Genomic DNA, 144,179 nt, shown 5'->3' on the forward strand with positions numbered 1-144,179 from the left:
TCCTGATTCATAAGCTGACTTTTTGGAGCCCATTTCCTATGTTGGGATGCCTTGCTCAGCCTTGATGTGGGGTTGGGGAGGAGCAGGCTTGGTCCTGCTTCAACTTGATGTGCCAGGCTTTGTTGATTCCCCAATGAGAGGCCTTACACTTTTTGGGAAGTGGATGGTGATGAGTTGGGGGAACGTGAGGATGAACAGGAGCAGGGAAGAAAGGGGGGGGGACTGTGGTAGGTGTGGAAAACGAATAAAAAATTTAAAATAAAAATATTTGTACTCATTTAATTCAAAGTTGTTAGATGCTTAATTTTTTCAACTGAAGCATTTATTCTTTTAAATGTTAGAATTAAATTATTCTTTAGCTGTGTAAGAGCAGCAATAACCTTTGTTATCTCTTGAAAAGCCTTCCTTTTACTAAACTATAGGTTATATAAAATTGTCTCCATACATCTTCACACCAATGTTCCCACAGGTAGAGCTGGTTTCTGCATTTATGTTTCTGGAGATGCTGTGAGATAATGGAAATTACTTAGTTATTTTTTTTTTAATTTTTACTCTTTCTTTCCCTCTAAACTTTACATAAGGATATGAAGTCCAGTGTAGCAGCCCCAGGAGGTGCCTTAACAGGTGCATGAGCTGTGAGTGCTGCACTCTCTTGGAGTTGAGTTGAGGTCTCACTCCATTTCTGTGCCAGGTTAGAATGCTTCTGTGAGCATGTGACATTAATAGGGCAGGACTATGCCACACATCATCTACACCACCGCCTTGAACATGAGTTTCTAGCCTCAGAACCGCACAAGACCTCTTCTGCAGTATTATCGAGTCTGTTTCATAAAACAAAAGCAATAGACTAGGTCATTTGACAGCAGACTGATTCAGGAATGTTAGTTAAGTAAATTCAAGTGATAATTATTTTCTGCCACTGAAATACCATGGAGGTACTAACAAACAACTGGCTCCTTCTAGATTCTAATAAGACACTCACCTGACTTACAACGTTCATACTCATAGGTCAGTTTGCCACTTGTTTTTTTGATGCTCTTGTAGTGTATGGAATAGATCTCATACAGTTTCCGAATTTATGATCTAACCAGAAAGTTAGCCACAATTTGAAGTTGTTCTCTTTTCAACACTATAGTTCATGAATACTGTCATTCACAGTGTGCTAAGCCTTGTCTCTGCACCTTGTACAGTGCTTTCCTCAGATGTGTGAGCATTAAATGGAGTGAGGAAGCTCAGCAAATGCTTGCACCCTGCAGTGAGGCAGGCTGTCAGAGCTTTCCCCATTGCAAGTGAGAGAAGAGCTGTTGACAGAGGCTGGAGCAGGAGTGCTGGCTCTGAGTACATAAAATGGTAACTTCTGTTCATGGAAGAGGAACATGCCTATTTTCTCATCATTTTATAGTCTATTTTGCCAAAGCCAGATGGGCTGTCATAGCCTTTCTTTCTTTCTTTCTTTCTTTCTTTCTTTCTTTCTTTCTTTCTTTCTTTCTTTCTTTCTTTCTCTCTCTTTCTTTCTCTCTTTCTCTCTTTCTCTCTTTCTCTCTTTCTCACTTTCTCTTTCTCTCTTTCTCTCTTTCTCTCTCTCTTTCTTTCTTTCTTTCTTTCTTTCTTTCTTTCTTTCTTTCTTCCTTTCTTTCTTTCTTTCTTTCTTTGAAACTATCCTGGTCTGTAAAGATTATAGTTGAAGATATTATGTTAATGTACTTTGTATTACTGTATTTTTGAGTTATTGTTTGTTTCCTAAGAGTGAAGCTGTATGCAGTTTGAGTATTTATATTTCACTTGATCACCTTCAAAAATGCAATATAGGTAATATCTGCTTGAAATGGTATGGTATTTAATTGTCATTACTAAATGACATTGGCAATCATTATCATTTTGTGGTAGTGTGTATAAAGAAACATTAGAGTCATCACAATCTTATATCACCTGTCAGTCCTGTAACACAAATATTTTCCTCCTCCATCAGCATTCAATCCTATAGCAACTTTTGTTAATAAATATTTGTCCTAGGACCACAGTATTTCCTAGGGAAATTTCTATCAGCACAGTCACAGAAAACAGCACCTCCCTACCTATCTTCATTCTCATCATTTTCTTTTTTGCAATATGATGCTTTATAATATTATATTCTGAATAATATTTATTGTGAATGTCAATATCTACCAGATTATAAGGAAATGTGATGAGGTCAGGTCACATGTAGTATGAGCAAAGTAACCTCAGTATGATGTGTTGAAGACAGTCTAAATTCCATGCTATGATACCATAACCCAAAAGTAAGTGCTTCCTGCTTTAACAAAAGTGACATCTAACACCTTAGGCAGAAGAAGAAGACAAACATGATACCAAGTGGCCTCTTCACTCAGGAACTCTTTTAAGAAACAAAAATAAATTTAAGTATTATATAAGTTCAAGATTCTACTAAGGCTTTACAGTGTATTTTTATACAATGAGGAGCATACAGACAATGATTTTGCATGCAACTTTAAATACTTTCCTCACAAAAAGAGAAATATTTGAGGAAATTCATATCTCCAGTGACTCTACACAGTCTATCATTTATTGAAATATCCTTTGCTCTATTGTAAATATATATATATATATGCATGTATATACAATTTTGTGTTTATGAATGTTAAAATAAATTTAATACATAATAATAAAATCTCAGAGTTTGGGGGGTGCTTTATTGTTGTAGATTTCTCTATACCCTAATTTAGAGTGATTGCATCAATGAAGATACGTGTTCCTCCCACACGGGAGGACAAGGTGGCAGTAGAGAATCTGAGGGCTCTTGCATAGTGCCTTGATGAGGTCTGGCTCATGAGCAGTAACATTTCTTCACAGTATAGTGCTAATTATTTCCTGGCATTTCTGTTGCTTTCAAGCTTTCCTAAGTGGAACAGTAAAAATAGATGCGTCTCAGACTTTTTTTTTTTAATACAAGCCCATCTGTTCTTCTTTATTGGGAAAGGATCATTGGTAGGAAGAAACTAAAGAAAACCCATACCCTTGCTAAAAGATCTCATGACATTACCTTTCAGGAAATGCATAAAAGGATTTTGAAGAAAAAAGAATGACTACTATCTTTCTTCAATGACATATTCCATTTTCTCACAGTTACCTTATCCAGAGGGATATTTTAGAGGCTGAATTCTTACTCTCTGTAATAACATCATGAACATTTAAGACTGGCCTGACATCCTGCAGTTATTTTCCTTTTTCTCCAGTGGAGATGTGAAGTCAATGGCAGCATTGTGGCCTCTGATTGGCTGCCTTTGAGCAAGGGCTACATCATTTTCCTACAGAGTTCAACAAAGGAGAAAGGTTGGCACTGAGCTGAGCCTCTGGCATGTGTAAAAGAGAACGAAACATATATGCTTCAGAAATAGCAACCGCTCGCCTGCCAAACCTACCCTGTGGTGCCCATTCCTCTGTATTACACGTCTGTCTGCCTCTGAACTCAAGGCAGAGAGAAAAATCAGTGAAACCCTTTCTGATTTTCAGCAGTTTGAGACATTTTCCCTGAATATATACTAGTAGAAAAACCATGAGCTTCATATCCCTGCAAAGAACTGATGCTTCATAATTTTTTCTCAGTTAAGGCAGATGTCCATGTCCTTGAAAAAACAATTTTTAAAAACCTTAGGAAACAAGAAATTAGACTAATGTGTAAGTGCTGGTGGTTATTTATTGGAATAATGAGCATAAAAATTATTGAACAATACACCTGGCTCTTAAGAGGCATTCTTTAAGCTTTAAGTTTTATATGGAAACTTTAAGAATAGTAATAGAATACTATGAGTCATGTACTATTTTGACCTTAGTTAACAGCTTCACAGTTCATGCAATAGTATCTATAGTTTACAAATGAGAACACTATTGAATGAAACTATTGAAGCATACACTTACCTATTATTATAAATGGTTACTATAAGCTGCTCATGCAAGCCTACTTTATTACTCAATCTAGGCCACTGCTACTATATTTTAAAAAGAATTATTACTGTTAGGTGATGGTGATGCATGACTTTAATCACAACACTTGGTCTTAAAGGCATGTGAATTTCTGACTTAGAGGCTGCCCTGCGTATAGAGAGAGTTTCAAGATATCCAAGGATACACAGAGAAACCTTGTCTCAAAACAAAACAAAATAAAAAACAAATATAAATAAAAATAAAATCTCAGAGTTTGGGGGGGGCTTTATTGTTGCACATTTCTCTATACCCTAATATAGAGTGATTGCATCAATGAAGATGTGTGTTCCTCCTACACAGGAGGAGAAGGTGGCATTTATATGTTTATTTTGTATGCATTACTTCTCCCTCTCCATCCCACATCTCTCTCTTTTTATCTCTTTCCCCTTCTCTCTTTGTGTGTGTGCTGTTTCTCTCTCTATCTTTGTCTCTTTCTCTTTTTCTTTCTCTTTCTGTTTCTTTCTCTCTCTCATTTGTTTTCTCTCTTGATGTGGGAGGTCCTTCTGTCTATGTGTTGCTTTTATTGGTTAATGAATAAAGACACTGTCTTGAACTGTGATGGGCAAAAGAACAAGGCTTGGCCTGGAAAACTAAAGTAAATTCTGGGAGAAAGGAGGCGGGGTCAGAGAGAAACCATGTAGCCCCATTGGAGCTGGACAGAACTTTACCTGGTAAGCCACAGCCACATGGCGATACACAGATTACTAGAAATGGGTTAAATTCAGATGTAAGAGTTAGCCAATAAGAAGCTAGAACTAATGGACTAATTAGTGATTTAATTAATACAGTATCTGTGTGGTTATTTCGGGGCTAAGAAGCCAGAACTAACTAGTAGCCTCCTTACTATACTCTTTCTTTCTTTATGTGTGTGCATGTGTGCATTGTTTAGGCATGCATGTCCACAGCACAAATATAGTGGTTAGAGAACAATGTGCTAGAGTTGGTTCCCTTTTCCTACCATGTGCACTCTGTGTATAAAGTTTAGGTCATCAGACTTGTTGGCAAATTCCTCTACCTGTTGAGTCATCCTTCTGTTCCTCTACTATATTTTACTGTCCAATGCTTAATTGTTGCAGTAATCAGTATGAGCCATTGAGTGTCTAAATATTATAGGAATATTTGACTACAAAGATGTCAAACAGTTTACCTTGCATAAAATGAGCGTGATCTAGAGCCATAAAATTAGAGAACTTTTAAATAATATCTGAGTTTACATTTCAACAGAAATCTTCAGAAATTATAAATCTTACCAGCCTTAAAGGAACACGGTAATAGTGAGTCATTTTTGACTCAAAGCAACAGCCCTTGGCAACAGTGTTGCAACATTTACCTATCATATTTTGCTTTCTTTTATAATTCTCAGAATCCTCCAAATTAAAAAAAAGTGCAATAAGGAAAGCAAATAGAGCAGAATAGAGTATTATGACAAAAAACAGACAGATATTTAAAACCAGTATTCAGAAGTATATGTTTTGGGTTCCTAAGAAAAATATAATTCCCATATGCCTATAAATATAATGTTGACCAATTAGGTGTGGCAGCAGCAACAGCAGTAAGACAGGACAGCCTCTAAAGGAAACATAAGGGAGGAAACCGTGGACACAGCTTCCACACTTTTGTTTCTCTTGTTGTCCTAGCAACAGAGTGAATGCCTTCAACTGCCAAAACTTGCAACATTTGAGTGAAAGCCCAGCTCTAAGCAAATTGCTTTTAGGTTCCAATAACTGTTTGGCAGTGCAGACACACACAAGTAAATCAAGTCTTTTGTGCTCTAGAAATGCATCTAATTGTATACATATGATGGATCTGCTCCATTTCTTACTTCTAGATGTACTGGTTTTCCAGTCACAGTATAACATTATAGCTATTTTTAGTACTCCTTCCCACTTGTTTGTAAGTCTCTCGGTTTCTCCCTCCACCCACAATACCAAACATGTGGTTTTATAACATAGCCAGCTAGTCTCTTTTATTGACAGGTGGTTAGATATTGCTGGAATAGTCTGGCAATCCTCCTATGAAACTAATGACCCGTAGTGGTCATAGTATTGAGTGTATTCTTACTCTCTAGATTTCTAAAATGCCCCTTGTATGTGTTACTAGCAATTTTAATATGTAAAATTAACTATTTAAATTAAGGAACACTTATCCATGGGGAAAGAGGGTATCATATGTGACATAAAGTCTTCTACAAATAAGTCAAAGGCTGCCATTTGGTTTAAAGACTTTCAAATTAAGCAATATGACTTTGTTTGTATTTATTCCACTTCTATGTTTCTCTTTTTTATTCACCTATAAATTCATTCCTTAATTCTGGTCATCATAGTCCACTAAAATTCAAGTGATGCTTTTATTATGCTTATATACCATCTTAGTATGCATTTTTCAATATTATTTCTACAGAAAAGTAAACCAATGGTCATGCTCAAAATTCTTGTTGTATTATTTTTCTTGGGAGAGACAAGAACAGATGTCTGTTCTCCCCAGTTAGAGGCCTGAAAACAGACCAAGTAAATGATGCCATCCAAGTCCTGTCTGTAAGCATATGGGTTTATTTGGCTTACTTACAGTACAATGGATGACTCAAAACATCTTCATTATCTGAAAGTAGTAGTCATTGGTCAAAAATCACAAAAATAGAACCATTGTAACTTCACATTCAATAAATTTCCAATTACTTGGTAGCTCAACATGCCCCCAATATGCAGCTAAGGGACAGGTGGTTAGATATTGCTGGAATTGAAATGATGTGACCCCTATTCCATTAGGTAATATCAAGGCTTCCCTTACTATGCTCATAGCTCCACTATCAGTGTACTATTTTGTTTAATTCATTGTCATGACTGTAGGGTGAAGTTATTCTTTAGGTCATGATAGGATTAATTGCTTCATGATGGTCATGGTCATGCTATGCCTAGTCAATAGCAATGCCCCAATATTTTTATGTACACACATAGATGCATACATTACAATAGACATACTTATGTATATAAGTACTATAATTTAAATAGAAGCACAGACTTCATCCTTAAGAAGATGTCTCATCTGGAACACTTATTTATAATCATCAATTTATAATTTGGTGCCTAAAAGTATTTATGTATAATCTTTATAGAAATAAAAACTTTATTTTCCTTTCTTGAACATTAGGTCCTTTGCTTTTTTATATTAATACCTCAGTATTTTGATATATATATATATATATATATATATATATATATATATATAAAGCAAAATAGAAAATATTTTCTTTGCCTGTGAGTTTTTATAATGCATATACCCACATGTATCTAGTCATCTGTTTATAAATAATTACCTATTCAGTTCACTCATGTAATCATTAATGGTAGATTAAGATGCTGGGTACAATTTTAGGTGCTGGAACTATAGTATTAAAACTTTAAGAAGAGTGATCCTACTATCATAGCATATATATGGTGATGAATAAACTCAATAAAAGGAAAGAAAGGCCTTCTCAGCTTGGTCGATCACCTTCCTGGACCTGGGGGGAGTTGGGAGGACCTTGGACTTAGCATAGAGTGGGGAACCCTGATGGCTCCTTGGCCTTGAGAGGGAGGGAGGGGAGGTATGGGTGGAGGGAAGGGTAGGGAAAGGGGAGAAGGAGGGGCGGGAAGGGGGAGGAGGAGCGGAGGGAGGGGGAGGAGGAGGGAAGGAGATGGAAATTTTTAAATATAAAAAAAAAATAAACCATGAGAATGAAAAAAAAAAGGAAAGAAAGGGAAATAAATCATGTTGTATGTACTAATAACAGAATTACAAAGAAGAATACAGGTAGGTAATAACATGTTTACACTGTGTTCAAAGGCCACCAAGATTCAGTTCGTTTCTTAGTCCTGAAAATCTAACTCATATCATTGTGACGATAATTATCAGTCTATGTTGTATACGTGAATGTCAACATAATTAGATACTGAATGTTCTTTAGCACAAGTGGTAATTGTATGGTGAGATATCTGAGGAGAGGAGATGTATATAGGCAACCTGAGTTTGATTTATGCACCCTTCAAGGTTGGAGGAGAACTACCTCTAAGAGTATATTCATGTCTACATGTAGTTGTTAGCATGGACATTTCTGCACACACTCACACACACACACACACAAATGCACACACACATACACATATTTAAAACATAATTTCTAAATTATGTGAAGTGGTGGATCTGATTATTACCTTGATTATGTTTTCATAATATATAGTTATTTTGCAATATCCTCTTATAACTATACATGTACATACTAATTGTTTCTTAAGAAAAGTCTCAGAAAATCTAGGAAAAATTCAAGGATCAACCAATTCAAGGAGCAAATTCTATGTATTGTTTACTTTTTAGTGATCAAGGAAAATTTCTTCAATCAGGTTACATAAGTATATATGTATAGGAAGAATAGAAGCCAATCATGCTAGAAGGGCAAGCATATGGTCAGAAAGAATTGTCATAAGTTTCTTAAAGAAGTATATAATTAGAGTATCTAAGAAATGTGAAAATGATACCTCAAATTGGAATAGGAAGAGCCATGGGAGGAAAGAGGTAGGAGATGAAACATTGGAAGAATTGATCAATAATATAAAGTGGGTTTTGTAGGTCGTAGCAAGTATTTAAATATTGATATAAAAAGAGCACCTAAAGCAATTTATTATTAGTTGCAATAGTGTTGTAGACTGACTCAATAAGACAGAAGTCTTAGTCATTATGTAAATATTGTCAACTTTTATTTTGGCCTGTGCTCATCTTAAGTTTCAATTGTCTTGGAAAAAACATGCTATTTGGCGAGGTTGCTATAAGGTTTTGGTTGGATGTTTCTTTAGCACTGTCAAACAAAGAATCTTTGTGACTTACTTATTTACTGGTGGCTTCTTCTAGGGTGAGGCATGTGTCTCAGGAAAGATTGTTCCCAAATTAAAAGTTTCATCATTCAAGAAAGTAGGTAGGAGAAGCTCCATTTTGTTGTGGGTTGAATCTAAAACTAACACAGAATTAACCCTGTCATAATTTCTTTATGAAAACAGTCAAAATGCTACATAAGGTAAAGAATTTGTACCACCATACTCGGTATTTTAATGAGAGAGTGGGAAGATAGACCTGTGAAGAGTCTTGTAATGTGGTAAAGGTTGTACACAGGTTCTTACATATTTTTCATAGTAAGAACACTGTATTCTATTTGGATATATTTCAAAATAAAGGAAAGTTTGAGAAAAATAGATATTTTAGAAGATTTCTGTTTTGGTAGATTTTAATGTTGCAGATGGACACTCTCAGCGAAAAATAATAAATGAAATAAATTGTGCTTTAACCTAAGACAGAAGGTGAGATAAGAAAGCAGGACTGGATTCTACTTTAATGAAAATGGTGTTTGCTGGTAGTCTATCTGCAGAGTGTCTAAAAGTATATAATTAAGCATTATGTCTCTCAAGAGTACTATCTGAAAATTTTGAAAAATATGCATCATTTGGAGAGATTGAAGGAAATGCAAACTTGGGTAGCTGCAAATCATTAGTCTCTGTCCAATGTGAATGACTATTAGAAGTTAAAAGAGATATAAGTTTCTTGTATTGAGTTTAAGTTTGGCACATGAAAATTTCAGACAATTCAGTTCCTACAAATTTTCAAAGTAGGAAGTTGAAGAGTTATGCCTATGAACTGAATACACAGGTCAGAGAGGCCATTGGATGGAGGCCCTGCTCATCTGTGTTCAAAGTCTTAAGGAAGTAAAGAAACTAATATGGTGGAACTGTGTCAATGAACCCTAACAACCTTTGAAGCATCTATGTTGACTATTGATGTGGGAGGCCCACAGCTCAACACTACAGACTATGATATTGATGATTCTCCCTGAAGATTTCCTTATGCAGTCCCTTTACCTCTGAAGTCACAAGGATTTCAAGTGGGGTTATCTGCCCTCAGGTTGATCAGATACCTTTGTTCTAGCCCCCAGAGCCTGTGCACATTACCTCAAAACAATTCAATTTAAAATTTTCATAGTTCACATCTGATTAATAAATATCCAACCATGCTCCATAAGACTTCATGCAAATTGTTGGCATGTGTCTTTAAGCAGGTGTTAGTATGGCCTCTGATACATAGAAATTCTTGTTAAGATAAAAATTTCTGCACAATTTCTTTTTATCTACTTTTTAGTTTTTTAAACAGAAAATATTTTTTCATTTTACATACCAATTCCAGTTCCCACTCCCTCCTCTCCTCCCATTCCTTCTACCATTCCACCCCCTTCCACTCCTCAGAGAGGGCAAAGAAAGTTGCTTTGGGGAAGGTCCAAGGCCCTCTCTTCTATATCTAGGCTGAGCAAGGTATCCATCCAAAGAGAATAGGTTCTCATAAAAGCAGTACAAACAGTAGGGATAAATCCTGGTGCTACTGCCAGTGTCCCAGGCATACAACTGTCACCCACATTGAAGGGACTAGGTTAGACCTACACTGGTTCCTTTCCTGTCCAGCTGGTGACTGTGAGCTCCCATTAGCTCAAGTAAACTGTCTCAGTGTGTGTACCCATCATGGTCTTGACTTTTTTGTTCATTTTCTCACTCTTCCCACTCTTCAGGTGCACTTTGGGAGCTCATTCCAGTGCTCCAATGTGGATCTCCGCTCTGTTTCTATCAGTTCCTGGATGAAGGTTCCATGGTGATATTTAAGCTATCGATCAGTCTGGACTACAGGGCAAAGCCAGTTTGAGTTCCCTCTTCTTATTTGCTTGGGGTCTTAGCTGGGCTCATCCTTGTAGATTCCTGGGAATTTCTCTAGTGCCAGGTTTCTTGCTAGCTCCATAATGTCTCTCTTAATCAAAATATCTCTCTCCATGCTTTCATTACTGTCCTTCCTTCATCTCTACTATTCCATTCCCTCAAGTTCTCCTCCCCCTCCCCTACTCCCCTGCTCTTTCCCTTCTGCCTGCCCTACTTCTCCCAACCTCGTACTCACAATTTTGTCAGGTGACCTTGTTTATTTCCCCTTTCTAGGTCGACTTATGTATGTTTTCCTTAGGGTTCCCCTTGCCACTTAAGTTTCTTTAGCATCATGAACTATAGGCTCAATATCCTTTGTGTTATAGCTAGTATCCAAGTATGAGTGAATACATACTATGTTCATATTTCTGGGTCTGGATTACCTCATTTAGGATGTTTTTTTCTAGTTCCATCAATTTCTTGATCTTTCAAACAGTATTAATGAGTAAAAATATACTATACAGAATAACAAATTAAAAAAACAATATAAGTTATAAATTAATTCATTTATTAATTCCTTTTAAATTAATTTATTTAATAATTCACTTTAATATATGGAGTCTTCTGACATCTTTATATGGTATATACTCCTCTTCCCTGTTACATTTCTATTCTTACTAATTAATCCACTTATTTAGAAGGCTATGTTGGGTGAGCAGTATTAGAAAGACAGACCCTGGGCTCTGGGCTCTTGGACCTATTGGCATTGTTCCACGGGTTCCTTCCATGTAGAATTCATGTTTCATCAAAAGAATAGCCCTTAACATTTTCAATTGCAATATCATGAACTCTGTCCATCTTCTACTGTGTGTGCTCTTAACTCCTCTGCCTTTTCTTTTCATTATTTGCATAAGTTACAAGATCTTAATTCTTCCAGAAATGAAGTCTTTCCCCAATTATTTTACATTAGGCAGTATTTTCTTCTAAGGCTGTTAAACCTTTTATCCTTTTAGCTTTAGACAGAGGTAACTCAGAGCACGGTGTCTCGGGATGTTGGAAACAAGATGGATGTTTGCTTTGCTTGTTTTTTTCCTGGCTTCTCCTTCAGGCTCTGTAGAAGAATCTGCCTTATTGATGACAGTGTCTGGAGACTGTAACACTTTGCATCCACAGCTAAACTGCAGACCCTTTTCCAAACATCTTTCACTGTCCTTCCTGTAGCTCTTCATTCTTAAATGCCAACTTCTCAGAATTTCATTGGCTTTCTTATTTAATTTGAAATTGTTCTAAAGTTTCTTTATATTAATTTAAATAAATGCTACTCATCTACTTTCTTCTGATTCTATATTTTCTCATCTTCATTCATTTGTTAAAGCAATAACATCCTTTTTCATTTAAAAAAATATTGTTCCGAGAAATTAGCCTAGGTTTTACATTTACTAAGAAATTAATTTATCACCAAGTTTTATAATAAATACCTGACCATATCATAGATATGTTTACACAATTTCATAGTCTTATATTTTTTACTTTCTGACATATAGAATAAAGACTATTTTCATTATTTAGTGCTTCAAAACACAATATCTTCTAACAAAGCTTATATTTATTTTTCTTATACAATTAATCATACAAAATACTGAGTTTAATAATATATTAATTAAATATATACTTAAATGCATATGCTTTGGTGATTCCTAAAAGTTCTCAAGGGCATTGGAATGTGGAAAGGAAGACATGTATGATATGCACATAGCAAGATCAATAAACCTGGTGATATTCAATATTTGATGTTAAATGTTAATGTAAAATTAGAATTTTTGAGGCATCATGTGACGTTCAAAACCCATGACAAAATTTCATGCTCATCATGTACTGAAGTGAAGAGTAGCTGGTACAGCTATTATATTTGAAGAAAGTCTATACACTATTTTTTTAATATTAAAGTTTCCACAGGCAAATGTTATTATGAATAATTAGTAAATTGAATTAAAAATGTTCAGCTTAACAGTCTTACAATAAGGTAAACAGAATAAGAAGAAACGCACAAAAGGAAGGATAAATTAACATCATAAAAAATTCAAAACTAGAAAACTGCATAAAATTGCGAGTCAGAAACTATAGGTTAAACTTAATATAGTGTTTTAAAACACTGTTTACCCACAATGACAAGGCTCCAAATTTGATATGATTTTCTGGGTGGTTGTGTGTAGGATTTGAATGTGTTGAGTGTGGATAGTACAAGGATCAGGTACCTCTTCACAGCAGAAATCTCTGTTTTGAAAAGAGGAACAACTGCATAAAAATGAAATGTTCTTGTAGAGTTGTACCTAGCACAAAACTGATTTAGTAATTGTAAGTGCCATATTTCTTTATAGGTATATATAAAGAAGAATAATTTTTACAGGATATTCTATTACTTTCAATCAAGATTTTCTTTTTTGTACACAATATAATTAACAAGTGAAAATCTGCCCACATCGCAGCAGCAGAGAACAGAATAACAAGATTTAAAATTGTTTCAACACCTGACTTTTCAGTTAATAAAGCCATCCAAATGGTAAAACTCTGCACTATTTATGCTTCAGCTAATTATTTTACATATGTTAGATTAACAGATTTTAAAACCATCTCCTTCACCACTCACCAGGCTGGTAGGAGTCAGCAGCATAGCTGAGAAGAACGATGGTTTGGGGGTAATCAATTTCCAATGTTATCATTTAGTTAAAAAACAAACAAACAAAAAAAAAAAACAAAGAAAAACCGAGTTCCTAACAATTGGGTCTTAGTAATTTAAAGAAAAAATGGTTGCTTATTTTCTGTTCAAAGACTGGTTCAGCATACCCCAACTCTCAAATGATAACTCTGGAAAATGATGGCCATTGTTAAGTTGTCTAAGATCCAAAACCTATATAATGTATGTGCATCAATATATTGCTATTTTTGTTATAGAATGAGATGTGTTTTCAGATCCTGGAAGCAGTAGCAAATGAAACAATTCAATGGGAAAGATAATGGAGTTTCTTCTATTTTTGAAAGCTAGTTAAACAGACAAATGGTTCTCAAGTGACTGGTCATTTTTATTTGCGATACATGATAGTGAGAGAAAATTTTCACTACCACGGTGAAATGATGAATTTTTCAAATGCAGGAAACAGAGTCCTGCTAATATTTCCATCAAGAGAAGCTTCAATCCTGTTCCCAATTGACTCAATTAGACATGTGCAGATTTTGGCTTCATCTCTAAACACAATGCTTTATATGATTAACAACAACACTCATTTTATCATTAAAGACCATTCAATTTCTTTATTTTTTAAATCAAAATAGGTAATAACCCACACTCAAATTTTGCACATTTATACAGCTCACATTTCAATGATCTTAGCAATTAACTTGAAATTTATAAGAAATAGTAAAATTATAAGAAGTTGTCTTCCTTGATTATTGATTGATTTTGCTCACTGTTCATCTTTTGGTTGTTTTATAAGCTGGAAGCAGTAAGGTTAATGTCATTATTGACTGACATAAATATGTTGCCCCTTTGTTGACCCACAGTATTCACTGTAGCCAAAGGAAAACACACTTCTTAGCAACACTTTCCAGACAGTATTGGTCTTTTTATCTTCAACATTGATAAGTGATGACTCTTCTGCACACTTGGCACAGTATCTCCTTTCTAGTCTCTCTGATGTGCATGGTTTACTAGCTCGTGGTTATTTTTATTCTTTCTCCGGAGTTGCCCCATTCGAACCTCTGATCTCTTACCTTATAACCCTTCCTTTATCTGGAAGATGTCTGTTTATCTTTTCAGAAACATTTTCGTTAGCAGCCACTTTCTGTGAGATACATCATCTGCTCTTATAGCCATGCCCCTCGCCTGTCATGGACTTTGGGCACTCATTGCTCTCTCGCTCCCTCTAAAATGTCACCTCAGCAGCTGAGAATTCTGTAACTCTCTTGAGTCTGTTCCAGGAACGATCTATAATTTGGTGGTTGCGTAATGTAAGCAAGGATTGAGTGGCATATCTAAATTTGTGTTGAAGAAAATAACTCAAAACATGTCTGTTGAATTTAATGTTTGAATTACAAACATTTAAGTATGTATAGCTCATAATTACTGACTCATATAAACATAATATTTCAGAATCCTTTCAATTATCAACTCTCCTGCTTTTTTTTTCCCTCAGACCTTTTACTTTACCAGAGTGGGTGAGAAATTGGTCATTTACACAGTTTAGGATTGCGTTCCCTGAATTTTATAGTGCACAGCTCTTCCTGATGTTGTCTCTCCAAATTCACTCGTGCATCATCTGGTGAAATATTGTCTCATTAGGGACCTCATTCATCTTCTCATGCTCAACTCTCATTACTGGGACTTGAATACATATTATTTGAATTCTGGCTTCTTCCAGGAGATAATTCTGCCTGCATTTCTTGGATTTTCAGTGATTCTCAGGATATTCCAATTTTCATGTACTGTAATTTCAAATTCATCGGGGTTTACTTCAACTCCACTTTCTGACATGCGTACTTGGAACATTCATCTCTTTTATCCTTTTAAACATCCTGGTTATCAATTTTGCCTGTACTCAAATGCTTCCATTCTCTGATGTGTCATTCCACCTTGTCACATTTACTTCTGAGTCCCTATGTTGCAATGAGTTTATTTCTCGTGATTCTTTTCTGCTTTTTGGCTACTACCGTTGTATTTACTGCATTATTCTTATATCAAAAACCAACGAAGAACAAAGTCAATTTGACATTATCATCTCCATTTCCATATTTTTATGCTAATAAAATTTTGACCCTTCTGAGAATTTCTGAGTTCTCCTTTTGAGAGCAGCTTCATTAGTCCACCTCAGAAGTGCCATTCCCAAGTCTAAACTACATTTTTAAAGAAAGCTGTTGCCATATGCTTCAACACTGGCCTCCTCACTGGCTTCTTTACAGTAATCTAACTGGTCTGGCTCATTGATTCAGCATCCCAGAAATTTCATTATTTGTCTGCCTTCAAGATATTTGTATCACTGGCAAGTAAAAATGTGCCCACCAAAATTTGGGCCCATCTATCCCCTCAAAACTGTATTTAGGAGCTCTAATCCATGGGGCTTTCAGAGCATCCTTTCAGGTGTCATCACATCTGTCAGTCCTGCCATCCTGAGACAAAATCTCATGAGTTATTTCTTCCATTTTATTTGCCTGAAACTATAGCCAACATTATATTATTTTTTATGGTTTATTTTTTTATATTTAAAAATTTCCATCTCCTCCCCTCCTCCTCCTCCTCCCCTCCCCTCCCCTCCACCCACACCCCCCTCCCTCCATCTCCAGGCCAAGGAGCCATCAGCGTTCCCTACTCTATGTTAAGACCAAGGTCCTCCCAACTCCCCCCAGGTCCAGGAAGGTGATCAACCAAGCTGACAAGGATCCCACAGAGCCCATCCATGCAGAAGAATCAAAGCCCAGCACCATTGTCCTTGGCTTCTCTGTCAGCCTTCACCATCGGGAACATTCAGAGAGTCTGGTTTGATCTCATGTTCCATCAGTCCCATTCCAACTGGAGTTGGTGATCTCCCGTTAGTTCTGTCCCACCGTCTCCATGGGTGAACGCACCCCTCATGGTCCTGACTTTATTTCTCATGTTCTCCCTCCTTCTGCTCCTCATCAGGACCTTGGGAGCTCAGTCTGGTGCTCCAATGTGGGGCTCAGTCATTTTCTTCATCTATCACCAGGTGGAGGTTCTATGGTGATATGTAAGAAATTCATCAGTATGGCTATAGGAACTGGCCTTTTCAGGCTCCCTCTCCTCAGCTGCCCAAGGAACTAGCTGGGGGTGTCTCCCTGGAAACCTGGGAACCCCTCTAGAGTCAAGTCTCTTGACAACCCTCAGATGTCTCCCTTAATTAAGATATATGCTTCCCTGCTCCCATATCCACCCTTTCTGTATCCCAAGCATCCCATTCCTCCGTGTTCCCCCCATTCTTCCCTTCACGCTTTTCTCTCCCCATCTTCCCTTGGCCCGGTCTCACCCCACCCTCAAGCTCCCAATTTTTGCCTGGCGATCATGTCTACTTCCAATATCCAGGAGGATTACTATGTTTTTTCTTTGGGTTCACCTGCTTATTATCTTCTCAAGGATCCCCAATTATAGGCTCGATGTCCTTTAATTATGGCTAGAAACCAATTATGAGTGAGTACATCCCATGTTCATCTCTTTGGGTCTGGGTTACCTCACTCAGAATAGTGTTTTCTATTTCCATCCATTTGCATGCAAAATTCAAGATGTCATTGTTTTTTACCACTGAGTAGTATTCTAACATGTATATATATGTAGTGAGGAGCAGACGGGCTGCATTCCCGCTGCCCTGCTCCGTCCTCCTGGCCACCGGCTAGCTTATGCCCTGAAATAACAATACACAAATTGTATTCATTTAAACACTGCTTGGCTCATTAGTTTCAGCCTCTTACTCACATCTTGACTAACCCATATCTAATTATCTGTGTAACACCACGAGCGGTGTCTTACTGAGAAAAATTCAGCCTGTATGACCTGGAGGCTGGCTTCATCGCATCTCTCTCCCTGAAGAGAGGCACAGCAGTCTAACTTAGGAGAGGTGTGTCATCTGACTGAGCCATCTACCTCACTTCCTTCTTCCTGTTCTGTCTACTCCACCCACCTAAGGGCTGGCCGATTAAATGAGCCAGGCAATTTGTTTATTAGCCAATGAGAATACTCCATCATATATATAAGGAACTCAAGAGACTAGACTTTAAAGTGCTAATTAACCCAATTAAAAAATGGGGCGCTGAACTGAACAGAGAATTCTCAACAAAAGAAGTTCAAATGGCCAAAAGACACTTAAGGTCATGCTTAACCTCCTTAGCTATCAGGGAAATGCAAATCAAAACAACTTTGAGATACCATCTTACACCTGTCAGATTGGCTAAAATCAAAAACACCAATGATACCCTTTGCTGGAGAGGTTGTGGGGTAAGGGGTACACTCATCCATTGCTGGTGGGAATGCACACTTGTGCAACCACTTTGGAAAGCAGTGTGGCAGTTTCTCAGGAAATTCGGGATCAACCTACCCCAGGACCCAGTAATTCCACTCTTGGGAATTTATCCACGAGATGCCCAATCATACTACAAAAGCGTTTGCTCATCTATGTTCATAGCAGCATTTTTTGTAATAGCCAGATCCTGGAAACAACCTAGATGCCCTTCAGTGGAAGAATGGATGAAGAAACTATGGAATATATACATGTTAGAATACTACTCAGTGGTAAAAACCAACATTATATTTTAATGGTCAATAATATCTTTTGATTTTGATTGATGATTTAAGGGGTAATCGATATGCTTAACAATGTTAACTGGTTGAGAACTTAAAATCTTTACTAAAGGAATAAAGGTTTAAAAAGAACAGAGCATTATTATTACTATACAGAACTTAAAAAGGGAAATATAGGCTAAATTAAATGATATTATGAACAATAGCTGAGTATGTGTGTGAAAAATAGTTATCCCCAAAGAATTTTCAATTTGCTACATGATATTTATGAAAATATAGAAAAATAATACCGTTTACTTGTGTTATTTCATTTTGTTTTAGTATTTTGATTTATTTTTTAAGTTTTGTTATATTGCCTTTAGATGAGGTAAATAGTTGTTGAATCTGAAGACTGGAAGTCTGTAAAATGTTAAATATTTTCTTATTTATTCATTTGCTTGTTCAATTATCTAGACAGAGACTTACTGTGTACCTCAGGCTAACATAGAGCTCATCATACTTCTAACTAGGACCTCAGACATGTACCACCCTAGATGGTTTGTTTTTCATACTTGTTGAGTAAACTATAACATTTAAAGTCATGTATAATGCTATATAATGAAGAAGCCAAGGTACTGAATATTTACACATCCTTACATTCTCTGTATTTCTGACATTCCAACTCCTATATACTAGGTGTTCACTGAATATTTGATTGAATGTTGTTAACTCTAGCCATACCACTGCACTAGGATTTGTCTATATGCTGTATACCTTTAATCCCCTTATTCAATCTCTGTGTCTCTGTCTCTCTCTGTCTCTCTCTGTCTCTCTCTCTTTCTCCTTCTCCGTACCCCCTCAGTCTCCTCTAATGTTTATTTTATTCCATTTTGAAATTAATTCTTTTAGTTTCCACAAACAAGAAAGGTCATTTGTTATTTGTCTTTCAATACTGGATATATTTCGCCTAACACAATGCCCTTCAAGCACATCCATATTCCTGCAAATAACAAGTTTTAGCTCCTTTTTATGGCTGAATAACATTACTCTGTAAATAAATAACATATTTTCTCTATAACATACTTCACTGGTGTATACATTGTTGATTCCAAATCTTGGCTGCGATAAAAATAGGCTGTCGAGTATCTCTTTGATATACTGCTTTCATTTCTTTGGGATACAAGTAAAGAAGTAGTTCTGTTTTTGCTTCTTTGAAGAAATTTCATATTGTTTTCCTTAGTGAATAGACTAATTTACATTTTTGTCAGGATTTAAACAATTTTTAATTTTTGTCAACATTTTCAGTTTTATAGTATTTTTCTTTATTCTTCAGAATTTAATACATGGGTGGAATGCAACGTGGTCATAGTACTTCTGCACACCTGCCCACTTCACGTCCTCACCAGCAGTAGGTATCATTCTTGTAGTTGTCCTGGTCATTCTCCTCCTCCTCTTTTTCTTCTCTTCCTCTTACTTCTCCTCCTCCTCTTCCTTTTCTTCCTCTCTTCTTCCCCTTCTTCCTCCTCCTCCTTCCTTTGATAATTCACTGTCCAATTAGTGCTAAGTATATATACATTGGTGGGTGGACAATAAGTTATACACATACCCACAAGCCATTTTCTCTCACCTAACAACTTTCAATAGCTTATCAGTAATATATGGGATTAAGAAAACATCTCAGCCTTCTATGCTGGAATCTTTCTTGGCTTAATCTTGTGCATATATATTGTATGCAAGGAACATTGATGTGATAGACATGTAATTTTGGACAAACAGCATTTCATAGCTCCCTTTCTACCACCTTCTATATTACTTTTGCATCTGTTATGCCACAAAATTCTCTGGTATATAGCAAAGTGTGTGGGTGTGTGGGTGTGTAGGTGTGTGTGTGGGATGTGTTTAGATGTCCCATTTAGTGCTGTGAACTAAATACTTAATTTGTAGTTTGTAGCACCTTGGACAGTTTTGGACCACTGTGTTAACTACTACCAAGTATGAAAAAAATACCTGTTCTGAACAAGGTTGAGAAATATTTGCCTGAAAGATCATTTATATTTGACATAAATATTTGACAGCATGATCATTTAGCAAAATGACAACAGGTTCTACCCTAAGGTCTTTGGCATTAACTTGTCATGGGCTTTTGACCAATATTACAGAACCAGACACAAAATTCCCCTCCTTGGGGCAAGCCTCTCATCTACTTAAAAGTAGTTAATTACCACATAGTAGTCATGGCATAATTTCCACAGAAGGTAAGTCCTACTTGACTGATCGGTATATAACATTCACACTCCAGTGCTGGCTAAGACCACTGATGTTATTTCTCCCCAGCAGCCTGCATAGACCCTTCCAGCGTTATTAGAGCTAGCCAGCAGGTTGGTGTGGTGATATTTCATTTGTGTTATAACAAATGACGCTTGTCTGAAGATTAGAGAACCAATCTAAGCCACTAGTTCGCTATAAAGTATAGCCAGTGCTGGCATACACCTTTAATTTCAGCACTCTGGAGGCAGAGGCAGACAAATCTCTGCGAGTTCAAGGTCATCCGAGGCTACACGAGATTGATCCAATCTAAAAGAAAAAAAAAGAACCAAACAGTGATGGCTCAAACCTCAAACCTTTAATTCCAGTACTTGGGAGTCACAGATTTTTCATCCCAGTGCTAGAAAGGTGGAGACAGACAGGATATGGCTGGGTAGAGAGAGGAATATAAGGCAGTAGAAGACAGGAGTTTAAAGGATTAATTCTGAGGACTTGTAGAGACAGGACACTCTTTTTGTTCTAAGGATTTCATAGAGGTAAAACTCTAGTGGCTGACTACTCTGCCTGTCTGATCTTTCAGAGTTCACTCCCTAATATGACTCTGAGTTTTTATTATTAAGATCAATTATAAATCATGCTACAGTCCTGAAATTTCTTACTTTGAGTTTGATTTCTGTATGTATTATAGTCAATGTGTATGGTATCTTCAACAGTAGTGATAATGTACAAGGGCCAAAAGATGGTTCTGAATGTACTGTGGCCAATGCAAAATATTCAAGCTCTTCCACCAATTAATGCCTTTACATTTGATGACCAACTTTGAGATACCATCTTACACTTGTCAGATTGGCTAAAATCAAAAGCACCTACTTCTAGTGTTGGTAGGAATGGGATTGCAGGGTCAGCTGCCTTAAGCACTACTGTCCTGACCAGAGGAGAAATGCACCGTTAACAAATGAGTCCTCAAATAGAGCCAGACATTAGACATCTGTAGATCTCCAGCAAAACTCTTCATGCCTAGACAGAGTCCTTCACAGAAGTAGTCCTCTGAAACAGAAACATTAGTGACATACAGTTTTGTTAATACACTTTTAGTTTTCATCCTATGATTGCAGGCAAAGAATCAAGTGTTCCATTTCTCCTCTCTCTACCTGCCCTAGCAATATTCTATGGTGTGATAATCCTACTTATCAGCAACATTCAAGTAAACTATGTCATTAGACAGCTCTGAAACATGATCAAGGCAATTAGCCACTTATGTGGCATTTTCTGTTTCAGGATTCTACCCTTTTTCTTTACAGTTTTTTACTCAAAAAATCATTAAGGATTTTTTTTTCATCTTCCATTACATTCCACATTCCCTTCCCCAATGTTGTATTTATTTTTAATACTTATCATTATCACATATCTAGTGTACCACACAGAGACAATGATAAGCCAACATGGGGCAACAACATCCACATAAAATCTGAGAGAGCTTGGGAAGGAATTATAGACAGAGAAGAAGAGAATTAAGCACAGCTTCTTGGTAGTTGCATTATTTTCAGATAGGCTCTGTTTGCTGGTGGCAAGCAGAAGCGCAGCTCCTTTAAGATGTTTCCTGACTCAGCATTAGTGGCAAAAACTGTATGGCTTCTTTAAGCGAAGATGTCCTAGTTCATGCCAGCAGGACAAACTCTGGCTCTTTCAGAAGGTCCTTCACTTAACAGAGTTTGTGAGCAAAATGCTACAAGTTGCTTAATAGCAACATTTGGCACCTGTGTGCTTGAGTCACTGGGTAAACAATGTGGTAATTAATATAGTTTCTGTGTGATTATTCAGGTCTCTATGGCTGGGAAACAAAAGAGCAATCTTTGCCATCAATCATCTATCTGTCCATCTATTAATCTGTCTGTGTGTCTTTTTTCTTTTCTCATACAATACTTCCCAACCACAATTTCCCCTCCCTCCACTCATCCAATATCTTGAATTTACATGCAAATGGATGGAAATAGAAAACACCATTCTGAGTGAAATAACCCAGACTCAAAAAGAGGACTATGGTATATACTCACTCATAAGTGGATTCTAGCCATAAATAAAGGACATGGAGCCATAATTCATGATCCTAGAGAAGCTAAATAAGAAGGTGAACCCAAAGAAAAACATATTGTTATCTTCCTGGATATTGGAAATTGAAAAAAACTACTGGGCAGGGGTTGGGAGCACAGGGGTGGGGGTGAGGTGGGGATAAGGGGAGATGGGGGAGAGAAAGGAGAAAGAGAGGATGGGGAGAGCTTGAGGGAATGGGATGGTTGGCATGGAGGAGGGGGGGTATGGGAACAGGGAAGTATATATCTTAATTACTGGAGCCATTTTAGGGTTGTCAAGAGACTTGACTCTAGAGGGGTTCCCAGGTGTCCAATGAGATGTCCCCAACTTATTCCTTGGGCAGCAGAGGAAAGGGTGCCTGAACTGGCCTTGTCCTATAGCCACACTGATGATTATCTTTCATATCATCATAGAACCTTCATCTGGTGATGGATGGAGATAGAGACAGAGACCCACATTGGAGCACTGACTGAGCTCCTAAGGTCCTAATGAGGAGCAGAAGGAGGGAGAACATGAGCCAGGAAGTCAGGACTGCGAGGGGTACGTTCACCCACTGAGACGGTAGGACAGATCTAATGGGAGATCACCAAGGCCAGTTGGAATGGGACTGATGGAGCATGTGATCAAACCGGACTCTTTGAATGTGGCTGAAGATGGAGGCTCTGATTGAGAAGCCAAGGGCAATGGCGCTGGGCTTTGATTCTACTGCATGGACAGGCTCTGTGGGAGCCTTGTCAGTTTGGATGCTCACCTTCCTGGACCTGGGGGGAATTGGGAGGACCTTGGACTTCCCATAGTGTAGGGAACCATGACTGATCTTTGGCCTGGAGAGGGAGGGAGTGGGGATATGGGTGGAGGGGAGGGGAAGAAAGTGGGAGGAGGGGAGGAGATGTTAATTTATAATAATAATAATAATAATAATAATAATAATAATAATAATAGAATGGGAAAGACTTATTCTAAGTACCTCATGTAACTTTCTCCAAAACTGACCACATGAAGCGCAATCAATAAAATGTCAGAAACAGAAATTGGGATTCAACATGAAAGTCAGAAAAGCAAAGTAGTTGTCCGCTGGCTCTTAACTCGACCTCAGTCTGAAATGGTGATCCTGCCTCCAGAAAACTCAGAATAAGACTAAAACTGAGATCTGTCTTCTCTCATCTTATAATCATCTCTAATTCTGGAATTAAAGGCATATACCAATACTGCATGGTTCCTATGGCAAGTTATTATGACTACTGGGATTGAAGATGTGTGTTATTGTTGCCTGGTCAATAAGGCTGGACAGTGTAGATGATTTGCTTTTTTAATCCTAGGGCAATCTTTATTTATTAAAATAGAAATAAAATGCCACTACGGACCACATATTCAGTCAGAAAATAAATCGTCAAATACAAGAAAACTGAAATAATTCCCTGCATCCTATCAGGCCACCGTGGATTTCAGCAACAACAGAAGCTACAGAAAGCTCACACACTCATGGAAATTAAACAGTTCTTTACTGAGTAACTAATGGGTCAAGGCTGAAATGAATAAAGAAATTACATGGTTTCTAAAACACAATAAAAATGAATATACACCATACCCAAATTTAGGGGACAGAATAAAAGTGGAGCTAAGAGGAAAGTTCATATCATTAAATGTCAACATAAGGAAAATAGAGAGATCTCATACTAGCAACTTAAAATTGCAACTGAAAGATTTATTACAAAAAGAAAACACACTCAAGAGGAGTAGATTACAGGAAATAATCAATGAGGCTGAAATCAATAAAACAGAATAAAAAAGAACAGTAAAATGATTCAATGAAACTGAGTTTGTTCCTTGAGAAATACACGATAGACAAACCCTTATCCACACTGACTAAAAGACACAGAGAGAATATTAAAATTAACAAAATCATAAACAAAAGGGTGACATAACAATAGTCACCAAGAAAATCCAAAGAATCCTTAGGTGATAGTTGAAAACCTGTATTTCAAAAATTTCAAAAAAACCTTTAAATATGTAAGATGAAAATAAATAAACATAAAGGTATATAGAACCAGAGAAATTAAAATTGTCTCCTTCCCTCTACATATACCCCAATGGATCTGAACACTCCCATTCCATTATCCCCCACCTACCCAAATACAGAAAACTGAAAAGAAAAAGAAAGAAAACACATTAACTCAAGACTCTGTAATAGAGCAACAAGGTACAATTTGGAATCTGCACTGTCTGTGGCTTTAAATACTCAATCTTAAGTCAAATCTATATTTAACATTATGAAAGACAGTTAAACTGTTCTCTGACATGGATGTAAATGAATATTTAATTGCTTTAGACATTATTATTCAATAATGTTTATTTATTTATCCAAGAATACATTATAGTCATTGTACTTGAGACAGAAATGCTTGAACAACAGGTATGTAAGTGATAGACTCTCATTAAGTACATAATAAATTATTTAAGGTAATTTCATCAAATATTCCTTAAATGTTTTCTAGGGCAACTTGATCTTGATGCATTCTAAGGAAAAAAATCATCAGCTATTCAATGATACATAATAAAAGAATCCAAACCTCTGTGATAACCTTATTTTAACTCTGAAATCTCTCAGTGTGTGTCCTGGGAATCTGTTTTAATTTGGGTTCTTGTTTGTTTGTGTCCCACAGTTTTTAAAAGACAATATTGGAAACATCATACAAAGTACCTAGATGTAACAAATGACAGAACAAATAAAATCTTTGGATTTTAACATTCACAATAACATAGTCTCAAATGCAGTTCAGTGTTATAGAGATTATTTTAAGGTGATCCATGGGAATAGCAAATTACCAAATTGTGAGATTGAATTCTTACTAACAGATCTTGTTAGAGCATAAAATTTTCTATTTAATGCTAAATGACTCATATGTGTTTTAACAATCATACCTATTTATATAACCACCTATCCTCTGGTTCCCATATCCATAACTATACATCTATCCTAAAATGCTCTGGAACTAAGTACATATATAATTATCTGTTTCATAAAATTCATCATGGATCAGGTAAACTTGAATCAGTTTTCTCAGAAATGTTTGGGATATTAGTCATCACATATGAATTCTTCTTTAATCTGTATAGATGACAATATACATACGTGTGTGTCCTTTGACTTTAGGTGTGGGGAATCTTAAGGTTAGGGTGGCTACAGATTCAGTATTTTAGCATACATTCTTTTTTTTTTCATCCCTTTCAAACTAGTGAGAGGTCATGAAGCTAAATCTTTAAAGCTAAAGCTATATCTTTTAAAATAGCATGATTTCAAAAAGCAAGTTTTTAGATGTTTTCTAACTGTACTGCAATATTAGCATAACTATTTTGGCTAGGTGACAGACACTGTCAACAGAGAACAGAGCAATCCATTGAAAACTGCTGATGGATTGTGTTCTATACAAAAGCTGAAATCAACAACAGAAAGCAAGTTTTGAAAATGTCTGCATTGCAAAATTTAACTTCTCATTTTTTGGTAAACTATTCTTTAATACACAGAAAATGGTCAGATGGTATATCATCTGAAACTGTATATTTGGTTGCTCAAATATCTGCGTGCTGTGTTTCTATCTAAGGGTTATGATATTTGATTGACCTAGAATAACCATGCATACTTTTTAAGGAAAATGATTTTTAATTAATGTATGTATTGTTTAATAATGAAACTAGGTTAATTGACACATCCACCATTTTAAATTATTTTCATTCATTTAGAGTGATTAAGTGCAGAGTCAACTATTTTTTTTACCATATACTGTATTCATCATGCAGTACCCTAAAACAGAAGTCTCTAAATCTATGACACTGTATCTGGACTCTTCTCAGTCTCTAGTAACCACTACTCTATTCTCTGTGTTAAAATTTTTAAAAGACTATAAAAGTGACATTAAAAGTATTTCACATGGATACATTCATCCTGTGAGGAATGAAAAAAGGAGTTGGGAGTTCATTGTTCTAGTTCTGACAATTTTTAGTAAGAGGAATGAGGCCCATTCTAGCTTGATCATGAGAAGGTTATTGTAAAAGCGCAGAGTATGTGCAATGAACTCACTTGTTCTGTTTAAGAGTCTAAGAACAAGTGTGATCATAAACCAACTGTGCAACTACCCAGACCCAGAACCAGGATTATGAGTCGACCTACCGCAATACCCACTGCATCTCTGATCTACTGAAGCACGGGAACAGGCTGGTTCTGCAAACCCAAAGTTGCAGAATTGCCATGACACAGGGCAGCATCAGGATAACCAAGAGGAGTCCTAGTAAGGGTCTGGTACTGATGGTGTAGCAGAAACCAGAGGCTTTGAACCAGACCAAAGACTGTTTACACTGAACACTTGCAAGTAAAGATATATGGAGAAAAGTGTTTCCTGCATGACTCACTGTGCCATACTACATCTTCCATAAGATGATTAATGGTAAGATTTCTTTTTAATTTATTTTCTCTGAAATTTTATTTTATGTTGGTGGAGGGTGGTTGCAAGGGCAGAGGGGGGATACAGACAGGGAAATGAATGGAGTAGATATACATGATGTGAAAGACACAAATAAGAAATAAAAAGATTAAAAAATCTTTGTGTGTCATTCAAATATTTATGCTTTAAGTTCTTGTTTTAAGTTTTGAGGTTGTATCATTGCCACTTGATACATTCTGAAAATGGAGAAGAGATAAGTGGTCTCCCAGTATCATACTGCTAGTCTAGAATGGAGAAAGGATTGGAAACTCAAGACTCAAATTAGTGTACTCTCCATCACAAAAACGGTCTTAAAGAAGAAACAACAAGTGTAACTATTAGGTTCTACAGTTTTAGAGTCTTAGGGCAATTTCTGAAGCCAGATACAGCTTATTCTCTCATTACCAGGCTTCCATTTTCAATTCCTCCTCTGACTTGTCTCTTGTCTCCAGTGCTTGACTTTCAGGAGGAAAATAAAAAATAACCTTTCAACAATTTCTATGAATATTATGTGGAGAAACAGCTTTCTGTAGTTCCATGTATAAGTTTTACAGAATTTAAAATGAAATCTGTCAGAACAGGCGGACTAACATTGAGGCATGTATCATTTTGGTGGGGGATGCTGATAAGGGATATTGTTATGCCTGTGCAGGGGCAGAGCTTACATGATATTTTTCTGATCTCTCTCTGTTCTACTGTGAATCTAAAACAGCCGTGAAGAAACAAAGTCTTATGATGAAAGTACCCCTTTGAATATTCAATGACTAGGTTACAGCTTAAAATTAATCCTCATATGAATACAATCTGCCCATTTAAATCTTTACTTAGAACTTCAGAGGCTATGCATATAAAACATTTTATTTCTGCAATTCACTTTTTTTTTTTGTTTTTTCAAGACAGGGTTTCTCTGCAGCTTTAGAGCCTGTCCTGGAGCTAGCTCTTGTAGACCAGGCTGGTCTCGAACTCACAGAGATCCGCCTGCCTCTGCCTCCCAAGTGCTGGGATTAAAGGCGTGCACCACCACCGCCCGGCTTGCAATTCACTTTTTTGTAGCCAGATTTACCTTTCTTTCTCATTATTTAGGTTTGGAATTTTATGATAATATTTTGTTTGTCACTTTGTTAATTATTACAACCCCCCAAATTTTGTGTATTTGAAAGCCATGACCATTTTTGGTTTTTAGGGTTTTTTTTGGAATGAAATTTATCACAAAATGAAAATATGTCATGTTTTCTTCTCATATAGCCAAGAAAGGTAGAGAACATTTTACAATATAATGCTATTATTGTTAAAGGCAGTAACATGAAACATTGTTTTCAGAAATGAAAAGGATGAATGTGGAATATATACATGTTAGAGTACTACTCAGTGATAGAAAACAATGACATCTTGAATTTTGCATGCAAATGGATGGAAATAGAAAACACTATTCTGAGTGAGGTAACTCAGACCCAAAAAATGAACATGGGATGTACTCACTAATAATCGGTTTTTAGTTATAAATAAAGGACATCGAGCTTATAATTCGTGATCCTTGAGAAGACAATAAGAAGGTGAAACCAAAGAAAAACATATAGTTATCCTCCTGGATATTGGAAGCAGACAAGTTTGCCGGGCAAAAATTGGGAACTTGGGGGTGGGGTGGGTTGGGGGCAAGGGGACATGGGGAGAGAAAAGCGTGAAAGGGAGGATAGGGAGAGCTTGGGGAATGGAACGCTTGGGATATAGGAAGGGTGGATATTGGAACAGGGAAGCATATATCCTAATTAAGGGAGCCATCTTAGAATTATTAAGAGACTTGACTCTAGAGGGGTTCCCAGGTATCCAGTGAGATGCCCCTAACTAGTTCCATGGGCAGCTGAGGAGAGGGTATCGGAAAAGGCCAGATCCTATAGCCATACTGATGATTATCTTACATATCTCCATAGAACCTTCATCTGGCGATGGATGGATCTAGAGACAGAGCCCTACATTGGAGCACTGGACTGAGTTCCCAAGGTCCTGATGAGGAGCAGAAGGAGGGAGAACATGAGAAAGAAAGTCAGGATCGTGAGAGAACCTTCATCTGGCGATGGATGGAGATAAAGACAGAGCCAAACACTGGTGCACCGAACTGAGCTCCCAAGGTCCAAATGAGGAGCAGAAGGAGGGAAAAAAAAAAAACATAAGCAAGGAAGTCTGGACTGCGAGGAATGCTCCCACCCACTGAGATGGTGGGGCTGATCTATTTGGAGTTTACCAAGCCCAGCTGGACTGGGACTGAAAAAAACATGAGATAAAATCGGTCTCCCTGAACATGGCGGACAATGAGGGCTGCTGAGAAGCCAAGGACAATGACACGGGATTTGGACCCTACTACACATACTGGCTTTTGGGGGGGAGGGGCTGGCCTGTTTGGATGCTCACCTTCCTAGACCTGGATGGAGGGGGGAGGAACTTGGAGTTCCCATAGGGCAGGGAACCCTTACTGCTCTCTGGACAGGAGAAGAAGGTAGAGTGGAGGAGGGAGGGGGTAAATGGGAGGCGGGGAGGAGGCAGAAAATTTTAAGAAATAAAATAAAATAAAATAAAGGACAAAAAAGAAAGAAATCACATTAAATATATTTTGAGATATGAAAATAGTTATTTAAAGAGATTATGATTACTGGAATGAAAGAAGTCGCATATCCTTAGATATATAGAATGTTTTATGAATACAATGCTATGGTATGGAATTTCAAATTCCAGATGGTAAATGTGATACACAGCAATGAGTTTTGATGTGCATATAGCCTGATAGTCATCTCCCCTCTAGACTACTTCCTACAATCTCATACTTCCCCCATCCATTTCTTGATTAAATTCTATACAACTGTTCTAAGACAATAATACCTGACCAGTTTTCCTTATTTTATTCCCTTTTGTTTAAAGTAGTTAAGCCACTAACTAATATTCTCTTACTCTCTATAATCAAGACTGGACATTATTTTTCTTACCATTTTTTCTCTATTAAACTCCCAGAATTTGTTATTCCCTATACGCACCATAACTAGACAAAACACTAGAATACAGACTATGCCCACTATAGTAGCTAGTCATAGAATTTGCCAGTTTCTCTCCTTGCCATGTTGTCTGCTTACCTCAGCACATTTGTTCCATTTTTTTCATAAAAGCTATAGTTAGCTGCAGTTACCCTTCTGTGCTAGTTGCTTTTCCAGTTGCTGTGACAAAATATCTGACAGAAAGTACCTCAAGGGAGGAACAAGTACATCTTCCACTTTGAGAGGTGCGGTCTATAATGCTGGGTGGAGGGAATGATAGCACAAGGCTATTTGCTGGCACCTCATCAGACAGGAGCCAGATAAAGGGAAACTCAGGAGGATCTTTTAGATTCTTCTCTTTCTGTTTTACTCATCCTTGGTCCACAGTCCATAGGATGGTGCCTACCACTCTCTTCCTGGTAAATGATCTGATGTAAGGAATGTTTTCTGGGCATGACCCCCCCCCCCCAAAAAAAACAACCCACCCAGATGTGTTTTCTAGGTGATATAAATCTGGTCATATTGCTATAAAAGGAAACTATTATTCTGTTTCATTGTGAAATGCCAGCAGATGCCCGATGTCTTATCAGGTTAATATGGACTTTTAGAATAACATGTCCCCTTAGCGAAGCTACTATTTGTGTATTCTGGTAATGTGGTTTAGGTTCATCATTAACTGTCTGTTCTTTTGTTCAGGTATAGAGGTCAACTTAGCTGACCTTGGTCAACAATAGTAGCTAGGAAAATTGGAATCCATGTGCTTTTCCACTCCTAATTCAGTGCTCCAAGCATTTGTCTCTTGTCACACAGTAAAGTGTTAACTTGGTTGTATTAAAAAGGGCCATTTGCTCACTTTATATTTATGTGTAAGACCTTTTTAGGTGTACACACATCCTCTTGGAATTACATGGATGTAGATTTATTTCATTACTCCTGTAAAGCAGCTTTCTTTCCTCCTTCCTCTAATTAGTAGACATATTCCTGGCTTCTTTGTGACATTTCTGTGGTTATGTGAACCCATAGGTAATTCTTGATTTTCTGAGCATTTAGTTCCACTTTGACTGATATTTCTCTACCATAGTCCTATGTTATTTAGTTCAGTATTTTTCCATGACTAAAACTCACATGGTACGGTTTAAAAGACCAAGCACTTTTGGGGGTTCTTATTTCCCCAGATAAGTTAATCTTTGGGAAACCCTTAAACCCTAACATTAATAAGTGCCTACCCACATGAAATGGGCTTAAATTATTTGACATTTCATTCCCTTTTCCAAAATTTTTTATGTCTCTTTTGGGTCCTGCGATCTCCAGCATAACACATGATTAAAATCTAAAATCCCTATTAAATGACTATCTACTCTCTCATTAGAAGGTTATGATTTTATTTTTGCCTAAAGTTATAACACAGAAGTTCAGCACTCTTTATGACTTGACATTAGTTCTTAACAGCTTTCCTAAATTACCCCAATCATCTTATCATGGTCAACATTCCCCAGTACTTAGAAATCTCTGCATTCAAAACTGTCCATCACAATCCTGACAGATGTATGGCACACCTGTGAAACACACTGCTCTCAAACTAAAGAGCAACCTCCACAAGTCCCTTTCAACTGCCTCTAACAACTGAAACAATGACAAGTCTCCAACCAATTGCTACAGTACTCAAGTGCCACAGTGCTCAAAGCAAAGGACTCATTCTCTATCCTCTCTCTCTCTCTCTCTCTCTCTCTCTCTCTCTCTCTCTCTCTCTCTCTCTCTCTCTGTCTATCTATATCTATACCCTAAACATAATAATTTTTCCCATTGAGTAAAAATTAAACAGCAAACAAACCACCAAAAGAAGATTACTATTTGATATTATACTTGCAATCCACAAATAAAAACTAAAGGCTGGACTTCTTTGATTTCAAATGTAGTCCAAATTACCCGTTTTCTTATTACCATGAAAATAATTAACAAGAAGCAGCTTAAGGCAAATTTTAAAATTATTATTAATTTTGGCATATTGAGAGTATGCGTCATGGTCATCCTGTCAAAGAATGGAGTGGATAGGATAGGAGTCAGTGCATATATGTGAGTAAGCATCATCTACTTACTTAGTCAGAATTCCAGTGGATGGATGGTACCACCTTTCATTCAAGATGGATCTTTCCTTCATCATTAAACCTCTCTGGCAATATCTTCTCTGAAAATAACTGTATTTGAAATTTTTGTTGATTTCAAATAAAATCAAATTGAAATTAACACTGAACATGCCAACTCTTCCTTCTAAAACCTTTCAACTTGTTAATCCTTTCATTATTTTCACTTGCATTCTGATTCTATCATATGCCTATGAATCCTATTCTATCCATCTGGTGGTCATTTTTTGAGAAAGTTCCATGAGGTGCTGAGAAGGTACACTGTATTATGTTTGGATGGAATGTTCTATAGATGTCTGTTAAGTCTCTTTGAATCATAGTATCTGTTAATTCCCTTATTTCTCTGTTAATTTTTTGTCTAACAGTGGTGAAAGTGGAGTGTTGAAGTCTCTCACTATTAGTGGGTGGAGTTTAATGTATGCTTTTAGCTTTAGAAGTGTTTCTTTAAGATATGAGGGTGCCCTTGTATTCAGGGCATAAGTGTTCAGTATTAAGATTTTCTCTTGAAGGAATTTTCCTATGACTAATATGAAATATCCTTCTTTGTCTTTTTTGATTGATTTTAGTTTGAAGTCTATTTTGTTAGATATTAGGATAGTTACACCAGCTTATTTCTTTGGTCCATTTGATTGGAAATTTTTTTCTCAACCCTTTACTCTGAGGCGATATCTCTCTTTCAGTTTGAGAAGTGTTTCTTGTATGCAGAAGAAGGATGGATTCTGTTTTTGTATTCAATGTGTTAGCCTGTGTCTTTCTATAGGTGAGTTGAGTCAATTTATACTAAAGAATATTAATGAACACTGATTTCTATCTCCTGTTAATTTATTTTTGTTGGTGGTCATATTATTTTGTGTGTTTTTTCTTTCTTTGAGATTTGCTGCTGTGAGATCATCAATTGTCTGGTTTTTGTTGATGTGTCCAACTTCCCTGGGTTGGAGTTTTCCTTCTAGTATTTTGTGTAGGGCTGGGTTTGTGGCTGGGTATTGGTTAAATCTGGTTTTGTCATCGAATATCTTGTTTTGTTCTTCTATGGTGATTGAAAGTTGTGCTGGGTATAATAGTCTTGGCTGTATCCCTGGTCTTTTAATCTGCATAATGCTTGACCAGCAACTTTTCTGGTTTTCATTGTCTCCCCGGAGAAGTTAGGTGTAATTCTAATAGGTCTGCCTTTATATCTTAATTGGCCTTTTTATCTTTGCAGCTCTTAATATTCTCTCTTTATTCTGTATGTTTAGTGTTTTGATTATTTTGTGGTAAGGGGACTTTTTATCTAGTCTATTAAGTGTTCTGTAAGATTCTTGTATCTTCAAAGGCATATCTTTCTTTAGGTTGGGAAAGTTTTCTTCTTTGATTTTATTACATATATTTTCTGTGCTTTTGAGTTGAACTTCTTCTCCTTCTTTTATACCTATTATTCTTAGGTTTGGTATTTTCATGGTGTCCCATTTTTCCTGGATATTTTGCATTAATCTTTTGTCATATTTAATGTTTTCTTTGACTGATGAGTCTATTTCCTCTATTGTATCTTCAGCACATAAGATTCTCTATTCCATCTCTTGTATTCTGCTATTTATGCTTGCATTTGTGGTTCCTGATTGTTTTATCATGATTTCTGTTTCTATAATTCCCTTGGCTTGTTTTTTCTTTATTGTCTATATTTCAGTTTTTAAGTGTTGAATAGTTTCTTTCATATGTTTGATTGTTTTTGCTTCAATTTCTTTAAGGGATGTTTTGATGGTTTCCAAGTTTTTGTTTGTTTTTTCCTCTATTTCTTTGAGTAAATTTTTCATTTCCTTTTAAGGGTCTCAATGATTCTTCTAAAGTTATGTTTTAGGTCATTTTATTCTGCTTCATCTATATTTGGTTCTTCAAGTCTTGCTGTTTTAGGGTCACTAGTTTTTACTTGTATTGTTTTGCTCTTTGTAGTGTTGCTTGTGTTCTAACCTTGTCTACTCATCTTTTTCTCTGATTGGTATAGTTGGGGCTATCTGTAAATCTAGTGATCAATCTTCCAGGTGCCAGTGAAGTCAAGGCATAGATGTTTGTTCTTCATGGTGCAATCACTAAATGTCCCTTGTCTGGATCCACTGATGTGAAGGTCCGTGGTTTGGAGTTGGTCCCTCAGAGATCTCTGGTTCTGGCCTAGTTCCTTGGAGGTCTCAGGCTCATGTCCAGACCTGCAGAGTTCCTTGCTCAGGACTAGTTACTCAGACATCCCAGATTCATGCCCAGACCCACAGAGGTCCTGGCTCAGGCCCTCATTCAGAGGTCCCAGACCCACCCCCCTCAGTGGTTGCTCCCCTATACCTGTTCCTATGGAGTTTGCTGTCTCAGGCCTGCTCTGATCTATGTCACTGGTTCATTCCCCTTTCTTTAAATGTCCCTGGTCTGGGTCTGCTCCTGCTCCTGCGGAGTTCACTGTCTCAGGCTTGCTCCAGTCTAGGTCACTGGCTCAGTCCTGCTTTTCTGAAGGTTGCTGCCCCATGCCTACTTCTGCCTACATGCTGGCTCAATATTGTTTCTGTAAATGTTAATGGTCTGGATTTGCTATTTTTATAACTCTCTGTATTTTTTGTTCTCTCTCACAAGTCTACATACATTTTTCAAACACGATGTGTCTTGTTTAGAGGTCTTTTATTTCTGAATCTCTCCTATTGTGTATCTGTAATCCTATTCTGTCCAGGAGCACTTCTCCAAGTGCTAAGTGCTATGGCTAGGATTAAAGTTGCTTTCCCTTTTGCCTTCACCCAGGTCAACATGGTGGAGGCATGTTCACTGTGAACTCTTTGAATCATGCACACTACTTCAGTTCCAGGTATGCAGTGGGCCTATGTTATGTCATTAAGCAGATTGTAACATGGTGCTCACAAACACCATTTAAATGCTTGGCTTCCTGAAAGAGCCAGAGTTCATGCTGCCCAAACCAGGAAACTGCCATTTCTTATGCTGAGTCAGTAAGCCTTTTCTTAAAGGAGCAGCCATGGTACCCTTGCTTGTTGCCAGCAAACAAAGTCTATCTGACAACATAATGTGGCTACCAAGAAGCTGCACTAAACTCTGTTCTTTTGTGTCAAAAATTCCTTTCCAAGCTTTCTCAAATTTTACATAAATGCAGTTGCCCATGTTGTGGCACCAATTTGTAAATGGAAGCTTCTTGTTACAAGTAGTAGCAGAAAGTACAAAATTAGTTTCAAAGAGAGCTGGCCTTTGTTAGAACATATCTCCAATACTGATTTGTTTAATGTAGTTCTGACCCATTTCCTAGTAAGAGAAATTACTGAACAATGCAGCTTTATCTGCTATGAGACATTTCTGTTCTTTCTTCATATCATCATCTCCTGACACCAGAATCTCCATTCTTTAAATCCCAGTATAAAGGTAAACAATACATCTAAACCAATTATCCCTAACCTTGTCTACAGAGTTTCTTCCTTGCAAATGCAGACACTGTACTTTAATGTTAATCCCTATATCTTCCAATGAACTTTACAAACTGTGGTATGTCATTATTATTTTCAAGACTCAATGAATATTAACTTTTACTTTCTTTAAAAGTCTCTCAATTTTTGCCTCTTATAGCAGCCTACTCTCAGGCTAATAAAAGGATTGAGAACCATTGAGTAGCTATGCTTTGGGAATAGTTCATAGTTTTATTATTTGAAGATAACCAGAGGCTTTATGAAAACTACCACCAATAAAAAATACAAATTGGTATGTGATTTCTCAGAGCTGTGTTATTATCAAAAAGACAAGGCTTACTTAATGTTTACTCTCACATGTAAAATAAGCTACAAGATAAATTTGCTCACCTCATGTCTCATAAATCTGCTTTGATGTGACCTCAGACACAAAGTATCTTAAATGTTTTCTATCAACACAAACACTAAATGAAGAACATAAAAATCAGACATTAATGGGATACTTACTATTGATGTTATGGCTAAGGTCAAGTAAACAAACTCCATTCTAAATATTTATTTTTATTCCCATAGACTATTGCAACTTGGGTCAAAGACACTTCTTTCTGCAGTGGGAATGCTTATTGCAGAGACATATAAAAACAGGTCAAAGTACTAAGAGTAAATGACTAATAAGTACTCAGTGATAAATGGGATATTTATATCACCTTCTCTAAGATTCATGGGATAACTTGGAAGAGAAAAAATACTTTAAAAGCCAGGAGATGGGAAAAAAGTCTTGAAAGTGTGTTAAAGATATGATAGAACTGTTGAAATCATGGGAGAACAGTGTCTATGTCTGTCTGCTCAAAATCTACAGGCAGTCAGACAAATGAAAATGCCTGGAAAGAGGATGAGGTCTCAAAAAGAAAAGAGACAGCAGGGGTAGAAAAGGGATAATATAGTACAATGATAGTCTTAGTACTACAATCACAATATACCATGTGCACATATATATGAAATTGCTAAATCATAAAAGAACCATTTAAAAATAATCTCCCAATGAAAATGTCCTGTACATGAAATCCATTTGGAAATGGGTTGGCTGTTTTGTCAGTCTGGATGTACTCTTTGGATACCCAGATAGCTACTTGATTACCTCAACCAGAATCTAACCTCTGAATTTTACAGCATTACTTAATATGAAAGCGAGAAATGATGTGGGATGTCCTTCTGTATGTCTGTTTATTTTATTGGTTGTTAATAAATCTGTTTGGCAAATGGCTTAACAGATTTTAGCCAGGCTGGAAGATATATTTAGAGAGAGTAGGTGAAATCAAAGATAAGCCATGTACCTGCTGAAGGAGACAGACACCAGAAATTTACTCATAGACCACAAACACATAGTGATACACTGATTAATAGAAATGGGTTCATTTAAGGTATAAGAGTTAGTTATTAAAAAGCCTGAGCTAATAGTCCAAACCATATTGTAAATAATATAGTTTCTGCGTGATTATTTGGGTCTGGGTAGCCAGGAAATGAAAGAGCAATCTCTGCCTACAAATTGGAACCCATACACTTGGGACTAAAGTGCATGGCCAGCAACACCCTTCATATCTGGGTGCTTGTATGCCCTCTTGGGGTTAGGAGGAAAGTAGCTAGGAGCATGACTGCTGCTCAGCACCCCTACTTGGGAAAGCAGCTGTATCATGTCTGCTAGGTGTGCACAGGCAGGAAAGCACGGTGGATTTCAACCGCCATACACATAGACATTTCCTGGTTGCACAGCACACTGCATGGCTAATTTAGTTTTACTCAGAAAAAAAGTTTTTATGTGCTGCATGATTCTTCCCAGGGTTGAGCTGGTGAGCCTGGCTCCCATCCAGCAGTTCCAGAACTGGTAAATATACCTCCACCATATTGAAAGTCCAAGAGAAAAAGCATCCAGTACTGCTGCAACAACACTGCTTACCAATTTAAAATGCTCCTTGTCAAAAAAGAACTTCAGATATACAATAGGACAGATTCAGAAATGAATGCCCTCTAAATGAGACATAGTTTATTTATTTATTTTTAAATTTTATTGATATTATTAAGTTATATTTTCCTCTACTCCCTTCCTCTCCCCCACCTTCTACCCACTTTCATGGTCCCCATGCTCCAAATTTACTCAGATCTTATCTTTTTCTAATTCCTATGTAGATTAGATACATGTTTGTTTCTCTTAGGGTCCTCAATATTCTCTACGTTCTTTGAGCATGTCAATTGTAGGCTACTTTTCTTTGCTTTGGAGACATAGTATATTTTAAAATGTACATTGGCTTGGGAGTTAGAGGAAAAATAGTATAGTTATAGAAAGAAATGAAGTCTTTAAAGGGACAGTAAAAGTAATATAAAAGAGTTCAGACAGTCATAGATTAAAGGAGTAAAAAAATAAGCTACATAAAGATGGAAATTACATAGATAGTCTGGATTATGTATATTGTTGCATTTTCTTTGAGTTTTTTTGACTGCAGAGAGACATTTCATCCTGGGAGCTGCTTAGTTAAACCAACACAAAGCTATCTTGACTTCAAAATTTCCCTCTATAGATATGTTACTTTGGAAAATAGGTTCTGCTTTGTTTCCACAGAAGACAAGAATCTGTGGATTCCTTCTAGGCTAATATGGTTTGATGGAACAAGAGCCTCTGAAAAGTCTTTGAAAACCCTAAAATACTTCACTCCATAAACAGCAGAAAGCAGTTTAAAGAAGACAACATCTAAATTCCCAAAATGGCAGCTTACAAATGTTTGGTTTTGTTTACTGGGTGTAGAGATAAATACTTTCCATTGTAATTGATCTTGGTCTATTGATACAGATTTAAGGTCAATTTTGTTATACCAAATATACATATTTCTGCTGTTGTTTAAGGTATTTTGTTTGTGCCTCTCATTTAAAAATATAATGTATAATTAAACACTGAAGATTAATAGGTAGTCATTTATAATGGTCAAACTTGTAGTCATCTTCGTTTTTCTAGATATATAGATCTATATTTCAATTAGATAATCTTTAACACTCCAAAGACCTACAGAATATTGCTGTAAAATGTTTTACATACTTAGACTTTTCTCAACAGTGTCACATGTCTTTTTCTGGCACCACCATTTACTTTAGGGAAAATGATGGGCATTGAAGGATCTCATTTTGTAATTTGCCTTCAATGTGACAAAGATACCTTTTGGGCAAGAAAGTTCTGTTGCCTGGGTGGCTGGATGGTATACTGTATGAACTGGACATTCAAAACTCACAGAAAAGTGACTTTTCAACATTCCAAAAGACAGCGTGGTCCTTTGGGGTTCCTGATTCACAGAAGAAACTGGCAGACGTTCTGCAGGATACAGAAGAAAGTGACTTATAAGCTGCTAAGACAGGCAAAACAGCTTTTCAAATTTTATGATCCACAGAAAAATCTGCTAGATACCATGGGTCTGGAGGCTGAAGAACATTACAGAAGAACTTTGGGTGCCTGTTCAGGCATTGAGGTGTCTGCCAATTCTATAGTTTTGGAAGTTGCTTACAATGCACTTCCTGTTTACTTAAATAATATTATATCCTTCTGGGGTCATTGAGTTAAAATAGATAGTTATAGTTTTCCTTAGTTATAATAAAAGATTAATTATATTTAAAGCTTTAGACTCAAAAAGAAATATTATAACTATAATTCTTGATGTTGCTTTTATTGATTGATAAATAAAGCTGTTTTGGCCAATGGCTTAGCAGACTGGAAGAGAAATACAGAGAGAGTAGGTGGAGTCAAAGAGATGCCATGTAGCTGCCAAAGGGATAGATGCTGGGACTTTACTGGTAGACCACAACCTTTGACTAATAGAAATTGGTTACTTTAAGATATACGAGTTAGTTAATAAGAATCCTAAGCTAATAGGCCAAATGGTGCTGTAATTAATAAACTTTCTGCGTGATTATTCAGGCTTGGGGACCCAGGAAATGAGCAAGCAGTCTCCACGTACAGAGAAACTCAATTTGTTGTATGTCATTGTGGGTGGGAACATCTTATTTTTATCTTTAACAAAAAGGTATTCTCTTGTAAATATAGAAACCAAAACCCAAAATAAGGCTGTAACTGAGACAGTTATGGGACCCTTCTTCAAGAAGACTTAGAAAGTAAATATAAATCAGCCTTTTTCATTTCATGGTCATTAATTGTGCTTATTGTTTTAATAGCATGCTTGTCATATATACTTCACTACCATATGTACATATATAATTTTCAGTAACTCTAGCAAGGGGTATCTCCACAGTTATCTTGCTCTTGACATGACACTGTCTGTTTAAATAGACATTCTTATGATAGTATGAAGTTACTTTATTTGTTTCCTAAACCATTTTCTATCTATGCTTGCATTGGAAAAATTCATACAATAAACTGTAAAGCCCACTCGTTATCCTCTGCTATTAGTAAATTTCTGATGTCCTGAAATCTTCATTGGCTCCACTTAAATTTCAAAATTTGGATAAATTATGGTGTTAAACAATTAATAATAAGTATGTAATATTATCATGCATTAGTAAATGCATAATTCTAAGACACTCTTATCCTCCTTTGTCATCTTGGTATGAAGTAAGTCCTCAGAATCACCGATAACATGAAAGGTAGCACACCTCTGAAAAGTATATTGACACCTATATTTTCAATAGTGTTGAGGGATATACTCTGTTCTCTACAGAGTAAAGAATAATTTTGAAATGTCTACACATATTCACTTTTTACCCTTTACCTTACCTCCTTTACACTGTAGTCAGGCTTCTACCCTTCCTCTAAGCATCATGGTTTTGCTTCCAGCCCTTAGCAATCACTAACTGCATAATTCACTCCTTAAACAGAACATCCTGCTAATTAGTTAAATCTCTGGAGCTTGTTTCTGGTCAGAACACTCTTATGGTGCTGTCTATCCCTTTCCAATAGTTTGTTCATTTTCTCATCTACACTTTCTATTAATTTCTCTTATATACCTCTGTAAAAAACCTTCTGGCTTCACTTGGAGATTTAATCACATTCTTAAGATGAGGGAAATCTATCTAGTCTTCTTGAGTAGTCTGCATTTATTATTATGTGTCCCTTTTTGAATCCATTTAACTACTTTTCATTATGGATTTTTATTTTTTTACCTATCATGTGGCATATTACTTTTTACTTCTTTTTATTTTGAATACAAGGATTTTAAGTTACCCTTTTGTTTAATAGTTTCTTAAATTTTGTCTTCTAGTATTTGCTTTTGAACTGTGTGTCAGTTTTCTAAGGTATAGAATACTCTAAAATTATGGATGTTACCTCTTTCTGTTTGTGTTTGTAATATTATTTTTTAAAACATATTTGTCTTCCTCTTTACAACCAGCCAATGTTAAGCTACAAGAACCACATACAATCGCTCTTACTGTTGATTTCCTGTCTAATTTTTCTGTGACGTCCTCTTCTTTAACATCTTTCCTATCTTTAGGCAACCCAGTTTTACCAAATTTGGACCATGACATGAAACAAGTCTCCATTTGGTATTCTCTAACAGTTGTATTTTCATACAATGACCTTTGTCCTAATTGATTCTAAATCTCAAATGCAAGTAGATGAAAAATAACAATAGTGTCCTGATAGATATTATTGTTTCAATGCATAGGTCACAACCATTTTACACCCACATAATTCCTGTATTGTATTTCAATTGACTAAGTAAGGCACAGTGCCTACCTGCAAAGGAATATGTAGAGGTAACATCAACAAATGTTCTGGAAGATAGGATGCCAAAAGAATGATGAGCTGCAATAATGATGATAAATTTTTTTATCAAAATATCTGTAACTCCAATGAGCTTTGCCTTTCTCTAACTATAAATGACTCAACACCATACACTTCATTTCCTTTAAATGGAAAGGTAGCACATATAACCATTGTACCTTCAGAAACACCAGAATGAGCCAGAGAATCTGAGAAATAATTTTACTCTTGAAGAAGTATAACACACAAAAAGAACTCTTTATGGTTCTGCCCTATAGTTTTTCTCTTAAAGTAAGGGTTCAGGTTTATACTAAAGTAGCCATTTAAAACTGCACTGCACTAACCTAGTGTACATAAAACCACTGTGGTAAGAATTATAGGATAATCGAATTATCAATCCTTTGATGTCAGTGAGTGTTGCCTAAATATATGGCCTGTTTATACAAGAACCTAATATTACATCACACAAAATGTTTTACAAATTCTTAATATTCTTTTACTTAACTAAAATATATACTGACAATAGGTTTGGGCAGTCAGAAAATGAACCTGCAATCTCCTACTATATTAGTTGACTGCATACAATTATATTAAAACAAAAAGTTAATGACAACATAGATTTTAATATCAGTTTTCAACATAGTTTCATCCAGACACTTGATGTGGGATTTTTCTCTGTATGCTTAGAATAGCATAGGTTAATAAAGAAACTGACTTGGCCTGATATGGTAGAGTAGAGCTAGGTTGGGAAAACTAAACTGAATGCTAAGAGAAGGAAGGCAGAGTTTAGGAGAAGTCATAGAGATTCTGCCAGAGACAGACATGCTGAAACTTTGCTAGTAGGCCACAACCTCGTAGTGATGTACAGATTAATGGAGATTAAGATGTATGAGTTAGCTAAAAAGAATATAAAACTAATGGGGCAATCGGTGATTTAATTAATACACTTCCGTGTGATTATTTTAGGAGTCTGGGCAGCTGGGAAGAAGCAAGAGGCCTCCCACTACAAATACTCTAGTTAGAATTCCATTATAGTAGTACAAACATTAGGGTTTTATATGTCTTGTAATATGAACTCAACAGGGCAGAAACTGGCTTTACTTTTACCTATATTTTACACAACTAATGATTATCATAGTTCTCAGGGTAGAAAAATAGAAATTTATTAAGGCATGAATTTCCATGAAACTCTCATTGAGTGGGAAGATTTGCTGAGCTGGAAAAGCTGCTGATCACATTTGTAGTCATTGTCTAAGAAATAGCACACTATTTCCTGTAGGAAAATGCTTGCTCACGTCTTCAGATATTCTCTCATTTTGTTTGGTCAACTAGATATTTTCCCCTTAATTTATGTACTCAGTATTCCAAAAGCCAAGGTCATTGTAGTTTGCTGCATATTTTCAGCAGGTTTTGCTGTGCACAGAAGATATTTTTCTCCACTTTCTTAGGATGTAGTATATCATTATAGACTTGTAACTTGAAAACAGATTGCCCATTCTGTCTCAAATAGACACATCCACTCTGATTTGTTTGCCTTGTATTTGCTCTACTTCCATATTTGTCATTATGGCAAGTGTGAATATAATTCTTTCATCCTCTGGAGTTCAAAAAAAATCAATTTTTGTGTTTTGTACACAGCAACAGGGGAATATACTTTGGAGCTATGTTTGAGAGCAATCTCCTGTCAACTTAATTTAGTTACATAAACTCTTTAAATATAATTTATTTATCTTTAAATAGGAATATTAAAATATACTTATTTTCTAGGATTCTATGAATCTTCTTATGAAAAAGTTAAGCTTTAGAACCTGTGAATAATAAGTTCCTCAAGGAACATTTTTATATACTATATATACAAAACTCTGTGCATATGTTTTCAAGATAAATGTTGCCAATTATTAACAGCTTATCTTAAATTTAGTCATTTTTTCATTTCAAAAAGTATGCACAGATGAAATTATTATTCCTTTTATCCATTTCAGTTTTACTGTGCTGTAGTTGATTGAAATTCACAATTGTAGAAGACATGTGGCATACTTTGACATTACTGCAGCAGGTATGGTTGCAGTTCATTGCCTTTATTTTCCTTAGTTCTTGCTATTGAAACAAATAATTATCAAAATCTATCCTAATATATTTGGTGATATATATCGAGGAACAAGTTTATTACAGTTCTTTTATGTGTGTTTAAGGACAATTTTATTAGAATAACAGCAGTTATTTTTAATGTTATTCTAAATTCTATTTGATAGTGAATACTAACAGTATAAACCAGTGCTCAGGTTGCTAAGGACATAGTATAATGGAACTGTATTTAAACTGTATTGTGCATTTCTTCCTTCCTCTCTCTCCCTACTACAACTCTATCTGTGATCATCCCTCCCAATTGCTAGTTCCCTGTTCTCTTTCACATCCTTTGCTATGGCATTCTGAAGCAAGAACCACCACAAGGAGTGTGCTAATGTAGAGGAAGTCTTTCCTTGAGAACTCGTTTTGTGCATTGGTTACTCCTTGGCTTTCTCCATTCTCCATTCCATAACCATCAATAAGAAATCTCATACATGAACACATATTTACAGATTTTGAACTACTATTACTGGGGATGTGATAGCAGTGTAAAACATGAGCATAGTTTCTACTAGCTTCCAATGTATGACCACATGGACTTTCATTTAAGATGTATCATCAAATACAGTAAATGGCTCAGAATAAGAGACAACTGTAATACACTGAGAGTATCTACTCCAATGAATTTTCTTCATTATTTAACTCAACTATAATTTTTGCTTTAACAAATAGAATGCATGATATGTTATAGTTAATGGAAAGTATGATATCACTCAGATTCTAGATAGAGAAGGAAAAATAAGTTCAATGTAAAACCTAAACACCAGACAGATGGTAATACTATTAGTACAACTGCTGGTAGACAAGCTATTGAGCCACAAGCAGAAACAATAACTTCTTTATCAGCAGTTCTTTTTTGAGTTAGAGTGTCCATTGGTGTGAAAGCTTGATCCTCTAGCCTTGCTACAGCATCAGTGCTGTGTGAGCTTGCATGCCCTAGTTTTTTTGGTTATTCAACTGCATGACTCATGCTCTGCTTTTTTTTATTCAACATCATTTCTGCAGCTGTTGTTTACTGTGTCAAGTCAAGTGACACCTACATAGTTCACAGTGTACTTGTAAGAAAAGAAAATGGAAAATTAGATTATCAATTAATTCTGAGTTCACAGAACAGGTTTTTCTTATTTTTGAAATGTACTAAACTAATACATTTTCACATTGAAGTAGAATGACTACCCAAACTCATGTAACACCCTCAGCAAAACAAAGAAGCATAAACATCTTCTCATATAAATAATCACAAGAGTTTAATCCTGAGTATATTATGAGAGAAGTAATTCCTTTGTCCATATTTGAGTGGCAAGGGAACGCAGGCACAGAAAGCTTTAATGATTTGTTCAAAGTTACACATTTCAAAATAAGTGAAGTTCTGCTTGAATCAAGAGAGTCAAATGTATGACATAATTTCTAATAGCATCAATGAGCACATGAAACATTCATCTTAGGAGCGTTAGCAGATATTCCAAATGGTTCAGAGTAAGACATAAACTGGAATACACTGAAAATATCTAGCCCAACAAATTTTCTTTATTATATAAGTCAAATAATATTTTGAAAATTTAAAATTAACTTCTTTAACCAATAGAACAAATGGTAGGTATGACATAGTTGTTGGGGAGTATCATATCACTCGGATTCTAGATGAGGAGAAAAAAAAACAGTGATTTCTTCCTCAGGTAAGAAAAGTCAATGTGGTTTTCAGAAATGAATAAAATAATTGTGAGAAATATGAAGGCCAGCTACTTAAAATGAGTTCAGGTTTCTCAAGTACTTTTTGAGACAAAAAATGAATAAGGAAAAAATCAAAGGATGATCAGTAACAAATAGGAAGAGCAAGTATGAGATCCTTAAGAAAGTAACAAGGCACAGCAGGAATTTGGGAAACTTGTGTGAGGACAAGTTAGAAAAAGTCATCTGCCAGAACACTAAGGGTATGGCTGGATTCGAGATATTTAGATTTATTCTGATTTGAGTGGGGAAATGTGGTACAGATATACATAGAATATAGTTCAACCATAAAATGAAATTAGGGCAAATAAAATGGATAGAACTTGAAAATATATAATATATATATATCATACTTTACATAGTATATGTTGAGTAAATATATAATGTATGTAGCATACAATGCATATGTTATATATTAACTGTCAGCCAAGAAGAGAAGCAGACAATTTTGGAATTGTTTAAGAACAATGTTACCTGTCTGTGAATGTGATACATAACTGATACATTTAATAACATTTCTTTCCCTAGGTTGTCATAAGTTCTTCCAGAAAGGATTTACTAGAAGGAGTAAAGTAAAATAGAAACAGGAAGCTATGTGAACTATAAGGGTAATTTTGCTGTTGCTGTTGTTGTTCTGTTTTTTGCTTTTCTGGAGAAAATGATAGAATGTTGTATATAGTAACTTCATTTAAAAAAACGAAGGAGCATTACTTATTGATATTATTTCTGTTTTTAAATGGTGCAATGAAGAACTCAGTATGAGTGAATATTTATTAGGCTCACTATCCCAAGAGAGAAAAAGAGGCAGAGAATTAATAAATTTGAAAGAGTACATATCTTCAGCAAATGGTGCTGGCATAACTGGATGTCAACCTGTAGAAGAATGAAAGTAGATCCATATCTATCACCATGCACAAAACTCAAGTCCAAATGGATTAAAGACTTCAATATTAATCTGAACACACTGAGCTTGATAGAGGAGAAAGTGGGAAGTACTCTACAACAAATGGGCACAGGAGACTGTTTCCTACGCATAACCCCAGCTGCACAGACATTAAGGGCAACATTGAATAAATGGGACCTCCTGAAACTGAGCAGCTTCTGTAAAGCAAAGGACATTGTCACTAAGACACAAAGGCAGCCTACTGACTGGGAAAAGATCTTCACCAACCCTGCAACTGACAAAGGTCTGATCTCTAAAATATATAAGGAACTCAAGAGACTAGACTTTAAAATGCTAATTAACCCAATTAAAAAATGGGGCGCTGAATTGAACAGAGAATTCTCAACAGAAGAAGTTCAAATGGACAAAAGACACTTAAGATCATGCTCTTCCTCCTTAGTTATCAGGGAAATGCAAATCAAAACAACTTTGAGATATCATCTTACACCTGTCAGATTGGCTAAAATCCAAAACACCAATAATAACCTTTGCTGGAGAGGTTGTGGGTTAAGGGGTACACTCATCCATTGCTGGTGGGAATGCACACTTGTGCAACCACTTTGGAAAGCAGTGTGGAGGTTTCTCAGGAAATTCGGGATCAACCTACCCTAGGACCCAGCAATTCCACTCTTGGGAATCTACCCAAGAGATGCCCAATCATACTACAAAAGCATTTGCTCAACTATGTTCATAGCAGCATTATTTGTAATAGCCAGATCCTGGAAACAACCTAGATGCCCTTCAGTGGAAGAATGGATGAAGAAAGTGTGGAATATATACATGCTAGAATACTACTCAGCAGTAAAAAAAAAAAAAAACAATGCCATCTTGAATTTTGCATGCAAATGGATGGAAATAGAAAACACTATTCTGAGTGAGGTAACCCAGACCCAAAAAGATGAACATGGGATATACTCACTCATAATCGGTTTCTAGCCATAATTAAAGGACATCGAGCCTATAATTCGGGATCCTTGAGAAGATAATAAGAAGGTGAACCCCCCAAAAAAAGAGATAGTAATCCTCCTGGATGTTGGAAATAGACACGATAGCCAGGCAAAAATTGGGAATTTGAGGGTGGGGCGAAACGGGGCTAAGGGAAGATGGGGAGAGAAAAGCGTGAAGGGGAGAATGGGGGGAGCTCGGAGGAATGGGATGCTTGGGATACAGGAAGGGTGGATATGGGAGCAGGGAAGCATATATCTTAATTTAGGGAGCCATCTGAGGGTTATCAAGAGACTTGACCTTAAAGGGGTTCCCAGGTTTCCAGGGAGATGCCCCCAGTTAGTTCCTTGGGCAGCTGAGGAGAGGGAGCCTGAAAAGGCCAGTTCCTATAGCCATACTGATGAATTTCTTGCATATCACCATAGAACCTCCACCTGGTGATAGATGAAGAAAATGACTGAGCCCCACACTGGAGCACTGGACTGAGCTCCCAAGGTCCTGATGAGGAGCAGAAGGAGAGAGAACATGAGAAAGAAAGTCAGGACCGTGAGGGTTGTGTTCACCCATGGAGACGGTGGGACAGAACTAACGGGAGATCACCAACTCCAGTTGGATTGGGACTGATGGAACATGAGACCAAACCGGACTCTGATTGTGGCCGAAGGTGGAGGCTGACAGAGAAGCCAAGGACAAAGGCGCTGATCTTTGACTCTTCTGCATGGACAGGCTCTGTGGGAGCCTTGTCAGCTTGGTTGATCACCTTCCTGGACCTGGGACGAGTTGGGAGGACCTTGGTCTTAACATAGAGTAGGGAACTCTGATGGCTCCTTGGCCTGAAAAGGGAGGAAGGGAGGGGGTATGGGGGGAGGGGAGAGGAAGGAAGGGGGAGAAAAAGTATAAAATAATAATAAAAAAAAGAAAGAGTACGTATAGTAATGGCCTACCATGTTTACAAGTTATGGTCAAACATTAGAATTAGAGTTCTTTGAGATAATTTACTGTGTTTCAATTTTAATTTGGAATTTTATTCAAATAATTATTAAATGATATTAAAATGTGTATATCAAATGATGCTAAGATCCTTTTCAAAGTTTATAGCAGATTTAAAGTGTTTAACATTAATCCTCAATTGACAAAATACCATGCTAGGTTCCACACAGAATCTCATCTTAATTCTCTCAGTTGTCGCACAGAACCATAAGCAATGGCTTTATAGGGGTTGGAGACATGAGCCGGCTTTTAAGAGAACTCCTTGCTTTCCTAGAGGGCACAAGTTCTCTTCCTAGAGGTACTGTCAAGGATCTCACAACTCCAGTGGTATCCCATGATTCTGGTCCTCAAAGACCATACAGTATTGTGCCCAAACCTCCATGGAGATACCTATGAATTCAAATAAAAATAATCTTTTAAATATGGCCTTAAAATAAAAGTAAATCAAATCTGAGATACTATTCATTAAAAATGAAGAACATTTCCGGAGACTTGCAGGTTTTTGAAATTTTACTTTTCTGTTTAAGACAATACTAGTATAGGAGTATGATATTGCCATGGAGAGCTTCTTTTGATATACATCTAAAGTCTTACACATTATGAAATAAACTATGCAGGTCTTAGAAAAAGGATGTGACTATAGTGTAAGAATTCCATAACAAAAAATCAACACCCTCATAACTTTCAAGTACAAGCAAGAAAATGTCATATCAGTTATTTAGCTTGAGTTGCTAGAAGTACAAATATGATGGCCATAATATCTTTGAACATTGTGAAAACAAACATAAAATATACTTATAAAAGTATCAGTAGCACTATGAACCTTAAATTTTGTCTTTCATGTGCTTGTGTTATCTTGGACATAACTCATATGATATAGTATGCCACACTTTCAATGTTGACATGTTTACTGTACATATAGATTGAATTCCTTCAGAGAATTGAAGATGAATCTAATATGAGACATGTTTTAAGAAAATATTTTTGTAACACAAAGTGATGGTTTGATGGTTAAGAGAATACATTATTCTTTCAGAGAACCATAATTTGATTTGATCCACATTAGGGAACTCACAACTAACTTTAACCTCAGCTCAAGGGCATTCTGGATGTCTTCATCTGGACTCAAGGAACCATAACTAAAGAAATATTCAAAACAAAAAATCTTTAATTGAAACATATTCAAAAGCTGTGAATAATATATTGAAATCTTAAATTATACCAACTCTAGACCATTTATTACATTTATTAAATAACCTAAATAAATTTAGTAGTATTATAGAATTGTTAGTTCAGTTGTATGTCATGTATAATGTGAAAATAGAACAATCTTGAGTTCAAGGTCAGCCTGAACAACACATGAGAATCTATTTAAAACACACACACACACACACACACACACACACACACACACACACATTCATACATGTATGCCACATTATGGACACTGGTGGTCCATCTAAATGAAGATGCCTCATGACAGAACAGATGTGACCTGACCTGACCACTGTGAAAAATAGGTTTTAAATTTTATTCATGTGTTTGTGTGTGTGTGTGTGTGTGTGAGTATGCGTATACACACATGAACATATGTATACATTCAAGACATGGCGCTTGTGTGAGTTCAGAAAACAACATTCCACTCCTCAGCTGCCCAAGGAACTAACTGGGGGCGTCTCCCTGGAAACCTGGGAACCCCTCTAGGGTCAAGTCTCTTGACAACCCTCAGGTAGCTCCTTAAATTAAGATATATGCTTCCCTGCTCCCACATCCACCCTTCCTATATCCCAAGCACCCCATTCCTCCGAGCTCCCCCCTTTCTCCCCTTCACACTTTTCTCTCCCCATCTTCCCTTGGCCCAGTCTCGCCCAACCCTCAAGTTCCCAATTTTGCCTGGCGATCGTGTCTACTTCCAATATCCAGGAGGATTACTATATCTTTTTTGGGGGATTTCACCTTCTTATTATCTTCTCAAGGATCCCAAATTTATAGGCTCGGTGTCCTTTAATTATGGCTAGAAACCGATTATGAGTGAGTACCTGAAAAGGCCAGTTCCTATAGCCATACTGATGAATTTCTTGCATATCACCATAGAACCTCCACCTGACGATAGATGAAGAAAATGACAGAGCCCCACATTGGAGCACCGGACTGAGCTCCCAAGGTCCTGATGAGGAGCAGAAGGAGAGAGAACATGAGAAAGAAAGTCAGGACCGTGAGGGAACCTCCAGCTGGCGACAGATGGGGAAGGTGACTGAGCCCCATATTGGAGCACTGGACTGAGCTCCCAAGGTCCTGATGAGGAGCAGAAGGAGCGAGAACATTAGGGAGAAAGTCAGGAATGTGAGGGGTGCGTTCACTCATGGAGACGGTGGGACAGAACTAAAGGGAGATCACCAACTCCAGTTGGAATGGGACTGATGGATCATGCGACCAAATCCGTCTCTCTGAATGTGGCCCACAGCGGGGGCTGACTGAGAAGCAAAGGACAATGGTGCTGGGCTCTGATTCTTCTGCATGGACGGGCTCTGTGGGAGCCTTCTCAGCTTGGTCGATCACCTTCCTGGACCTGGGAATTGGGAGGACCTTGGTCTTAGCATAGAGTGGGGAACCCTGATGGCTCCTTGGCCTTGAGAGGGAGGGAGGGGAGGTATGGGTGGAGGGGAGGGGAGGGAAGGGGGAGAAGGAGGGGAGGGAAGGGGGAGGAGGAGGGAAGGGAGGGGGGAGGAGGAGGGAAGGAGATGGAAATTTTTAAATATAAAAAAAATAAACCATGAGGAAAAAAAAGAAAAAAATAATAATATAATAATAATAACAAAAAAAAAAGAAAACAACATTCCAAAGTTACTTCTCATCTATTCCCAGAAAGACTCAATGAAGCCTTTCAAATCTTTGCTCTACTGTGTCTGATGATGTCCTTTGTATTCATGTGCAAGGCTGAGCCTCCTGAGTCTGGAGAATGGTCTCATGAATGCGTCATTACTCTTGCATCTAGTGGTCAGTAGCTTTAGTAAATCCTATGTAGTTGTCTCAAACTATTATGTATTATGATCATGATCATGTATTATGATCAGTATTATGATCATACACTCAACATTTTACAAATTAAGAGGAGTCTTTCTCACTTTGCTAAATGGTTCAAAAGCTGTGTCATAAATATGTCTTCTGAGGAAATAAAAGATTGTTTTTGAGACTTCAACATAAATGCAGTTACACTATCCTTGATAGAATAGAAAGTATTGAATATATTGGCACCGAAGACCAGTTCCTAAACATAACACCAGTAGCACAGACACTGAGAGCAACAATTAAGAAGTGGAACTTCCAGAAACTAAGAAACTCTGTAAGGCAAAGGACATTGTCAATAAGACAAAAACAGCAGCCTACAGAATGGGAAAAGATCATCACTAACCCCATATCTAAGAGAGGACTGATTCAATATGTATAAATAACTCAAGTCACTAGACATCAAAATATGAAATAATCCAATTTAAAAATGTGATATGGGGAGAGAAAAGTGTGAAGTGGAGGATGGGGAGAGCTTGGGGTAATAGGATGGTTGGGATATAGGAAGGGTGGATATGGGAACAAGGAATTATATATCTTAATTAAGGGAGCCATTCTAGGGTTGGCAGAGACTTGACTCTAGAGGGGTTCCCAGGTATCCAGGAAGATGCCCCCAGCTAGTTCCTTGGGCAGCTGAGGAGAGGGAGCCATAAATGTCCAGATCCTATTGCCATCCTCATGAATATCTTGCATATCGCCATAGAACTTTCACCTTGCGTTGGATGGAGAAAATGACAGATCCCCACATTGGAGCAACGGACTGAGCTTCCAAGGACCTGATGAGGAGCAAAAGGAGGGAGATCATGAGCAAGGAAGTCAGGACTGTGAGGGGTGCGTTCACCCATTGAGACAGTGGGACAGATCTAACGGGAGACCACAAAGTCCAGTTGGAATGGGACTGATGGAACAGGTGACCAAACAAGACTCTCTGAATGTGGCTAATGGTGGAATATGACTGAGAAACTAACGACAACGGCGATGGGCTTGGACTCTTTAGCATGGACGGGCTCACTGTGAGCCTTGTCAGCTTGGTTGCTCACCTTCCTGGACTTAGGGGGAGTTGGGAGGACCTTGGACTTAACATAGTGAAGGGAACCCTGATGGCTCTTTGACCTGGAGAGGAAGGGAGTGGGGGTATGGGTGGAAGGGAGGGGAGGGAAGGGGGAGGAGGAGGGGAAGAGATAGAAATCTTTAATAAAAAAATGAGAAAAAAAGATAATAAAAAAATCTAAATAGAGAATTCTCAAACAATAAACCACAAATATCCAAATGACATTTAAAGAATTGCTTAACATTGTAAGTCATTGGGGAAATGCAACTCATAATGACTCTGAGATGCCATCTTATATCTGACAAAATGGCTAAGATCAAAAACACTGATGACAACTTATGTTAGAGGGAATGTAGAGTGAGGGGAATATTCTTCCACTGCTGGTAGGAGTGCAAACTTGTACACTCAGTTTGGAAATCACTATGGCAATTTCTTAGAAAATTGGGACTCAGTCTAACACAAAACCAGAAATACCACTCTTGAGAATACAACCAAAGGATGCTCAATCATACCACAAAAACATTTGTTCAACTATGTTCATAGCGGCATTTTTCATAATAGTCAGAAACCAGAAACAACTTAGATACTTCTCAACTGAAAAATGGATAAAGAGAATTCGGTACATTTACACAATGAACTATTATTCAATGGTAAAAATCAATGATGTCATAAAATTGTAGGCAAATGGATGGAATTAGATAAAATCATCTAAGTGAGGCAACCCAGACCTGGAAAGACAAACATGATATGGACTTAATCATAAGGCAATATTAGATGTAAAGCAAAAGATAACTAGGCTACACTCCACTTCCCCAGAGAAGCTAAGTAACAAGGATGAACCAAGAGGATCCTGCTTGAATCACCTAGGAAAAGGAAATAGAAACTTTTCTTGGGTAAATGGGAGTGGGGTAGAGGATAAGAAATGGGGGATGAGAACATGAGGAAATGGGATGGTCAAGTTGTGGGAGGCATAGAGAGGGAGAACAACAAAAGAGATATCTTTATACAGGAAGTCATTTTGGGTTTAGGGAGAAATTGTGCTAGGGAATTTCCCAGGAATCCACAAGGATAACCCCAGTTTAGACTCCTAACAAGAGTGGATAGAGAGCTTAAACCAACCTTTCCTGTCAGATTGGTGATTATCCTAGTTGATATTATAGAACTTTCATTCAATAATTGATTAAAGCCAATGATGAGGTCCACAGTCCAGCATTGGATTGAGCTCTTGGTCTCTAGTCATAGAGAAGGAAGAAGGAATATATGAGTAAGATGCGTCAAGATTATGATGGGAAAACCTACAGAGCCAGCTGACCCGAGCTAATGAGAACTTATGGACTCTGAACTGACAGCTTAAGAGACTGCATAGAACCAAACTGGGCCCTCTGAATGTGGGTAACAGTTGTGTGGCTTGATTTACTTGTGGGGCCCCTGGCAGAGAGACTAGGATTTATCCATGATGAATGAACTGGCTTTTTGGAGCCAATTCCCTATGGTGGTATATCTTGTTCAGCTTTGATGCAGGGCAGAGGGAACTTGTTCCTGCCTCAACCTGTTATGACAGGCTTAGTTGACTCCCCATCGGAGGCCTTGCCCTCCCTAAGGAGTGGATAGGAGTGGGAGAATAGAAGGAGGGGAGTGGGGAGCTGTGGTTGGTATGGAAAATAAATAAAAATTAGAATTGTTTTTGATTTCCATAGAGAAGTCTGGTATAAGTCTGATAGGTTTAGCCCACTGTCTTTGTATCTGGCCCGATGTAGTATTTTGTGTGCATAGGCAAAGTGAACACTTAGAACTAGATATATTTTATATATTTTTTGCGTGAGTGTGTATATATTGCTGTTTGTGCTAGTGCACAAACATATTTGGGTACTTCTGTGTGTGTGGTGGCCAGAGGCCAAGCGCCTATTGTCTTGTTCATTACTCATACATCTGGTTTCAGGTTCCCTGATTAAGTTTTCTGACTGAGGGAGCTCCAGGCCCACCTGTATCTATCTCCTTCACAATACGATTACAGGAGTATGTCAGTAGACCTGGTCAGTATTGTGTGTATTCTGGGGATAGAACTCAGGACTATGTGGATTCAACTTCTGATTAGCCTATTGCTCTAGATCATCAGTAAGTCTTGTTTTTGTTCTGTTTATTTATTTTATCTTCCTTTTGAGACAGGGTCCATGTAACCTACACCATTACTGAACTCACTCACTATATAGTAGAAGATGACCTTGAACTTCTCATATTCCTCTCTGTCTTCCAGTGTTGGGATTAATGACATGCATAATGTTGTCTTGTCAAGTTTCATGTGGTGCTGTGTAATGATCCCAGTTTTTCACTCAGGTATGGCTGAACTTCTAATATCCAAATCATATCCTTAGCCACTATATGTTATAATACATATGTTAAAAGGTATTAATGAGAAATACAGGTGTAACATTAATTAGGTGTAACATTAATTTGTCTATTCTTTACATGAGTTTCACTGATGTGTGGGAGCAGCTTAATTTTGATTTCTTTTAAAGTTTTATTTTTTATTTATGTTTGTGAATGCACCAGTATGCCTTTATGCTACATCTATGCATGTGCCCTCAGAGACAAGAAGAAGGCACCGCCTCGGAAGAAGAGTTACAAACAGCAGGCTGCCTGACGTGGGTTCTGGGAACTGAATGTAAGCCCTCTGGAAGAGAAGCAAGTGCTCTTAAGAGCGGAGTTGTCTCTCTAGCACCTCTGAAAACAGTTTTAAATCAAAATGGGAAAAAGGAGCTTTTCAATTTAATCAAAGTAAAATAGAAGACTGGAGACTCACAAATATAAATGCAAATGATATCTTGGAATATTGTGATAAATTTAATTCCCTTAAGTTTTGTAGTGGTTTTGTAAACTGAATATGTACAGCACATTATGCATGAAAGTTATCATTTTAAAATATAATAAGCTTTTAGGAACTTCCCTTATTGATTTTCATTTTGTTTGGTTTCTGACTATGTTCATAACTAAGGCTTCTATTCTATCTCTTTTTAGATTTACTATAAAGCAGGAAATGCTGCATGGAAAAATTATAAGCCTTTATATATCTAGTATGAATACATAGAGAGAGGTATCAAGCTGAGCTATCATATATAGATATAATATATATAAACACCACTTACACATAAATACACAGTACTTGGGAACTTGATGTGGAGAACATGAGCCTCTTGTGTAAATAAAGACTGCTTGTATTAAAGTTGCTTCCTTTCTTTGTAACTCACTTTCAATTACATAAACAAATTTTCCTGCCAAATATTGCCATTCCCATCAGTTCACACTAATAAAATGAGTAATTGATTATTGAGAAATAATTCCTTCTGAGTTCACTGTAACTTCGAGAAAGGAACCAGAGATATAATACTACATTTTAATCACTTGTTTGCTATTTTGCTCAGATTGTCCTGGAAAAACCTTCAGTATATAACCTGATGGAAAACTGCACAAAAAATATAAGCTACAAGCCTCCAATCAAGGGCCTTTGACCTTCTGTCTTCTCCCAGATCGAGGATCTAGCCCTTTTCCTTCCTTGGGAGTGATTTCTTCCAGAACTATGACCCTAATTAGTCTTAACAATAAAAAACCAGAGTCAGATATCAAGGATGAAAGCTGAAAGATCACTGAAGCAGAGCAGCCAGCCACTAGAGAGTTCGTACCTCTATGAAATCTCAGACTGATTGAGGGTGATCCTCTCTCTGAATCCTCAGACCAAATGGTGCGAGATCCCATCTCCACCACCTGCCTTATATTCCTGTTTCCTTATATTCCTGATTAAAGAAGATGTCTACCTCCCATGTCCTGGATTGAAAGGCATGAGATCCCAACTGTTGTGATAAAAGGTGTGAGGAACCTGGCTATGTTTCTCTTTTAGACTGGTGCATTATCATGTAGCCCAGAGAGGCCTTGAAGTCGTGATCTTCCTGCTTCCTCCTCCCAAGTGCTGGGTTTAAAGCTTTGTGCCACCGCTGCCTGGTGTGGCTAGCTCTGCCCTCTGATCTCCAGGTAAGCTTTATTTGTCAGAACACGGACAAAATATCATACAACAATTTCCTAAAGCAATTATCTCTGCTTCTAGCGTCTCTGCAACAAGTACTAAGCAGCATTCTGTGCTACTACTTGACAAATGTCAATTTATGGTGCCTGGCTCCTCCATGTTCCTTGTTGTATAAGTTATCCTGAACTGAATAATATAATGTGAAACTTCCTACCACCCTTAAAATGCTATGAAAAAGTCAGGACTCTTTCTTGTTTGGGGGGATTTTCTGAAACTCCTCAAAGATTTAACCCAGAGATGAAGGATGCTCTGTAAAGTGACTCCTCTTGCCTCCTACCTCACATGCCTTTCATGGTGGCTATCTCTCATTGAAGATTGGATCAAGCTATGATTCTTAATGGAAATCCTTTCCAGGCTTTTGGTGAGACTTCTTCTTTCTTCATTTTGATATCTCAGTTTACTGCCTTGGTTCCATCTACTGCTCTTTCTCTCACTTAAAGGTCTCATCATAATCTTAAGGCCTTCTTATTCCAATAACTATTATCAAAGGAGCTGGGTCAGCCTCCTTGTTGGATTGACCTGACACAGCCTTTTTTTCTGTTTTGTTTAATATCTCTATCCCCTTAAATTTCTTCCAGGTTGATATAAATTGCTAAACTGGGACAAATCTCTGTAGACAAGTATGTACAAGTCCTTGTGATAGCTGGGCACATTTAGTACCTTCAGAGTTATGAGGTCTCAACCATCAAAGTGCACAATGTGATGGTATCTCATGATAATAAAATAATCCGTGTTGATCAAAAATAGATGGCAACAATGTTGATTACTGGTTGGCAGTGGCTACTTGTAGGGTGTCTCTATGTCTAATGCTCATATGGTCATGGCTTCATGCCTTTCACAAGTCCACCATTTCCCAAAACTTACTTGGCTTGAGAGCACTTTGTCTCTCTCTCCCCTCTTCCTTCACATTCCTCCCTTTAGGGCATCAGGATTGGGGCAGAGGAATGGAAATGTCACTGTAGTTATAGAGTTATGAGTACCCCACCAATGTGGTAGCTAATGGGAGCTGAGTTTGACAAGCCCATATTCCTAGGCTAGGACATGGACTTTGCCCATCCCCAACACCTGTAATAAGGAATGATAAAAAGGCTGAGATGTGTTTCTCTGTTCTTCTTCATTCAACTTCTTTTGCTTCTGCTCCAGTATTGTAGTTGGGGAATAGTGTTGATGAAGCAATGAACCTGATAAAGAATTATCCCAGAATTTTAGGCTCTTGCTTTCATTTGCCACACTTACAGGTTCCCTCACGTTTGGTCCTTATTTTTGTCTCATTTGTGCACACACACACACACAAACACACACACACACACACACACACACACACACACACACATACACATACAGAGAGAAAGAGACAGAGAGAGAGAGAGAGAGAGAGAGAGAGAGAGAGAGAGAGAGAGAGAGAGAGAGAGAGAGAGAGAGACTTGATCAGGTCACTCCTTGGTCTGTGTAAACCTGTTGGCATAGCACCATATGGATTTTCACTGTTTCCCAGCACTGAATCCAAGACAGCTCCAAGCTGCTCTTCAGGATTACACCATCGGAACAAAAAGATGACTGTGGTTGCCTTGGAGGCTCATCCGAAATAGGCCACTCAGAGTTGTTCTGCAGGAAGTGGAGCTTGTTCCTGATGGGGTTTCTGAGGCTTTGATGAATTACTAAGTGTGACTTTCTGACATAGATAGAGTCTCTATGTCTTGTGGTTCCATGCCCATGTGAGAATGGTACAGACTGGCAAGGCAGAAGACAGGCAGAATGTTGGAGACCTGGATCTCACATGAGCAAGAGAGTATGGGACATGGGGCATATTAAGGGACTCTTGTCCTTTTTAATATTTCTCCTTTCTCTGTCAACAATGACTTACTGATATTTTGGGTCACCACATTTGTTTCTTTCAGGTTTATTGTGTCCTTTCTTTCTGATTTAAGGAAGATAATCCCATACATAAAGTCATGGATTTAGTCTCAACAGAAGGCTTTGACAACAGTTGGGAGAGCTGACCCTGGTGGCATAAAATCTGAAGAGCTGGCCCTGACCCTCACCAACTGCACAAAATCCAGAGAGTAGGCCATGCACCTTGCCTGGACAAAACAGTAGAGATGACCCGCATGCTGTGTGAGAGCAAGAGAACTGGTCCCACTCCTTATTGTCTTCTACATTGGGTGAGATAACTGGGGAAGTGTTTGAGAGCTCACTTGGGTCATGATGATGAGGGATATCTGGGAGACTGACCAACCTAGCTACCATGAAACACCAGAACCAGGACTACTATGTAGCCAACCCCCAGCACCCACTTTATCTATGAACTGCTTGAGCTGTAGATTGGAAGCTACACGATATCAGTGAAACAAGGAAACAATAGAATGTTTAAGAGGAGTCCAGAGAGGGCCCAGTATCAAGGTTAGAGAAGAAGCCAGAGGCCTTAAACTAGAACAATGACTCATTGCAATGAATTCTTTCAAGTAAAGTCTTATGGACTAAAGGGTACACTGTGAGATTCACTGGGCCATGGTACAGTTTCCATGCCAATTAAAATAAATTTCTTTACTGTTGTTGTTTTGTTTTATATTTACTTTTATATTTTGTTTTGGGGGAGGTTGCAAGGGCAGAGCACAGAAGCAAGGGGATGAGGAAATGCTTGGGATGAGGATGCATAATGTGAAATACATAAAAAAGTAAAAAAGTTAGTAAAAGTATCTTTAAAAGCATACATTAAAATTCCGTTTATTTTAATTTATTTCTATTTTTAGAAATATTTTTAATATACAAAAATAAATATGACTTTTATTAAAATCAATATTTATGTATATAGGCACACTTGTTTGTCAAAGCTCTTTATGTTATATTTCCCATCTTAATGGAATTTCCAGGAGATACGAGAATGCAAGCAACAATATCATTCATGATCCTGGTAAACTCACTCTGAATGTAACAAAAGGAAAAGCTATGTCATAGTCTTATTCACAAGAGAGATAACTATTATCCTACATCTTTAGAATAAATTTCAATCCATAATTATGACACTGAGATATGAGAACTACTGCATGTCTGTCCCTGTCTTTCTTATTCAGAAGAACATATTTTTCAAGGTTCTTATCTGATTTTTCTCTGATTTAAAATGACAGGAAGAAAATGTATCATTTAAAACCCAAGTGTTGTTTGCTGTTCTGCCTGCTTAACGTCTTAGAGTTGAGACTCTAGATTATGAAGTAGAAGCTTTCACTTTGGTTTCTACTGAAACATGTCTTTGGAAGTACAGGTTTTAGATTAAGGCAAGTATATCTAGGATATAACCAGATTAATTGTCTAACAACAATTGACAAATGATATCATCTAAATGGTAGCTCTAAAGAGAAGCTACAATGCTACAATTTCTTTTTTTTTTTTTTTTGAGACAGGGTTTCTCTGTAGCTTTGGAGCCTGTCCTACAACTAGCTCTTGTAGACCAGGCTGGATTCGAACATACAGAGATCCGCCTGCCTCTGCCTCCATAGTGCAGGGATTAAAAGTGTGCATAACCACTGCCCAGCTACAATTTTTTAAAATCTATTTTTATTTAGGACTACATGCACAGATGCTATCAACATGTATGTCTTTTTACAATGTTTACATAATATTAAATTAGCTCATAAATTAGTGCTCATGCAAAATAAAATTTTTAAATAAGCCAAAATCCTTTTTAGTTCATAGTATAATTAAACTTTCAAGTGATAAAAATTCCCCATCTTCATCAGCCCTAACAAATTCAGGTTGACCACCTGTTCCAAATGCCAATTAAACATACAAAATGGTGGTGGAAGTCAAAGAGATTTAGTCAATGTGGCTGGGTTGTTGGAACAAGTTTGATGACCTAGGGTATGTCTTTGTGGTATTGATATGACTTTAACATTAAACAGAGTAAAGATTTAAAGAAAACACAGGAGGAACATATAATGTGGTAATTTTAGTAAAGGTGCTATCTGACTGATCACTGTCTCCACTCTTGTCTTATCAGGTGATCCAATTTAGGCCCTATTTTGTTGAGGGTATGGATGCATACTCAGGAGATGGTTGCTCCTATGCAGGGTAGGATAGAAACTACCCTTGTGTACACTTGCACCTAGCTAGGGCGATCATGCCATACTGAGGTGGTGATTTACCATGAGGCTTTCAGTTTTCTTAACAAAGAAATGGGTAAACAAGACAGTTGTTAGAGTTTTATCTTTTTGTTGGTTTGTTTGTCTTTTGAGCCCGCATGAGAAATAAATCCTTTGAGATAAAAAAAAAAAAAGATTCAAAGGGCCTCATAAAATAGGCCTTATACCTTGTTCCAACTTTGTTGATAAGAAAATAAATCACTGAAAATATCTCCAGAATTGTTAAGGATATTTTCTGTGTTTTAGATGTAGCTTACTATGTTTTTATTGTCTTACAGCAATTGCTAAGGGGAAAAGACATTTTCCGAAGACAAATAGAAAATAACAGAACATCATTAATAAAAGACATCAGAACATAGTGTGGGATATGTTTTAGGTAAGGAAGCTTAAACTCAGAGGAAAAACCCAACTGAGAAAAGATTTTAGAAGGCGATCCTATCCTAAAGTAAATAATTCTTCCAAAATTTGACAGAAGCTTGGCCCAGGGATAGTAATTAAAAAAAAATTCTTTTCTTCTGATCTAAAACAAGGAATCTCTGGCCTGAGTGGATACTGACATTTCAGTTGGGTGAATGAAGCTCTTTGTCAAAGAGCCATACCTAGGAGTAGGAATCACAATGAACCATGAAACGAAAAAAAAAAAAAAAACTATGAAAACTAAATTTCCCTTTAATGAGATAACTTCTTCCCTAAATTATAAAACTGAATCATACAAGAAAGTATTTTCTTTTCTTTTTTCCATCTCAGTCTTAACATGTTTTTCTGAAATGTTCGACTTCACACTGATGTGAGAGGTCCTTCTGTCTATGTGCTGCTTTTATTGGTTAATGAATAAAGAAGCTGCTTTGAACCTATAGCAGAAAAGGGCAGAACAGAGCTAGGCAGGGAAAACTAAACTGAATGCTGGCATAAAGAAGGCGGAGTAGAGAGAAGCAATGTAGCCCCACCTGAAACAGACACTGGAACTTTACCTGGTAAACCACAGCTTCGTGGTGATACACAGATTAATAGAAATGGGTTAAATTAAGATGTAAGAGTTAGCCAGTAAGAAACTAGAGCTAATGGGCCAAGCAGTCATTTGATTAATACAATTTCAGTGTGATTATTTTGGGGCTAAGCAGCCAGAAAAAAAACAAGTGGCGTCTTACTACATCACTCTTTTGCCAATACTTTCTGGCCTATCATGTGAGTGTCCATTGTCATGAGGTTGGATGATTAAAGGTTTAAAACTCTAGTAAAATTATCTTTGAAGTTCTGGCTATGTCCAAAGTTTTCAAACTATGTTTTATGATTCTAATATAATTATATGATTTCCCACTTTCCTTTTCTTCCTCCAAATCTTCCCATGTGCCCTCTACTTACTATATTTCAAATCTATGGCCATTTCTGTCCTTTAATTGTTTTTTTTTTTGAAATACACACACACAGACAGACACACACACACACCTCCCACTCACACGCACATATGTGTATGTGTTTGCATATAGTCCTAAATGCATCTATATAACTTACTCTGTATAATGTTACTAGTAGTTTTATGACTTCATGACTGACTGCTTGGCTTTGAGTGATATATTCCTGGGCTTTTCCCTATGAAAGATTATTTTTACCTCTCTTTGCATTTCTTAGATACCTGTAATTCTCTGTCTAACACTGAGACCTTATGATCTTTACCATGTCCATGTTAGCATGTCTATTGATATTGTACTTGTTTGTGTCATGTTTATGCAGTCACAATGTTGAAATTTTATAGGTAAAGCTTCTGAAATGGGTTAAAAATTAATACAAATTTATTTATGTTTGTGTGTAAGTATGAGTTTATGCTTCTGTAGTGTAAACTGGGCATGGGTTTTCTGTCCTTGGTCGGATATTTGATATGGTGTATTTATTGTTTCAGGCTGGTGAGTATAGTAATTTAATGACCAAAGATAGGCTTGGAAATATAAAGAGGATGCAGGGGGGCTTAGGCCTGGAAAGGCCCACTAATAAAAGCCTGCATGAGAAACCTACACCTCTGGAGCCAGTCCTGAAGTATGAGGATGGGATACTCATCAGAAAAAAAAAATAGTGAATTGTTCCTCTTAAAGTAAGTGTGAATGTGTGGGTATGGTGCAGTGCAAGTAGATTCTTCAAGGAAAAGGTGTAATGTATTTAAAAAGACATTTGAACAGAGTGAACAGAGGAACTATGCATAGGTAGACAACATTGCTTCCAAGGGTTATTAACTAAAAAATATTAGCGGTATACATGGATTCCCTCCTTACACATTGTTGATCAGGGAGATGCAGAGGGACCTAAACAATGCTGCTGGCTATTTTCTTTTCTTTTTCTTACCATAATCAGATGGTAAGACTCTATAGTCAAAGATACTTTGCTTGTAAAACTTGATGCAACTAGGAAATTTCCTCCTTGCAGGAATGACTTTTCTAGTGCCAGAAGGTGCTATATAGGTTGCTAGGGCAGCAAGATAAAAATCATGTATTACAGAGCCCTGGGCTCTGAATGCTCAATTACTAATATGCCATACAAGATGTTCTTACTAGTGTAATAGGGGTATGATGGGGGTGTGATGAGGATGGCTATCAAAATTCTTTTTGATTGGATTCAAGGCCTATTCCATAGGAGAAAATCCTTGTTTGGAACTGTAAAATTATTCAGGACCCTGTGGATGTGAATGGCACCTCTCTAGATGGAAACTGCTTCTGGGCTAAGTGGTCATATTGCCAAACTCCTTCCCAATGTTTGTATCTGCATCTATAGATTAATGCTACAGCCAGTCCTGGTGAGATAAACTCCGCTTGACAGTGGACAATGATTATTACAGAGACTTTTACTTGGTTAAAGTGTTGAGAATAATTAATTTTTTATGTTCAACCCTAAAAGAAAAAAACTATATTAAAGTTGGAAGGAGTATCACAAAAGAGGCAGAAGATAGAATGCAAGAGATTGAGGACAGGGATTGGTGCTGTGGAGTGCTGCATTTTGGATAAGACTTGGTTGTTTGCTCATGAACTCACAGTAGCTTTGAATATTTACATGGGACTTGTACAAGGCCAAGTTTGTCAGCCTTCCACTATGGGTGATTAAAGAGATTAGAATTTTCCATCCCTGAGTGAGGAGCCATGCTAGTTTATTGGGACAAGGAAGCATCACTTTTCTTTGGGAGAGTGTCCACTGTTAGTTTGCCATGTTACAGTCAATGGTCTCATACCCAATATGCACTAACTTGACTGAGGAAAGTTTTAAAAAAGAGCATGAACTTGACAGTGATGTGAGTTTTTGGGATAGTTGAAGGGAGATAAATGCGAGTAAATATGATTAAAACACATTGTATATGTATATGAAATTCCCAAAGAATAAATGAAAATATTACTTAAAATGTCTTTGGAATAATAAAGTAGATGAAGTGAATTTAACATAATTAAAGACTATGTTACCAAAACAAAATTAATTGTATTTCAGTGCATTATTTAAACAATATAAAAATAAAATCAACACTGTTCTACAGAGAGTAAGTTCTGGGACAGCCAAGGCTGCACAAAGAAACCCTGTCTAGAAAAATCAATCAATTCATAAATTAATTAATTAGAAAATCTCTAAGATAATTTTCAAATTTTGTCAATGTATATTAAAAAGGAAATGTTAATTTGAGACAGGGTCTTACTGTATATCCCTAGCTGATTTGGAATGAGCTCTGTAAACCAGTCTGGCCTTGAATTCACAGAGACACGTCTGCCTCTTCCTCCAAAATGAGAAAGGTATATGCCATCATGGTTCACCTTCTAAGAGAATCTTAAAAGACACATTTTATTGTTTAAAGGGCTTAAAACCTTATTTAACATTATATGAAAACATTAAATTGTACATTTAATAGAAATTGATATGTATCTTATAAAATTTGCATGGAATGTAAAAGAAATGGAATAGGTTAACAAACAGTAGTCTTGAACCCCTAACTAGTAAACTTCTCTTTGCATCAAAGTCCACTACAGAATAACCACAACCAGCCAAAATGCAGAATTGTGCATTCCAGTATAAATGGATATATCTAGTAAACAACCCAGCATCTAAGACTCAGTGAACATTATGAAAGAGATGGGGAAAGACTATAAGAGCCAGAGGATCAGACTATTTTCTGTGAGATTCTGTCTCCTAGTAATACTGGAAGCTAATCCTTAGAGTCTAATCAAACCTGACTGCCCAAATATAAGCTGAATAAAGATGACTGATTCCCCTTTGTACACTGTGAATAACATTGGTTAATAAAGAAGTTGGCTTGGCCTCATAGGGTAGAACAGAGATAGGCAGGGAGGACTGAACTAAATGCTGGGAAAAACAAAAGCAAAGTTGGAGAGAAGCCATGGAGTCGCTGCCAGAGACAGACATGCTGAAACCTTGCCAGTAGGCTATGAGCCTCATGGTAAAATACAATATAATAGAAATGGGTTAAATTAATATGTAAGAATTAGCCAGTAAGAAGCTTGAGTTAATGGGCCAAGCAGTGATTTAATTAATACAGTGTCTGTGTGGTTATTTTGGGACTCTCAGCAGTCAGAAATGAACAAGCGGCTTCCTTACAACAAATTGGTATGCCAATGTGGTTGACTAAATCCACATAAAACCTGAGAAAACTTAAAAAGGAATCCTAGACACAAAAGAACAGAGTCAAGCATGGTTTAGTAGTGGCATTTTCTTGGGTGGTCTCTGTTTGTTGTAAGAGAAATTTTCCTGAATCAGCGGTAGCAGAAAAAAAGCCATGCTGTTTTGAAATGCCAGCTTCCTGGACCTTGACACCAGCATGAATTCTGGCTCTTTCTGGAGAATGAGCATTTAAATGGGGTTTGTGAGATACATGCTGCAACTTGCTTAATGGCAGCATAGACCTGCTGTATGTCTAAAAATGGGGAACTGTCCATGGCTTTCAGAGGTAGCAACCAGCTCTGCCATGATGGACTCCGCAGGGCAAGCAGGAAGTGTCATATATACCCTAGTGATGCTGCAGTTTAGCTTCTTAAGAGGCACTTAGAATTTTAAGAATCACTTCCTGTCCAAAAATAATTACAGATATGCAGGAATGACAAATCCAAATGGAAAAGACCTTTAAATGGGTCACAGTGTTGGATAAATGATTTTTAGGATTGAAAGAGAGAATAAAAAGAGTATAGAGAGTTGGAAAAGAAGTGAATCATTTAAAAAAATAAAAAAGTCTTTAGAGACAGAGTCCAGACAGTCATAGATTAAAGGAATATAGATAATAAAATAAATATTAAGATGTAATAGATTTAAAAGAAATAAGCCACATAAAGATTGAGAATACATAGAGAATCTGGATTATATATATATATTATTGTGTTATCTTTAAATTTTTTGACTGTGAAGAGGCTAAGTACAAAGAGACATTTCATTGTATGGGCTGCTAACCTAAACAAACTATATATTTTAAAGGTATCTTGTTTTCAAAATTTGAGTCTAAGGATATGTTGCTTTGGAAAAGAGATTCTCTTCTTTTGTCTCCACAGAAGATGGGAACCTGTGGATTTCTTCCAGAGTAATGTGGATTAATAGACCAAGACTACACAAAAGGTCTCAATAACCCCCCCAAAAAATCCTTCACCCAACAAAAAGCAGGAAACACTTTAGAGTGAACTACATCCATATTTGCAAATAAGATTTGTAAATGTTTCTTTACATTTAAAGGTGGATATGCTATAGAGATTTGCATTTGTATGAATCTTGGTTTATTGATACAAATTAAATTTGTTATATTGTGCATATGTATTTCTGATATTGATTAATGTATTTTGTTTGTCCAGCTCATTTAAAAATGTAATGTATAATTAAGAAATATAAGTTAATAGAGAGTCATCTGTAATACTCAAGCTTCTGGTCATGTTAGTTTATCTAGATATATAAAGAAATAGTTCAGGTGGATAGATAATCTTTAAACATTTCAAAGACTACAGAATATGGCATTGAAAATGTTTAAGAACTTAGGACTTTTCATGACTATGAGACACATCTTCTCCTGGCAGTACCAATCTACTTCAAGAGGATGATGGGCCTCAAAGAGGCTCCTTATGGAGTTTGATAGCCTTTTGGGCAAGAAACTGCTCCTTCCTGGAATACTTGATTGCCGGAACCAAAGATCTATATTTGGTTATAGCCCATCTTAGTCACAAATTAAGTTATTTAGAAGCCTCTGTAGGACAAGTTCCAGGCCCAGTATCTTCTTATCTCCCCCCCCCTACCCCCGTGAGTTAAAATTTCCTGCAGACCTGCAGATCCCAGGCTACAGAAGTGATTAGCATTTCCCCCTGTAAACATTTACAGACCTTCAGCATTTACTTATCTCTTCCTATCAGCTAGTGGATGTCTCCATACCTGACATTCCAGCATCCTACCCTCCCCCCCCGCCTTTTTATTATATAATGCTCCTGAGAAAAAAATAAAGTTTGCAGTTTAATCAGAAAACAGACTTGTTGTCCCTTTCTCCTGTCTCTTGTCTCTTGTCTCTTCATTTCTCCCCTCCAGGGCCAGGGACCTCATTTTTTTTCCTGCTGGTTGGAACACTTGATGAACTTTACATCCAGGACCCATAAAGAAATGACTACTGAACTTGCCTAAAGGTGTGACAATATTTTGGGGTTCCTGATTCATGTCTACAAGACATTCTACACAGAAGGACACAGAAGAAAGAAACGGATAGACTTTGTCATTGCATGGCAGAACAGATCTTCAAATGTCCTGCTTCATGGAAAAGTCAACTGGATACTATGGGCCTTTAGGCTAAAGATTGAATGCCCCAACAACACAGAAGAACTTTGGGTACTGTCCAGACAACAAGATGGCTCTGTCATTTTTAGAGTTTAGGAAGCTACTTACGATGCACTTCCTGTTTTCTTAGGTAAAATTATATCCTTCTGAAGTTTTTGATGGAATTGAGAAATTAATAGTTATAGTTATATTTTTCTTAGTTATGATAAAAATAAAGTAGATATAAATATTGTAACTGTAATTATTGCTTGATACCTGTTTTGTTATATATAATTTTACTATGTTAAAGTTAAAACCTTCCTTTTTATTTAAACAGAAAAAAAAGAGGGAATTAATATGAGATTCCCCTCTGTATGCTGTGAATACCATTGGTTAATAAAGAAGCTGGCTTGGCCTGATAGGGTAGAACAGAGGTAAACAGGGAGGACTGAACTGAATGCTGGAAGAGAGAATGGCAGAATCAGAGAGAAGCCATGGAGCCGCTTCCAGAGACAGACATGATGAAAACTTGCTAGTAGGCCATGAGCCTCATGGTAAAATATAAAATAATAGAAACGGGTTAAAATAACATGTAAGAATTATCAAAAAATAAGCTAGAGCTAATAGGCCAAAAGTGATTTAATTAATTCAGTTTCTGTGTGGTTATTTCAGGAGACTGGTCAGCCAGGAAATGAACAAGCAGACTCCTTACAGAAAATGACACCAATGAACAATGCAAAGTGAGTGGGAAATGCCAATAAGGCTTTAACTCTACACAAACACTATAGGTAACTAAGGAAAGCTGGAAGCAAGAGAAGAGGTCTTTCCCAGGGAAGAAAACACCAATTCATTGTCTAAAGTCAAATAGTCAGCTCAGAGAAGATATATAAGTAATATTATATGGTCTCAACAGTCTATATTTGGAAATACATATGTAAATTGCATGTTTATGTATATGTGCAACAACAATTAGTGAACAAAAGAGGTCATAAATTTGAAGGAGAGTGGGAGGTTTGGAAAGAAAGCAAGAGATAAATGTTCTTATTATAATATAATATCAATCAAAGAGATGTGTATATCCCAAAATGACAAAGGTGGAAAATCATTAGAATTTACTGACTTGAATATTATATGTGAAGTCATAAAATCAAGCCATATAAGGAGACAACAAGACAAATACACAAAATTTCCCAATTCAGAGAGACAATTACAGTTTTATAACAAAGCAGGCAAAGGAGCTAAATAGAGAAAGATAGTCCCCACCAAGCAATTGCCATAGATTATTAAGAGATTCATCACTGGGTATTTATTTGCATACTGTTTCATTTTATGAAGACAAACAGATTTGAAATGTTTCCTTTCCTTGTTACAAAATTAATACTACAATAAAAATCTTTTAATCATGGTACAAGCACTTATTTCTTTGGCAAGATCCAAAAAGCTCCAGAAAATTAATTAAGCAAAAATGATTAAAATCAATATTTCATGTTATCTGATAGACATTGCTTAAAAGTGAAAATGCATGAGAGCTGGAGAGATGGCCTTGAGATAAAATGCACAGGCTGCTCTTCTAGATCTGGCTTCAATCTCAAGTACCCAAATGGTGTCTCACAGCAGGCTATAACTCCAGCCCATGGGATCTGATGGCCTTTCCTAGTTTCTGTGGACACTGTACACATGTAATGTAAAGACACACATGTGGGTGAAATCATAGACACATAAAATAAATAATGAAAAGGCTTTTTAAAAAAAAAGAAAGACAAGACATGCACATGGAAAGAATGGATGCAATAAATGCAAAATATAAAGGCCAAAATATATTCATGATATATTATGATATATACAGCTCACCATGAAGGAAAGAAACAATCCAATTAAAATAGACACAAAACTGCAAGGGATACTTAAGAGGAGAAGATATAAGTAGTAAGAAATTGCATGGAAACATTCTCTGTAATATTAGGCAAATGGGGAAGGTATATTAAAACTATTACGAAATTCTAGTCCATATGTTCTATAGCTGGTGTAGCCAAGATACTGACTGCAACAAACACTTGTGAATGTAGAATAGTGGTGATATTTGAAAATGTTCCTTTCAAAAACTTTACACTTTCCTGTATGATTATATATTTGCTTACCTCATCTAAATAAAAGGGTGTCAACAGAAAGCCTTGGAAAAATGTCCATAGCAGTTTCTGTTCCATAACCTCCAAACAGAAGCCATTCACATGCTCAGATTGGGTGAATGAAGGGGTAAAGTCTATTATCCCTATCAGAGTTCAAATGAAAAGATTCTTAAAACAAGAATGATGCTGACCCTGTAAACAAACTGCATTACAAACACACGAGCTTGTGACTTTGCCATTCCACTTTTATATACACTTCTTAAAACAGAAAATATTTCATCAACCACTCATAGAAATTAGCACCATGGCTGCCTTGGAACTAAAGGACTGACATGGTGTATATAAAGATCTTCTGGACAAAGTACTATAACCCAAGAAGGGCTTTTATTTTTCAGCTTAACATATTTTAAAGCTCATCACACTCTACTCAAAATCTGCCAGTTATTGATATTAATTGCTGTGGTTGGGATTCATGTTCTCCAGTGGTATGTTAAGGAGTAATTGATAGTTCTGTGGTATGAGATGACTGAAACTGTAAGAATTGTGAACAAGTAGGAGGAAGTTATGTAACTATGAGCATGTTGGAAGGGGCTGATGATACAATAGCCTCTTCTTCTCGGTCAGATCCTTGGTGTGAGATCTTCCATTCATCTGGCCATGATACCTCATTGTAGACCAAAGCACACTGGGTGAAAAATTTCAAAACAGAGAGTAAAATGAAACATATCCTTTTTCTTACAAGGTAGCTTTGGCTGACTCGCACTATGTAGGCCAGGCTGACTTTGACTTCATAGATCTGCCTGACTCTGCCTTCTGACTGTCAGGCACTACTATTCCTTGTACCTTAGCTGTGAGTGCTAAATCAGGCATGTGTTTCCTCAGGTAGAACAAGACTTAAATTTAGTCAGAGAGTAGTTAGTTACATATGTAATGTTTAGTCCCTCTAAATCCATAAATCTATACCTATAGGAAAATTTATTTTAGCAGTGGATGATGGTTATTGTAAAAATTCACAACTGATCAAAATTCCTGTAGATTATTCATCATGGATTAGATATCTTTATCATGTTTTGTCTCTTCAATTGGCTTATGGAACAAATGATAAGAGAGGTAGAAAAAAAATGTATGAACAGAGGTTGGGAAAATCTGGATATAAATAATATCTTCTTAACACTGCAGGACAATTATTATACTCATGAACTCATAGCATCTTTGATTGCTCACATAAATCAAGTCAGTCCACAATAGAGTATGAAGAAGGGAAAAGCTCAAAATTCCCTATCCTTAGCTGAATAAGGAATGACATTTTATGGCCTGTAAGGAGAAAGAGCAAGTTTTCTTTAGTTTTCATGCACTATTGAATGGTACCATACTTATGAATATGTCAACACATATTGATTCAGTGGGGTATAAAATAATGAAGAAGGAAGGAAAGAAAGAAAGACAGAAAGGAAGGAAGGAAGGAAGGAAGGAAGGAAGGAAGGAAGAGAGGAAGGAAGGGAGGGAGGGAGGGAGGGAGGGAGGGAGGGAGGGAAGGAGGGAGGGAGGAAGGGAGGGAGGAAAGAAGGAAGAGGTATAAATGATGGAAGAGGGAGGAAGGAAGGAAGAGGGAAGGAAGGAGGAAGAAAAGAAGGAAAAGTGACACAATGATTCTCAGCTTTCCTTTAATATGTGACCCTTTAATACAGATTCTCATGTTGTGGTGACTCCCAACCATTAAATTCTTTCATGGCTACTTCATAACTATATTTTTGCTATTGTTGTGAACCATAACGTTAATAGATGATATGCAAGATATCTGTTATAGGACCCTGCTGAAAGTATTGTTTGACCCCCTCACCTCCCAACAGGTTGAGAACCATTGGACATGGAGTTTGGTGGGGTTTGGAGGTGAGGAGTGGATCTGAAAGGAAAGAGTTAGAAGGAAGAGGGTGAGTATGCTCAGATGTCATATGCATGTGTGAAATTCTAAGAATTAATACAATTTTTATTTAAAAAAATTAAAATGACAGGATCACATTATAGCCTGTGAAAACTGTGGTACTAATAGGAGAACTTAATATAGTTTATGTGTTTATATATGAACACAACAAGGAATAACAACAAAAGAGCAACAGGACTAATATGATAACACCAGATTCGTCTCATCTTAGTATACCCTTGTCACATCTAAAAGTGCTATTTGGTATTATTCTAATCATGCATTGATGTCAGTATGGACCATAGGCTATTTGGGTTTGTTAGGGTTGTATTTCAACATGATTTCACTAACTATGTGGTTTAAATTTTAACAGATTAGCTCATTGGAAATGTCTACCTCATGCTTCAGACCCCTAGCCTACAGCTACTGTGTAGGTTCATTCTAATAGATCTGATTCTTTTGCATTCTTTCCTTCTGAAACTTAGGAACAACAAATACCCCCCCCCACACACACACACAGCTTCTTATGCTTTTAGTTACTTATTTTTGTTTGACTGATAAACACTCATTTGGGAAGTCCACGGGTTAACCAATGTTTGTCAGTCTCCCTCTAGCTTGACTGTAGATAGTACCTCTGATATGTAGTTATGATGATAGCAGTTGCCCCACAGTTCCATTATACAGACTCAAATTGGTTCTTGTCCAAAGCAGTGACTCTACTTGGACCTTTCCTGTCAACCAATGGGAACCTAACACACAATGAAAACCTTGTATCTCTGCCCCACTGCCTATCTTAATTTTTGAATCTAATTATTTCTCTTTAGCTCCACATGTATCCCTGGCCATCATTTAAGAAAGATTTTCACATAAAGCCACATCTGTTGATTTGTTTCCCAATTCCTTGGATCCTTTCTTCACCCTTAAAGATTTATGATGCCAAGAGAAAAGAAACTTAGGAAGCTTTCAGGATTACAAGGGCTACTTGATTAACAGATGGTCGGCTCCTGGAGTGTGTAATATCCTCCTTTTGATCACCAGAGGTGCCTAGAAGTTAAGAATCATCAATCACTTCCTAACCTTTCCATACAACTCCTTTGCCTGAAGATAAAGGTAAGCTAAGATGGTCTTTCTTTGTGCCAGTCTTCCATCTTCTCAGTTTTACTGGCTTATTAAATAAATCTTTTTTCTTGAGAAAATAACTTATCCTTGATGGATTGGGCCCTTTGAGAGATGGCCAATGGCCTTACATTCTATAACATTCCTTTCCTGGTTCTTCTTAGACACTTAGCTACCTCCTTCTCCTATGTAATTTTCTCTACTCACACAGTAAATCACTCTAAGTCAATCTGTTTTGAATCCTTAAAAATAGCTTTGGAACTTTAGCATTCTATTACTGCTGTTAAAATATCACAAACAAACATTTTTTACCCCATATGTATTTTTTTTAATTTGTAGGTCAAAATCTGACAGATTTCTTATTTGGTTAGAACCAGTGTTGACTTTCTAACATCTGGAAACAGACATCCTTTATCACTCCATAAAATGTTGACTTTAATAAAAATGATGTGTATCATGCAAAATTAGATAATAAAACACTTGATCAGTTTTTAATTCAATAAAATGTAAATATTGCTTCCTAGCTGAAAACACCTGTGTCATTTGTTAACTTTTCAAGCAAAATAAACTAAAAGCTATGCAACAAAAGGAAAGAATAACACTATTTCAGAAAGCTTGCATAGCCAGTTAAAGTCTTTGAGAAAACATGCAGTTAATATTATTTAGAAAAATGGGAGCATGGTTGCATATATTTTCTATATTCTTATGTAGAGCACAGATTTATAAAATGAAGAATGAAGCAAATCAGGTTATTTCTTTTCAATAAATCATTTATGAACTAAGAGAAATAAAGACTAACAACTAAATTCTAATTTGTATCTATTACTAAAGACAAATCTTGGAGGAAATGTAACAATGCCAAACTGTCATTCAAATTACTTATAGCTTTTTATTGCCAATAATATATGTGATTTTAGTATATTCTACCTTCTTGCCAATAATGTTATTAGTTTATTGTAACCATTCTAAGATGTATGAGTGGGGTCCCATTTTAATTTGTTTGCATTTTCTTACTGTTAGTTTTATCTTTACTTTTATGATTTACATTGGATGCTACTTCTTTGGGTGGTTATATCTTTTTCTGCTTTTCTTGTTTTGTTGCAATGAAAACATCAATTTTAATGTAATTAAGACACTGAAGCTTGTTTAGTAAATAGTGCTTTCTCTGACAGATAAAAATTTCTGTGGATCTAAAGTCACGATGTATTCTATGTATTGTTTCAGAAGGTTCCCAAATTAAGGCTCAAGAACCAACCTTTGAAATTGGAGACCCAGCAATTACAGTATTTTTTTTTTTTTTTGACAGCAGTAGTCTGCTTTTTCTGCTGATTTGAGCTAACTCTTTCAGGTATTAAAAGTCAGATGATTGTGTAAACATGTCTCTGGTGTCTTCCTTCTGACTCATTTATCCAAGCTTCACTAAACAGTAAATTGTTTCATCTTCTGGCAAAACGGAGGCAGGTTCGTTATCTACCTTTCATGTCATGAAAATTAAAGACATGAATACTTACTCAGAACTACTTCTCTCATTTACTCTGTTAAAATACTGAGCCTTCAAAGTATCAGGCTGTCTTTCCATCTCTTTCCCCCTCTGAAATTCTCAGAGAACTGCTTATTAGACAAATAAAGGATAAATTAATTGCAGGCCAATCACATATGCTAAAATCAAATGTGAGAAATACCTTGATCATTTTACAATGTCGGCACCTTTTGGCTTGCGACTCCTTACAGTGCTTTTCAGGTTACAAGAGTTCTCTAAGATACTCTGAGGAATGTGGCTTCATCTGAAATTGTACATGGAAATGATCAGCTTTCCAAAGCTCTTCCACAGAGCCTGGAAAACAAAATAAAGATACAGGCCTCATTGCTTTTTCTGCCTTTAGAAAAAAAATGTTTCTTTCAGGAACACAGGCTTGTCATTCAATTGCATCTGGAGAAAGCCAAATTCTAAACAATCTGAGCTTCCCTTTGAATAGAAAAGAGCTCTTTAACTTACATTTTATGATTTTTCTGTTTCTCAGCACATCAGGTTTCTATTCATCAATGTACAATAATTTTTCACATTGACCGCAGCGGACAACAAGCACAGTGTTGTTTCCCCTGTGGTTTCTGTTACTGGACGCTAATCTCTCTTCAGCACACCCCTGAAGCATTATCAGCTAGAAAGGAGAAAAACTAAAAATCCAAAGAGGGATTTCTGAAGTCTGTGACAGCGGTGCGGACTATTCTAAAGAGTGGCTGTGGTACTTTCTTCTTCTTGTTGTAGGGTTTGATGACAAATGAATGCTTATGTGGGACAAAGGATACTAGCTATCAGTAAGCAAGCCTTCTATTCAGGACAAACACTCGCATGACTGACAGGAGCAGCTCCTTATCCGTTGATTGCTCAGCATCCTGAACATAGACTCTGTGTCCCTGAAGGGTTATTCCAGAACTTGCCAAAAAAGGTACAATCTCTGAACATAGACCAGGAGAGCTATCAATATTGTCTCTAATAGTGCTGGTAAACAATGATGATATTTTCCCCCAATTAGTCTTTAAAGTCACCTTCCATTAATAAAAATAGATATGCCATAAATTTTTCAATCTGGTAAAATTCTGTCATTGGCTCTCATTAAGAATTTTCACACCTTTGGATACTACTTCATTTAAAACTAACAATCTGTCATTCAGCTTATTCTAACTGAATCCTGTAATGTTTGATGCCAGTGGTAGTAATCTCTATAACAGCAATGTATAATGAAGCTGTATGATATTTTACAAATATTTTTGTAATACTACAAAGCACACACATTTTCACTTACTGTGTACAAGAAAATCCTTGTTACACTCAAATTAAATTATGAAAGTCTCACTTAGAAACAATTTATATTAGTATGTGACACATGAGATAGGAGAATTTTTAAAGACACTAATGAAGAAGAGAAAATTGATTAAATAATGCCAGCTTTTACTTTAAAGAAACCAACATAGTTTTAAGAGAAATCAGCCGCAGAGCTAGAGAGATGCCTCAGTTGTTAAGAATACCTATTGTTCTTGCAGCAGACCTGAGTTTGATTTTCAGGCTCCAAATTTTGCTTCATAAACACCTAAAGCTCCAGCTTCTGGGGAATCCGTGCTTCAGGATTATACAGGCACATGGATTTATGTGTGCACATACCACACACAAACATACATGCATGTAATTTTAAAATAACAGTGAAAGTTATTGTTAAAGAAAAATCTACTTCATATAACAAGGTGGTAGCTAAGTCTCCTTGAAACAGTTTTGACTATGCTCTTTCCTTGAATTTGAACACATAAGAATGAATTTTAAAGCTAAGTTATTCTAGACTATGACATAATTGATGTCATAAGGTACTTAATATATTAAGGATTTCACTAACAGTAAATCAAGGGACAGAATAACATGAATGATTACAAATGGTGGCTGAATAAATCAATGCATCTGTCTTCCCCTTTATTAGCTATGTACACTCTGATTGTAAGACAAGGAAAAATCAGAAGTTAAGACTACATTTGGAAAATACTGTGCAAATTATACATATATACTGGATTTTGTGTGCATGACAAAGATAATATTTTAAGTTCTGAATACTGGATACCTCTGAATTTTACAAAGTAAATATATTTTAAGTTTGCATACATACACTGTATATTGGGCTAGGTTTCACTTTTATACAAGGATATAATTAACTGTAAGAATATTTCTCCCACATTCCCTTCCTCTACCCTTTTCTTTCTCCTTTCTTTTGTTTATCAACACTAACCAGATAGTTTTCTTCTACTTTAATATTATATGCATCTGTATAAAATCTAGGAACCACAAATGAAGAAAATAAGATATTTGTCTTAATGAGAATGTGTTAATTGACTTGATAATATTTATATACTGTTACATCTGTTTTCCTTCAAAGACAATGACATTGGTCTTTGGAGTTGAAAGAATGTCAATGTGCACATGTCATATTTTCTTCCACTTTTGTGTTGATGGAAACCTAGACTGCTTCCCAAACAACTATTCTTAACAGTATCAGTGTGCATGTATACCTCTATACTATGCTGACTTATAAGATAAAGATGTAACTAAAATGTTACAACTGGGTTGTGATCTGCTATTGCTTCTTGGCTCTTTCTTGCTGGTGTCCACAGTGAGTAGATTTGTTTACATTCCTAACAGTAATATACAAGGTTCCCTTTTCTGTACATATTTATCAGCATTGCTTGTCATTTGCCTTCTTCATGACTACTATTTTTATGAGTGAAATAAAAGGATAACATAGTTTTAATTTAAATTTTTGGTAGCTAATCATGTTGACTATTTTACTTGTTCAATGGATTTTTTGAGATTTTAATATAGCTAAAATATTTCTCTTTTCCATTTTCTCCCTCCAAACCCTCCCTACCCTACTTCCAATTTATGGAACCTTTTCCCATTCATTGTATTATATTGTAATGTATTAAGAATATTACATATATATTATATTAATGTATTAAGTATATATATATATATATATATTCTTGTTAGTCTGTAAAATGTTACTTGTATGTATGTCTTGAGGGCTAAACATTTAACAATGAACAACCTATTGGTGTCCTCTTCCCTGAGGAAGAACACATGTCACTCTGATAGCCTATGAGATATTTATAGAGTTGAGCAACCATCTACTATGTCATCTTCACTGGTTTTATTGTTGTTCAACTCCTGTTTGGGTACTCATGCTGGTAAGACTTTATGGGTGTAGGTTCTGATATGACTAGGAGACTCAATCTCACAACAACCTCCTGGATCGTCAGGCTCTCACTATCTTTCTACCTTCTCATCCACAATGTTCCCTGAGCCTAAGGTGCAGAAGTGTTTGTAGATGAATCCCTTGGGAGTGGGCTCTACCACTCTGAACTTTGATTGTAATTTCCTTACTGACCTTTGTCTGTTTCAAAGAGAAGTTTCTATAATGAGAGGTAATTAATTGTTCCTAAATTCATGCTTATAGATTGTTGGTAGTGACTATGCTATTTAGTAAATTAGTGGTTGTAGATTTTCCTCCCATAACCATAATTTAATTTATTTTCTGATAATCAATGTTCTAGTTCATTTCATAAGCTCATTTGTTTTTATGGTTGTTTGATTATTTTTATTTAACTTTTGAATTTTTTATATGTTTTCACATATTCTAGAAATTAATCATTTGTCACATGTAGACCTGGTAAAGATTTTCTTCAATTCTTTAGGTTGTCTCTTCACTCAATTAATTATGTCTTTTTCTGCACAGAAACTTTTTAATTCAATATAATCCCATTTGTCATTTTTTGACATTATTTACAAACTGATTGGTTTCTTGTCTTACTTTTCTGCTGCAGTGATAAAGTGCCATGATCATAAGAATTTGTGGAAAAAAATGTCTTTATTTTGGCAGATGATCCAAAGGCATAAAAGTCTGTTAATGTTGAAGAGGCATGGAAGAAAGCTGGTGGTACAACAACAGGAATGAGAAACTCAGCAGTCTGACACATAAACAGTGACCTAGTATTGAGATTGAGACTAAATTTGTCAAAACTCACCCTTCGTGATGTATTTCCTTAAACAAAGCTGCACCACTTCGTCAAACAGGGCTACCAACTGGAGACCACATGTCCTAGTGCCTGAGAATATGGAAAACATTTCTCACTCAAATCACCATGGTTCTTTTTGACAAAGTCTTTGTCTCTGTTTATGGCTTGAAGTGTTTTCAGTACCTAACAGTTGCAGAGTTTCAGGTTTTGCAATCAAGTAATTTATCCAATTGTACTTGATTTTTTTTCTTCCAGGATAAAAGGTAAGTCTATAGTTCCTTTTTCAATATATAGGCATCAAGTTTTACCAATAAAGTTTGTTTAAAGAGCTTCTATTATCGAAATTAGACATGTCTACATACAAGGGTTTATATTTTGGTTTTCAATTGTATTCCATCATCCTCTTTATTCTTATGTATGTGGTTTTTATTACTATGGTTCTGTAGTATAAGTTGAAATCAGGTATGGCAATATCTGTAACATGTTTTCCTTCTCATCATTTTGCTTTGTTTATTTGGAGTCTTTAGTGCTCCAAGATAAAATGAAAGAACATTTCCTTTCGTCTGTGAAGAACAACATTGTGATTTGAGAATAAGCCAGATAAACTCTTTCCTCACCAACTTTCTTTTGTTTATGTTGTCTCATCACAGCAATACTAACCTAACTAAGACAGGGTTCATTCAAGCATACATGTGAATCTTAATATTTTTCAAATATTCTGCAAAGAACACCATTGGAAATTTTATGGAAATTGTATATTTTAAAATTTATTTTCTATTTCTATATGATTATCTTTTACAGTTTTCTAACTTTATGTATTCAGAGAGTTAACATTTCAATTGTATAGGTCTTTCACATCCTTAAAAATGGTCATGATATTTTATTTTTATATTTTATATTAGATTATATTATAGTATTCAGTATATTATATACTATTTAATATTCTATGATGTTTTATTTTCTTTTAGCCTACTGAGAATGGGAATATGCCCATTTTCTATTTCTCATAGTATTTGTTTTTTATTAAGACTATTCATTTTTCCACAATGTTTTTTTTTATTTGGCCATGTTATATACATATGTCTTCTGGTATTTTGAATTTTATGATATGTATATAAATATGAGATATACTGTATCTATACATGTATACATGTTTATGTGTATCATATAATCTAAAAATCAGGATAATTTGAATTCTTCTTGAATTTTTACACTTTTGATTTACTTCTTTTACTTATTGCTATAGCCAGTGTTTCAAGAACTATTTTTGAAAGGAGTGGGGATAGTGGAGAAACATTTTTTGTTCCAATTTTAATGAAATTTTGAAGATTCTCTCCATTTAGGATGATGAGATTAAAAAGTAATTCATCTACCATGTTGTTCCTAATTTGTCCTTTCTAGCTCCAAATCTTCAAACCTGAGAGTATGACCCAAGTACAACCAATGTTTTCTTTGTTTCCTAAAATTATTGTAGGGTGGAACCTCATAGTTACCTTCCTACCTAGGAATCTTTCATTTATCATAGGTTTTCGTGTATTTTAATTGCATATTTTTTACAAAGAATAAATTTTTAATATGTGACAAATTATATTGTAAACATTAGGCTGAACTTTCAAATTCTAATTATATTCTACATTCAGCAATGCTAGTCAACAAAACACTCTTTGCTGAGCTTCAGAAATGATGAAACATTGTTTTTTACTTTTGTAAAATTGAAAATAGATTCTTGGATCATATAATACTCTAGACCACAGTTCCTTCCCCCTATTCCTCCTAGTTTCCTCTCACCTCACCTCTCCTTCCAGTCCACACATGCTCCATGTTAGAAACTGGTGCCAGACATTATGCAGAATAAGAGTCTAAATTAGAGGTCTACATTGGATCTCTCCCCTCAGATCTGAGGGAACCATGCAGAAGACAAGGAGTACAGTTGTAGGAGTCAGAGGGGATGGGGAACACCAGGAGACTATGGCCCAATGAATCGACTTAACAAGGCTCATAAGGCGCACAGAGACTGAAGCAGCAGCTCAAAGTCTTCCTGGATCTGCACCAGGTCATCTGTGTATCTATTAGAGGTGTATATTGCTGTTTTTATAGGAATCATAACATTAGGCATGGGCGTGTCTGTTTCTTTTGTCTGCTTTTGGGATTTCTTTCCTCCCACTCAGTCGCCTTGTAAAGCCTCTGTATGAAGGCTTTTACTGTGTCTTATTGTATCTTGTTTTGTCATGTTTAATTGTTGTCTCTTGGAAGCCTGCTCTTATTTTATACACTTGTTAAAAATAGAAAGCTTTTACCATCCCTGCTTTCTTTTTTTTATTGCAAACCTTCTTTTATTTCTGTATGTTATTTTTAAATTTTGTTTTTGGTTTATTTTTTATATTTAAAAATTTCAATCTCCTCCCCTCTTCCTCCCCTTTCCTCCCCTCCCCTCCACCCATACCCCCCTCCCTCCCTTTTCAGGCCAAGGAGCCATCAGGGTTCCCTACTCTATGTTAAGACCAAGGTCCTCCCAACTCCCCCCAGGTCTAGAAAGGTAATCAACCAAGCTGAGAAGAGAGCCTGTCCATGCAGAAGAGTCAAAGATCAGCGCCTTTGTCCTTGGCTTCTCTGTCAGCCTCCACTGTCGGCCACATTCAGAGAGTCTGGTTTGGTCTCATGTTCCATCAGTCCCAATCCAACTGGAGTTGGTGATCTCCCGTTAGTTCTGTCCCACAGTCTCCATGGGTGAACGCAACCCTCATGGTCCTGAATTTCTTTCTCATGTTCTCTCTCCTTCTGCTCCTCATCAGGACCTTGGGAGTTCAGTCCGGTGCTCCAATGTGGGGCTCAGTCATTTTTTCATCTATTGCCAGGTGGAGGTTCTATGATGATATGCAAGAAATTCATCAGTATGGCTATAGGAACTGGCCTTTTCAGGCTCCCTCTCCTCAGCTGCCCAAGGAACTAACTGGGGGCATCTCCCTGGAAGCCTGGGAACCCCTCTAGGGTCAAGTCTCTTGACAACCCTCAGATGGCTCCCTAAATTAAGATATATGCTTCCCTAATCCCATATCCACCTTTCCTATATCCCAAGCATCCCATTCCTCCGAGCTCCCCCCATTCTCCCCTTCACGGATTTCTCTCCCCATCTTCCCTTGGCCAGGTCTTGCCCCACCCTCAAGTTCCCAATTTTTGCCTGGCGATCGTGTCTACTTCCAATACCCAGGAGGATTACTATATCTTTTTTGGGGGGTTCACCTTCTTATTATCTTCTCAAGGATCCTGAATTATAGGCTCGATGTCCTTTAATTATACCTAGAAATCGATTGTGAGTGAGTACATCCCATGTTCATCTTTATGGGTCTGGGTTACCTCACTCAGAATAGTGTTTTCTATTTCCATCCATTTGCATGCAAAATTCAAGATGGCATTGTTTTTTTACCGCTGAGTAGTATTCTAGCATGTATATATTCCACAGTTTCTTCATCCATTCTTCCACTGAAGGGCATCTAGGTTGTTTCCAGGATCTGGCTATTACAAATAATACTGCTATGAACATAGTTGAGCAAATGCTTTTGTAGTGTGATTGGGCATCTCTTGGGTAGATTCCCAAGAGTGGAATTGCTGGGTCCTGGGGTAGGTTGATCCCGAATTTCCTGAGACACCGCCACACTGCTTTCCAGAGTGGTTGCACAAGTGTGCATTCCCACTAGCAATGGATGAGTGTACCCTTTACCCCACAACCTCTCCAGCAAAGGTTATTATTGGTGTTTTGGATTTTAGCCAATCTGACAGGTGCAAGATGATATCTCAAAGTTGTTTTGATTTGCATTTTCCTGATAGCTAAGGAGGTTGAGCATGACCTTAAGTGTCTTTTGGCCATTCGAAATTCTTCTGTTGAGAATTCTCTGTTCAGTTCAGCGCCCCATTTTTTAATTGGGTTAATTAGCATTTTAAAGTCTAGTCTCTTGAGTTCCTTATATATTTTAGAGATCAGACCTTTGTCAGTTGCAGGGTTGGTGAAGATCTTTTCCCAGTCAGTAGGCTGCCTTTGTGTCAATTTTAGTGACAATATCATTTGCTTTCCAGAAGCTGCTCAGCTTCAGGAGGTCCCATTTATTCAATGTTGCCCTTAATGTCTGTGCAGCTGGGGTTATGTGTAGGAAACTGTCCCCTGTGCCCATTTATTGTAGAGTACTTCCCACTTTCTCCTCTATCAAGCTCAGTGTGTTCAGATTAATATTGAGGTCTTTAATCCATTTGGACTTGAGTTTTGTGCATGGTGATAGATATGGATCTATTTTCATTCTTCTACAGGTTGACATCCAGTTATGCCAGCACCTTTTGTTGAAGATGCTTTCTTTCTTCCATTGTGTACTTTTAGCTCCTTTATCGAAAATCAGGTGTTCCTAGGTTTGTGGGTTAAAATCCCGGTCTTCTCTTTGATTCCATTGGTCGACTTATCTGTTTTATGCCAATAATACCAAGCTGTTTTCTATACTATAGCTCTGTAATAGAGTTTGAAGTCAGGGATGGTAATGCCTCCAGAAGTTCCTTTATTATATAAGATTGTTTTGGCTATCCTGGGTTTTTTGTTTTTCCATATAAAATTCAACAATCCTTTATGATAAAGGTCTTGCAGAGATTAGGAATACAAGCTTTTATTATATTTAGGAATGACCATTGTATCCCTAATTTCTCCAAGACCTTTATCATAAAGGGCTGCTGAATTTTGTCATATGCTTTTTCAGCATCTAATGAGATGACCATATGGTTTTTTTTTCCTTCAGTTTATTTATATGATGGATTACATTGATAGATTTTCGTATGTTGAACCAGCCCTGCATCTCTGGGATGAAGCCTACTTGATTGTAGTGGATAATTTTTCTAATGTGTTCTTGGATTCGGTTTGCCAGTATTTTATTGAGAATTTTTGCGTCAATGTTCATGAGTGAGATTGGCCTATAATTCTCTTTCTTCGTTGAGTCTTTGTGTGGTTTAGGTATCAGGGTAACTGTAGCTTCATAGAAGGAATTTGGCAGTGACTCTTGTGTTTCTATATTATGAAATACCTTAAGGAGTATAGGTATTAGGTCTTCTTGGAAGTTCTGGTAGAATTCCGCATTGAAACCATCTGGTCCTGGGCTCTTTTTGGTAGGGAGGTTTCTGATAACAGTTTCTAATTCTTCACGACTAACACGACTATTTAGAGCATTTACCTGGTCCTGGTTTAACTTTGGTATATGGTATTTATCTAAAAAAACTGTCCATTTCTTTTACATTTTCCAATTTTGTGACATACAAGGCTTTTGTAGTAAGATCTAATGTTTCTCTGAATTTCCTCTGTGTCTGTGGTTATGTCCCCCTTTTCATTTCTGATCTTATTAATTTGCATGTTCTCCCTCTGCTGTTTGATTAGTTTGGCTAAGGGTTTGTCAATCTTGTTGATTTTCTCCAAGAACCAGCTTTTTGTTTCATTGATTTTTGGGATTGTTTTCTGTGTTTCTATTTTGTTGATTTCTGCCCTCAGTTTGATTATTTCCAGTCTTCTACTTCTCCTAGGTGAGTCTGCTTCTTTCTTTTCCAGAGCTTTCAAATGTGCTGTTAAGTCACCAATGAGTGCTTTCTCCGTTTTCTTTAATTGGACACTTAGTGCTATGAACTTTCCTCTTAGCACTGCTTCCATTGTGTCCCATAGGTTTGAGTATGTTGTGTCTTTGTTTTCATTAAATTCAAGAAAGACTTTAATTTCTTTTTTTATTTCTTCCTTGACCCAGGTGTGGTTCAGTAGCTGACTGTTCATTTTCCATGAGTTTGTGGGCTTTCTGGGGGTAGCATTGTTGTTGAATTCTAATTTTAATCCATGGTGATCCGATAAGACACAGTTGGTTACTAGTATTTTTTTGGATCTGTGGAAGTTTGCTTTGTTACCAAGTATATGGTCAATTTTCGAAAAGGTTCCATGAGCCGCAGAGAAGAAGATATATTCTTTCGTATTTGGGTAGAATGTTCTATAGACGTCTGTTAAGTCCATTTGGTTCATTACCTCCATTAAGTCTTTCAATTCTCTGTTAGGTTTCTGTCTGATTGACCTGTCCATTGGTGAGAGAGGAGTGTTGAAGTCTCCAACTATTAGTGTATGTGGTTTGTTGGCTGCCTTGAGTTCTAGAAGTGTTTCTTTTACATAAGTGGGAGCTTTTATATTAGGGGCATAGATATTCAGGATTGAGACTTCATTCTGATAGATTTTTCTTGTTTTTATTATAAAGTGTCCCTTTCCATCTCTTCTGATTGATTTTAGTTTGAAGTCAACTTTGTTAGAAATTAGTATGGCCACACCGGCTTGTTTCTTAGGTCCATTTGCTTGATAAACCTTTTCCCAACCCTTTACTCTGAGTAGATGTCTGTCTTTGTGGTTGAAGTGTGTTTCTTGTAAACAGAAGTATGTTGGATCCTGTTTTCGTATCCAATCTCTTAGCCTGTGCCTTTTTATAGGTGAATTGAGTCCATTGATATTAAGTGATATTAATGACCAGTGGTTGTTAACACCGGTCATTTTTTTGTAGTAGAGTTTGTGTGTTTCCCTTCTTCTAGTTGTGCTGGTGAAGGGTCTCTAGATGTCTGAGTTATTGTGGGCCTTGTTGGACTCCTTGGTTTGTGATTTTCCTTTTCATACTTTCTGCAAGAGTGGATTTGTGGCTACGTATTGTTTAAATCTGTTTTTGTCCTAGATTATTTTGTTTTCTCCATCAATGGTGAATGCAAGCTTTGCTGGGTATAATAGTCTAGGCTTGCATGCATGTTCCCTTAGTGTCTGTAGCACATCTATTCGAGCTCTTCTGACTTTCATGGTTTCCATTGAGAAATCAGGTGTAATTCTGATAGGTTTCCCTTTATATGTTACTTGACCTTTTTCCTTTGCAGCTCTTAATATCTGTTCTTTATTCTGTATGTTTTGTGTTTTGATTATTATATGGCATGGGGATGCTTTCTTTTGATCCAGTCTATTTGGTGTTCTGTAGGCTTCTTGTACCTTCATAGGAACATCCTTCTTTCGGTTGAGGAAATTTTCTTCTATAATTTTGTTGAATATATTTTCTGGGCCTTTGAGTTGTAATTCTCTTTCTTCTACCACAATTATTCTTAGGTTTGGTCTTTTCATGGTGTCCCAGATTTCCTGGATGTTTTGTGTTAAGAATTTGTTAGATTTGTTTAGTTCTTTAATCTGTGAGTTTATTTCCTCTATAGTATCTTCAGAGTCTGAGATTCTTTCTTCCATCTCTTGTATTTGGTTGTAAATACTTGACTCTGAAGTTTCTGTTCATTTACTCAGAGTTTCCATTTCCAGTCTTCCCTCAGACTGTGTTTTCTTCATTACCTCCATTTCATTTATCAGGTCTTGTACTGTTTCCCTTACCTATTTGATTGCTTTTTCTTGTTTTTCTTGTTTTTCTTGGGTATCTTTGAGAGATTTATTTATTTCGTCTACCTTTTTGTTTGTCATCTCCATTTCTTTATGGCAGTTTTTTACCTCCTGTTTAAGGTCTTCTATTATTTTCATAAAGTACTGTTTAAGGTTATTATTGGTGTTTTGGATTTTAGCCAATCTGACAGGTGTAAGATGATATCTCAAAGTTGTTTTGATTTGCATTTCCTGATAGCTAGGGAGGTTGAGCATGACCTTAAGTGTCTTTTGGCCATTTGAACTTCTTCTGTTGAGAATTCTCTCTTCAGTTCAGTGCCCCATTTTTTAATTGGGTTAATTGGCATTTTACCGTCTAGTCTCTTGAGTTCCTTATATATTTTAGAGATCAGACCTTTGTCAGTTACAGGGTTGGTGAAGATCTTTTCCCAGTGAGTAGGCTGCCTTTGTGTCTTAGTGACAATGTCCTTTGCTTTACAGAAGCTGCTCAACTTCAGGAGGTCCCATTTATTCAATGTTGCCCTTAATGTCTGTGCAGCTGGGGTTATGCATAGGAAACGGTTCCCTGTGCCCATTAGTTGTAGAGTACTTCCCACTTTCTCCTCTATCAAGCTCAATGTGTTCAGATTAATATTGAGGTCTTTAATCCATTTGGACTTGAGTTTTGTGCATGGTGATAGATATGGATCTATTTTCATTCTTCTACAGGTTGACATCCAGTTATGCCAGCACCATTTGTTGAAGATGCCCTCTTTCTTCCATTGTGTACTTTTGGCTCCTTTATCAAAAATCAGGTATTGGTAGGTTTGTGGTTTAAGTTACGGGTCTTCTATACGATTCCATTGGTCAACTTCTCTGTTTTTATGCCAATACCAAGCTGTTTTCAGTACTGTAGCTCTGTAATAGAGTTTGAAGTCAGGGATGGTAATGCCTCCAGAAGTACCTTTATTGTATAAGATTTTTTTGGCTATCCTGCGTTTCTTGTTTTTCCATATAAAGTTGATTATTGTCCTCTCAATCTCTGTGAAACACCAATAATAACCTTTGCTGGAGAGGTTGTGGGGTAAGGGGTACACTCATCCATTGCTGGTGGGAATGCACACTTGTGCAACCACTTTGGAAAGCAGTGTGGCGGTTTCTCAGGAAATTCGGGATCAACCTACCCCAGGACCCAGCAATTCCACTACTGGGAATCTACCTAAGAGATGCCCAATCATACAACAAAAGCATATGCTCATCTATGTTCATAGCAGCATTATTTGTAATAGCCAGATCCTGGAAACAACCTAGATGCCCTTCAGTGGAAGAATGGATGAAGAAACTGTGGAATATATACATGCTAGAATACTACTCAGCGGTAAAAAAAAAACAATGCCATCTTGAATTTTGCATGCAAATGGATGGAAATAGAAAACACTATTCTGAGTGAGGTAACCCAGACCCAAAAAGATGAACATGGGATGTACTCACTCATAATCGGTTTCTAGCCATAATTAAAGGACATCGAGCCCATAAATTTGGGATCCTTGAGAAGATAATAAGAAGGTGAACTCCCCCAAAAAAAGACATAGTAATCCTCCTAGATATTGGAAGTAGACACGATCGCCAGGCAAAATTGGGAACTTGAGGGTTGGGCGAGACTGGGCCAAGGGAAGATGGGGAGAGAAAAGTGTGAAGGGGAGAACGGGGGGAGCTCGGAGGAATGGGATGCTTGGGATATAGGAAGGGTGGATGGGATTAGGGAAGCATATATCTTAATTTAAGGAGCTACCTGAGGGTTATCAAGAGACTTGATCCTAGAGGGGTTCCCAGGTTTCCAGGGAGATGCCCCCAGTTAGTTCCTTGGGCAGCTGAGGAGAGGGAGCCTGAAAAGGCCAGTTCCTATAGCCATACTGATGAATTTCTTGCATATCACCATAGAACCTCCACCTGACGATAGATGAAGAAAATGACAGAGCCCCACATTGGAGCACTGGACTGAGCTCCCAAGGTCCTGATGAGGAGCAGAAGGAGAGAGAACATGAGAAAGAAAGTCAGTACCGTGAGGGAACCTCCAGCTGGCGACAGATGGGGAAGGTGACTGAGCCCCACATTGGAGCACTGGACTGAGCTCCCAAGGTCCTGATGAGGAGCAGAAGGAGCGAGAACATGAGGGAGAAAGTCAGGAACGTGAGGGGTGCGTTCACTCATGGAGACGGTGGGACAGAACTAATGGGAGATCACCAACTCCAGTTGGAATGGGACTGATGGATCATGCGACCAAACCCGTCTCTCTGAATGTGGCCAACAGCGGGGGCTGACTGAGAAGCAAAGGACAATGGTGCTGGGCTCTGATTCTTCTGCATGGACGGGCTCTGTGGGAGCCTTCTCACCCTGGTCGATCACCTTCCTGGTCCTGGGGGGAGTTGGGAGTACCTTGGTCTTTTCATAGAGTGGGGAACCCTGATGGCTCCTTGGCCTTGAGAGGGAGGGAGGGGAGGTATGGGTGGAGGGGAGGGGAGGGAAGGGGGAGAAGGAGGGGAGGGAAGGGGGAGGAGGAGGGGAGGGAGGGGGGAGGAGGAGGGGAAGAGATGGAAATTTTTAAATATAAAAAAAAAACCATGAAAAAAAGAAAGTACTGTTTAAGGTCGGTTTCTTCTATATCTTCTTGGGTAGGGTGTTCAATTCTTGTTGTTTCGGTATGTTTGGATTCTGGTGATGTCATGTTGCCTTTCATGTTGTTGGAGGAGTTCTTGCATTGGCACCTGCCCATCTCTTCCTTCAAATGGAGCCGGGAGGTGCTTGGTGTCCTAGACCAATCTTTGCTGTGACTGAATCTGGTTGGATCTCCCCAGTGCCAGAGCAGGACCCATTCCTTGTGGCACAATCTGAAGAAGCCTGCACTCCCTTGCAGGAATCCTCAGACCTGCCTGGAGGCCAGATTCTGACCCCTTTGGGTGGATGGCCTTAGTACAGGAGCAGGACATCTGAAAAAACTAGGGAAGGCAGTCCAGATGGAACTCCAGGGCACAGGATCAGGGATTCCAGGCAGCCCAGGGATGCTTCCCATACAAAAGGGCCATCCCTGCTTTCTTTGATAAAAAATTATTTTAATTTTCTTGTGTTTTTTAAGGTATGTGTTATGTCGTATTATTTTATATAATTTAGATAAAGATTTATAAACTCCTGAAAAGATGTGACTTCTGCAGTGCTTGGAAGAAGGGTTCTGTTACATATGGTATGTTCATTTGATCAATAATGTCATTTAACTCATATTTATTTTTTAATTTAGTATTATTTATTTATATATTTTTAGTGGTCAAAGGGGGATATTGATGTAACACAGTTACTTTTAAAAAAAGATAGCAAACTATCTTTTTTTCATTATACATACCAATCCAAGTTCCCACTCTCTCCTCTCCTCCCATTCCCCCCACATACCTCCCATCTCATTCACATCCACCCCTCAGAGAGGGTAAGGCACATTACTTTGTGGGAAGGTCCAAGGCCCTCTCTACTATATCTAGGCTGAGCAAGGTAACTATCCAAAGAGAATAGCTTCCCAAAAAGCCAGTCCAAGCAGTAGGGATAAATCCTGGTACCAGTGACAGTGGCCCCTCAGTCTGCCCAGCCATGCAACTGTCAACTACATTCAGAGGGACTAGTTTGGTCCTATGCTTGTTCTTTCCCAGTCAGGCTGGAGTTGGTGAGCTCTCATTAGCTCAGGTAAACTGTTTCAGTGGGTGTATCCATCCTGGTCTTGACCTCTTTGCTCATATTCTCATTTCTACCACTCTTCAACAGGACTTTGGGAGATTAGTCCAATACTCTGATGCGCATTTCTGCCTCTGTTTCCATCAGTTGCTGGATAAAGGTTCTATGGTGATAGTAAAGAAAATCAGCAGTCTGGCTACTGGGCAAGGCCAGTTCAGGCACCATCTCTTGTAATGCTTAGGGTCTTATCTGGGGTCATCTTTATGAATTCCTGGGAATTTTTTAAGAGTCAGGTTTCTTGCTAACCCCATAATGGCTCCCTCAATCAAGATATCACTTTCCTTTCTCTCATCTCTCTTCTTCCTCTATTCTCGAATATCTCATTCCTTCAAATTCTCCTTATCCCTCCCCTTCTTCCCTCTTTTTCCCTTCTACCCTCCCCTTTCCCCCCACCCATATGTTCCCAATTTTTTCAGGTGATCTTGTCTATTTTGACTTCCCAGGTGGATCTATATTGTTTTCCTTAGGGTTCACCTTATTACTTAACTTCTCTAGGATCATGAACTATAGGCTAAATATCCCTTGTTTATAGCTAGTATCCACTTATGAGTTAGTACCTACCATATTCACCTTTTTGAGTCTGGGTTACCTTACTCAGGATGTTTTTTTCTAGTTCCATCCATTTGCATGCAAAATTCAAGATGTCATTAATTTTTACCACTTAGTATTACCTTAATGTGTAAATGTGCCATATTTTCTTTATCCATTCTTTGGTCTATGGACATCTAGGTTTTTTCCAGGTTCTGGCTATAATGCTTCTATGAACATAGTTGAACAAATATCTTTGTAGTATGATTGAGCATAATTTGGGTATATGCCCAAGAGAGGTGTTGTGGATCCTGAAGCAGGTTGATTCTCAATTTTCTGAGAAGCTCTCATACTGATTTCCAAAGGGGTTGTACATGTTTTTACTCCCACCAGCAATGGATGAGTATTTCCCTTACTCCACATCCTCTCCAGCATAAGCTATCATTGGTGTTTTTGATCTTAGCCATTCTGACAGGTATAAGATGGTATCTCAGAGTTGTTTTGATTTGCGTTCCCCTGATGGCTAAGGATGTGGAACATTTCTTAAATGTCTTACAGCATTTGAGATTCTTCTGTTGAGAATTCTCTGTTTAGTTCTGTACGCCATTTTTAAATTGTATTATTTGGTATTTTGATGTCTAATTTCTTGATTTCTTTATATATTTTAGAGATCAGTCCTCTGCCTGATGTGGGATTGGTGAATATCTTTTCTGATTTGTAGGCTGCTTTTTTCTCCTATTGACTGTGTCCTTTGCTTTACAGAAGCTTCTCAGTTTCAGGAGGTCCTGTTTATTTATTGATTCTCTCAGTGTCTGTGCTATTGGTGTTATATTTAGGAAGTGGTCTTCTATGTCCACGCATTGAAAACTACTTCCCACTTTGTCTCAGGCTCAGTGTGTTTGAATTTCTAGGTCTTTAATCCATTTGGACTTTATTCAATAATGGAATAATGAACTTTATAAACCCTCCTCCCAGCACCCAAGCTGCATTCTGATCTGTTGATATCGCATGGTTGCCCCTCTTTGACAAAGCATAATCAGTATCTCTGACAGTGTCTGTTGTTAGACCCTCAGGTAAACTTCAGGTTGGCTCATCTTTTTTCCTTGTAGGCCTCATTTTCCTACAAGGATTTCTCTGTGTAGCTTTGGAGCCTGTCCTGTAACATGCTCTGTAGACCAGGTTGGCTATGTACTCAGAGAGATCTGCCTGCCTCTGCCTTGTGAGTGCTGAGATTAAAGGTATACACAGCTACTGCCTGGTTCCTCATCTACCTTTTAGTACATGGTTATTTATTCAGGAATTTTCATTTACTTTTTATTGCATCTCATTAGGTTCAGATTTTCTCATCTTTTTGCTTATATAGAATTATTTTATGTTACATTATTACTCAATTTTCATTGCATATTTCTTATATAATTATGATTTAAAGTCTATACATTATTTAGCATATGTTTTACATTTGCATATATTTGTGAAAATATCAAAATTTGAATAAAGAAGCCATTCTTCATTCTTGTTCTTATCAAAGGAAATATCACATGGCAAATGTGAATTATTCCTACAATATTCTGCAAATTAATTCCAAACTTGCCCTTTAGTTAAATAAAATCCCATCAGGCATTCTGTTATTTTGCTTATTTACCTCATGGGTACTCACCTCCATTTGACACATGAACAAGTCTTGCATCCTTAAACACAGACAGTCATCATAGCTACAAAATTTCCTTTTTTTATGACAACATTGCATCTTTTATTTTCTATCATGTAATTTTAAATCTCAAAACATTGATAGCTAAGAGTAGGACATCCGGTACAAAAAGACAACACCAAGCTGAAGTCTGCAGAATAGTCAGTCCATTGAGGTGATGGAATGCAGAGTGCCATTCTAATATCGGCTCCTCTCTTGTTCTTTGTGGCGACAGTTCAAGTGTATTTTTAAAATTTTTCAGTTGTAAACAACATGAATCAAAATGGCCTATGAGGTAATCTAAGCACTACAAGATAATTTTAAAATACTAGATAAAACACCGTGTTAAAGACATACAGAAATCAGGGTTCACTTTGGTCTTAAAACAAAATTTCCTTTTGTTACTAGTTTTCACTCATGGAATTTGCAAAAACATCATGTTTTGCACAGTATTTTAAATCTCACCATTTCTAATGGATAGTAATTCTTTTTGGGCATTACCACTTAATGATAAGTTATTTTTGTAATTTTTCCTAATTTATTTTATGATGTCTTTCTTAGCCTTTTCTTACCTTTAACAATTTTATAATTGTGGTTTTACTTAGGTACTTTGAAGTTGTTAATTACAAAGCAGATTTGAAGAATGATTGTTCTTTTAAAAGGTGTAGTTCAGTTCTTGAGATTCTTCAATGCCACTGCCAAGTGACCTCTATGACCACTGCTTAATTTGAGCATATTTCTCTTTTACATTTGCCTTTTGAATAAAATACCTCTTATAATAGCAAATAACATAATCATCATTTACACATTTTAAAAATACATACATATTACTTTTAAATGTGTATTTATATGTGTATTTGAGTGCAGACTCACTCAGCATCCAGAAGAAAGAGAAGATTCCCTACAGCTGGAGGAACAAGTGGTTGTGAGCTGCTTGAAGTGCACACTGGTAACTGGACTCTGGTGCTCTGCAAAAGCAGTATGAACTCTTTTTTTTCCAGTTTATTTATTTTTTATTAAAAATTGCCATCTCCTCCCCTCCCCTCCACCACTGAATCATCTTTTCAGCCTCCAAAACACTTCACATTTAAATAAATGAAAATTAACATGTAATTTTAAAAAGCTATATATGTTTTCTTCCACGTGCTGGAAGGGATATAACATTCCCTTTTGAATTGCATTTACTATATCTTATTAGTCTTTAAGAAGTAATTTATTCATCATAGAAAGAAATCTTGTTCTCTTGAGATTCATTTTTTCTTATTATTGTTCACTGAGAGTGTTTATGATAAAATTTCCTGCAAAATCTTGTTTTATGAAATCTGTTTCTGTTTTTGTTAAAGGAAGCTTTTCTTTTTCTCAGATAATTCATACAGCCTACTTTGGAGCTTTTTAATCCTATAAAATATGAAAGTGGGTCAGTTGTGGTAGCTTATACCTTCAGTCCATGTACTGGGACTGAAGCATATCTCAGTGACTTTGTAGTTACCATGGTCTACAAAACAAGTTTCAATTCACCATGAGCTGCATAGTAAGGCTCTATCTCAAATCATATAAATCATATAAATATGTTACACATATTGATCTCAGTTTAGCATATGATATTTCCCCTTTGTTGTATTCTTATATCTGGTACTATTTAAGATACATATACTATGGTTATTTTTTACTTACAGAAATTGTCCAATATGGGAGCATCTACGTTGGTAATTCCTTGAGAAATTACCTATTAACTGGTCATTTCACTTTTGGCATCAGGCTATTTTCAACATCATGGCCTATTTGTGGCCATTATAAGTCAACTCTTACTGAAAATCCAGAGTTTATGGGTACTCTTTATAGGACCTAATGAGGCCCTCTGAATATGGGTAACAATTGTGTGGCATGGGCAGTCTGTGGGGCTAGTGGCAATGGGAACAGGATTATCCCTGGTGCATGAACTGGCTTTTTGTATCCCATTCTGGTCAGCCTAGAGCGGGGTGGGGAGTGGTTATATGATAGACTTTATTGACTTCACATGGGAGGCCTTACCCTCTCTGAGGAGTGGATAGGGGTGGGGTGAGGAGAAGGTGGAGGGAGAAAGGGGAGTAGAGGGAGGAGGACCTGGGATTAGTGTGTAAAATTTAAAAAATGATTTTTTTAAAAATGAAGAATATCCACAGCTTAATTAGAATTAATGGAAGAAATTGTTGTAAAACGTTCCTACCTCCCAGAACTTTGTGTGTAACTCTGAAAGTCATTCTTTACATTCCTGGACAACCTAGTAGACTGAGCTTCAAGAACAATAATCCAATGTATAAACATCCATCTTTCAGAGATTCTTTCATTATTACATCTATTATGAACTCCTTGTCGCTCAGGAAACCATTCAAAACAAGCCCCATGTGGTCAAATCTGTACCTCAGAGATTTATACAAATGAAAACAATCATAAACATTTCTGAAGTCAATTCTATTTAATTACATGAACTATATTTGAAAATTTATTTAGATTATGTTAAATATTCTTAATAATTATGACGTACTATAAACCTAATCACTTTTATAATATCCAGGTCCTTCCTATATGTGATTTTATACTTGTATATCTATCAGATACACTGTTTCTTCTAATATATATATATATGTATATATATGCTTACTATGTAGATGTATGTAAATGAGTGATGTATATCTTTAATATGAATTCAAACTTATTAGTGTCTGACTATTCTATATTATGTTCACAGTTTGTTATTTTTATATATTAGAATGCTATATTTATAACTAAGAAAATGATATAATAATTACAAATTTTCCTCTTTCATGAAATATTACCCTTGTATTCTTTGGTAGTTTGTGTTAGTGGTGAATATTGTTTTCTGCTTTGCAGCTGAGCCTAGTATTATCTAATTAACTGATTTCCTGCATTTCTACTTCTCTATAGGCTTTCACCCATTGTTATGCTTCTATACTGTATGTTATACTATTATTGTGTTATTGTTATATAAGCTAAACACGAGTGAAATTTTTATTTGCTTTTTGGCCACATAATATCATTACTGAGAATCACAAAGATTTTTTGCCAGGTACATTTATAATCCCTGGCTAATTGGTTATTTTGAATCATAATGTTCAAGATATCCCTATCATAAACCTCTGTTTCTCTTTCTTTTTTTCCTTCACTATATTGGTAATCTGAGTCTTTGCTTTTGATGTCTGCCCAGATTTTCTCTTACATTTAGATATCATTATCTTTATTAAATATCCATTATTATTGGCTTATTTTCTTGTTAAATTATATCATATAGTTGTATTTAAAATTATATTTTATATTATATTAGTTGTCTTTAAAATCATGCATTGGCAGGATGCCTTTAATACCAGCACTTGCTAGGCAGAGGCACAAAGATCGCTGTGAGTCTGAAGCTAGTCTGGTCTATAAGAGCTAGTTCTAGGACAGTTAGGACTGCTACACAGAAAAACCATGTCTCAAAACAACTAAGCAAACAAACAAACAAAAAAAGAATCATACATTGAACAGTTTATATGACTTATTGTTACTCATGAACATTCAGTGTGAAAATTCAATATCTAAATGTTTGATCTCTAAGGGGTATTTTGTGTATCATTGGTGGCATGCTCTATGTATGCTCACATATCTTTCTTAGGAATCCTTTTTGATAGCTCCAAAGTATCTTCTTTGTATTCTCATGGGCATTTGCCTGCATGTATGTTTGTATACCACACGTGTACTTGTTGCTACTGAGGCTAGAAGAGCGTGCTAGATGTCATAGAACCAGAGTTCCAGGTGGTTGTCAACTGCTGGGTGGGTACTGGGAACTAAACTGGATCCTCTACAAAATCAAAAGGTGCTCCTAACAACTGAGTCATTCTTCCAGCATCCAAAGTATTTTTTTTTTTAGCTTGGTAATGTCTTTCACTTGCTCTATGTGGCTCTTTTACTGTATGATCTATCTAGTTTCGAGAAGGAAAGAGATCTGGCAAAACATTTTCCATATCATGTATAAAGTCAGTTAGAGAGAACTAGCTTATAAAATTATTCAAATTCTTAATTATGAAAGAAACCTAAATTACATTTCAAATGTTAAAACTTCAACCCTCTACACTTTTTCTATCCATCTAAAATTAATGCAATAAAATATAATTTCTTGCTTTATCAGATTTTTATATTCACTGCATAAAATCAAAGTATATGGAAATGAGAAATTAATTAAATATGTGTAATAACCACTTACTCTTTCTGAATCTCTTTATAGCACAAAATTAGATATTATAACTATTTACAGGAACTGGTTCATGGAAACATCTTATTACATTTAATTTAAATTTAGGTCTCAGAAACATTTGGCATTTTATTAAATGAAAACCTCAGCAGTAATTCAGATATAAAGAATCCAGCAATGATAAATGAAAATATTCAAGATACTGCTGAAAAAAGTTCATATTTCAAATTAGTCAGGTCAGGTCAGTTCACAAATCTGTTTAAAGCTTAAGCCACTGCTGTAATTGTTGCTATAGGTGAAGGCAAAATGATCAATCTTGTTCATGGCTGGTATTATGTTCATAATGTGAGATTGTTCTATGTACTGAAATAAAATAATTACACTCTTTAGACTATCATCATGTATACTGTCAATTCAAAATGACTTTAAGTTGTAAATATAAAAATCCATCACTCTGAAGCTACTAGGAGAGACAAACATGACTCATGAGCAGAGAAACATTTATTAGAACCTTACTCTCCTGAATGATAATTTTTAAGTTTTTAATTAATACATATATATTCACCACGTGTATATTCTGTTCAGTGTGATGCTTAGATATCCTTCTGCAATGTTAATGGATCAAGAGGAAAGCAGACTCTTTATGGTTTCTGTCTCTAAAGATTTTGAAGAATACAACAGAGTCAGTGAAGTGCCGTGGCACTTCCTATTCTTAACCGACCCCTCCCTCCACTCTGTTCTCAGATGGAAAAGTCATGCTTCCAATTCAGCTGTCAAATAGAAAGATACACTTTCATTTGCAGAAACATGGAAGGGTCTGGAAGATATTAACTGAAATCTGCTGGGCTAAAAATGACCAGTGATGTGGAATTGAAAGCTAAACATGTTGAGTCTTTGTGTGGCTTGTGTATCAGGGTAACTTTAGCCTCATATGGAGAGTTTGGCAATGTTCCTTCTGTTTCTGATGTGTGGAACAATTTGAGGAATATAAGTATAAAACTTTATTTGAAGTTCTAGTAGACTTCTGCACTGAAACCATCAGGTCCTGGGTTTTTTGTGCTTGGGAGACTTTGAATGACTGTTTCTATTTCGTTGGGGGTTATATCTCTATTTGATTTGATTCTCTGGCCTTGATTTAATTTTGGTAAGTGGTATCTATCCTAAAAACTGTCCATTTCTTTTAGATTTTCCAATTTTGTGGAGTACAGGTTGTCGAATATGTCCTCATGATTCTCTGGATTTCCTCACTGTCTGTTGTTATGCCCCCCTTTTCATGTCTGATTTTGTTAATTCAGATTTTTTTTCTCTCTGCCTTTTGATTAGTTTGGATAAGGGTTTATCTACCTTGTTGATTTTCTCAAAGAACCAGCTCTTTGTTTCATTGATTCTTTACATTGTTTTCCTTGTTTCTATTTTATTGATTTCAGCCCTCAGTTTTATTATTTCCTGTCTTCTACTCCTCCTGGGTGCATCTTATTTTTTTGTTTCTAGAGTTTTTAGGTGATCTGTTAAGTCACTATTGTGAGCTTTCTTCACTTTCTTTATGTAGGCACTTAATGCTATGAATTTTTCTCGCTGCACTGCTTTCATAGTGTCCCATAGGTTTGAGTATGTTGCACATTCATTTTCATTGAATTTTAGGAAGTCTTTAATTTCTTTTTATTTCTTCCTTGACTAAGAGGTAATTTAGTTGAACAATGTTCAATTTCCATGAGCTTATAATAGGCTATTTTCAATTACTGTTGTTGAGTTCTAACTTTAAGCAATAGTAAACTGATAAGATATAGGGGGTTATATCAATTGTTTTGTATCTGTTGAGGTTGGCTTTGTTACCAAGTATGTGGTCAATTTTAGAGATGGTCCATGAGGTGCTGAGAAGAAGGTATATTCTTTTGTGTTTGGGTGAAATGTTCTACAGATATCTGTTAAGTGTATTTGAATCATGATGTCTGTTAGTGCTCTTATTTCAATGTTAACTTTCTCTCTGCCTGACCCATCTATTGGTGAGAGTAGGGTGTTGAGGTCTTCTACTAATAGTGTGTGAGGTTTGATTTTCAACTTAAGCTTTAGTAATATTTCTTTTACATATGTGGGTGCTCTTGTATTTGAGAGACAAATGCTGAAGACTGAGACTTCATCTTGATGGATTTTTCCTTTGATGAGTATAAAGTGTCCTTCATCTCTTTTTATGGATTTTAATTTGTAGTCTATTTTGTTAGATACTAGGCTAACTAGACACATTTAGTTTTTTTTTTTCCTCATGATTTATTTTTTTTATATTTAAAAATTTCCATCTCCTTCCCTCCTCCTCTCCCCTCCCTCCCTTCCTTCTCCCCCTTCCCTCCCCTCCCCTCCACGCATACCTCCCCTCCCTCCCTCTCAAGGCCAAGGAGCCATCAGGGTTCCCCACTCTATGCTAAGACCAAGGTCCTCCCAACTCCCCCCAGGTCCAGGAAGGTGATCGACCAAGCTGAGAGGGTTCCCACAGAGCCCGTCCATGAAGAACAATCAGAGGCCAGAGCCATTGTCCTTTGCTTCTCAGTCAGCCCCCGCTGTTGGCCACATTCAGAGAGACGGGTTTGGTCGCATGATCCATCAGTCCCATTCCAACTGGAGTTGGTGATCTCCCATTAGCTCTGTCCCACCGTCTCCATGAGTGAACGCACCCATCTCCTTCCTGGCTTTCTCCCTCATGTTCTCGCTCCTTCTGCTCCTCATAAGGACCTTGGGAGCTCAGTCCAGTGCACCAATGTGGGGCTCAGTCACCTTCACCATCTGTCGCCAGATGGAGGTTCCCTCACGGTCCTGACTTTCTTTCTCATGTTCTCTCTCCTTCTGCTCCTCATCAGGACCTTGGGAGCTCAGTCCGGTGCTCCAATGTGGGGCTCTGTCATTTTCTTCATCTATCGTCAGGTGGAGGTTCTATGGTGATATGCAAGAAATTCATCAGTATGGCTATAGGAACTGGCCTTTTCAGGCTCCCTCTCCTCAGCTGCCCAAGGAACTAACTGGGGGCGTCTCCCTGGAAACCTGGGAACCCCTCTAGGGTCAAGTCTCTTGAGAACCCTCAGGTAGGTCTTTAAATTAAGATATATGCTTCCCTGCTCCCATATCCACCCTTCCTATATCCCAAGCACCCCATTCATCCGAGCTCCCCCCGTTCTCCCCTTCACACTTTTCTCTCCCCATCTTCCCTTGGCCCAGTCTTGCCCAACCCTCAAGTTCCCAATTTTGCCTGGCGAGCGTGTCTACTTCCAATATCCAGGAGGATTACTATATCTTTTTTTGGGAGTTCACCTTCTTATTCTCTTCTCAAGGATCCCAAATTTATAGGCTCGATGTCCTTTAATTATGGCTAGAAACCGACTATGAGTGAGTACATCCCATGTTCATCTTTATGGGTCTGGGTTACCTCACTCAGAATAGTGTTTTCTATTTCCATCCATTTGCCTGCAAAATTCAAGATGTCATTGTTTTTTACCGCTGAGTAGTATTCTAGCATGAATATATTCCACAGTTTCTTCATCCATTCTTCCACTGAAGGGCATCTAGGTTGTTTCCAGGATCTGGCTATTACAAATAATGCTGCTATGAACATAGATGAGCATATGCTTTTGTTGTATGATTGGGCATCTCTTGGGTAGATTCCCAAGAGTGGAATTGCTGGGTCCTGGGGTAGGTTGAACCCAAATTTCCTGAGAAACCGCCACACTGCTTTCCAAAGTGGTTGCACAAGTGTGCATTCCCACCAGCAATGGATGAGTGTACCCCTTACCCCACAACCTCTCCAGCAAAGGTTATTATTGGTGTTTTGGATTTTAGCCAATCTGACAGGTGTAAGATGATATCTCAAAATTGTTTTGATTTGCATTTCCCTGATAGCTAGGGAGGTTGAGCATGACCTTAAGTGTCTTTTGGCCATTCGAACTTCTTCTGTTGAGAATTCTCTGTTCAGTTCAGCACCCCATTTTTTAATTGGGTTAATTGGCATTTTGCCGTCTAGTCTCTTGAGTTCCTTATATATTTTAGAGATCAGACCTTTGTCAGTTGCAGGGTTGGTGAAGATCTTTTCCCAGTCAGTAGGCTGCCTTTGTGTCTTAGTGACAATGTCCTTTGCTTTACAGAAGCTGCTCAACTTCAGGAGGTCCCATTTATTCAATGTTGCCCTTAAAGTCTGTGCAGCTGGGGTTATGCGTAGGAAACGGTTCCCTGTGCCCATTTGTTGTAGAGTACTTCCCACTTTCTCCTCTATCAAGCTCAATGTGTTCAAATTAATATTGAGGTCTTTAATCCATTTGGACTTGAGTTTTGTGCATGGTGATAGATATGGATCTACTTTCATTCTTCTACAGGTTGACATCCAGTTATGCCAGCACCATTTGTTGAAGATGCCCTCTTTCTTCCATTGTGTACTTTTGGCTCCTTTATCAAAAATCAGGTGTTCATAGGTTTGTGGTTTAAGATCCGGGTCTTCTATACGATTCCATTGGTCAACTTCTCTGTTTTTATGCCAATACCAAGCTGTTTTCAATACTGTAGCTTTGTAATAGAGTTTGAAGTCAGGGATGGTAATGCCTCCAGAAGAACCTTTATTGTATAAGATTTTTTTGGCTATCCTGGGTTTCTTGTTTTTCCATATAAAGTTGATTATTGTCCTCTCAATCTCTGTGAAGAATTTTAATGGGACCTTGATTGGGATTGCATTGAATCTATAGATTGCTTTTGGAAAAATTGCCATTTTTACTATGTTGATCCTCCCAATCCACGAGCAGGGGAGATCCTTCCATTTTCTGGTATCCTCTTCAATTTCTTTCTTCAAAGACTTAAAGTTCTTGTCAAATAAATCCTTCACTTCCTTGGTTAGAGATACTCCCAGATATCTTATGCTATTTGTGGCTATTGTGAAAGGTGATACTACTCTGATTTCCCTCTCTGCTTCCTTATCCTTTGTGTATAAAAGGGCGACTGATTTTTTGGAGTTGATCTTGTAACCTGCCACGTTACTGAAGGAGTTTATCAGCTGTAGGAGTTCTTTGGTGGAGTTTTTGGGGTCGCTTATGTATACTATCATATCATCTGCAAATAATGAATGTTTAACTTCTTCCTTTCCAAATTGAATCCCCTTGATTCCCTTATGTTGTCTTATTGCTATTGCTAGAACTTCAAGCACTATATTGAAGAGATAAGGAGAGAGTGGACAGCCTTGTCGTGTTCCTGAATTTAGTGGGATAGCCTTGAGTTTCTCTCCGTTTAATTTGATGTTAGCTGTCGGCTTGCTGTAAATAGCTTTTATTATATTTAGGAATGACCCTTGTATCCCTAATCTCTCCAAGACCTTTATCATAAAAGGGTGCTGAATTTTGTCAAATGCTTTTTCAGCATCTAATGAGATGACCATATGTTTTTTTTCCTTCAGTTTATTTATATGATGGATTACATTGATAGATTTTCGTATGTTGAACCAGCCCTGCATCTCTGGGATGAAGCCTACTTGATCGTAATGGATAATTTTTCTAATGTGTTCTTGGATTCGGTTTGCCAGTATTTTATTGAGAATTTTTGCATCAATGTTCATGAGTGAGATTGGCCTGTAATTCTCTTTCTTGGTTGAGTCTTTGTGTGGTTTAGGTATCAGGGTATCTGTAGCTTCATAGAAGGAATTTGGCAGTGACTCTTGCGTTTCTATATTATGAAATACCTTAAGGAGTATAGGTATTAGGTCTTCTTGGAAGTTCTGGTAGAATTCCGCATTGAAACCATCTGGTCCTGGGCTCTTTTTGGTAGGGAGGTTTCTGATAACAGTTTCTAATTCTTAGCGACTTACAGGACGATTTAGAGCATTTACCTGGTCCTGGTTTAACTTTGGTATATGGTATTTATCTAAAAAACTGTCCATTTCTTTTACATTTTCCAATTTTGTGGCATACAGGCTTTTGTAGTAAGATCTAATGATTCTCTGAATTTCCTCTGTGTCTGTGGTTATGTCCCCCTTTTCATTTCTGATCTTATTAATTTGCGTGTTCTCCCTCTGCCGTTTGATTAGTTTGGCTAAGGGTTTGTCAATCTTGTTGATTTTCTCCAAGAACCAGCTTCTTGTTTCATTGATTCTTTGGATTGTTTTCTGTGTTTCTATTTTGTTGATTTCTGCCCTCAATTTGATTATTTCCAGTCTTCTACTTCTCCTAGGTGAGTCTGCTTCTTTTTTTTCCAGAGCTTTCAGGTGTGCTGTTAAGTCACCAATGAGCGCTTTCTCCGTTTTCTTTAAGTGGGCACTTAGTGCTATGAACTTTCCTCTTAGCACTGCTTTCATTGTGTCCCATAGGTTTGAGTATGTTGTGTCTTTGTTTTCATTAAATTCAAGAAAGACTTTAATTTCTTTCTTTATTTCTTCCTTGACCCAGGTGTGGGTCAGTAGTTGACTGTTCAGTTTCCATGAGTTTGTGGGCTTTCTGGGGGTAGCATTGTTGTTGAATTCTAATTTTAATCCATGGTGATCCGATAAGACACAGGTGGTTACTAATATTTTTTTGTAACTGTGGAAGTTTGCTTTGTTACCAAGTATATGGTCAATTTTCGAAAAGGTTCCATGAGCCGCAGAGAAGAATGTATATTCTTTCCTATTTGGGTGGAATGTTCTATAGATGTCTGTTAAGTCCATTTGGTTCATTACCTCCATTAAGTCTTTCAATTCTCTGTTAGGTTTCTGTCTGATTGACCTGTCCATTGGTGAGAGAGGAGTGTTGAAGTCTCCAACTATTAGTGTGTGTGGTTTGATGGCTGCCTTGAGTTCTAGAAGTGTTTCTTTTACATAAGTGGGAGCTTTTATATTAGGGGCATAGATATTCAGGATTGAGACTTCATTCTGATGGATTTTTCCTGTTATGAGTATAAAGTGTCCCTTTCCATCTCTTCTGATTGATTTTAGTTTGAAGTCAACTTTGTTGGAAATTAGTATGGCCACACCCGCTTGTTTCTTAGGGCCATTGCTTGATAAACCTTTTCCCAACCCTTTACTCTGAGTAGGTGTCTGTCTTTGTGGTTGAGGTGTGTTTCTTGTAAACAGCAAAATGTTGGATTCTGTTTTCGTATCCAGTCTCTTAGCCTGTGCCTTTTTATAGGTGAATTGAGTCCATTGATATTAAGTGATATTAATGACCAGTGGTTGTTAACTTCAGTCATTTTTAGTAGTAGAGTTTGTGTGTTTCCCTTCTTCTAGTTGTGCTGGTGAAGGGTCGCTAGATGCCTGAGTTATTGTGGGCGTTGTTGGACTCCTTGGTTTGTGATTTTCCTTCTATTACTTTCTGCAAGGCTGGATTTGTGGCTGCGTATTGTTTAAATCTGTTTTTGTCCTGGAATATCTTGTTTTCTCCATCAATGGTGAATGCAAGCTTTGCTGGGTATAATAGTCTAGGCTTGAATCCATGTTCCCTTAGTGTCTGTAGCACATCTATCCAAGCTCTTCTGGCTTTCATGGTTTCCATTGAGAAATCAGGTGTAATTCTGATAGGTTTCCCTTTATATGTTACTTGACCTTTTTCCTTTGCAGCTCTTAATATCTGTTCTTTATTCTGTATGTTTTGTGTTTTGATTATTATATGGCGTGGGGATGCTTTCTTTTGATCCAGTCTATTTGGTGTTCTGTAGGCTTCTTGTACCTTCATAGGAACATCCTTCTTTAGGTTGGGGAAGTTTTCTTCTATAATTTTGTTGAATATGTTTTCTGGGCCTTTGAGTTGTAATTCTTCTCCTTCTTCTACCCCAATTATTCTTAGGTTTGGTCTTTTCATGGTGTCCCAGATTTCCTGAATGTTGTGTGTTAAGAATTTGTTAGATTTGTTTAGTTCTTTAATCTGTGAGTTTATTTCCTCTATTGTATCTTCAGAGTCCGAGATTCTTTCTTCCATCTCTTGTATTCGGTTGGAAATACTTGTCTCTGAAGTTTCTGTTCGTTTACTCAGAGTTTCCATTTCCAGTCGTCCCTCAGATTGTGTTTTCTTCAGTACCTCCATTTCATTTATCAGGTCTTGTACTGTTTCCCTTACCTGTTTGATTGCTTTTTCTTGATTTTCTTGTTTTTCTTGGGTATCTTTGAGTGATTTATTTATTTCGTCTACCTTTTTGTTTGTCATCTCCATTTCTTTATGGCAGTTTTTTACCTCCTGTTTAAGGTCCTCTATTATTTTCATAAAGTACTGTTTAAGGTCGGTTTCTTCTATATCTTCTGGGGTAGGGTGTTCAATTCTTGTTGTTTCGGGATGTCTGGCTTGTGGTGATGTCATGTTGCCTCTCATGTTGTTGGAGGAGCTCCTGCATTGGCGCCTGCCCATCTCTTCCTTCAAAAGGAGCCCGGAGGCGTTTGGTGTCCTAGACCAATCTTTGCTGTGACTGAAACTGGTTGGATCTCCCCAGTGCCAGAGGAGGACCTATTCCTTGCGTCACAATCTGAAGAAGCCCGCACTCCCTTGCAGGAATCCTCAGCCCTGCCTGGAGGCCAGAGTCTGACCCCTTTGGGTGGATGGCCTTAGAACAGGAGCAGGACATCTGAGAACACTAAGGAAAACTTGGGAGACACAGGGACCGGGGAACCGACACAAGCCTGCAGAGGGAAGTGGGGGTAGGGGGGGTCTGTGCTCTCTTCCAGGGCAGGTTGCCCCAGGGTCCGCATTCACTCACCAGTTCAGATGGAATGTCAGGGCACAGGATCAGGGATTCCAGGCAGCCCAGGGTCGCAGCCCAGACAAAAGGGCCAAGGTGGGGGCAGGGCGGGATGGAATACCACACAGCGAACCTGGCAGCACAATCTGAAGGAGCCCGCACCCCTCCGCAGGAATCCTCAGACCTGCCTGGAGGCCAGAGTCTGACCCCTTTGGGTGGGTGGCCTTAGAACAGGAGCAGGACACCTGAGAACACTAAGGAAAACTTGGGAGACACAGGGACCGGGGAACCAACACAAGCCTGCAGAGGGAAGTGGGGGTAGGGGGGTCTGTGCTCTCTTCCAGGGCAGGTTGCCCCAGGGTCCGCATTCACTCACCAGTTCAGATGGAATGTCAGGGCACAGGATCAGGGATTCCAGGCAGCCAGTTCAGATGGAATGTCAGGGCACAGCACATTTAGTTTTTAAGTCTGTTTGATTGGTAAATATTTTCCCAACCCTTTACTCTTAGGTAATATTTGTCTTTGAGGTTGAGATGTCCTTCTTGTATGTAGCAAAAGCATGGATCCTGTTTTTGTATCTATTCTGAAACCCTATGTCTTTTTATAAGTGTATTGATTTCATTGATATTAAGAGTTATTAATGACCAGTGATTGTTAATTCCTGTTCCTCCTCAGTGGTAGTGTTTTTGTGTTTCCCTTATTTGGGGTTTACTGGTGTGAGAATATCAGTTGCTTGTGTTTTGGTAGGTGCAGCTAATTAAGGTGGAAAATGAAGAGAAGAGGAGAAGGGGAGGAGGGAGGAGAGCATAAAGGAATAGTATGGTCGAGATGGAGTTGGAGCAAGGACAGAGTGGGAGAGCAAGCAAAGAGAAATCTTGATCAAGGGAGTCATTATGGGGCTAGCAAGGAACCTGAGTCTAGGAAAATTCCCAGGAATTCCCCAAGGATGATCCTAGCTAAGTCCTTAAGCAATAGTGGAGATGGTGCCTGAACTGGCCTTTTCCTGTAATCACACTGATAAATGCCTTAATTGTCATGACTGAACCTTCATCCAGAGCATATGAAAGCAGATGCAGAGACCCACAGCAAAGCAGTGGGCTGAGCTCCTAAAGTTCAATGGAAGTGGGGTAGTGTTGAAGAGGTTTCAGTCCCACCTGCTCCCACAGCCATTTAGTCCCAAATAAACACACAGAGGTCTACATTAATTTTTAACTGGTTGGCCTATTACTTCAGGCTTCTTGTTAACTCTTGTAACATATTATCCCATAATTATTGTCTGTGTTGGCCATGTGGCTTGGTACATTTTATTAGCAAGGGATTCTTATCTTGCTTCCTCTGTGTCTGGATAACAACTGCAAACTGACCTTTCCTTTCCCAGAATTCTCCTGATCTCATTGCCCCACCTCTACTTCCTGCCTGGTCACCCCACCTCTACTTCCTGCCTGGTTACTGGCAGCATTTTATTAAAGCAATACAACTGATAAAACTTTACAGTGTACAAGATCATTGTCCCACAGCAGAGGAGGAACTATAATATGAGGGAAAAAGTTAAGACCATAATTGGAATACCTACGGAAACAGCTTACCTGAGCAAATGGAAGCTCACTGAGTCTGGATTAAAAGTATAGGACCAAACTAGGCCCTCTGTATGTCAGTGACACTTGTGTGGCTAGAACAGTCTATGGGGCTACTGGCAGTGAGGCCAGAATTTATCACTACTACTTGAACTGGCTTTTTGGAGCACATATTCTTTGGAGGGATACATTGCTCACCCTAAATTTAGTGGGGAGGGGTTTGATCCTCCCTTAAAAAATGTGCTAGACTTTGTTGACTCCAAATGGGAATCCTTACCCTCTCTAAGGAGTGGGTAGGGGTGGGGAAGAAGGTGCGAGTGGGAACTGGGATTAGTATGTAAAATTTTAATTAAATAATATAATAATAAAAGAAAGTCAACAAGTGATGTGATAGATATAATGATTAGAACAATAGTTATCACAGCCAGATTGCAGAGGAGAGAGAAGGGAAAAAAGGAAAGTGAGACAAGAGGAGAGGGCAGAGGAAAGGAGGAGAGAAGACTATATAAAATGAGCTTAGGAGAAGTTTGATTGGTAGACATTAGTGTAAAAAGCATATCTACCCTGAAATCCATAAATTTGTGCATGACATTTTGATTTATGTTTTGCAATAATGATGTGGCTTTCATATACAGCTTAGAGAAAATCAAAAAATTAACATATTGTCAAAACTCACAAATGAGTATTATACATATCGTCCCTTAGAGTCATAAATATTTACTTTTCTATTTCCATTTTTGATCATGGAGTTACGAACAAGTGTCATTGTATGTGTGAAGTTGTGCACACACATTTCATGATGTGCACATATATATAGGGGTTATATAATAATCTTTGGTGTCAGCTGTCGACTTTTAACATTTTGAGACAGAGTTTCTTGTTCCCCACTGTCAATGCCTATCTACCTAGAACATCACATCCAGAGATACTTCTCTCTCCACATTCCTTCTTATTACAGGGGTTCAGGGATAACAGATATGTTAGTTCTTCAAGTTTTGTATGGGGTGTGGGAATCTGAAATCAAATGTGAGTGAAATCATCTCACTTGTGCTTTGTGTATACTACCCATTAACCATATCCCAAGTCTACTCTTTTTCACTGGCTGCAAATTTGCCTTCCACCTTTAGATTTAATTGCTTTCCAAATACTTAATTTAACTTTGTTAAAAGACATACTCTATTATCCATTCATAAAGAATATATGAGCACACAAATTGTGATTTCTAAAGGTGTCTAAAAGAATTAATTGCAATGAAATTGTAAGTTTTAATTCAGACAACATTAAAGATTCTACACAAGCAACTTAAAGTATTGAAGCAAACAGGACTACTTATTTTTCTATTTGAATATTTGAGAAACAGAGGGAAATGAAAGCTGAAACTGTTTTAAATCCATGTGAAATAAAAACAATTTTGAATTTCTATGAAATTAGAACACATTCAGCCTACAAAAATAGACTTCTAAATATAGAACTTGAAAGTTTTTGATTTGGAATTTTAAAATGTAGCTTTACTTCTACTCTTACATTTCTCATGAAGAAACAGTATTTGGAGGGATATTTGTATTATGGAGAACAGTTCTTAAAGAAGTGTACTTTGAAAATTCAAGCCAACTATGAAGGGAAGTAACTTGGCTTCACATTACGATGGATGCTTAATTTCATCACTTCTACAATGTGTTTCTAGTATGTTATGCATAAGGGTTACAGTTAGAAAAAACTCACAAACCTGTACATCTCATGTTTTTCCTTTCTAGTCTTACCTTTCACAGAGGCTTGTGCAGTTTCAGAGATGTGTTTGTGATTTATCATGACAACATCTATTAGAATAGAACACTCACTACGCTCTTTTTGTACTTTACCTCCTGTCACTAAGGATGTGCTTCTGAATAGTGTGTTGCTATCCAGTTCATTCACTAGCCAGCTGATATGATCCTAAAAATTGTCTAAGGTTGATGTAAACAGCATGTCTTAAAAGTTTAAGCCCAGAATGTGGACTTATGTATAAGAAATATTTGTTTGAGACTAAGTCTAACTGGATAACCTTGGCTGGCTGAACTTTCCTTGAACATTAGACTAGTCTTGAACTCATAAATACCTACCTGCTTATGCCTCCAGAATGTTTGTGTTGTTGTTTGCTTAAACATCATTTATTTGTAATTATGTATTTGAATGCATTTTAGATAGTTTTGTTTAGTGCAAGGAAAACAAAGAAGAGAAATTTCATCTATTAAGTGGATTTCTTCAATCTTCATTTTTAAAAGTGGTCTATGACACTTCATGACATGTCTTGCTCAAAAATTTATAAAAAATACAGTCATAAGTAGATATTGTCTCTTATCTCTATATTATTTTCTTGTACTGTAATATAACATAATTATTAATCATAAGTAGAACTACAAGCCATTAAAATAAAAGTTCTATTAATAAAATGCAAAAATAGACATAGTTTTAGATTCAGCTTTCTTATATAAATCAGTGAAAGATAAAATACTTCAAAATATAAGCATGTATTTTGAGTTTAAGCAGCAACACATTAACTAGTTAATGTATTCCTTTCTGTAGAATAATAATTTAGAGTACACATGTTTGGCTCTTATGGAAATATATATATATATAAATCATCATATCTGGAAATATATATAAATCATCATAGCTGCCCAGCAACTAAATATGAGATAAAAAGTTGTTGTTCAGATTATATTTAGAAGGGGAGGGTATAATTATATTGTAATCTTAAAAACCTGTAATGCCATAATTCAGAAAATAAATGTGATGAGTTTTCAAATTAAAGGAAAGGGAAGAAATGACAGAAATCAATGAATCATTAATTTATTCTTAAATATGCTACAATTTTTTTTGTTAAATGTAAGATAGGTGGACTACCAAGCAAGCAGAGAAATAACCAAGTAGAATGGAAGGTACTGTTTAATGTAAACCAATAGTAAGATAGAAAGTGATGTTGGTTACTGCTCTTTCCTGGAGATATTTATGAAGCCAGACATTCTTGTGCACTGTTCAAGAACTTGAGAATCAAGCAGTCATGATAACAAGAGTGATTTTTTTCTCAACTAATAAATTTTGAAATATGTCTATGAAACATCAAGAGAGACTCTTTGCAAAATTAATTCAGGAAGCATTTATGTGCTTCGTTAAGAAAAAAAATATTAGTTAAAAGACTTGGTGATTTTGTGCTGTGGCAACTTCTCCAGCCAGTAGGCTTTAAGATACCAGCATACTGGGCATGACCTCTTATAATATAAATGCTGAGATAAAGCACATGCGCTCTCTCTCTCCAGTGCTGGATTTTGTTCATGTTTCCTGTTCATTCAGAGGACTGTAATCTGTGAGCTTACCCCTGAATAAATAACACTTTACCATACTCAATTCTGAGCTAGGGTGGTATTACTTCATAATGTCCATCTTCATCTGGTGCCCACATTAATCCCAACTCCACACCTAAAGGAATAAGGCCCCCAAAGGCCCAAAAGGTCCACAGCCAAGAATGCCTCCCATTCTTGGTTGCCTGGCTTGGTTTCACCTACTAAGTGGCTTTCTGCTTTTTGTCAAAACCCTGTGGCAGCCACAGTGGAGGTACCACATGGCAACTTGGCAATTTTTTAGGCTTATGCATTCTTGCCCCCCCACCAACTTCATTTCCTTGTGGCGACATGTGCAACTTCCATTTTGGGTTCCCTGGTTGCAAGCTCTGGGCTCCTTGCTCCATGTATAGAATTTACTTAATTGCTCTAAATTTTCCAAGCAATGAATATTTGTCAGTATTTACCCAGGCACCAATGTGTGGAACAAAAGTGGCATGAACAGTCCTGCAATTCCACTGGTTACAACTTTCTGCCATGTGTCTGCAACCACAACATCTGCTGGCCAACAAAGATTATTACACCTATAACACTTTACTGAGGTAAGTAAATGAATAAATTTGAAAGTTATAGTATGGCAGACAATATTACCCTTCAGGACTTTAGTAACCATTTTTCTTATACCGTGGATGTTATTCTGCTTATATGATTTTCCTGATACATCCATTTATTGGATATTGGGACTAAACTTTGTTTACAATATTGTATCCTTAAGAAAATGGTTTGATAATTTGATAACAGAGCCAAGAATGAGGCACTTTTTGAAATGGTGCAGTCTTTACAGACTAACAAAAAATAAGTATCTGAAGAAATTAATGTCATTGGAAAGGATAACATTAATTTGGCAGGCAAAATTCAATCCTTGTCAAAGGGTACTGACAAATTATCTGAAAGAACTATTGAATTTGACTAAATCTGTTGAAAATGTATGATAGGGGAGCAGAAACAGTACCTCTCCAGGAAGGCAATATGCACATCATCCAAACACCATCAAAGGATAAGATGTAATTTCATAACTTGGAATCATATGTGCAGAATAAAGACCAGAAGCTAACTGAGTCAATGAGGGCACAAAAACTGTATGCAGGATAGGAGATTCAGACTGTACAAAGGGCAGTGTTAAAAATATTTGAAATAATTGAGGGAATTATCGAAGATGATGAACAGGGAGAGAAGGTAAAAGGACAGAATTTAAAACATCATCAATACATGTCAGAGTCAGAAATTACTTACTCAGTGATTTAGCCTACTAACCTGTAATCACTTCTGAAAAGCAACAAGATGTAAATGATCATAAAATCCAAAGACTGTGGATAGATACCTATAGGTATAAAAGATCAAAAAGAAATTAAGCAAGTAGTAATAACTTATGGCTTGTATTTACCATTTGTTTGGGAGATGGTAAAACATGGGCTCCCAGCAAAAGGCCTCTCCTAATGATTGGCTTCAATTAGTTTCAGTGGTCCTGGAATATGGGTCACAACTACTGGGAAAATGGTATTGTGTAAAAGACAAAAATTTGAGGACAACAGGGAAAAGCAAAAGGATTACCAAGATTAAATTCTTAGCAGGGGCCCTTATGTTGACCCACAAGATCAAGCTTTTTACAATGAACACTTCTTGTCCCTATGCCACTAAGCAGCCTTAAATGCTTGAGACAGGACTCAAGAACCATGAAAATGAACTGAATCATATATTAGGGTTAAACATGGCCAAAGAGAACCCTATAATGACTTTTTACAAAGATTAACTAAGGTTGTACATATAGGAGTAACAAACCCAGATGCTAGACAAGTACTTATTGAATCCCTGGCTTTTGAAATTGCCAACTTACAATGCAAAAAGATACTGTGCTTTTAAAGATTATATCAGAAAAAAAATGGATGAATGGATCCTGCATACAATGCATGCTGAGACATTTGACTATAATACTGAACCTTGGGTAGGAGATCAATTTCCAAAGGTATGAGGAGACATCAAAATGCCAAATGCTTTAATTGTGGTAGAATAGGATATCTGAGAAGGGATTGTAGACAAGGAATTCCTAAAAACAATGTCTCTTCTGGGAATGGCAAAAATAGAATGTCTCATTTTCTGGATTATGTAGCAGATGTGGCAAAGGGTGATATTGTACCAATAAATGTAGACAAAAGACTGGCAAGACAACCCAATACCATCAGGAAACTCATTTTTTGGGGGGGCCTCTGGCAGACTCTCAATTTAAATGTGTCTCAATCATTCCCAGTCACGAAAGGGGACATGTTTCACCATGAAAATTTAAAAAATCCATTGCCTGCTGTAATAATCCATAGTGTTCTTGATGATGGAATAAACAGGAAGGATATATCAAAAATTCCAGCACTCAGAGGAAGGTGGGTCTCTGTGAGTTCGGTCCAGCCTGATTTACAGAGGTAGTTCCAGGCCAATAAGGGCTGTTTCAAAAAACAGATACTGAGAGCAACAATTAATAAATGAAAATTCCTGAAACTGAGAAGTTTCTGTAAATCAAAGTTTATAGTCAACAAGACAAAACAGCAACCTACAGAATGAAAAAAAAAAAAAAACCTTCAACAACCCCACATTGGACAGAGGACTGATCTCCAAAATATACAAAGAACTCAAAAAACTTTGCATCAAAAGAACGAATAGTCCAATAAAAATGGAGTACAGACATAAACAGAGAACTATAAACAGCTGAATCTAAAATAACTGAAAGACACCTAAAGAAATACTCAACATCATTAGCCATCGCAGAAATGCAAATCAAAACAACTCTAAGATAATATCTTACACCTGTCAGAATAGCAAAGATCAAAAACACTAATGGCAGTTTATGTTGGAGATGATGTGGGGTAAGGAGAACACCACTCCATTGCTGGTAGTAGTGAAAACTTGTACAGCCTCTTTGTAATTCATTATGATAATTTATCAGAAGACTAGGAAACAATCTACGTCAAGACCCAGCAATACCACTTTTGGGTATACAACCAAAGGAAGCTTGTTCATACCAAAAGGACATGTGCTCAAGTATATTTGTATCAGCATTATTTGTAATAACCAGACCTGGAAAACACGTAGATGTCCCTCAGTTAAAGAATAGATAAAGAAAATATGGTACAGTTGTTCAACATAGTACTACTCAGTGGAAAAAAATGTTGAAATTTGCAGGCAAATGGATAAATTTAGAAAAAACCATTTTGAGTGAGGTAACCCAGACCCAGAAACACAAACAAATATAATATGTATTCATGCATAAGTGACTTTTAGACATAAACCAAAGAAAAATCAGCCTATGATCCACAACCCCAGAGAACCTAGACAACAAAGAGGACCCTAAAGAGACATACATGGATCTAAACCGGAAGGAGAAAAAGATAATACATCCTGAGTAAATTGGGAGCATGGGGAGGTCACAGGAGAGAGCAGAAAAGGAGAGGTGAGGAGGGAGGGGAATGGAGAAAAATGTATAGCACAATAAAAATAATTAAAAAATGAGCAAAGGAAAAAAGAAAACAAAATATCAACCTAATAAACAAACAAAAACCTAGAAATCATTAAATTTGCAGGCAAGTGGGTGAAACTAGAATAATCATTCTGAGAGAAGTTACACAGACTCAGGAAGACAAATACGGTATTTATTCATTTTATATGAATGTTATATGCTAAGTCAATGATTGCCAAGCTGCTATCCATAGAAGCACAGAAATTTTATACAGAGTAAGATACTAGTGAAGAGGGGGATAAATATGCCCAGCATGGGAAATAGAGCCAACACATATTATGGGCAAATGAGGTGTATGGGAGTGGGAGGACCAACTAGGGTCAAAAGGAAAATTGAGGACAAGGGAGGAAGCATGGGTAGGGACAACTAAAATTAAGGACCACTGAAGGCAACCTAATACAATAGAAACTTTCTAAAATGCATATATAAAAGGACTCTGCAAGAAATTCCTAAATGACTGAGGAGATGTCCCAGCTGGACATCCATTATCAGTAACTAAAGATTCTAGTACTGTGCTGACAGTGTGTTACATTTAATTGAGTTGTTGGCCACAAGAATACAAAGGGAGTCATCCAATAACCCAGGCTGATTCTCAGACTATGATTTCTCTCTACAAAGTAAACACAAGTCTCTATTGCTAAAGATAGCACCTACACAACTTACTAAATATAGAGAATTAGTGCCGTTGCTTGAAGGGGAAGCCTAGCCAAAAACCTTGTTTTGTAAGGCGTGTCCCCCTTGGTCTAAAGGCGTGTCCCCCTTGGTCTAAAGGCGTGTCCCTCTTAGGCGTGTCCCTCTTAGGCGTGTCCCCCTTAGGCTAATATTGACTTATAAAATCTTGCGGGCCTGTGGCCCACCTGCTCTTTGTTTTCCTGCCCTCCTTGCTGGAACCTTGGATTTGTAAGTTCCCTTTCCTTTCCTTTATTAAAACTGAATTATATATATTAAAGCTTGTCTGGTGAATCATAACTGCCGATCAACCACGCACCTTCAGTTGCTTACCTAGAGCCTTCACCCCTAGTGTCCTTGGTATCAGAAGGTATTATGCATGCTACCAAAGGAGAAAGGCCCACTCCATCAGTTGGAACCTGTACTAAATACTACATGGGTAACAAAGAACCTCAGACTAGATAGTCCAGGGATCATTAGCAAAACCAAATACTACTGCTCTGCTGAGGAACACAGCAATAAAAGAATTGCTAATGATATTTTGCTGTACTTATAGATCACTGACTTGCTCAGCCACCATCAGAGAACATTCCTTTTACAGTGGCTGGGAACAAATACAGAATCCACAAACAGATAATATCCAGAGAATGAGAGAACATCAAACAGTAAGGCCTAAATGGGATGTGTTCATCAAACCCCTCCCCTTGGAGCTCAGCGAATGCTACAGAAGTGGTGAAGGTAAGAGTGTAAGAGCTAGAGTAGATGGAGGACATCACAGAAACAAGGTATTCCAAACCAAACAGGGCTACCTCACATACAAATTCAGAGACTATGGCAACATGCACAAGGCCTGCACCAGTATGTGCCAGATGAGGTTCTAGGGCTGACAGGGGAAATTGATGCATGCACACATCCCTAATCCAGAGCTATATCTAAATGGTAACCATTTGCAAACATGAAAATTGGATTTCTCCAAAGGAGTCTCTCTGGGAAAGAAACTATTCTTAACAGTAGGCTCCAGTCTCAGCAGTTGATGGACAATAGAAAACAAACTCAATTGTAATTTCAGAGTGATTTTTTTCTCATAATAATATGCCAAGGTTTTTTCTTCCAGTCTTTGCATATATATTATATCTTCAAGTTTTGTGGTTTGATAGGATATCTGCATGTTCCTATACTTGCTTTTCTTTTGGTTCTTATACTTCTGTTTGTTTGATGTTTTATCCTTTACTGATTGATTTGTTTTGGTTTATGTTGTTATCCCTTAGATTTCTGTTTACTTTATAAAGAGACCGAAAGGGGTTGGATATGAAAAGAAGGTAAGTTGGGAAGGAACTTACAGAAGTGTTAAGAGAGGAACTGTATTTAGACTACACTGCTTGAAAAATTCCATGTTAAATAAAAGAGAATAAAGAAAGAGAGACCCTTCAATTTAAATGCAAATCTACTTCTGTAGTGTATCGGTATATCTATATCTATATATCTATATCTCTCTATATATATGTATATATACATATATATATATATGTATATATATATATAGCTATATTTGGTTGCACAAGCACACATTTGTGTGTATATACATGGAATCTATTTCTAGGCAATTGGTTCCTAAGATTTAATTTGACTATGACTCCAATTTTTTCTGATATATTGCTGAATATTACATTTACTGATTTGTTAAAGGTTTCAAAAATAGATCTGATTAAAATACAATACCACTAGTTTAATAGTAATGTAACCATATATTGTAGAATATTGTTGTATTAGACCTAATGGGTATGCACATACCAGAGGAGAGAGAGAGTGGATTGAGATAAATAGATAATAGACAACAGAACTGGCAAGGCATCCAGTGAATACTGTGATCCACCTCAAGGTTATTATTCAAAGTTCTTATATACCCTAGTCCAAAAGTGACAGAGGGAGGCAAAAGACTCCTCCATGTATCTCTAACGATCAGGTAACCACACCCTAGATCAAAACATCATTTTGTCTAGGCAGAATAGCATGTAACTACACAGTAGGTCAAGCATCCTGTCATATAAGGTTAAAGGAGCAAGAATATATCTAAAATCTCTGACCTTTATTCAAGGTTGAATAGATTCATTCTGTGGGCCCTGACCTTATGAGGTAAAATGATATTGGGTTTAGAACTAACTCCTGGAGTTACCAAAAAGTTACTCACTGCAAATCGAATTTCTTTAAATATGTACAATAGCATAGAAAAATTTTTCTTAAATTTTTCTTAAATTAATAAACTTATGGTTTATTTCTTTCAGCCACCCTAATGATGGGATTATAGGTGTGAGCCACCATCCCAAATCCAAAGACAACCTCTTCAAAGATAAATATATGATGTTTCTATCAAATACCTCTGTATAAATGATTGTCCTATGCATATATTGGAGAAACCAAGACTCCCACTCACAGAGCTGTAGAAATGTCCCAATGATTAAGACATGTAGTACTCCTGTAGAGGATCCTAGTTCATTTCACAGCATCCATATCACTAGCTTGAAAGCATCTCTAACTCCAGAGTCCCCAGTAACCTCTTCTGGCCTCCATGGACACTGTACTCAGGTGCACAAAGCCTATAATAGAACACATAATTAATAAAAATGAAAATGACTCCCATCTATGTTATTAATTGTCTTGGATTAATTTCTCATCATATAATTAAAGGAATGGCAAAATTCACATTCTCTGTTATAAATGAGTTGTGTTCATGTTGAGTATTCTGACAAAGAAGATATGAAGATATGAAGACAGCCCATAGACAGGTTGCATTGCTCTTTGAATTCTTTCTTGCTGGCTTTCAAGATACATGCATGATGATACTATCCTATGAAGAGAATCTAAATATCACTGTCACAATTAATACAGAATTGAGAGAATAGGAAGACCATGTGCTACAGCAGGTACAATGTAGGTATTAGAATGTGGCAAGCCTTCATTGTTTTAATAAATTATGCTATGTTATCTAGTGTGCTAAAAGAGGTTTTATTCAATCCTGATTTAATAACAATGACTTTCTAAACATTGCGTTTTTCACATTCTTGATTATGATCATATTTTTCTCTGTGGTTGATGATTTATATCTTTCCTAGGAGTAGACTAGAGACTTTTTATTTTAAAAAATGCTATAGGAAGTTCCCGAAGAACAGGAATATATTACAGAAGTGCTAGTAGGCACTGTTATCTTCTTTTGAAGGAGTAAAACTGTGGCATCAAAGGAAGAAAGCTTGCAGAGTCAGGTAATAGTCATAGTCAAGAAAAACCATAAGTGGGGAAGGAGGATTCTATTACTAACCAGGTTATGATACATGCAATACTAAATGTCTTTCAAGTTGATTGTACATAAATGTAGATATTACACTTTTTTATCCTATCGAGACTGTGAATTTCATTTGTTTTAATATGATAATCGTATTATTTTGTAATTTTTTCGAGTGTAGGGGTTGACCCTACAGCTCCACCATATTTGGAAGCTCTCCAACATAAAATATAGTAGTGTCTCCTTTATAGCAGTAATTCTTCCTAGGGGTTTAAAGAATGAGGATTTTCTATTTGTCAGCTCTAATATATGCTTGCTGTTTTATAAAGACAGAGTGTGTAGATATATATGTGCATATATCTTCCCATTAAACAGCAAATAAGAGATTCAGACCATTGAGGTTAGACAAACTCTCATTTGTATTCTACACAACAAACATCAAGTGAAAATCAGCTTTTCCTGATACTGCTTTTTTCAACCTCCAACTGTTTTCTTTATTTTGCATCAAAATCCTGAAGAATAATGAGTTTTTCAATCTCAGAAGGCATTGATGTAGTGCAATCTTTACAAAGTCAAGTTTCATAGACACAACCTACAACTGCTTTCAAACAACAGACACTTTTGACTGTAGCTTGCATTAGGCATTCGCAAACATGTGAAAATATAACTTGCAATCAGAAGTTTGCCTCTCATTTTGATGAGATTCCTTAACACATATCTGTTGTTAAAATACAAACAGTTGTGTAAGCTGATTCTGATCCTGTGTGTGCACGCGTGTACTGAACTAAAGGGCCCTTGTATTATCTTTTTACTGTATTTTTTTGTTCCTTCCATTTTCTAATATAAATAACACACAAAATATGAAAATGTATTTTTAATAAACAAATATGTGGAATTTTATAAAAATGTTTCATGTATTAACTTCTTCAGATTCTTTGTGGTCATCAGAGAAAAGATTGCAGGGTTGTGACAGAGCGCTGTAATGACTGTTTCACTTCATTTCCAGAAGAATACCTGATACCAAGCTGCCTTTCTAGTGTGTGCTAGTTTTGGGGAATTCAACAAGGTCATTGTGGCACACTATTATGAACAACAGAATATCTGAATCTTAATTTTTTATGTTTAGACAATTTATTGAATCTAGACTATGATCTAAGATCAGACTAATGCAGTACCCAGTAGAATGTATTCTCCTGACGCACAATAAACTATTTCTGGGAAAGATGTGCAGGAGATAAATACATGATCCTTTTTATCCTATTTCAAAGTCTCCTGTTAGCAAAGCCCAATGACAACATCGTCTGGCTTTTTTGGTGGTTTACTGTCAGTCTTCTGTGAGTATTATATAGATAAGGGACAAGAGAAACAAAATCAAGTGGAAATGTAAAGAATACTTTGTTTCATTATTTTTCAATATGAAATAAGATTTTTTTTGTATTTCAAGCAACAATAAGATTAAAAGGACCCTCTCAACTTGAATTGGTATTAATTTGTAATTATTTCATTTGATTGTAAGGATAATTATTAACAGCTTAGGACTCAATGTATATATAGACACACAAAACTCACTTACACTTTAATTATACTCATACTTAATGAATTCATATTCATTATTTTTACTTACTTTCAAAGGGGAAGATGTACTAAGATTGTTCATGTTTACATCTTCTAAACTTGTGGGGAGCCAAGCAAACAAGAACAATCAAATTGAAGATGAAGTGCAAACCCCTTAGTCCACAGAAACATTGCTCATCTTTGATCAGAAACATAAACTTGCTCTATTACTGGACTCTTTAGGGAGAGAGAAGAAAGATTAATATGTCTGCAGACAATCTTGTTAAGTGAGTTCTAAAACAAAGAAAAAAGGGAGAGCAACCACTTGAGACCCTGGATCTCTCTTTGCAGATTGTTTCAGATTGTGGCCTGTAGTGTTTCAGCTAAATAGGTTCTGATTCACTGTACATCTGTCTACATAAAGAAAGTATGACACTTGGCACATATAGGAAAATATAAATTTAAAGATCATCTTTAAAACATTATATAAAATGCTATAGTTTGTCATTAATGCTAGAAATAATTTAGCAATTATGTTGTGAGACACAGGTTGTATAATTCTGTAACTATGAATCTTTATCAAAGTCCTGAGTTTCATGATGAAGCTCTTATCAGATATATTTCAATATGGTTAGACACACAAATAATAACCATTTTTTCCAGTTGTTTACAATGTCCTGCATGGTACCAAGCCCAAAACCTTCTGTTTTCTATTCTAGGGGCAACAGGATTGTATAGATCAGGAGTAACATAGATTATAACACTACATTTTTAGTAGTACACCCTGATATCCATAAAGTTAAAAACTACTTTATGCACTATTTTTCTGATAATGCCCACATCATTAAGTGACATATGTCTTTACCTAGGAAGCAACCTGAACCCAGGTTTATACATAAGTGCCATCATGCCTAGAAGTAAACACTGAAAATTATTTATCTAGTATTATGTACATTTTGTTAACTGGATTTTGTTGTAAGAAGCTAAGCATGGTGGTACCTGCCTATAATCCCAAACTTAGGCAGGATGAGTAACAGGGCTGCATGCGTATGATGCCGGTCTTTGCAACATAGTGATTTTTAGTCCAGACTGAGTTACAGGGTGTGAACTTGTTTCAACTTTATTATCATCTTCTTTTATAATTACAAATTCTAAATGACCTTACAATCTCAACTTATTTATAATTTTCTGACTTTTGATTTTTTCATTTTTCTTCTTTGTTCCTAATTTTTTCCTCTATTGAGGAGTCCTATGGGTCATTCTATAACATCCAGTTCATGAGTTATTTAGATTATAAATATACTAGCAGCACTAACAACAATCAATATAAATCCTATAACACTATTTGGATAAATATTTTTATAATTTAAAATACACATGTACATAGATACACATCTGTATTCTGATACATATGATACATATTATGGTTGCTTGAAAGAAAATAGTGCCAAAAGGAGTGGCACTATTAAGAGGTGTGGCTTTGTTGCACTAGGTATGACTGTGTTAGAACAAGTGTGTCACTGTGTGGGTAGGTTTGAATTTGCCTATGCTCAAGCTACTCCCAGTGTCATAGTCTACTTCCTGTTGCCTGCATATTGACACATAGCAGTTACTTTTCCAGCACCATGTCTGTATGCATACCATCGTGTTCCACCATGATGATAATGGACTAAACCTTTGAAGTTGCAATCCACCACCTCAATTCAATATTTCCTTTATAAGAGTTTCTGTGGTCATGGTATATCTTTATAGCAATAAAAACCCCAAATAAGGCAGAAACTTGTACCAGCATTGGGGTATTGCTGTGAGAAGCTTGGCCATGTTTTTCTTTGGGGGAGTTTGGACTTTAGTACTTTGGGTTAGGAAATCAGTGGCATGTTTATGTCTGCTTATTGGGCCATACTAGTAAGGGATTGAATTCAGTATTGCTGAGAATGATTTGAACTGTGGGGATCAAGAGCTTTCAGAGGAGAAAAATGTTAGTTTGTGGCCTAGAGTCTGGTTTTGTGATATTTTAGTGAATAATGTGGCTGGTTTTTGTCCTTGTCCCCCAAAATCTGCCTGAGGCTAAAGTGAAGAGTTTTTGATTTAATTCTGATGGTAGAGAAAAATCTCAAAAGAGACTAGGATTGACTCTGTCATGTGGTTATTAGTATTAACTCTGATGAATATTTATATTGAAAAGTAACAAACTGAGCAATTTAAAAATACTAAATGTACAGATTGAGAAAAGGAGCACCAGGAGGTGGAATAGGGCTAAACCCTGTGTTCAAGGTAATAAACAGACTAAGAAAATAGGTAAAGGGAGTGGTGATGTCAGGGCAAGATAAATTTTCAACTTGTGGAAAGGAATTACAAATAAGCTTAGAGCCAGGCAGTGGTGGTTCACACCTTTAATCCTAGCACTGGAAGGTAGAGTTTGGTGGATCTCTAAGTTTGAGACTAGCCTGGTCTACATAGCAATTTCAAGGACAGCCAAGCTTAAGCTTTGAAGCTAGCAATCAAAAACAGAAAGCTAATGAAGATGTAATTGAACAAGGGGGTATGTTTTAGTCCCAGTAAGAAGCATAACTTGGCAGTTTCAGCCATATGGTCCCGGATTTAGAATTAAGGATAGAGGAAATGTGTTATGGACTTTGCCTAAGGAGAGCTGCTGAGGCCAGTCGTGTATCAGCAGTGTCCCTCAGTGGAAGCCTAGAAAAGCCATTGTGTAAAACTCTGAAGTTGAATTTTGGACTACATTGAAGACTCCAAGATGTTCAGATGCTAGACCAATGGGATACCAGCTGAGGAGAGCTGCTGATAGGGACTGGAAAAAAATATCTTGCAGTTAACAAAGATTAAATGTGGTAGAGATCTGAAAAATGCTTAGACATCAGACATGGAGATTCAGAGTTTGGAGTTTTCCCAGATGGTGTTAGATCTAACTTTAATCCAGTATATCTTTACTATTTGATTTCCCCATGTTTTGGAATCGTAATAAATATTCAGTGTTATTGTATGTTGGAAGTAGTTGATATGCTTATTGATTTTGATTTTAGTCAGTATTATAGTTAAGAGAGCATATGAACCTCAGAAGATACTTTGAACTTTAGCTTTTAAAGAAGTATGAGACTGTTATAGACTATGGGGACTTTCGAAGTTGAACTGAATGCATTTTTTGCATTTCTATATAGTTATAAGATTTTGGGGCCCAGGGAGTGGAATGTTGTGGTTTGAAAGAAAATGCCCCCAATCAGAGTGGCACTGTTAGGAGGTATCACCTTATTGGAGGAAGTATTTCATTGTAGGCTTAGACTTTGAGTTCTATGTTCAAGCTACTCCCACTGTCACAGTCTACTTCATGTTACCTACATCTCAACATGTACCAACCTCTTCTCTAGCACCATGTCTCCTGCATGCTGTCATGTTCCCCACCATGATGATAAATGACTAACCCTCTGAAACTGTAAGTCGCCACCTCAGTTAAATGTTTTCCTTTGTAAGAGTTGCTGTGTTCATGGTGTTTCTTCACAACAAAAGAAACCCTAACTAATTAACATATGTTACATATGTATTCATATATCATGTTTTAATGTATATTAATATGTATAGACACACAGATTGATATGGATTCATGTATGGTATCTTTGTCATAGTTTTTAATCTATTATTTTCATGTTGAAGTTATTTTAAATAAAGATATGTTACATTTGTGTATGCTTTGGGGAATATTGCTTTAACTGTGCAAATGTGTGTTACATTTCTTTATGATGCATTTGTTTAATTATTTTTAAATGTGTTGCATTGTTTCACTTTGTCTGCCTAAGACACTTGATTGGTCTAATAAAATGTTGAGTAGCCAATTGTCAGGCAGGAGAAGGACATGTGTGGATGTGGATGGCGACAGATGGGGAAGATGACTGAGCCCCACATTGGAGCACTGGACTGAGCTCCCAAGGTCCCGATGAGGAGCAGAAGGAGCGAGAACATGAGGGAGAAAGTCAGGAACGAGAGGGGTGCGTTCACTCATGGAAACGGTGGGACAGAACTAATGGGAGATCACCAACTCCAGTTGGAATGGGACTGATGGATCATGCGACCAAACCCGTCTCTCTGAGTGTGGCCAACAGCGGGGGCTGACTGAGAAGCAAAGGACAATGGCTCTGGGCTCTGATTGTTCTTCATGGACGGGCTCTGTGGGAGCCTTCTCAGCTTGGTCGATCACCTTCCTGGACCTGGGGGGAGTTGGGAGGACCTTGGTCTTAGCATAGAGTGGGGAACCCTGATGGCTCCTTGGCCTTGAGAGGGAGGGAGGGGAGGTATGGGTGGAGGGGAAGGGAGGGAAGGGGGAGAAGGAGGAGAGGGAAGGGGGAGGAGGAGGGGAGGGAGGGGGAGGAGGAGAGAAGGAGATGGAAATTTTTAAATATAAAAAAAAAAAATTCAAAGAAACAACAATAAAAACACCAATATATATAAAAAAAAATGGGACATTGAACTGAACAGAGAATTCTCAACAGAAGAAGTTCAAATGGCCAAAAGACACTTAAGGTTATGCTCAACCTCCTTGGCGATTGGGGAAATGCAAATGAAGACAACTCTACTCTAGAATACCATCTTACACCTGTCAGAATGGCTAAAATCAAAAACACCAATGATAGCCTATGCTGGAGAGGATGTGGAGTAAGGGGAACACTCATCCATTTTTGTTGGGAATGCAAACTTGTGCAACTACTTTGGAAATCAGTGTGGCGGTTTCTCAGGAAACTGGGAGTCAACCTACCTCGGGACCCAGCAATTCCACTCTTGGAAATACACCCAGGAGATGCCCAATCATGCTAGAGAAGCATTTGTTCAACTATGTTCATAGCAGCATTATTTGTAATAGCCAGAACCTGGAAGCAACCTAGGTGCCCCTCAATAGAAGAATGGATAAAGAGGGTATGCCACATATACACTTTAGAATTCTACTCAGCGGTAAAAAACAATGACATCTTGAATTTTGCATGCAAATGGATGGAAATAGAAAACACTTTACTGAGTGGGGTAACCCATACCCAAAAAGAGGAATATGGTATGTACTCACTCAAAAGTGGATTCTAGCCATAAATAAAATCATAGAGCCTACAATTCGTGATCCTAGAGAAGCTAAATAAGAAGGTGAACCCAAAGAAAAACATATTGTTATCTTCCTGGACATTGGAAATTGACAAAATTGCTGGGCAGAGGTTGGGAGCACGGGGGTGGGGGTGAGGTGGGGATAAGGGGAGATGGGGGAGAGAAGGGAGGAGAGGATTGGGAGAGCTTGAGGAAATGGCATAGTTGGGATGGAGGAGGGGTGGATGTGGGAACAGGCAAGCATATATCTTAATTAAGGGAGGGATTTTAGGGTTGGCAAGAGACTTGACTCTAGAGGGGTTCCCAGGTGTTCAAGCAGATGTCCCCAGCTTGTTCCTTGGACAGCAGAGGAAAGGGTGCCTGAACTGGCCTTGACCTATAGCCACAATGATGAATATCTTGCATATCACCATAAAACCTTCATCTGGTGATGGATGGAGATAGAGTAAGAGACCCACATTGGAGTACTGGACTGAGCTCCCAAGGTCCTAATGAGGAGCAGAATGAAGGAGAACATGAGCAAGAAAGTCAGGACCGTGTGGGACAGACCTATTGGGAGATCACCAAGGCCAGTTGGAATGGGACTGATGGAGCATGTGATCAAACCAGACTCTTTGAACGTGGCTGACAGTGGAGGCTGACTGAGAAGCCAAAGACAATGGCGCTGGGCTTTGATTCTACTGCATGGATGGGCTCTGTGGGAGCCTTGTCAGTTTGGATGCTCACCTTCCTGGACCTGGGGGAAGTTGGGAGGACCTTGGACTTCCCATAGTGTTGGGAACCCTGACTGCTCTTTGGCCTGGAGAGGGAGGGAGTGGGGGTGTGGGTGGAGGGGAAAGGAGGGAAGTGGGAAGAGGGGAGGATATGGAAATTTTTAATAAAAAATAAAAAACAAAGATAAAAAACCCAAAAATACAAAAAAGAAAAACAAACAAAGAAACAAACAAAAGGCTTGAGGTAAAAAACATAGATGAGGAGAAACATTTTAATTTAATTTAAAGGAAAAAAATCTAGCTAGAAACTAGCATAAACTAAAGTTGAGCATTCATAACTAATAATAAGTCTCCATGTCATGATTTGGGAGCTGGTTTGTGGCCCAAAAGAAAGCGTTTTACATTTTATTTTAATGAATAACCAGTTCATTTATAATATTTATGCTTTTGCATAAATAACGTTGCTTCTAATTTTTTCCTGTGGTTATATTTCTTTGATTCTTGGTAATGAGTCTCAGCCAGTCACCAGGTCTCTGAGTGAATGACATTAGCCCTGCATATGGCGACGGTTAGTCCCAAGTACATACTTAGGCTCCTACCCTTTCTTCAGCCCCAGCTCTGTCTGTCTCTATCCCTTATCAGAGAGCTTCCAGGGCAGCCCATCCATTAAAGTTAGTGCAGTTGAAGATGAAACAGGCAGGAATACAATTTCACTGGATCTCCACATCTTCTTTTTCCCTTAAATGTTTCATTTTCGCCGGGCGGTGGTGGCGCACGCCTTTAATCCCAGCACTCGGGAGGCAGAGGCAGGCGGATCTCTGTGAGTTCGAGACCAGCCTGGTCTACAAGAGCTAGTTCCAGGACAGGCTCTAAAGCTGCAGAGAAACCCTGTCTCGAAAAACCAAAAAAAAAAAAAGAATACAGTTTCCGTGTAATTATTTTGGGTAAAGCTAGCCGGGTGGCGGGACACAGCCCGCCGCTTCACACTACAAGAGTGAACATTGGAGGAAATACAACATCTTCAATAAACGATACTTAGAATATGGAATGTGGCCATGTAGGAGAATGAAGTTGGTACTATATTGTTCTATGATCCTGCAACAAAAGCAACACAAATGGGCCAAAGATATTAATGTGAAACCTAAAACAAAATGTTGAAACTGCTAGAAGATAACATGACTGTGGCCTACATAATGTATGTGTAGGTAAGGACTTTCTGAATTCAACTGTGTTCATTCAAGAATTAAGGCTAACAGTTGCCAAATGAGGTTTCATAAAATTATTCAGAAGACATACAATAATCATGAGTTGTACCGTTCCATGTGATGAGGGCTTATAATGAATGAAAGCTGATGAATATCAACATTCATATTTATCTGCCTTGTGAGTGCACATACAGTATGACAAGTCATATCACTCTTCTCTTTTTATGCTTCAGAAATGCCACAAGCCTGAGGCAGAATAAGTCTCTCTTTCTTTCATTGATTCTATCAGTTATTCTGTTACAATAATGAAACATAGTGGGTATCAAAAATTGGTACCAAAAGTTTGGGATACTGCTTCCTTATACGACCACAGGGTTTATAAGCCTTTCCTGATTTACAGGAGCAATTTGGATACATTTGGACCTCTGGGCTACAGAAGCCTTGAATATTGTTAACAGAGCTGACTGTGTCATTCTGTTAGAGTATGGAAGACTAGAATGCCTACAGAAATAAGGACTGTGATGTTCCACACATAGTTGCAGATGAGAAAAAGATTCTTGTGACTTAGGCAAGCAGCCTTTCATGTTACATTATGGCAAATAACCTAAGTCACTTTGCATGTGTCCTGAGACCCCCCCCCCCACAAAAAAAGTTTAAATTAAAATCAGTCAAATGATTTGTCATAGCACTTTTCAAGGTAGCATAGCATTACAGTTGTGGCATGACTATTGCTCTCTGTTCTTACCTAGGATGATACTGAGTGAGTGGGTGGAGACAAGAGATGATGACTGTTCAGTGGATAAGACAAAGAGCCAATTTAAAAATATCTGAGAAGGAGTGTGTGATAAATCACACATGATTTTTTTTTCTTTTTTTCTTTTTTTTTTTTTTTTTTTTTTTTGGTTTTTCGAGACAGAGTTTCTCTGTGGCTTTGGAGCCTGTCCTGGAATTAGTTCTTGTAGACCAGGCTGGTCTCGAACTCACAGAGATCCATCTGCTTCTGCCTCCCGAGTGCTGGGATTAAAGGCGTGCGGCACCACTGCCCAGCTCACACATGATTCTTAAGAGAGTAGCACTATTAAAAGAAAACATTTCACATACAGTTGGGCAACAGGAAATGTCTAGAGAACAAGACCATCAAGATTCAAAGATCTTGCTGGGAAAAATGTGAATTTGTTTGAAATAAGAGAAACTGAACTTCAAAACCACTATGAAGGTGTTCATTGTGTATTAAAACAATAGTATAAAAATAAGATAGAATATTTAGGGAGGTCTCCCTCCAGGTTCAGCAGCTAAGGCTCTCAGAGAACAACAAAGCCAATAATGGCAGAAGGGGGCAAGACTATACCACAAACAGGCAGATCCTGACAGTATCATCATCTTTGTACTGGTTTTTCTGAAAGCCATAAAGACAATGAATATTACGGCATGGTTGTAACCCCTACAAGGAGATTCTGAAAGGTTACTCTATGAAGTGATGAAGATAAAACTTAGAGTGCAATGGAGATCCAAATATGTGGGAAATGCTGGGATTATGAATTCACATCAGGGAAAACTGCAGGCATTAGTGCATACAGTGGTGCATAGAGGCTATGTGTACTTCAGATAGCCGAATAAAGGGGAGAAGACTAACAATGGATATTAGAACTCAAGTCATGCCACAGAAAGTTTGGATGCTAGACATGGAGCTTCAGGGATTGATGTTTCTTTGATTTCTATCAGGCTTGAGTCTAATCTTTCATTCCAGTGGTGATATTTCTTCCCTTTGAAAGATCAATGATTATTTTGTACCTTTTTATAGTATAAATGCTTATTTTTATTTCATATAGTCTTGCTTTTAAGATATTGACTTAAAACTAGGAAGATATTTTATATTTTTGAATATAAAATAAAAGAAAGATATACTGATATATCTATAAGCATGTTTATAGAGAAGCCTATCTAAGAAGGAAAACAGCTATAAACATGTGTAGCACATATCCTATTGACTGAACAAAGTGAGCAAAAAAAGAAAACTTGAGTAAAGCTCTCCCTCCTCTTTGCTTTGTAGATATACTGCAGCAAGTCAATGATAACTCCTGCCATGCCTTTCCTACTGTGATATAGTTTGTTTCCTCAAACCACATGTGAAAATAAAACTATTGTTTCCATTAAGTTGCTTCTGTAAGGTATCATGTCATATCAAGTTGAAGGACAATCAGTATATCAAAGTATCTATAAAGAGTTGATACAATGATACTTTAAAATAATATATAAACAGCATAAATTGTTAAGATCTATTCATTTCATTTAGATATATTAGATAAACAAAATGCATATTCATTTAATTTAAACCTATTGCACTGAAGATCTTCATATGAGGTCAAGAAAATTACAAAAAGTTTGAAAGTTACCAGATTTTTAAACTAGAAAATAGGCTTGACAGACCATTCCTTAGTGGGAAATGATAGTAGAAATTAAGGATAGTACTGGGTAGAAGCAAAGAAAAGCTTAGCTTCATGGGTGGTCCTATCATAATGGTCTTTATGGTATACTTTGGACTTTTTTGTCCTTATGAAGCCAATTTGAGCAACAGACGACTACAGAGAAATACTATCTTAAGAAATCCAAGGTTTGAGCCAGGCGGCGGTGGCGCACGCCTTTAATCCCAGCACTCAGGAGGCAGAGGCAGGAGGATCTCTGAGTTCGAGGCCAGCCTGGTCTACAAGAGCTAGTTCCAGGACAGGCTCTAGAAACTACAGGGAAACCCTGTCTCAGAAAACCAAAAAAAAAAATCCAAGGTTTGATAGTTTAGCTCAGGGGTAGTGTCTGCCTGAGTTCTAAACACAATATTCCTAAAACAAACCAAGAAACCAATAAGCAAATACCATTTGCCTTTGTAAAGAATTGCAATTATTTTAGGTTAAATAATGAACGTATATAGACCATGAGTGGAGCAATTGTGAATCCAACTGTTTTCAGTCATATACCTCATCCTTTTTGCAGTTAGGACACTTGAGGAGCATTGACAGCTCTATCTCTTGCTTTAGAACACAAATACATGCTATTTCTTGTTTTAATGTTAACATTATTGAATCCTAGTAAACTTAGATATCACACTTGTTTCTCAGAACACTGTCTATATATGTTCATTTGAATATTGTACTAACTGTTAATTTTGTAAAATAAAATTTTATGGAGATTATTGGACAGAGAGAGGCCTCATAATTCCCACCTCATAATTCTCCACCACACTAACATTGCGTGAAGCACAATTAATAAAAACTCAGGGTCAGAAATTTGGGTTCAACCTGAAAATTCAAAAAGCAAAACAATCAGCCACTGGCTTTTACTTCGACCTCAGTCTGAAATGGCAATCCTGCCTCCTGGAATCTCAGAATGAGACTGTGTCTAAGAGCTGTCTACCCCCATCCCCACTCTATCTTATATTCTTCTCTAAGGCTGAAATTAAAGGCATACACCACTGGAATTAAAGGAATGCACCATCCAATTTCTATGGCAACTAGTGTGGCTACTGAGATTAAAGATGCCTGTTATTATGGCTACTGGGATTAAAGGTATGTGTTACCACAACCTGATCTGTAAGGCTGACCAGTGAAACTGTTTTACTCTCAGACCTTCTACAGTCTTTATTTATTAAAATACAGTGGAAATGACACAACAGTTGTGTACCAGTATGAATATATATTTTCAGGAAGACAATTTAGTTAGTTTCTTTGTCTTAAAAGCATCACAAATTATGTGATAGTTTTGAAAGTTTTTATGAGATGGAACTCAATGTGCACAACATGACAGCTCAGGGATTTTCAATTCCATTTTCTTTTCACAATTTAATTCAATTTTCATTTCACAATATTCAAACACACATGCACATGAGTTTGCACACACACATACACACACATGCACACACACACACACACACACACACACACACATATTCTGCATGCTCCTGGATTGCTTATTATTTCATTGATGATTTGTCAAAAGCTGTGGTGGCTCTAGATAATCAGTGGTCTCAGTTACGAGTCTTTAGTACTTACAAATCTACCCCATTGCTTCTCATTATAGATTAAATGAATTGACTTGAAACAAATCACCAGGACTCTATTTACACGAACTAATGTTTAATGACACTCTCATTTTCCTATGTTAGATTATTTATGTTTCCTGGCATTTACAAGGAGAAATCTTTTGAAATATTGCATTTAACTTTTTAAATGGAAAAAAATGTTCAAATGTTTCAAGTGCTCCATATATTTATACATGTTTGATCAATCTAAGCTAAAACACAATTATTTTAAGATATTTAAAATATAATATTTATATATTAATAAAAATTTTGCGGTGTACAAACTTGTATGCATGTGTGTACTTTATGTGTGTACATGGGGAAGGCACATTTACCTGAGCACACGGATGCTGAGACCAAAGGCTGGCAGCAGTGGTCCTCTATTGTTATCCACCTTATGGTTTGAAAGGTAGCTTCTCACTGAACCTGGGGCTCAGTAATTGATTAGATTTCCTTCCCAAAGACTCCCTGGTATCTTGTTCTCTTCTTTGCCCAATGCTAGGATTACAATGTGTGCTTCCACACTTAACTTTGGTTTGTAGGTGCTGGAGACACAGTGTACATTTTATGTAGTAAGCCATATTGCCAGCCCTAACTTAAGTATTTCTACGTGTTACATTCTTTTCAAAGACAAAATCCTACAGAGACATATGAGATATAAATTTCTATAATACGGTTGAAAGTCTTAAATAGGATATCTGGGGAAAAGCTCACTTTGTATAATGTTTGAGTTACAAGCATGAAGACCTGAGCTCATTTACCAGAGCGTGTGAAGAAAGGGCTGGGCGTTTTGGTGCGCACTCATAAGCCTAGCACTGGAGTGATGGAAACAGCTGGATTTGTAGGGCTCACAGACTATCCAGGTTGTCTACTTGGAGATTCCCAGCAGGTAAAAAGATGCAGTCTTATAAAGGTCAGGACATCACTGGAGAACTTCATCCAAGGTTGTCTTCTGACCTTTATACATATATGCACACCCACCTAGAGAAACACATATATTGCCCTGTTGGACTCAACACAGAAAAGAAATGTCATAAGCAGAGAAGGACAACAGGAGACACTGGATGTATACCAGTATATATGAAATTGCTGATCTTTCTCCTGTGCACTGCTTATATGATTCAAGGTGAAAAAAATATTGTAGAGTAATATTTTGATAAAAATGGAGGTTATGTGTATCCTGTGACATACAGCCCTGAAATAGGCAGAGAGCACTTTAAGAAGTGAAAACTTGAGAGGAAGGAAATGTCACATTAGAAAGAGTGCTACTTGACACATCATACCCAGTTCTTATATTTTGAGCATTATCATTGGTTAGAGAATAAGCTAAGATTTTTATATTATTCATTTAAAATTCACTATACTGTTATGGTGTTTGTATCATTGTTTCTTGAACCTTCTTGTCCTGTAACTAGTAACTGACATCTTATCATGATATCCACTCCCATCTTAAGAAAGCAGACCTTAATTACTCCTCCCTTGATTGTGGCCTGAACTGAGTAATTTTTTTTTTCCAGAAGAAACGTGTGTGTAAAGAGAAAAATAATTGCTTTCCAGTAGAGAAACCTGGCAAACACTGCCATCCGAGTGGCAGAGGTTAATATCACCCGTGAAAGGCCAGCTGGGTCTCAGGTATCTTTGATTATGTTTGGCTTAAAGGCAATATCATCTCTGTGGAATTCTTAGATAGAAACAAAGGGAAAAATAACATTTTATATTGTACCTTGGTTGGAATCCCGAAAGAGAAAAATATCTGGAGGCTGAACAAAGGAGAAAATGTAAACTCTAATAAAATTTATGGCCAGGAGAACAGAAGCCACGTTAATCTATTGTGCTTAACAAATGTTCCAAATTCTGTAAAATGCTAATATTGAACGGATCACATAGCTGTTGGAAATTTATATTCATTTGCAACTTAGGGAAATCAAAAATGATTCTGAATATGAATTATTTTAAGAAGTTTTAGTGAGCCCATTAAGGAAAAGTAATGACAAATATTTGTTTATCATTTAATTATGGTACTAGCATTTAAATATAGAAAGTATCTATACTATGCTTTGTGAAAAAAAGCCCCTGATCAATAGTGTTTTATGGAAAAAAGAATGTGATGTGTTGGGATACATTGGAATTTTGAGTTTACATCTCATATATAATCATCAGTTCACAGTTGTCTTGCAGAAACTTTATTAGGACTAGTTACAAGTCCTTAGTCATGTCTCCTGACATTACACAAGACCACAGTCTATGAGATTACCTTTGTTTTTTTTGTGGTTTTAAGAAGTGAAATCAATGAGCCCCAAGGCAAGTGTGATATCTTCCTCTGGTTTATAACATTCTACTTGTCTTCCTATCACTTCTTTTCCATTGAGATCATCCCTACAGTTACCTCCATCAGCTTAATCTTACAGGGCTTTAAAAATACCACAATAATCAATTATTTTATATTCTAGAAATTCAAAGTTGCATATAGATCAAAATACACTGCAGGTTCAATAACATCAAAAATGGCACCTCAGTACTGTATTTGAAACACAGCTTACTTCGCCATTCTTTGCTCTGATCTCTCTTTGGACCTTGAAGTTCTTCCAAGTTCCTTTGCCAATTTCCTGTGCTCATCACTTTTGGAGACATCTAAATAGAGAATTTATTTATAATTGTGTTAAATGGAATATCACAGTGATTTGTTCCAGAGATAAGGCTGGCAAACAGTACCTTAGGACATCTTATGCATATCTACACACTTGTTGTTGATGCTATTTGTACTGCATTAAACTCAAACACAATGAAATGTGTTTGTGAAGATTACAGTAGAAATATGGTTTAATGACTGGTTCTATTATGATCAAATTAACCAAAACCTTGAAGAAGAGTTAGACTTTATATATAATACAAAAATATAAACATATTTGTTTTGTGTGTATACATACACACACATATATGTTATATATGTTACATATAAAAGGTATATGTTATCTCTTCAGGAGCTTTTGTATTTTTAAAACCATGTATTTTAGTTGATAAGATTTTATTATGGATATATCAAAATATTTAAGCAAGTTAGATTTTATTTATGAATTTGTGGAATGTTAAATAAAAACTCAAACACATTTTGTCATAAAATAGAAATAGTTAACCATTCAGAATTTGGTTACATGGAATTATATTTTTAAATAAAGTTGTTTTGAATATTATTTTCCCACCATAATTTTATATATGTATATATATATATATATATATATATATATATATATATATATATATCAGTAAGGATTACTAACAATGTGCATTAAATAAGTAAAGGCTATGTATAGTTTAAGACTGTATTATAAATATATTTTATATGACTTTTATAAAATTAAAACTCAAAATAATTTTCCTACAGATAAAATATTATACTATATTTTTCTGTGTTTGTAATGTGTTTATTAATTGTTTTCAGGAAGATTTGTGGACTTTTCCTGTTAACTGTTTATAACATAAATATAAAACTTGTAGACTCTACAAATTCTAAGAAAGAAAACACATTGATCCAGCTTTGTATTTGTTTTTAATCCTTGCCTTTAGATACTTAAATCTCATCTTACTTATGTGTGGATTTGAGTATATAATTTAATAAAACATGGGGAAATGATAGATCAGTGTGAAGCACTAAATCCTTACAAAATCTGAACATTGTTGTTCAATAGTCAATTGAGATATGATAATTATTGAAATTATAGTTGATAGCTTACTATATTCACTAAAGTCTTGAATATAATTTTCATTATATTTAAAATAACAAACTTATATGCAAAAATTGAAAAGAATATTTATTATAATAGCAAGGTACTCAGTCAATCATATGACAAGTTAGAATGACTTACCAAGGACATTTCTACAAAAAGTTTAAATAATGCTTAAATTACGATTGAAAAATCACTCCATTCCAAAGTTTGTAAGTGTTATGTCATTAACACAAAGTATGGTCAAGTTATCTGTGTGGTGTATAAGTGAAAAAAAAATGTTTGACCCACATTTATCTTCAGTGTTCACTACTTTAAATCAAAATTTTCTTAATAGATATTTAATTCAGTAATCCATTGATATTAACTCATTGTTCACTTATTACAAACTAATCAACAACAAAAATTATTATGACATGTTGTTGAAGGAGGCCACTTGTTCATCCCGGCTGCCCAGAACCAAAATAACAACATAGAAACTGTATTAATTAAATCACTGTTTGGCCCATTAGCTCTAGCTTCTTATTGACTGACTCTTATATCTTAATTTACCCATTTCTATTAATCTGTGTATCATCAGGTGGTAGTGGCCTATCAGGTCAAGTTCCAGTGTCTATCTCTGGCAGGACTACATGGCTTCCTCTGACTCTGCTTTCTTTCTCCTAGCATTTAGTTTAGTTATTTTTACCTAGCTCCACACTACCCTATAAGGCCAAGACAGTTTCTTAACCAATGGTGTTCACAGCATACAGAGGGGAAATCCCACATCACCTCCCCTTTTCTGTCTAATAAAAAAGAAGGTTTCAATTTGAACAAAGTAAAATTACATATAACAAAATAGGTATAAAGCAAGAATTACAGTTACAATATTTATATTTTATCTTTTATTATGACTAAGAAAAACTATAACTATCAATTCTTCAACTCCATCAAAGACTCCAGAATGATATAATATTACATAAGTAAATAATAATTTCTTTGTAAACAACTTCCAAATCTCTAGATATGACAGGGACATCCAATGTTCTTCTATACCATTGGAGCAACTATTTTCAACCTCCTGGCCCATAGTATTGAGCAGACTTTTTCATGAAGCAGGGAATTATTTTACAGTTCCACATGTATTGGCAGTTTTTCAGTCACTTTCTTCTGTATCCTGAAGAAAGTCTGGCAGACACTGTGATGAAGCAGGAGCCCTGAAGGATCATCTCTCCTTTAGACAAGTTTAGTCATCATTTCTCTTTGGGTCCTGCATATCCAGTTCATACAACATAATATCAAGCAGTCCAGGCAAGAGCAGTTTCTTACCCAAATGGCTAGCAAACTCCATAAGGAGCCTCTTTGATGCCCATCTTCCTCATGAAGGTATTGGTGCTGCCAGGAGCAGATGTGTCTCATTGTCATGAAAATGCCTAAGATCTTAAAACATTTTTAATGCCATATTCTGTACTCTTTGAAACGTTTCAAGAATGCTTATCTACTGGAAATATATCTCTGTACATCTTGAAAATCTAACTAATGTGAATACAAGCTTGATTATTATAGATGATTATCCATGAACCTATATTTCTTAATTATACATTACATTTTTAAATGAGCAGCACAATCACAATACCTTAATCAAGATCAGAAATACATATACACAGTATAACAAAATTGACCTTAAATTTGTACCAATAAACCAAGATCTATACCAAAAAAAATTATTCATCTCTATAGCATATCCCACTTTAAATGTAAACAAACATTTATAGACAATATTTGGGAATATGGGCTTAGTTCTGTACAAACTTCTTGCTGTTTATTGGGTGAAGTAATTTTTTGAGGGGTGTTCAAGGCCACCTTTCAGGGCATCTTGGTCTATAAAACTACATTTGCCTGGAATGAATCCACAGATTCTCATCCTCTGTGGAAACAAATGAAGAATCTCTTTTCCAAAACTACATATCTGTAGATTCATATTTTAAAATCAAAATACCATTAAAATATATATGTTGGTTTAGTTTAGCAATCCCCAGAATCAAATGTTTCTCTGCAGTCAAAAAAATTCAAAGAAAACACAATAATATACGTAATCCAGACTCACTGTGAATTTTCCATTTTATATGGCTTATTTTTCTTTCTGCCTTTTAATCTATGATTGTCTCTATTCTGTCTCTTTAAAGACTTTACCTTCCTTTTCATTAACCATTTACTTCTTCTTTTTTTATAACTGTGTTTATTCTTTCTTCTCTCTCTGCCAAGCCTATGCACATTTAGCCAACATTATGACCCATTTAGAGATCTTTTTCACCTGAATTTGTCTTTATTGTGTATCTGTAATTCTTACTGTCTAGGAGCACTTCATAAAATGCTAAGCACTTCTTAAAAACTTAAGCTGTGGCATTATTAGGGTATATGCGACACTTCCTGCTTGCCCCTCACAGTCCAACATTATGGAGTGGAGCTGTTTGCTGCTTCCAAGAGCCAGGTACATTGCCTAATTTTCAGACACACAGCCAGTCTTGTTGCTATTAAACAAGTTGTTGACTGCTCATAAACCCCATTTAAATGTGCTATAGCCAGACATCATCAGAGTTTATATTGGAAGCATGGCTCAGGAAGCTGCATTTCAAAATCGTGCTGCTTTTCTTCTTCTGCTGCTGAGTTAGGAAAACCTCTCTTAAATGAGCTGCAGCATACCACAAGCAAACGGAAAGAAGCTTTTTTAAACTCTGTATTTTTTTTTTTTTTGTCTAGAATTCCTTTTCAAGCCCTCTCAGGTTTAAGCTGATTTTAGTTGACCATGTGGGCACCAATTTGTTGAAGGAGTCTGCTTATTCATGCTGATCATCCAGAACTAAAATAACAACATAGAAACTATATTAATTAAATCACTGCTTGGCCCATTAGCATTAGCTTCTTATTGGCTGACTCTTACATATTAATTTAACACATTTCTTTTTTGTATTTCTTTTATTAAAAATTTCCATCTCCTCCCCTCCTCCTCCCCCTTCCCTCCCCTCCCTTCTGCCCATACCCCCACTCCCTCCCTCTCCAGGCCAAAGAGCCATCAGGGTTCCCTTCACTATGTTAAGTCCAAGGTCCTCCGAACTCCCCTCAGGTCCAGGAAGGTGAGCAACCAGACTGACAAGGCTCACACAGAGCCCATCCATGCCATAGAGTAAAAGCCCATCACCATTGTCCTTGGTTTCTCAGTCATCCTCCACCGTCAGCCACATTCAGAGCGTCCAGTTTGGTTGCATGTTCCATCAATCCCAAACTAGCTGGGCTTGGTGATCTCCTGTTAGTTCTGTCCCATCATCTCAGTGGGTGAACGCACCCCTCACAGTCCTGACTTTCTTTCTCATGTTCTCCCTCCTTCTATTCCTCATCAGGACCTTGGGAGCTCAGTCTGGTGCTCCAATGTGGGGCTCTGTCTCTATCGCCATCCATCGCCAGGTGAAGGTTCTATGGTGATATGCAAGATATTCATGAGTATGGCTATAGGATCTGGCCTTTTCCGGCTCCCTCTCATCAACTGCCCAAGGAACTAGCTGGGGGCATCTCCCTGGATACCTGGGAACCCCTCTAGAGTCAAGTCTCTTGACAACCCTAAGATGGCTCCCTTAATTAAGATATATGCCTCCCTGCTCCCATATCCACCCTTCCTATGTCCCAAGCATCCCATTCCCCCAAGCTCTCCCCATCCTCCCCTTCACGCTTTTCTCTCCCCATCTCCCCTTGCCCCCAACCCACCCCACCCCCAAGCTCCCAACTTTTGCCTGGCAATCTTGTCTACTTCCAATATTCAGGAGGATACTATATGTTTTTCTTTGTGTTCACCTTCTTATTATCTTCTCAAGGATCGTGAATTATAGGCTCAATGTCCTTTAATTAAGGCTAAAAACTGATTATGAGTGAGTACATCCCATGTTCATCTTTTTAGGTCTGGGTTACCTCACTTAGAATAGTGTTTTCTATTTCCATCCATTTCCTTGCAAAATTCAAGATGTCATTGTTTTTTATCGCTGAGTAGTATTCTAATATGTATATATTCCACAGTTTCTTCATACATTCTTCCACTTAAGGGCATCTAGGTTGTTTCCAGGTTCTGGCTATTACAAATAATGCTGCTATGAACATAGTTGAACAAATGCTTTTGTAGTATGATTGGGCATCTCTATTAATCTGTGTATCACCACATGGCTGTGCCTTACTAGCTAAAGTTCCATCTGATTCTGGCAGGGCTACATGTCTTTTCCTAACTCCACCTCCTATTTCCCAGCATTCAGTTGAAATTTCCCCTACTAGATCTGTTCCCCTCTAAACTCTGCTATAAGCCCAAAACAGTTCCTTTATTAACCAATGATATTCACAGCATACAGAGAGGAATCCCACAAAAAGGTTTTTGACAGCTTCTGTAGAGATAAAGTTTTAAAATATAAGCATTGGCATTGCTCTTAAGAAAATCTTGGTGGTCTCCCATTAGTTCTGTCCTGCCGTCTCAGTGGGTGAACGCATCCCTCATGGTTCTGACTTTCTTTCTCATGATCTCTCTCCATCCGCTCCTCATCAGAACTTTGGGATCTCAGTCCGGTGCTCCAATGTGGGGCTCTGTCTCTATCTCCATCCATTGCCAGGTGAAGGTTAAGGCTCACAGTGAGCCCGTCCATGCTGTAGAGTTCACATTCATTGCCGTTGTCCTTGGTTTCTCAGTCCTCCTCCACCATCAGCCACATTCAGAGAGCCCGGTTTGGTCCCCTGTTCCATCAGTTCCATTCCAACTGGACTTGGTGGTCTCCCATTAGATCTGTCCCACCGTCTCACCTTCCTGGACCTGGGGGGAGTTGGGAGGACCTTGGACTCAACATAGTGTAGAGAACCCTGATGGCTGTTTGGCCTCAAGAGGGAGGGAGTGGGGGTGTGGGTGGAGGGGAGGGGAGGGAAGGGGAAGGAGGAGGGGAGGAGATGGCAATTTTTAATAAAAAATAAACTGGAAAAAAAAAGAAAAAAAAGAAAATCTTGGTCAGAGGGATAGAGATATGTCTCAACAGTGAAGAAGACTGGCTACTTTTCCAGAGTGTCTGAAAAGGGTTCCCATCATCCATGTGTCATAGATTATTTGTTTATTTCTGCATTGTGTTCAGTTGTGTTATTCTGTGATGGTCTTCATTTGCTTTAAAGAGGAGCTTCTTTGATGAGAAGAGGTGCAGTGGGTAGCTACACTTACCTGTAGATATAAGAATCGAATTTGGAATGTAGTATACATGATCCTACTAGGCTTGGAATGCTGGAGAGTTTTCTAGTACCAGGCTTGTATGCAGACTTGTATTAAACATAATTCGTATTTTGTAATGAATGAATGAGAGGCTACTGTTTCCAGATGTGTCTACTACATCTATGTGTCTACTATAACAATGGCTTTTCCTTCCTGCTTCATGAGACCTGGCAGGTTTTTCTGTTTACCACAAGTAACAGTACTCATCACACATTTACACAAACACCCAGAAGTAACTATTTGCAAATGCTTCTTGATTACAATTCTTTTAATAAATTACCTAATGCTGATGTCTTCAGATAGTTCTGAAAGCTTATATAAATTATAATAAATAAAGAAAGAAATTTACATTATTTTCTGTAACCATTTGAGGCCAGTGATTATATAAAATGTTTCAAAATTCTGAAAATAAAATGATCATATTCATCATGAACATCAGGAATACATGCTTTGGGTGATATGACATTAAGAGCAGAACTGATCACTGATGTAGTCATTACCTCCAAAGGCATCAGCACATATCAGCACATATCAGGACAGTAAAAAGAAAGCAAAGAATGTATTTTCTGCAAAGGTCTGGTAGATTCAGCAATAATAAAGACTAGAAGAAAAAAAAACATGATTGGATGAAATATTATTGAGAAAATATGATATTTTTAAATTGAGAAAAATGTGCAAAATAGTTACTTAAAATATCCATAAAGAAAAGTTTATTTTATATAAATGGAAACAATTTAATGGTATATAAAATAATTTGAGTGGGTGAACAAGATTAATTGATAGATGTAGCTAGATGTCAGTATTTACTAGTATTTTTACTTATAGAAATTAAAATGCTGAACATTTTAAATGGGGAACCAGAATCCACTTTAAGTACTATGTAGTTGTATTGATACTACTACCATTACACTGAGTTGGAATAATGCCCACAAAGTCCTAATTCTGAAATACATGTCAAACTAATTGTCATGACTATGGGAGATTCAGCAGTTAAAATGCTGAAGACAGCCTTGCAGATGTCTGCTATTGTTTAATTTACACAATTGCAGTTTAAATGCCAGTTTAAATGTTTAAACAGGAAACACACAGTGATAATGTTGTATGAATTTAGATCTCATTTACAGTCCAACTAGAGAAGTTTAAGATATAGTTCACACTTCTATGATCTTCCCAAATATAGATCCTTAATGATCTATGCCCTATAAACTTGAGAACAGCTATCAGTTCACTGCAAGGTGAAGCACAAAGTCAGGACACTGTTTCGGTGTTTGAACTGTCAAAAGATACCTGACCTGTGAGCAATTTGTTGAGTCATATTTTTTAAATGATTTTCACTACAGATGTAACACATTGTAAAGCACCATGTCATTTCCTAATGAAAGGAAATTTCATGGCATAGGTAAAGTTCCTTTTAAAAAACATAGTACCCAAAGAATAAAATTAGCTATATATAAAATCTGAAGTAGCGTGTGCTCTCTGAACTGACAAAAGACATGGGACACAAAAAGAGATGCATTCTTTCTTTCTTTACTTATTTCATTTAAAGACACTCAATTTTATAGTGCAAACAGCAAATATCATAGTATATCACCAATTTTAATATTCAGAATATTTACTTCTCACTACTATAAGAACGTTCAATAAAATACAAAACATCTTTGCAAGGTACAATAACTAGCTTATAACATTTGACAAATGTTTGCTAAAATAAAAGTAATCGTTCTTTTGTTTTCAGATAACATCTAAATAATTTAAGCCAAGGTTCCGTAAATTTGACAAATGAAGAAAGGAACAAGACTTGATAATGTTATTTTCTCATAGACCATTGTCCTCCTTGATAACTTTTTAGGGGTTATGTATTCATCATCAATGAGCAATCAATAAGATACATATTGTATCCTTTGCGTGTGTGCAAGTTAGAGTGTACCTTGGATACTGCTTCTCAGTGGATACATGTAGCCATCTACATTGTTTTGTACATGGGATCTCCTACGCTCCTGGAACTCACCAAGTACAAGAGAGATGGATTCAGTCTCACATTCTGATATTAGATATAGTAGACCCATGTGTATACAGTAGCATCTCATTCATTCTTTAGAAAATATTAATTATGTTTAATTACAAGTCTGCCTCCAAGCCTGGTACTGGAAAACTCTCTAGTATTTCATGCCTAGTAGGATCATGGACCCTAAAAAAGAATATACCTTTCCTTGAATAGACTAGTATACCTACATCCTAAATTTCATCCTTATATATACAGGTAAGTGTAGCTACCTACTGCTCCCCTCCTCAATCAAAGAAGCTCCTCTTTATAGCAAATGGAGACCATCTCAGAAAAACACAACTGAACACAATGCAGAAATCAACAAATAATGAATTGCAGCTCATACGTCTCTGTCTCAGGAAACATCACAAAAGAGAGTTAGAAAGTTTGTAAGAGCTGGAAAACCAGGTTATCTGCTGTTGAACAGTCTCTCCTAGAAATGACTGCATAAACATCACCTGAACAATAAAAATAGAAATAGACATGCTAAAGTAAAAAAAATTCTCAGGGTCTCACTCCTAGACAATGTACTGCTGGCAGAGGAGAATGCTTCTCTCAGGAGGGATAAGCCTCCTTATTGCTTAGCCAATAAAAAGAGGATAGCCCTAAATCCATATACACACAAACAATAAAAATGGACTCAATAGGTTATATTTCTATATTCGTGCATACATATATACAAGCACATACGTACAATCAGAGTATGTGTAATAATAATCAAAGAAAACCACTGTCAACTGATATTGGTGAGATGAGACATAAGAGGGGTTAAAGATAAGGTACCTTGGAGGGACTAGAGAGAGGAAAGGGATGTAGTCATATATTATCTGTATTTTGATAAATGAATCTTGCCTGAAGACCAGAGGCAAAACTAAAGCCACTAGAGAAGTCTGACCTCTTCCAAAGCTGGGTGATCACAGACTAAGCCAACTAGGCCTCTCTCTCCTCTCATTTTATATTCCCTCTAGTGCTGGGTTTAAAGCCTTGACTCCCTAATACTCCTAACTCCCTTATACTGGTATTAAAAGTGTGCCACCATCACCCAGATTTGTTTCTATATTGATCTTTAGTAGCCTAGGGTGGCCTTGAACTCAAAGAAATCCATCTGCCTCTGTGTCCCAAATCCTGGGATTAAAGGTATGTGTCACCAATAACTGACTTCTGATAGCTTTAGCTTTGCTTCTGATATTCAGGCAAGATTTATTTATTAAAATAAAATGACATACCACTAAGAAAGGAAACATGTAGATCAAGCTTTGTATTTGTTCTTAATCCTCACATTTAGGCACTTATCTTATTCATGTGTTGATTTGAGTATATAGTTTTTCAAAACATGAGAAAATAAAAAATTAATGTGAGGCATTGAATCCCTACAAAATCTGAACATTGTTGGTCAATAGTACATGACATTTGATGAATATTAAAATCAAGGTTGATGGCTTATTATAATGAATAAATTCTTGTATATAATTAGCATGATATTTAAAATACTAAAGCTATATGCAAAATTAGAAAGAATATTTATTATAATATCAGGATACTCAAAGATATGACAAGTTAGAATGACTTACCAAGGACAGGTTAACCAGACAGAAATCTAACAGAAAAATTGAGAGAACTAACAGATACCATGACTCAAATGGATTTAACAGACAACTACAGAACATTTCACCCAAATGCAAAAGAATATACCTTCTTCTCAGCACATCATGGAACCTTCTCTAAACCTGAACTCATACCCAGTAACAAAGCAAACCTCAAAAGATACAAAACAATTGGAGTAAACCCATGTATCTAAAATGAAAATTCAACAGCAGCACTAATTTCAGGAAACACGTGGAAATTAAACAGGGCTCTATTAAATCAACCCTGGGTCAAAGAATAAAGAAAGAAAGAAAGAAATGAAAGACTTCCTAGAATTCAACTAAAATGAAAATACAATGAACCCAAACCTATAGGACACTATGAAAGCAGCGCCCACATAAAGGAAATGGAGAAGGCTCACACTACTGACTTAACAGCACACATGAAAACTACCATAAAAAGAATAAGACTCGTCCAGGAGGAGGAGCAGATAGCAAATAATCAAATAGAGAGCTGAAATCAATCAAATAGAAACAAAGGAAACAAAACAAGATACACTAAAAAGAAATCAGTAGTCCTTCTATATACAAATAATAAAGAAGCTGAGAAAGAAATCAGAGAAACATCACCATTCACAACAGCCACAAATACCATAAAAAATATCTTGGGGGAACAACTAAGCAAAGAAGTAAAAGATCTGTTTGACAAGAAATGTAAGTTTTTGAAGACAGAAATTGAATAAGAGTCCAGAAAATGGATAGATCTCCCATGAATAAGAGTCCATGAAAATGGATAGGTAGGATCAACATGATAAATTTGACAAACCTACTTACACCAATCTAAAAATTCACTGCAATCCCCTGCAAAATTCCAACATGATTCTTCACAGACCTTGACAGAACAATAATAATATGGAAAAAGAACAAACCCAGGATAGCCAAAACAATCCTATAATATAAAGAAACTTCTAGTGGCATCACCATTTCTGACATCAAGCTCTATTACAAAGCAACCATAATGAAAACAGATTGGAATTGGCATAAAAACAGAGAGGTTGATCAATGGGATCAAACTGAAGACCCAGATATCAAAAAATCCGCACACCTCTGAACACCTGATTTTTGAAAAAAGTAGCTAAAATTATACAATAAAAAAAGAAAGCATCTTCAACAAATTGTGCAGGCATAACTGGATATCAACATGTAGAAAAAGGAAATAGATCCATATCCATATCCATGCACAAAACTCAAGTCCAAATGGATTAAAGACCTCAATATAAATCAGAACACACTGAACCTGATAGAAGAGAAAATGGGATGATGTCTTCAATGCATGGGCACATGATACCACTTCCTAAATAAAGCCCCAGTAGTAAGGACACTGAGAACAACAATAAATAAAGCAAAAGACACAGTTAATAAGACAAAAAGACAACCTACTGAATGGGAAAAGATATTCACCAACCCCACATCAGACAGAGGATTGATGTCCAAAATATATAAAGAACTCAAGAAATTAGACATCAAAATTTTAAATAACCAAATTAAAAAATGGAGTAGAGTACTAAACAAAAAATTTCAACAGAAAAGTCTCAAATGTCCAAAGGACACTTCAGTAAATGCTCAACATCCTTAGCCATCAGTGAAATGGAAATCAAAAAACTTTGAGATACCTTCTCATACCAAGTAGAATGGCTACGATCAAAAACACAAATAATAGCTTATGCTAGATAGGATGTGGGGTAAGAAGAACACTCCTCCATTGCTGGTGGGAATGCAAAAATGTACAACCAAGTTGGAAGTTAGTGTAGCTATCTCTCAGAAAATTGGATTCAACCTACCTCAGGATGCAGCTTCAAAAGATGCTCAATTATACTACAAGGACATTTGTTCAACTATGTTCATAGCTGTTAACAGAGGTTTCTGTCCTGCCAGGTCCTGCAGTTGTTCAGTTCCAAAATAAAAAATACACAGAGTTCTATATTAACCATAAACTGGTTGGCCTATTAGCTCAGTCTTTTTATTAGTTAATTCTTATATCTTAACCCATAATTCTTGTCTGTGTTAGCCACATGGCTTGGTACCTTCATCACCAAAGCATCAAAACATTCTTTTTTATTGTTATTGTTTTTTATTAAATTACATAATTTTACAAATTTTCCCCTCCTCCCATTTCCCTTCCCCTCACCACATCCCCCATTCCCTTCCCTCTCCAGTCCAAGGAGCATTCAAGGTTCTCTGCCCTGTGGGAAGTCCAAGGTCCTCCCCCATCCATCCAGGTCTAGGAAGGTAAGGATCCAAACAGACTAAGTTCCCACAAAGCCAGTACATGCAGTAGAATCAAAACCCAGTGCCATTGCCCTTGGCTTCTCAGTCAGCCCTCCTTGTCAGCCACATTCAGAGAGTCCAGTTTGATCACATGCTCCATCAGTCCATGTCCAGTTGGCCTTGGTGAGCTCCCATTAGATCAGTCCCATCGTCACCCTTACTCCTTTTTCAAAACAAGAACTCTGAATTAAATCTCTTTTGTTCAGTTTTCTTCCTGATAATTATCCATACAAATTGTAACCAACACTCTAATCCACAGTCCCTTTTTATTGGGAATGTGGGTGTAATTTTCTCTGCT

The sequence above is a fragment of the Arvicola amphibius genome, chromosome 6 (genome assembly GCF_903992535.2).
Source record: "Arvicola amphibius chromosome 6, mArvAmp1.2, whole genome shotgun sequence".
In the NCBI taxonomy this organism is placed as follows: domain Eukaryota; kingdom Metazoa; phylum Chordata; class Mammalia; order Rodentia; family Cricetidae; genus Arvicola; species Arvicola amphibius.